This window comes from Culex quinquefasciatus, chromosome 3 (genome assembly GCF_015732765.1).
Source record: "Culex quinquefasciatus strain JHB chromosome 3, VPISU_Cqui_1.0_pri_paternal, whole genome shotgun sequence".
Taxonomy (NCBI): Eukaryota; Metazoa; Arthropoda; class Insecta; order Diptera; family Culicidae; genus Culex; species Culex quinquefasciatus.
Window position 1 is genome coordinate 85095166 of NC_051863.1, and position 121084 is coordinate 85216249.

Consider the following 121084-nt stretch of genomic DNA (forward strand, 5'->3'; position numbering starts at 1 on the left):
CCCTGCATGTCAATATTTTTAAATTAAAGTCAAATTCATATGGGACCACCCATAAACCACTTGGACACTTTTTGGGAATCCATACTTTCTTCAGGAAAATTTTAGAGGACATTCAGGACTATACTTCTACGGTGTTAGTTTTAAAATTGAGTGAAAAATGAATACTATAGAAATCACAATGTAAAAAAGAAGGTTGTCCATACAAATTTGAATCGCTTTGCGGAAAGCCAGGTCAAACCCAATTGCTCCTAAATTTCAGGGGGTTGTTAAAGGACACAAAAGGAACCGGAAAATGCCTGTTCTGGAAAATCGATCATGTCGAGCCAATCCAATATACATTGTAAGTGTGTAGTACTAGAGTGTAACAAAAATGACTTTTTGGCGGGCATTCAGGGGTTTGTTCCGGTGGGCATACTGAGCCCAAATCCCAAATATGAGCTTGATTGGACGTAACAGGAGCTGGCGCTCCGCCCTTCAATTTTAAATAAGATTTAACCCGTAAAAAAAGATTTTTTTCAAAAATGTCAAATTTTGAGGCATTTTGGTCACTGAAGCGTTTACCAAAAACATCACTGGCATGTAGGCCAGATCCTTGCGCATCTTTTGGTATACATAACATTGAAGTTTGGAGCACCCTGGAGCTCGGTACAGACCTTCAAAGTTTGGCATTTTTTCGAAAAATCGGTCCCAGCAAAATCAAATGGCGTCTCGGGCGTCGCGAGACGCGACGCATATCTTTTTGCCGGGGCCGGTTTTCGAAAAAATGCAAACTGAAGGTCTGCCCACCAGCCAGGGTATCCAAACCAATGCTTTACCAAAGATGCGCCATCAACTTGCCGTGATGTTTTATTAACGACAAAATGAATCAAGATGACATTTTGAAAAATCTTTTACGGGTTAAATCTTATTTAAAATTGAGGAAACGCCAGCTCTGTGTCAATCAAGCTCATGTTGGAGGACACAATAGGAACCGGAAGCAAACCTGTCTCATGCGTCATTTTGTTACATTGTAGTGTAGTACACGATGGCCAGGAGGTTTAGGAAATGAAGAAGCTCAATAATGTCAGAGAGGCAATAATTAAAAGTGTACAATCATAACATGCATGTGGATTTCCAATCAATGTTTTATTATGATCTCTTTTAAAATCAACATAAAATTCATATGAATGATCGATGTCGGTTCTTCCGGATTGCTAAAACTAACTTAAAAGTAATCTGAGCTGTCTTTAACTGATCATCAAAACACGTTAAGGAAACATATAAACTAAATCGTTGAAATTAACCTTAAGAACTCAAAACTCTATGAAAATTATACTGCTTTAAGAAACTCATCGAAAGTTAATCTTCAAATGTTCAGCACTGATAATGAATAAATATGAAGCGAAAGCAGTTGCTATTGATTCATTATCGACTTAATAGGGATTATTTCGCATTCGTACTCTACCTCTGTTGTTTGAAACGATCGAGTTATAAGAGGGCACGAAGAGAGCAGCCTTGGCTCGGCCGTGGTCATCTGCTATTCTGACATTCAACGGTTGGTTACTACCCTGTGGTATAACATTGTTGAGTGCCGATATCGCTTCCTGTGCTTCTTCGCGTTTGTTGAATCTGGAAATCAAAAATCAAATAAAGTTACTATAAAACGTCTCACTACCATTTCGAGCCGCCATACTAACCTAACGAACGCAACACCTCGTGGGTGGCCAGTCAATTTATCTCTTAGGATGTTCTTTTGTACTATTGTACCGTATTTACCGAAAATAATGTCTAACTGCTCGTCGGTAATGGTTCGTGGAAGATTTGTGATATAGAGATTCGTCTCCTTGATATCATCGCTTTGCGGCCGTGCGTATGAAACCTTCAGGCGCTTGTTCCTCACAGTGTAACCATTCAGGCATCGAATGGCGCGTTGTGCTGCTTCTTCGGTCAGGAAATTGATAAAACCGAAGCCGTAGCTATAACCAGACTAAAAACGAGAGTTTCAATGGTCAACAACAGTTGCACAATACAAATCAAACACGAGTTTAACAACTTGCCTTCATATCTCTCATAATGCGACAGGTTTCAATTGGGCCCATCGTGGAAAACATCGAATATAGCTCACGCTCGGACATGTCCTGCGGTATGTAATTGACGATCAGGTTCGTTCCGCTGTAGTTGTTACCGCCGGGCCCAAAGTTCATTCCGGACAGTGAACTTGTGCTCGAAGACGATGTATTGGGCACGTTGCCGAAGGTGTTGCTCGACGGCAGGTCGTACATCCTCGTCCGCGGAGAGTAAGAAAAGTCCGAGTCCTGACCATACGCGTAATTTGACTAGAAAATTTGAAGCAATTTGAACTTGGCAATTTACAGCAGTTGATTAGAGCAGAGACGGATACTGGCTAAATTTATTTCAGTACACATTTTTTTTAGCTGGTGATTTTTGTACAGTTTTAAAAATGTTGGAATTGAATTAATTAGGAAAACACCAATAAACTGCAAACATCAAAGCAAGTCAGTTTGCTTATTAAAAAACGTTGGACAATAAACACAATTATTTAAAATAAATTTTTAAGAACAAGTTTTTCGCCAATGCACAGTGGTCCAGAACGCAAAATTAAGTGGAAAATGGATTTTCCAAAAAATGGTGAAGTTTTGGAGCTTTGGTGTCTTCAGACGAGTTGTTGCAAATAGAAAGGGGCAACTTTTGATTTGGTTGAAAATTAGGGTGATTCTCAAAATCTAACATTTCAGGAATATTTTTGGGATTTTTTTCATCTTCTAGAAAGTTGTTAGACTTGCCAATTCATGCAACTTTGTCGAAGACACCAAAATTTTATCTCGTAATCTACACCTTCTACGACCAAATTTATAGAAAGCATCTGAGCAAACCTTCAAAAATCCGTTTTTTTAACGTGGCAATTCAGGGTTAAGTTTTAGAGAAAAGTGATGACCTAAAACTTTTAGAACTCTAAAAAACAAACATTTTTCTTATTTGACATGTCAATTTGGACCTAAGGGTCAAAAGTTACAGCCATTTTAAGGTAGAAAATATGCAAATTTAAAACTTAAGTATCTCGAAAAGGCGCTAGCCAAATTTGAAGCACCAGGTTGCATTTGAAAGAGGAGATCCAGCACTACAAACCCTGAAAAAATCTCAGGGGTGTTTTTCTTTAAACTCGAAATATCGTCATTTGAAAAAGTCTAATTTTCAAGGGAAAACCATATGGGACCACCATAACGAAATTCGAAAAATTTCCAAATATATGTTTTTCCATGTAGTTTTGCCCGTTGAATCTAAATCTGTCCTTAGAATTGAGTCAAATTGTCAACAAATCGATTTTTGATCATATTTTGGGTTTCCATGTAAAATTATCATTTAAACCCAAAATATGACCAAAATCGATTTTCGACATTTTGGCTCAATTCTGAGGAAGATTCAGATTCAGCGGGCAAAATTAAGTGGAAAAACATATATTAGGAAAATTTTCGAATTTCGTTAGAAGGTCCCATATAGTTTTCCCTTGAAAATTATGCTTTCAAATGGAGATATCTCGAGTTTAAAGAAAAACACCCTGAGATTTTTCACCGTTTGGTGCTGGATCTCTTCTTTCAAATGCAACCTGGTGCTTCAAATTTGGTTTGCGCCTTTCGAGATACTTAAGTTTTAAATTTGCATCTTTACCCAAAATGGCTGTAACTTTGACCGGTCCAAATTGGCATGTCAAATAAGAAAAATGTTTGTTTTTAGAGTTCTATGCCCCGAACATTAATTTTCTCAAAGCTTAACCTGAATTGCCACGTTCAAACGGATTTTGAAGGTTTGCTCAGATGCTTTCTATAAATTTGGTCGTAGAAGGCGTAGATTACGAGATAAAATTTTGATGTCTTCGACAAAGTTGCATGAAATGGCAAGCCTGACAACTTTCTAGAAGACGAAAAATTCCCAAAAATATTCCTGAAAGGTTAGATTTTGAAAATCACCTTAATCGAACCACCTAATTTTCAACCAAATCAAAAGTTGCCCCTTTCTATTTGCAACAACTTGTCTGAAGACACAAAAGCTCCAAAACTTTTTTTGGAAAATCCATTTTCCACTTAATTCGTTCTGGACCACTGTGCAATGTGAAACAGGTCAAGGTATCGAGTGCTCCGATTATTATGAAACTTTCAACGTTTGTTTGTCTATACATGAGATGAACTCAACCCAAATATGAGCAATCTACGACAAAGTGGGGTAAAACGGGCTTTGAAGTTTAATATCTAAAAACATCAAAAATCTTAAAATTGCTCGCATTCGCATTTGTAAAACTTTATGAATTTCAACTCTCTTAGGTGCATTCGAAAGGTCTTTTGAAGCCCTTGAAAATGTTAAATTACCCAAGGATTCCAAATATGTCGAAAAAGACCAAAAAGTGCCGTCTTTTTGGACTACAGGACAAAAACTAACGTTGTAACATGTTTTTCCAAAAAGTTAATACCGAAGGCTTATATCTGGATTTTTTTTTTGAAAAGGTCCAATAAACCAAATTTTCAGTTTTTGCTTTTGGGTGTTTTTAAACCCCTGACTCAATGCGGTTTCAAAACACCCAAAAGCAAAAACTGGAAATTTTTTATTTGACCTTTTCAAAAAACTCCAGATATGTAGTCCATGAAATTCCTAACTTTTCACCTACACCTATGGGTGTTGGAGGCTGTCGCAAAAAGATATTACGGCTCAAAAAAAAAGTAACAGTATTTTGCAATAGTTATGAGAAAAGTCAAATCAATCCTGGATGTTTATGACACATTTTGAAGGGCTTCAAAGACCATTCGAATGCACCTAAGAGAGTTGGAATTGATAAATTTTTCCGCAAATGCGAGCACCTTTAAAAAAAAATATGTATTTGGATCTTAAACTTCATAGCCCGTTTTACCCCACTTCCCTTTGTCGTAGAGAGCTTATATTTGGCATGAGTTCATCTCATGTATAGACAAACAAACGCTGAAAGTTTTATCAAAATCGGAGCACTTCGATACGACCTCTAGAACAAACCGAGCAAAATTTTCAAATACTGCCACTTAATATAACTTCTCTTGACTTTCCTAAGTTCATGTAAATGTTTATTTCATAATTTTTAAGGAATGTCTTCGATTGTGCTACAATAAACAAAATTTATGCAAAACGGACTTACTTGGAGTGGTAATAAAGTACAAACAAATAACACAAAGACAATCAAAATGTGTAATAAAACCTGTGTATATAACCTATGGTAAAACCATTAGCATTTGATTCGAGTACAATAAGTGTGCAACAGATAATTACAAACAATTTACTTAATCGGATTTTTGGAATTCATTCTTTTTTGTATGTGTAGTGTTTGTATTGAGAATTAACTACAACAACGATCATTCATGAAATCTACATTACAAAATGAAAAACATAATCTATAGTATAAAGAGTTTTGTAGGAAATCGTATAGTGTGCTTTTGTAACATAACAATCCAGCCTAAATTTTCTTCTAAATAGTGGTAGGAATTAAAATTCATTCTTAAGAAATACATTGAAGAAATAAACCAAAAAACTGCTCGATTGGCTGTGTTCCGTAAGCAAAGATGTGCACTGACTATAATTGATGATTCGGCTATTATGCCAAATCAACTATTCCGATTTAAAAACCGTCGATCTGGCTCGAGATCGAGCCTGGATCGAGTCGAGGCTCGAGTCAAAATTCTCAGTGGGATATAGGAAATGTTAAGGTCGTTGCAAATATTTTTCAAGCTTATGTCACGCACCCTCCCCCTCCCCCTCTTCAAAATGGGTTAGAAAAATCAGGGGGCAAATAAAATATTTTTCCATAAAACTTCAAAATTTCTATGAAAATATAAGTCTAATCAACTGAAAACTATCTTAAATGCCTTTTCCTGCATTGATAATCATATTTAGCATGTTTGGGCTTGTTTAAGAATGTTTTGAATTTTTATAAAATTCCAATGTACAACACCGCAAAAATTTTGTTTTTCGCAAAAAATAAAAATTTCCTCAATACTTAGAAACCATGGCTCGTAACTTCAATTTTTATACTTTATTTTTTTTTCTTTAATGTAAAATTGTCTGGCGAATCGATTCCCACAATTGGTTGTTGAAAATTTCGACGCTTGGACCACCTTTAAAAACAGTTTTTATTAATGATTTTTGTATTTTTTAGTAGAGAAATACCATCCTGCATTTTCTTGTGTCTCGGTACATCATCTTAAAAGCAGAGACACATCGAGCTTTACAGGCTCAATAAAAACTCTTTACCTGCTCTGTATGCAGCGAACAGAGCCAGCTCTGTATGGGAAAAATAATATTGAATAGCATACTGCCGTTCTACGCATAATTGTCCCATGTTCGAAAAAGCGCTACTGAGAAAAATACGATTGTAAATTTTCGACCGATTTCTGTGTTTCTACACGCAGCCCAAATCCGTTGAACATTGAAGTCTCACTTGCCTTTGACCATCCGATGTTCACATCTATGAACATCGCCGTAAACATACACACACCAATGCATCGCTTGACGGTGTTCGTGTATTTTATGTGTCGAGCGCTATGACTTCCTCTTCTTTTTTAAATAGCGAAAGGTTCTTCCCGATCTACTTAGAAAATCAGCAGGAAACGTTAAACTGAAGAAAAAACGATCCAAGCCAGCCGAGTGTGGTTTGGTGCCGCATCGCGTTGTTTATTTATTATAAAGTGTCTAAACAGATGCGTTCGCAGAAAAAGTGTAAGTGCAACAAGTCCGAGCTGGACTTTGTCAAAGCCGTCCTCCCGCTCTGGCCCCGCCTGTGTGGGAATCTGTCCACCGACGTAGAACAGGCGGCGTTCGTCACGAAGGCAGGTAAGAATGTCACCGTAGAAGCTAGTGCCGGTCTGCATTTCGGCTCAATACGACACAATCGGCGGCCAGATTATCGAGCTAAGGTCAATCCCAACTGTTCCGATCCGGCGTCGTTAAATGCGGTCCGTCATTTTTAGCCTGATGGATGTGGACGGGATTTCGACGCATCCGTTTCATTGAAGCAGCAAATGTCAAAGAAATTTTATTTTGCCGGATCGTTGTGCCGGACGGCAAAAATGATGACATTGGAACGGTACCGGATCGAAAAATCGCGCCGGATCGGAACAGTTTGGATTGACCTCTAGTCGTTCGGCAGTAGGTACGTTCATGCCAGCAAGTTAAAAGAAGTGTTTGTGTTTTGCGGGGTGGAAACACGCTGAGCAATCCGAAGCATGTTGGAAGTGAAGCTAGAGAAGGACAAAACTTAAAATTAAATTATAACTTTCTCAATCTCTTCCCCCATTAAGATCTAACGCCCCGAAAACAAGTACCAGCGCGTACTGATCGTCCTTTCCTAAGCAAGGTCCCCGAGGAACAGCTCCACAAATCGGTCGACAAACACGGGGCCCTGCTTTACAAAATCCCGCCATTCTGTCGGCGTGGTTCTAGGTCGTGTCGGCGTCCCTTCAGCACGAATATGAACGAGACGAATCCGACGGTGGAGACGCACGTTTGGAATTCGATCGTGCTGGTGCCGAAGCAGATTACGGACTGGAGTGGGCACCTGAACTTTGACAAGATTGTCTTTCCGATGTTGTGGAAGGTGTTAAAGAGCGGAGCGAGTGGGAGTTCTGCGTGCGATTTTCCGCACTATTATTATAATAAATACTGCTTGCAAAAAATACAGTGAAGAGTTCAAGCTCTAAATGCTCTCAATAGAATTTGGCCATTTTATTGCTCTTCTCTGATTTTCTTGCTTGAAAATAATTAAAAAAATTTTTTTTTTTAATTTGATTTCGGTTGTTTTTTTGAAAACCCGATTTAATCCCACCTCGGGTGAGATAGAGCCTTTCTTACAAAGAAAGATAACGGCAGTTGAATTTTTTCAAAGGAATAGCAAAATAAAGAATGGTCAATTCAATAATCAAATCAAAACTCAACATGATTTTTCATATAACTGAAAAGCGCTGGTTTTGCCCCATTTACCATGGCCGGCTGTAAGCTGTGCTTGCACACAAGCATTTTCGATTTTTAAAATCAGAACAAATTATTTTTGAGACAGAGAACTAGCTCACAATTTGCGATGTTCGTAATGTTTTCTGCCTAACGCAAAACTGTTCGTATTTGCTGAGTGTTTTTTTCATTTTTCAAAATATCAAGAATTAACAAAAAAATCCGTCTTGCTCCAGAGCGTTAGAGTGGTTACATAATGACTGGCAGAAAGTGTTTCCACACCCGAACATTTTTCGTGTTGTAAACGAAGTAACGATAAAGCCACTTAAAAGTTCTTGAAAGCTTTGAAACGACTACTGGAATTCACTAAACTAACATTTAGGCGTTAGGCAAAATTGTGAGCTTTTAAAGCAAGCCAGAATATTATGTAGTATGCATTTAGGCGATTTTGGGTTTGGGAAGCATACTGCGACTGAGCGCTCGGTGAGACTTCACTACGCCTAACGCAAACGTACCGAGTGAACCACCTTTACTCATATGCTGGGTTCATTGCCGACGAGCCGACGCGTTTCTTGGTGCACTGGTACGATGAACCAAAATACTAACACACAAATAGGCTCGTACAGAGAAAAAAATCGTGACGTCAGAAATGAACTCAAATCACTTAAAGTTCATTTTGTGAGGGACTTTAACAGTTTGACCTTGTTTGACAGCTATTTTGTCCCCAGTTTTCTGTGGGAGAGAAAAGAGGCGAATACTTTATGAAAATCATACCTGTCAAAATTCCTAGCCTCAAAATTTTGTCGCGAGTTGCTTTTCTCCTCTACTGAAGCTAGAAAACCAAACCCGCGATGTGCCTTGTCTCTGGCGCATGGGAAGCTTGGACGCTCACCAGAAATTCGTTCGCTCAGTGATCGATCAGAGAATGAGCAAGAACAAAAGAAAGGCAACAGAATGAACATAGAGCTATCTACTAGCGCATGTATTGCGTGTACGTGCACGATAGATTTTAGGTTAAAATTTGTGGTCCCCAGCAAAAACAAATGGTAAGCTAGTGTGCGTGAGATCGGGCTAAGATAACTCTATAGAGTTATCTAAGCCCGCGCTCACGCACACTAGCACGCCATTTGGTTTGCTGGCTGGTACAAAATTTAACCTCAATCTTTTCGTGTACGTACATGCAAGCACATGCGTAAATAACTCTATGGGGCTTCAGAACGGATAGCTGCTTGCGTCGTGTTTGCGTTCACTGAAGCTTAGCATAGATAATCTTGATAGGCGATGTGTGATGAACGAGCAATCGATAGAGCAACTTGTTCTTGTACAAAAGGGGGAGGCGGTTATTCTAGTATCAAAACTCCATACGCGCCAGCATAACTCGCGTCTGCATGTGAAGCTCAACTTGACAACTTGTCGACGAGGCGACGAAAATCGATCATCTATGATTTTTCGAATGAATATTTCCGAGAAACGATTGGAGAACGAAGCTTGATTTGGAGTCTGAGCTATAAGCAAACCCTATACTTAGTAAGAAAGGCAAAAATGGAAATTCCCTAAAATATGAAAATCCGAATGAGGTCAATTTTTTTTCAAAGCCTCGATTATGGTCTAGATTATGTTATGGAGAAAAAATAGATATAATGCCAAAGGTACTGTATTGGCATTTGGTGAAAAGTTGGCTTTTACCTTTTTAGGGGTTTTGCCTCACAGTAAGTTAGTCCCCAAGTTGTAAATCAAGAACCACATTACCGACATGGATGAAACTTTGGGAGGATGTAGAGCTCGAAAAATGCATTTTTTTGGATAAATAAACAATTTCAATATTTCAATTTCCGACCGAATTTTTATTTGAAAACCACCTGATCAGGTGGAAACATACTCCGAGTCCCCTTAAAAAAATGGATAAATTCAAATTTGGTATGAAATGGTTCAGATGCCCTTTTAAATGTGCCCAAGAGAGCTTAAATCCATAATATGGACTCTGAGAAACCCCCTACCACAAAATTGAGCACTTTTTTACCACACACGGACGTCACGCGTGCTCTACGATAAATTGAGCGCCAAAATTCTGATATTGGAGATAGACCAATTCTGTCATTGTCAAACGATCGGGCGTCGATAATCGATTGTCCATGTTTTGCCTTCCACACCTCAATGAGGAAAGGCTATAAAATAACTCGAAAAATGAACTTCTTTATTTGATCTCGTAGACCCACCTTCACGTATACCTATCGACTCAGAATCAAATTCTGTACAAATGTCTGTGCGTACGTCTGGATGTGAGTCCGAGCACCGAAAAATATGCACACGATTATCTCCGGATTGGCTGAACCGATTTCGGCCGTTTTGGTCTCATTCGATCCGTCTTGGAGTCCCACAAGACCCTAGTTAATATTATGAAGTTTAGTTAAGTACTTCAAAAGTTATGCTAAAAACCCGATTTAATCCCACCTGGGGTGAGATAGAGCCTTTCTTACTAAAGAATATAACAATGGTAGAACTTTTTTCAATTCATAACATCGACTTTGTTTATTTATAACGTCAGCACAAAAGAAAGTCTTATGATGAAAGCAATGTATTATAAATGATATGATTTCCAAAGGAAATAAAAAACGCAATTTTCACCAAAAGAATATTTTCAATCGTACAATATGTTTGTAAGTTTGTAATCAAACAAGCGTTTATGACAAACGCGATCATAGCAAGCTTCACATGCGCCAGTGACAACGCACACCGCGGTTTTGGTTTTTTAGCTTCGGTACGAGCCCTTTTGTGTGTTGGTATTGTCCGTTTTTTTTCAAAGGTACACATCGCGCGGCATTTCAGAATGTGCCGCAGACACTGTTGCCAACGATTTTTTGCCCGCGAGCGAAAAGAAGCACCAGTTGGCAACGAAAAAAAAAACAACAACACAACGCTTGAAGATATACCTCTACACCATCGCCTCTTTAGCACAAGGCGCCGTGTGCGGTGAGCGCGAGTAAGGAATATAAGTTCTCTCCCTCGCTCGCTTGCGATCAAAGCTTTCCTTTTCACCCAACAACAAGAAGCAAGCCAAGAACTTTCGAAGAAGATCCCCACTTTCTAAAAGATCCTCTCTAAAAGCTCTTTCAAATTCACCTCAATGTTTCTCAAGATTTAAATCATGGTCTGATCTAGATAAAATATTAGTTAGGACACAAACCTCTAGACCACCACACAATAAAAATAAATGACAGAATTTAAATCACATAATGGTCTCATGTCGCAGGTTTCAAAACAAATACTGGACATTTATGCATATAATGATAATACTAAAGAGCCGAAAAATATACGATATCTATAGTAGCAAATGAAAATCGATAGGGCACCCAACACATATTAGAGTATATTGGATCCCAATAACAAGACGCGCCAGCATTAGAAGCTCAACTTGACAACTTGTCGACTTGGCGACGATGCGTCTAAAATCGATGCATTGTGATTTTTTGAAGATTTTTCCGAAGAAAATTCATGCTGAATCGACATATTTACGAAGATGAAAATGACGTCCAGCCTTAAAGTAAAACCTATACCTTTCTTTAGTAAGAAAGGCAAAAAGTAAATCGCTCTAAAAATTGATCCGGATTGCCGATAGATGTAAAATTTGTTTCAGATGCTCACTCATGGTCTGTACTATGAGTGTAGAAAGAAATTAGCATAGCATAGCATTGGTGTCTACCCGTAGCTGCTACTTCGTTATTGACCAGGACCCCCAAAAATTGCTCCGTGGACCACAGATGAAAAGTAGGAACCAATCATCACCCCTTCGCAATTTTCAAAGGTCCCTATCATGCTGATCAATACCGACGCCGGCCACGACCAGTGGTAAGACACGGGGAAGTGGATGGGAATGTTAGTCCGATACTTGAGTGATGGGACCGCCAAATCGACTGCGTCTCCGACAAGTATGAGTTTTGAGGGGTTAGTAAGATTGGTATGAGGTCAGGATTCACCGTGGTAGGTGATGCGACCATAAGCAATTTGTTTATCAGTTGCAAATTTATAGGTCTTAGGCAGCCGGCTGCTGTAAGACACACAATCATTTATTTAGAAATAGTTTTAATTCGAACGCGGCGCCAGATTATCATTTATTCCCCCGTCGGCGTGCCTTCCGAGCAACGACGCTGTGAGAAGGGCTTTTTACTCCTATTGCTATTTAAGCAATATATCAAATTGTATTTTCTGTGGTTTCCTATTAAATTATATCAAAACTTTATAGTGAGGTTTGCAGTGATTTCATCGTGTTGCGGGATTTTATGAACGAAGTGTTCCGAAAAAAGTGATCTACGAGACCGACAAGATTACGAACAAAGTAACTTACAATTTCGTTTCGAGCAGTTATTAATAAAGTGACACTATCACGAATGGTGCATTTTTATGATTGGTACATTTTTAAGCCGAAGTCGTTATAGGTAGTACTATCTTCCACGTTATATTTATAATTATCGAAAAATAAGAACAGAGTAAAAGGAGAACTAATCCGTAAAAACGACGCATGAACTCGAGTTTGACATTCTCGTTTAACGACCGGTATATTATTATTTACGCGACTTGAAAGAAGGAAAGAAAAAAAGAAGAGGGAAAGTGGGGAAAAATATTTAAAATATAAGATACATACAAAGATAAATTAAAGTAAATAGATCGATTGAAATAAATAAGTATGATTTTCCGTTTATGTAATGGATAATATAATAAATTACCTTTAATCGCAGCTGAAATATATTTTCAATTATTAATAAATACGGGCGGGAAGAAATAGTACAGAAGAAAGAAGATAATTTTTGGCTTAAAATTTAAATAGATATTGAACTTTATACTAGGCAAAACTATTATTGGATGAGGATTTCACTAGATAGATAATCAGAAATGAATAGAAGTAAAGAAGAGAAGATTGGACGTAAATGAGAAACATAACCTTCCATCGGATGAGGAAGTAAAATGTCGGTCCCGGCCTTGATTGTTAAGCCGTTAAGTCATTCCAGGTGTAGGAGTCGTCTCCATGCCATAAGTACAAACAACACACCAAACCAAGCCTACTCCGGTGGAATCGCTGGCGGCGGTTGGACTCACAATCCAAAGGTCGTCAGTTCAAACACTGGGGTGGAAGGTTCCTTGGAGTAAAGAAGTTTGGGTGCTCTCCCATTCAAGCCTTCGGACTCCTAGGTTTGAGCAGAAACTTACAATAGAGACCACAAAAGACCCGGGGTCGTTAATGTGGATGGTTTGATTTTTTTGAGAAACATAATAAAAATGGTGAAACATTTTATATAGTAATATTTTGAATAACTTGAAAAGGATTCTGTATGGATGCACTGAATTTCTATCAGTGCCGTTGGTGCTCGTTTTTTTCAGTTGATGAGGATGATTTATCGCCGAACCAAGGAAGGGAAATCGACGAAAATCGACGGCCGCACAACCCGTTCATAAGAGCGAAATCGAATCCCTTTTTCCTGATGGCAATCACTCAAACAAAAAGTAATCCGGACAAAAACACACCCGAACTTAACTGATCGCGTCTTCTTCAAAATTTCTCGTCCTTAAATCAACCCCTTGGTTCACTTTTGCTTGAATTTCCACATTAAGCTACCGTTAATCCGCTATGCAACTGAAAGTCTTCTTTTTTGTTGTCATAAACTTTACATAAATGTAAAAAAGTCACCAGCCCCTATTTTCTGTTCGAACACCTCCCAAACCAAAACAAACATGGCGCGTGAACGGTAGAATGAGCGAAATCGGCGAAATAGAGATGCGAGGCGATAAACCGGCGAAAAAGACTTAAGGTGTGAAGCTGGAGCTGCTAAAGGAAAACAATGGAGATCTCACGAATCGATTTTCATTTAAATTCACTTCTAATTTAACATTTTCTTCAAAAACTTCATGTTCCTCAAACTCCTATAACACATGGCTCCACACCAAACACCAACCCGACGCACAAAAATCTTTAAAACACTGATAAAACGCGAAAAATAATACGACCGACTAACAAACGAACCTCCAACCACAGACAATCGGACCACCAATCACTATGAGTGTAGAAAGAAATTTCGGATAAAATCGGAAATGAAAGTGTTGGCAAAGGTCACCAGGTGGGCTTTTACCTTTTTTTAGGGATTTTTTTTTCTTTTGATAGGTTAATCAAACGGCTCTAACTCCAGAACCAGATTATGGATCTGGATGAAAATTTGGGAGGTTGTAGAGCTCGAAAAATGCAATTTTGAGATAAATAAAAGATATGAAAATGAAAAATTTTGATCATATTTTCATTTGAAAACTGTGTAATTTGTTGAAAAGTCTGGCCGCATCCGAAAACAGATGGATGTTTCGAAATTCGGTCTCAAAATGACCCTTGTTCAGCACACCAGCTTTCAAATGCACTTGGAACAATCAAAATCGAAAATAGGGGAGCCGAGGATTACGTGACACAAAATTTGGCAAAAATTTACCACACACGGACATTACTCGAACTCCACGGAATTTATTTTCTCAAAATTCGAGGGTTGGAGATAGGCGAGTTTTGTCAAGGTGAATCGATAGAGCGTCTAAAATCGATGCAGTGTGTTTTTGACGATTTTCCGAAGAAAATTCATGCTGAATCGACATATTTACGAAGATGAAAATGACGTCCAGCCTTAAAGTAAAACCTATACCTTTCTTTAGTAAGAAAGGCAAAAAACGATTCTAACAAAAGTCCGGAAGATTGTAAAAAGGGTGGTTTTTGTAAGAAAACCCGTCATATTATACATTTATAAAAAGGTATTTGAAAGACCTTTCCAACGAGCCCAAAACGTTGAAGATCTAACAATCCTATCAAAAGTTATAAGCACTCAAGTGTTATTTATGCACTTTTTGGAGGCCGGATCACAAATATTCTGATAAAAACGTTGTCCGGATCCACCATGCGACCTGTCTTTGTATAGGTAATCAAAAGACCTTTCCAATGAGCCTAAAACGTTGAAGATCTGATAACCCTATCAAATGTTATAACCACTTAAGTGATATTTATACACTTTTTTAGGCCGGATCTCAGATATTTTGATAAAAATAAGTCTTATTTATGCTCTTTTTTGAGGTATGTAGTGTATTAACTTTATGAATGTGAGGAAGGCAACACCCACCTAAAGGTGGATTAAGCAACGTTTTTTTTGTAGATTTTTCAAATGATTATTTCTCGGAGAACGCAGCATGATTTGGAGTCGCAGCCAATAGCAAACCCTAAATTCCATTGAGAGCATTTAGAGTTTAAACGCTTAACTGATTTCCTTGCTTAATATTCAAAAATTGCACCTGAGAAAAACGCGATTGAAATTTTTCGACCGATTTCTGCGTTTCTATGCATAATTGTCCCGTGGGTTCCTATTCGCCCTATGTGTCCCTAATCGCCCCAGTTAGCAGTTTATCACCCTTATTTGTGATTCTCTTGCTATACAACAGGTAAACAAGACATAATGCTTAGTAAAACTAATGATTCCGTGTAAGAACATATTTGGTGGGACAATTATGCGTAGAAGTTCAACGATGGGACAAACAGACTTGGTGTTGTTTTTAATGAGTTTCCGAACAAAGTACCAGATTTTATGTGTTTTTCTTAAAGTACACATCAAACTAAACTTAAAATGTCATAAAGTCAAAATCGTCCAAAACTGACATGGGACAATTATGCGTAGAACGGCAGTTTTGCACGAACAAAATCAATCAAATAGTAATGACGTCTGAGAGAATAATATAGAACCTTTTGGTACCAGCAACTTTCTAGAATATGTCAACATTCCAAAACTTATCAGTCTAGATTCGATTATCCGAAGTTTCGAGTATCCGAAGTTCGATTATTCGAAAGTTTGTATATGACTTCGGATAATCGAACCACGAACAATTTTTTTTCGTTTTTTTCTTGTTTTAAACGTCAAATTTGAGTTCTGTGAGTCAAATTTGAATAGTTGATTGCTTATAAAATAATAAAATGCATTTTTCAATATTTCGTCACCGCCATTTTCAATTAAAAAATTTAAATCACTTTAGCATAGTTTAGGGTTCAAACTTAAGCTCAACAATCAAAAATAAGACAGCGAAAAAAAAATATTTTTCGTGATTCGATTATCCGAAGTTTTGATTATCCAAAGTGAAATTTTTCCGAGGCCTTCGGATAATCGAGTCTGGACTGTATATGCAATTCAATATTATTTTTCCCATACAGAGCTGGCTCTGTTCGCTGCATCCAGAGCTTAGCTCTGTTCTACCATACAAAGCAGGTAAAGAGTTTTTATTGAGCCTGTAGAGCTCGATGCGTCTCTGCTTAAAAGAGACGTGTTTTTTTTTCTATCAGTGTATTTTAACAGAAACCCCGTTCATTCTCTTACAAGTTTGTACTTTTTGATAGGATGCAATGGTTTCGAGATACAGTAATTTTGAAACTACGTGTTACAAATACAGTATGTAAAAAAGTATTTACACCTTTTGGGCACTATGCACATTTTGTGGTAAAACATGTAAACAATTTAAAGTTTGACAGGAACCTAGTACTACGTTTGGTTCAGAAACTCATGACAAACATTTTTTTACTAAAAGCTCATGAAAAGATGATTTCTATTAAGAGTTCTATAACAAATACTATTTCAAAAATAAAAAAAAGGTACAAAAAAAGTTTTTACACGTTTCGAAAAATTAATATAAATAAATTTATTTGTTGACAAATCACCATAAATCTCCCAACTCCAAATAGGCTGACTGATAAAAAAAATAATTTGGGTGTAATATAAAGTTTACTAACTACTTAGTATAAAAGTGAAACTCTGGAAATTCTATATAAAACTTTTTTTTTTGGGAGGGTGACCTAGGTGATCGTTGATGTCGAAACCTCTAAACTGGGCCCTCGTCCTGTCACGTCCGTCAGTAGTCTTGTCGTACATTACAACTAGAATCAGATCTGCCAATGAATTAGTACACTTCGACCAAATAAACACTGACGCTGTATGGATCTGACTCTAGAATAAATGCACAGTTGTGTGTTATTCATAAGTCCAAAATGTTCAATTATTCATATAAGTCCAAATTTTCATTTGCGGATATTTTCCTGACTTGAATTGAATACAAGATTTAAAGCAAGCTATCCAAAGCTACTCTTATCTCAAATCCCCGACATTTTAATTAATAGCCAAAAACGTTTCTTGTAAAACCTGTCTGGCTTCTTTGAAAAAAATAATAATAATAATAATAACAGTTCATATTTTACAAGTCGTGAATTGAAATAGAGACGACCATTTGATCGTCAGAATTTTAGTAGATCCTCGATTCGCAACAATGGTCGATACAATCATAATCCGACAACCGTTAGTTCAACGGATCAACGAACTTAGTTCGATATCATTTCACTATTGATTGATCGAGACTCTACGGAAATTTTGACAAATCATAATGGTTTTTATGCTACTTGAATGAAAATCACCGATTCTGATAGAAATATTAAATTCACTGTTACTAATTTTGTCCCTAAATAACTAAAGGCAAAGTATTAAAAGTTGATATTTATAGTTAAAATCCTTAATTCTACAAAAACTAAATTCCTAAATTCCTCGCATCCTAAACTGACACCCACATTAAGATAGGAAAAATCACATATGTAGCGGTTCATTGTACAAATGTGATATTTCCACTATCGGAGAACCTCCTGGTCTCGATGACAGCTTACCGGCCATCGATTAAGCCCTGAGACTGCGCCAAAGTGGGTTCTCGCAGCACGAAGTGGTGTCCATGTGTAAAAATGGAAGCTTCAGCAATATACTGAACACTTCGATTTTAATTCCACATCGAATCAAATAATACTCTTTGCCAAACAAGCATCAAACCTATGACACTTATTATGACAAAGCCCAGGGAAAGTCTATATAAAACTTATCAAAACTTAATTTTGCAAACTTTTAATTCGACTAATCACATCCGTGTACGCACGAGAGCAAGCAGCAGTGAAGTGCTCAGTGCTCCATCGTTTTTTCGATTTTTTTCGCCGTAGTTTACCGTGATTAGTCGCGAGTTTGCTCGTGCAGCATGCCAAAGGCCGGCCGTGGCCGTGGCAGTTCGAGTGCGGCCTCGAAAAACCCGCGAAGTTCGTCTACCGGCCGTGTGCAAAAAGGTAAACAAACCAACGCCGTGTCGGCCGCCATCGCGCAGGGGAGCGTGAGCGCAGATGGAATCGACAAAAAGTTACTACATCCCGGGTATGTTCCGAGATCACCAGTGCGAACCCGTTCCGGTACTTCCGGTGCCACGACCAGTGGCACATCAACACCCGCCAACATCCCCATCAGGAACGAGTTCCAGATGCTGAGCGACGACGAAGAAAATAACAACACCGACGGTAGCAGCGCTACAAACGACGACGACGATGACGGGCGTGCACGGAAGAAAGTGTCGACGCCAAAAAGAACAATTCTCCAACGGAACGAAGACCACCTCAATTTTTGTTTTGGACACGTTGGCGGACGATGTTGACGAGTTGCTGGAAGGCCTCGGATATTGTCTGAAAATCGGTAAGTCGGCAGTGCAAGTGATCACACTGAACAGAAAAGATTTCGAACTGGTGCTTGAAGAACTGAAGCGTAGCAACTTCAACTTCTACACATACGACCCAGTGAAGCCCCCTGTTAAGGTCGTCTTGCAGGGTTACCAAGACCGTCCGATCGCCGACCTGAAGCGACACCTCTCGAACGCCGGAATAAAGACACGGGAGATAAAAGTGCTCTCGCGAAAGACAACAGTCACAGGTTTTTTTTTAATTTATATTTATTCAAATTTCTTTTCCATGTACATTCATTCAGTTAAAATATTATTGAGTGTCCAATCACAAACGATGACTTTTCACCTCAATTTTAAATACAAGCAACTTTCATTTATTCATGAAATATTGTAGCTTTCGCTATTCAGTGATTTCAAATGTAGGAGGTCCTACATGTACAAAAGGGAAAAGGGATACCTTAAAACTAACTTATAAACTATATAAAGAGCGGATCAATGCAGCTGAAGACTGCAATGATTTTTGTCGAAATGCATCAATTATCTTATTGGACATAACATCCAAAGTGTCAACTTCGGCTAATTGATGAAGTTCACTGGTGCTGAACCAGGGAGGAAGTTTCAGAATCATTTTCAGAATTTTGTTCTGAATCCTCTGAAGTTTTTTCTTCCTGGTTAAGCAACAGCTTTTCCAGATCGGCACAGCATAAAGCATGGCAGGTCTGAAAATTTGTTTATAAATTAACAGTTTATTCTTGAGACAAAGTCTAGAATTCATGTTTATAAGTGGATACAAACATTTAATATATTTGTTACATTTAACCTGGATACTTTCAATGTGATCCTTGTAAGTAAGGTTTTTGTCAAAAGCAAGTCCAAGATATTTCACTTGATCCTCCCACTTTAAATTTACTTCATTCATCTTTATAATGTGATGACTTTTTGGTTTAAGAAAATCAGCCCTTGGTTTGTGAGGGAAAATAATAAGTTGAGTTTTTGCAGCATTTGGAGTAATTTTCCATTCTTTCAAATAAGAATTGAAAATATCCAAGCTTTTTGTAATCTTCTTGTGATGACACGAAGGCTTCTGCCTTTGGCGGAGATGCTTGTGTCATCAGCAAAAGTGATTTCTGACATCCTGGGGCAAATCAGGCAAGTCAGAAGTAAAAATATTGTATAAAATTGGACCCAAAATGCTTCCTTGAGGGACGCCAGCACGTACAGGTAGTTGATCAGATTTGCTATTCTGATAACATACCTGCAGAGTACGATCCGTCAAATAATTTTGAATAATTTTCACGATATAAATCGGAAAATTAAACCTTTTCAATTTCGCAATCAATCCTTTATGCCAAACACTGTCAAATGCTTTTTCTATGTCTAGAAGAGCAGCGCCAGTAGAATAGCCCTCAGATTTGTTGCTTCGAATTAAATTTGAAACTCTCAACAACTGATGAGTAGTTGAATGCCCAAGGCGAAATCCAAACTGCTCATCAGCGAAAATTGAATTTTCATTAATGTGCGTCATCATTCTATTAAGAATTATTCTTTCGAATAATTTACTAATAGATGAAAGCAAACTAATGGGCCGATAGCTTGAGGCTTCAGCAGGATTTTTATCCGGTTCCAAAATCGGAATTACTTTGGCATTTTTCCAACTACTGGGAAAATATGCCAAATCAAAACATTTGTTGAAAATTTTGACCAAGCTACTTAAAGTTGCTTCTGGTAATTTTTTAATTAAAATGTAAAAAATGCCATCCTCACCAGGGGCTTTCATATTTTTAAATTTTTTGATAATAGATTTTATTTCATTAAGATCCGTATTAAAAACTTCATCTGATGAAAATTCTTGTTCAACAATATTCTGAAATTCTATTGAATTTTTTTTTTTCAATAGGACTCAAAACATTCAAATTGAAATTATGAGCACTCTCAAACTGCTGAGCAAGTTTTTGAGCTTTTTCCCCATTAGTTAATAGAATTATATCACCATCTTTTAAAGACCCTTCTTTGGGTTTTTGAGGTTTCTTAAGAACCTTTGAAAGTTTCCAAAAAGGTTTGGAATAAGGTTTAATTTGTTCGACATCTCTTGCGAACTTTTCATTTCGCAGGAGAGTGAATCTGTGGTCAATAACCTTTTGCAAATCTTTTTGAATTCGCTTCAGTGCAGGATCATGAGAACGTTGATACTGTCTTCGGCGAACATTTTCAGACGAATCAGAAGCTGAAGATCGTCATCAATAATGGGAGAATCAAATTTGACTTGGACTTTAGGAATAGCAATATTCCTAGCATCCAAAATTGCATTAGTTAAAGATTCCAAGGCTGAATCAATATCAGCTTTGGTTTCTAAAACAAAATCATGATTCAAATTATTCTCAATATGATGCTGATACCTGTCCCAATTAGCTTTGTGGCAATTAAACACAGAACTATTGGGTCTGGTAACTGCTTCATGAGAAAGTGAAAAAGTTACTGGAAGGTGATCAGAATCAAAATCAGCATGAGTCACTAAAGGACCACAATACTGACTTTGATTTGTCAAAACCAAATCAATTGTTGATGGATTTCTAACAGAAGAAAAGCAAGTTGGCCCATTCGGGTATAAAACCGAATAAAGACCAGAAGTGCAATCTCTGAACAGAATTTTACCATTGGAATTTACTTTTGAATTATTCCAAGATTGGTGTTTGGCATTAAAATCACCGATGATCAAAAATCGAGATCTATGCCGAGTAAGTTTATTCAAATCACCTTTGAAATAATTTTTATTTTCCCCAGTGCATTGGAATGGCAAATATGCAGCTGCAATCATAATTTTCCCAAAAGAAGTTTCAAGTTCAATGCCCAAACTTTCAATAACTTTTAACTTAAAGTCACGTAAAGTGCTATAAGTCATACTACGGTGGATAACTATTGCAACTCCACCGCCATTTCGATTCATTCGGTTATTAGTTATAACTTTATAATCTGGATCACTTTTCAAATAAGTGCCAGTTTTTAAAAATGTTTCGGTTATAACAGCGACATGCACGTTATAAACTCGTAAAAAGTTGAAAAATTCATTTTCTTTCGCTTTTAAAGAGCGAGCATTAAAATTCATAATATTGATGGAATTACTTAGATCCATGATTAAACTTCAGGGTAAGAACAACATCATTCGCAAATTTTAATCCAATCTGGATTGCTTCCATCATGGATGTAGCATTACTCATCGTTTGAATCAAACCGAACAGTGAGTTTTGCAAAAAAGTCATTTTTTCAAACGTAACATCGCCGAGATCAGAAGATCCCAAAACGTTGCCAGCAGAAAAAATTTCAAATGAGATTTGAGGTACCTGCCCAATTTCAGAAAGATTGGTAGAGGATTTAAAATTCATGGATGAACCCGAAACGACGTTAGCAAAAGAAACTCCATTGTTGTTACCTAACTTTTCCACGGTAGGGGTATTTCTAGAATTGTTCGAGTGAGACAGCACGAACGTTTGATTTAAAGATGCAGGTACAACCTGACTTTGAGAAAATTTCGGTTTGGATTTCGGCTGATGCTTAGCACGAGAATCCAAAACCTTTTTTCTGATGGGGCAATCCCAAAAATTTGATTTGTGATTTCCATAACAATTTGCACATTTAAATTGGGTGACTTCTTTCACGGGACAATTGTCCTTGTCGTGAGAAGAATCCCGCAATCCATGCATTTTGGAACCATGGCGCAATGATCAGTACCGTGACTGAATGCCTGGCAACGCCGGCACTGGGTCAGATTCTGGCCATTACCGCCATGTTTCTTAAAATGCTCCCACTTTACCCGTACATGGAACAAAAACTGAACTTTGTCCAAAAGTTTCAAATTGTTGATTTCATTTCTGTTGAAATGAATCAGATAAAATTGTGAAGTCAAACCAAAGCGAGAAATATTCCCGTTTGATTTTTTCTTCATCGGTATTACTTGGGATGGGACAAAGCCAAGCAACACCTTAAGTTCGTTTTTGATCTCATCCACCGACAAGTCGTTGGAGAGACCTTTCAAGACCGCCTTGAATGGCCGAGCATTCTTGGTCTCATACGTGTAGAAATTGTGTTTGTGGTTTTCAAATAACCAACAAAGGTTGGGGATCTTGTAAAGATTCCGTCAACAAGCGACATTCTCCTCTTCGACCAAGCTGGAACGAAACCTTCAAATTGCAAGTTTCCTTGCAATTCTTCAGTTGCGTTCGAAAGGTGGCCAAATCGGAGACGGAAGTCACTACAATTGGCGGAGCCTTTACTCGTTTCTCGACGGCAGAAGGCTCAGTACGAGGAGAAGGTTCCTTGTCATCAGTTTCGGATAAAACACCGAAACTGTTTGCCAATGGAATTGGAGGATTGACCTCACATTCAGAATCAGAATCAGACCTCAGAAGAGGCTGTTTCCGTTAGCCGGTTTAGCGTTCAAACGCTTCACCGACGTAACGACCAAATCTTCAGAAGATTTGCGTTTACCTTTGTTTTGACGCATTTTGCAAGCAAAGTTCTCTTAAAAGATGGCTTTGTTTGTAAAATACAACAAAATTTCAGGTGGGGTTAGTCTTGAAAAGACTGTTTAGAATTTTGGAAAATAACTCAGGTAGTCTTTAAAAAGACTGTGAATTTTGTTTTGAAATAACTCTGAGCTCAGGTAGTAAAAAATACCGCAGCTCTAGTGTCCGTTCACCACGAAGGTTCGCAAGACACTGACAACAGTCACAGGTACACACACCCTGTACCTGTTGTACTTCGACCGCGGCACCGTCAAGATCCAAGACCTGCGGCGGACTAAGACACTGGACGGTTTTTGGGTGAACTGGCGGTTTTACACCAAGAACCCGACAGACGTAGCGCAATGCCACCGTTGCCAGAAATTCGGCCACGGCTCGCGGAACTGCAACCTCCGGCCCCGCTGCGTGAAGTGCGGTGAGTCACACCTCTCGGAGGCGTGCGCACTGCCACGTAAGGTGGACTTGGGGGACAAGGCAGAACAAACTAAGCCGCGCGTAAAGTGTGCGAACTGTGACGGTAACCATACCGGCAATTACCGCGGATGCGTCGCGCGCAGGGCTTACCTCGAGGAGCAGGAAAGAGGAAGAAGAAAGCAGCAGCGTGCCACTCTCCTCAGCGAAGTACGAGCGCAGCCGTTCCTGCAGTTGGGCAGCGTACGGTTCCAGCGGACAACCCAGCGATCCCTCCTGGATGGGGGCGGTCGTTTGCCAGCATGGTCGCTGCCGGTAGCGGCGATGCGGCCCAGCAAGGAGTCACCGGGAAGATCTCTTCACCCTGCCGGAGTTCTTTGCTCTCGCGGGGGAGATGATGACGCGGTTTCGGAGCTGCCGTAACAAGGCAGAGCAATTTCTGGCCCTCGGGGAGCTGATGATCAAGCACATCTATAATTGATATTATTTTTGTCTGTGATCTAGTTTTAAGCTTTCTCTCTATCTATCCTTTTCCCATTGCACTTTCTGTATGTTTTTTTAAAACTTTTTCTTACTCTTGTCTATTCCATAGTTATAAGTAATAATTTTTCGATTGAATTACGATGTAAATCACAGCTGAAAGGAACACCAAAACTCTGTTGTGTACCTAAATGAACTCATTGTAAATTGATTATTCACAAATAAAACCGAATTGAATTGAATTGAAAATTAATTCAACTAAATGTCAATATATTACCATAGAATTGCTAAATAAACATTTTGGAGTGGGTATAACACCGTTTTGGAGGTCTTTGTTTCGATAGAACTGATTTTTAGAAATGTTTGCCCGTCATCGAGTACAAATCGCCAAGCAGGGCGGTGTGCGTTCTATAATATGGCAGCCAACATCGTACTGAAGAGGGTTAAGTGATTTTGTATCGATCATTGGCAGCACGCTTCGAATCCCTTATATCCATTCGTTATGTCGTTTCTTCATGCAATCTCACTTTCGCCAACCAACCAGCCAGCATCATCATGTGCAGACGACAAAAAATCAAAGAGAAGCGCCGCAAAATTATTGTTATTCGTGCGATTATGGGACCGATTCACAAATTCTCAAACCATGACAGCATCATTATTGGTAGTCTGCTATAATGAATGAAGTAAAGCGATTCCCAGCGTATCTACTGCGGATGGTGGAGCTCTGGTTTATAATCCAGTTCTGTTCGTCCTTCTCCATGAGCTTGCGAAACAAAGAATGTTGACCTCATTAGCAAGAACGTTTCTCTGTTGCGAAAGATTTCATCGTCACTCTCACCCCACAGATTACATAGTAACCACTCTGAATTGATTTGTAGCGGATTATTGATTAACCTTGAATCGACTGATAATGTCACGATGCAAAACATGGTTCAAAGTTTGAATTGAAGAAGATGTTTCGATCGAAACACTCACGTTTTTCCATACCAATCATATAAGAATACCAACAATGAAAACCGAAAAGGTTTGTCTTTATTTATGGTTTTGAAATAAAGATACAAATATTTGCACTAATACAATTTAAGGTGATGACTAAACTGCGTGTTATGTCTACAAAATTTTAAAACAATGCCGTTGTAGCGAGGGTTCTTTGACGACCATTTCCAGTTTTCAAATAGGCACGCTTCTCAGATACGCATTAGTTCTAGACAGCTTGGCGCTACAGTTATTCTTCTCCCTAGAACGTGGTCAAAATGAGTCATCAGGCGCGCGGCTTCCGTTGTTACTAACAGTTTGATGGTTGGCAAAAAGCCACATTTGTCAAACTTTTGAACAAAATCCGTAAATGGACCATCCAAAAACCACGTGGACACTTTTTTGAAATTTCACGTACTTCCATAACATACTTGGTTCACAAGATCCTCTGAAATTACTCTTAGCTTTAAGTAAAATATAATTACGGTACCGAATGGACATAATAAAAATTAATTTCATGAAAAAACATACTTAGTCATGTTGTGAGCAGGTTCAAGAGTTTTGCTACAATGCAAATTCGAATCGTTACATCTTTTCATTACATTTATAAGCTTTATAAGGTTTGTCATTTATAAGCTAACACACGACATTATCTTCAAAATTAGTTACTAATACTTAAAATTTTCGGTAGGGTTGTCAGATCTTCAGGACTCAATGGTAAGTTATTTTATATCAGTGTTGGTATACTCGCGCTTTGCTCGCCGATTGCTCGATTGAACGGGCTAGCTCGCGAAGAAGAAGTATAATGTGTTAGAAACAGTTAATTTACTGTTCGTGAAAAGTAGAAAGTATTGTTATCAATCATTAAAAATTGTTTTTTTTTTCAAGAATGAAAAATGTTACACCTACATCTCACCCTTGCTCTGAGTCAGTACGAGCAACATGCTAGAACACGCTTTGAGTGTTCGTGGCAGGCATGCACACCTTCCTTTTGGTTACGCATTTTAACTCGGCCGGGGTGGTACATTACGTAGGGTTTGATGTAAGTATAAGCGCCTAACCGTTTATAGTGTGCCTATCAACTTTCATTAAAGCAAAAACTGTTATATTTTTAGTTTGAATTCAAAAACTAATTGTTATTTACTGTGTATTGTTTTCTCATGAAATCTTCCCGATTGTTGAGTCGTGTTTATCTGTTGCTATTCCTTTTGTCGCGGTGCTTTGTTACAATATTTTGGCCCTAAGCATTTTAGAAAAGTTTTTCAAAAGTACAATAGTAATATTTGTGTTAATTCTTTGATCATTCCCAAAATTGAGTAAGGGCTCGAACCTCATTTGTTTGAAGAAAAGGGTAAAGATTGAAAACAATGGACAGTGAAAGAAATATACTATTTGAAGAATCAATAGTAAAAGAAAGATAGTAATTTATGAAGTAGATAAAGAAATTTACAATAGTTAATAAATAGAGGTAACAAACAAGCTTAGATTGTATTAAGTGCAATATATAGGGCAGATGAAAAATTATTCAAATAGATAAATAAAGATAAACAAAATTGACATCGCTGCCAAATTAAGGGAAAGCAGACAGTTTGTTACAGCAGCATCAATTGGTGAAATAGAGTGGAAAAACGTTGAGAAATAAGAGAATCAAGAAAGTAAAATCGAAATCAAATGGAGGATAGTAAACAGAAGCCGCGTTAGAAAATCAGTGAAACAAAATTCAACAGAAGATAGGTGGTAGCTGAGAATGAAGAGAAGAGAAACCCCGTTGTACGATGTTTCAGGTACATTCACAGCAGTTGACTCAACATACTGCGAATCAAAACAATACCGTCAACCATCAGAAATTACTGACCCTCGCTGGTCAAAAGTTTACGAGTCGTTTCCACAGGCCACCAGCTAGGTTGTCATCATGATGACTAACCCAAGCCAACGTGAAGGTAAGAAAATAGGACACTTACAAGGAACCAGAGCCATGCTATTTTATCCAAACAGCACTACGCTGCCCATGTTCGCATAAATGTCGTGTCAAGTTTTCGCGAAAAACTGGATTTCCTCCTGATTTCTGGAACAAAGTACTGGATGTTATAGGCTCTTTTGAAAGAGCACACGATTTTGAACCAAACTGCATCAAAAACTCGAAATCGCTGAAAATGCATATGGGACATTTATGCGATCAGGGGCAGTACGGCACTAAGAGAAAAGCTCCTAATAATACCATAAGTTACGTCTTATGAACGAGGTCCCAGCTGTGTCCATTGAGGCGCTCACGAAATTTATAAGTAAGCTTATGAAAGCTTATGAGATCAGATAGAATCAGCGCATGCTTTACATAAGATTTTACAATGCTGTTCGACCAATGCCATGTTGTTGTTTTTTTATAAGAACTGGCAACAAAGTTCATAAGATTTTCTTATGGATTTTATAGTTTGGACATTCGCTATTTACAAATGTCAGCATTGTGAAAATAGCATAAGTCAATCTTATTTCACCCAAACTTAAAAATGGCGTCGGAAGAGCAAATCGTGTTGAACGAATTCCCTGAATTCGTCTTAAACAATTTGTGGGAAGTTGTTTCCAAGTGGAGGACCCGTAACGTAAGTTATTGCTTTTTTATTTTTCAAGTAATAGTAAACTATTACTTCATTACATGAGTTAATTTTACAGGACCTCGATGAGCACATCCCAGAGCACCATTTCACCGATCGAGACGCCAGTTGGAGGTTCCGGCAAGGACAGCACGGATCCTGTGGCCCCGGCCAGAACGGATTCGCAAATTCTAACGTAAGTTCATATATTTGTAATCAAACCAGAATTTAACCTAAATTTCATTCCGCAGACCGGTCCGGTAGAATCGATCCCGAGCCTCCGCGGAAGTTGCACGAAGAACGCAATTCTACCGATCCATAGATCAGTTGAAGGTTCCGGCAAGTCCCTAACCGGTTCGGTAGAATCTAATAGAGAAATTTCCATTCTTGGAACATTTCATCATTTCAGACCAAATATAGAGTTTTACCGATTGTACTGATAGGAATATTCCTAAGAATTGTTTAGTTAAATACAAACGAAAAAGCAAAAGTAATAAAAAAAAACTTCTTACAAGTATCATCAGTATCATGCACCCTTGGCCTGCTTTTTAGTGACAAAAATAAATTAAAAATCATCAAATTCTTTTACCGTGTATAATTTTTTTTCAGTGTAGTCCTTATCCATACCTACAACTTTTCCGAAGACACCAAATTGATTAAAAAATTACCTCAAAAATACAGATTATTATACATATTCGAATACTCTGAAAGATGCTCTACAACTTTCTCGAAGAGAGTATGTTGCTAACTTGCTCCTATAAAAAGATACAGCGTGTTCAAAACTCGTCTAAAACGTGTTTTTTGATCGAAAATAACGTTTTAGACGAGTTTTGAGGACGCTGTATCTTCTTTCAGGAGCAAGTTAGCCATACTTTCTTCGGGAAAGTTGTAAACATTCAAGCATCCGATTATGATTCCGGTTTTGATATAGCGTGAAACGTGGATATTTTAAATATCATAATTCAAAAAAAAAAATTTTCCCATACAAATTTGTATGGAAAATTGAATCGCTTTGCGCAAAGTGAGGACTAAACCAATCGTTCTCAAACTTTGGGGAGTTGTTTAGGACCCCAAAAGGAACTAAAATAATGCTGTGCTGGAAAATCGATTTTGATATTACACCTAATGGACAGCTGCCAAGTTTGTATGGAATATTATATGGACATACTGATGATGCAAAATGGCTTTTTGGGCATACCGAAGGCACCAAAAAAGCTTCAGCCGGATTTAGAAAATACAAAAAAAAAACGAATGACCGAAATCTGAGCGAATTGCTCTGTACCGTAAACTGGGGTCAATCGGGACACATGAGGCGAATTGGGACTGCAGTTTTAACCATTTTGGAGCACAATATTTTGACTTTTCTTGTTGGTTTCGGTTAGAACAGACTCAGACCAACCAAATGTGTACAGAGGGGGTAATATGCACCCCTAAGGGAAAACTGTGATTTCTCAACCATTACAGCATTACTGTGGAAGAATTTTGTTCGATGTTCTAAAACAACTATTATTCTTCGTCATCCATGTGAAGAAAGTCTTAAAAAACCTCAAAATTTTTCGAAAATAACAAATTTCTAAAAACATTTTTGATCCATTTCAAACAACCATGCGGGGCAATATTCACCACAACAATAGGGCAAAATGCACTACAACAACGGGGAAAAATGCACCACAACATGGGGCAAAATGCACCGGGTAAAAGCAGTTTTCACTAGTCACCACTAGATGACACCGCTGTTTTTACAAAGGAGCTTCACAGCGGTGCATTTTGCCCCGACCACGCTTTTGCAGAAAATTTAATTAAAAATGCATTTTTGATGTTTTTGGACTCATTTATCTACAGAATAGTGAAGATTATGGCAAAAACTATATACCTCAATACTTACAATAACAATAAATGCTTTTATATTGTCCAAAAATCATAATGAAAGTTCAATGAAAATTAGATGAAAACACAACATTTTAAAGTTTTGCAAATAACTTAAGCTGTTTTTAAACTACGATGCTCAATTTTTCCAGCATGGTTTAGCAATGTTAAGCTTCCAATTTCTATGAGTTTTCCCGGAAAATTCTTTCAAATACCGAGAAAAGCAGGAGTGCATTTTGCCCCGGGGTGCATATTACCTCCTCTCCCCTAAAAGCTTTAAGTGCTCTAAAACTGCTGTCCCTATTCAGACTGTAGTCCCGATTCGCCCCAGATTACGGTAACATTTTTAACTGTTTTGCAAAAAGTATAGACATTTGCAGGCACACTTTATTCACTGGAAAAAGCTTGCAAGCTGTTAACAAAAAAACCTTACTTAATCCACCTTTAGGTGGTTGGTGCCTTCCTCTCATTTATAGAGTGATAACAATCCCCTAAAGTGTCCACATGGTTTATGGATCTCCCCTAACGTTCGCAGCACCTAAGAGGTCCTAATAAAAATAAGTGATGAGTAAAAAAACAGACTACCTACAGACTTTTTGATTATACAGACACGGCCTTTGAGGAAAATTGCATCCCTCTACACGGCTTTTTCGTGGCGATCAGACCCGGCCAGTTGAGGTTATGTGAATTCAGAGTACTATTGTTAATTTCTTTTGGTTAACCGCGGTGGATTTTCTTGAAATAATTCGAACTGTCAAAAATCCACCAAATCATCTACCGGTGGATACTTTTCTACCACAGTTTTTTGTGCGATCAATGTGGTAGATGCTTTGGTGGATTTTTGACAGTTCGAATTATTTCAAGAAAATCCACCGCGGTTAACCAAATCAAATTAACAATAGTATTCAGACCTTTTTTCAAACTGCTTGTAATTTAAGATAGGTAAGTCAGATCTTGATCATTCTTACTCCACAAAAATTGTCATTTCTGAACCTTTCTAAAAATATATAACATGTGAGGGTTTGATGAAAAACCACCCTTTTACCATAATTTTAATTTAATATGGAACAGTTTTTTTAACATAACTTTTTAAATACATGATAAAACTGAATGAATTTAAATAGCAACATAGGGGACGTTAAGACGGATCGATTAAAAACGTTCCGGCCAAAATCAGTTGAGCCTGTAACGAGATATTCCAGTGACATTGATTCGATACACATGTCTACATACAGCCAAACACACAGACATTTGCTCAGCTGGTGATTCTGAGTCGATATGTACAAATGAAGGTAGGTCTAGGAGGTCTAATTAAAAAGTTCATTTTTCGAGTGATTTTATAGCCTTTTCTCAGTAAGGTGAGGAAGGCAAAACAAAGTACACATAAATTGCTTGTGCTTGTGAAGGGTCTTACGATTTTTCTATTAGTAAATTAATCACAACACTTACACTATTCGCTAGTTCAATAGACAAAAAAAAAACAAAACACAGTGACATCATACTGCACAAAACAGCTTGAAATGTGCTCGAGCATTAAAAAATGCATAACAAACATTAAATTTGTATAAAAAGAATAGAATTTATGTTACAAAAACACAGCCTACTTTGTTTCCATAGTTTAAGTACTAGTATTTATGTTTAGAGGTTTTAGTTTATATACAACGTTTAGCCAGTATCAGCCTAAACTCCACTCTTAAATTGGATCAACATGAAAAATCATACCATTCCGGAGGGTAGAGAATGTGACATTCCCCACAGTCGACCACCACTACGGATATGTCCAGTTGGCATGAAATTAAAAAAAAAATAGTCACATAGCTTAGCTGAATTATCGAGATTAATCGTTCAGATGCATTCTATAATCACTTGAAATTTGATCTGTATCGATCTCATGAAATATTAACATCTCTGTAGTGCTATTAGAGGACATCAAGTGGCGTCCTTCGAAATGTTTTTTTCTTCTTCTTTTTCTATGCATCTTGTACTAACTTTACCTCGACCTAAATGTAGATGATGGATATCCATTCATTTTGCTGTACATCTTCACTATCTTCTATTCTTATGCTGCTGCTGCTGCTTCTTCTTTCTTTTAATATATTCCTTTGACTGCCCCACAGGCGCACACACTTCTCCCGTTCAGCACAGGGATTCTTCTTCACTTCTTCCTTCTTCTCTACACGAACCTTATCCCCCCCTCTTCTGACCACTGGCTTTCGCTGGGACGATTTGATGGTAGAGGAAGTGAAAAAAACGCCAACAATTCTCTTGAATCAAGAAAAAAGCAAAACCTAACACCAAATTCAGGAATCCTTCGTCATTTAGCACGCAGCATCGCGATTTATTTTGCTGGCAGAAGCTAAGTGTCCGGACTTTTCACTTCAAAATATTGATAGATAACTTTTCACGAGACGTCGTCGTCGTTTCTGAAAAGACTGGTGGCGCTGCGTGGTGGTGACAGCGCTTATTACGAGTTCGCGTTAAATGCTTGCAGACAGGGTTGTCGAAAGTCGGAAAATCTGTACCAGGGCAACATATATCTGTACTGTCATTTAGAACAAATTTGCAACAAAACAATTCAGGGACTGTTCTTTTATTACGTCACGCAGTTTGAGGGATTAGGGCGGGGTCGAGGGCAATGTGTGAAGCGAGGAGGGGTCCAAAATCTTTTTACGTTACGTATTGCGCGTATTCCCGAAAAAGACACGCGGCATACCAGCCTCGAAACGACGCGCCGCATTTTCGGCAAATGCGCGCTGTCAAATCCCCCCAGTCGCGACGTTCTAGCAGGATTCTAGCAGGTTTCTTACAGAACTGGATATTCTTACAGCATTGTAGCAGGTTTGTTCCACCGTTCTAGCTGGATTCTGACCACGGGGTTGGGCACATGGTTGATCCGTAGCGCATTGGATTTACTTCCGTAAATATTTCGTAAATATCGTAAATACAAGCGTAAATATTATTTATCTGCACGATATTCGGAATTGAATTTTGCTCCGTGTGGATAGTGACAGTTCAGAACTGTCACTTGTTTGTTTCCTTCATTTACAAACTGTCACCGCTCCAATCTTGAGGTATATTTTGTCACCTTCAGGATTTCCGGTGCCCTACGAAGATTGGGACAGCGGGACCAGAAACGATGACGGCAGGACCGTCGATGAAGCGGTCCCTGCCGGCCGAACTTCCACCACCATCACAATCCGACCGCTGCCGTTACCGCAAGCCCAACCGGACCCGGGCATGCTGGAGCTGCTCACCAGCTCGGAGAACCATGCCCGCGTGTTGGAAGCCCGAGCCGTCGCAGTCAGAAAGCCGGCAGACCCCGCAGAACCAACGACGACGCAAGTGTACTGGGGCAAAATAACGACCAAAAAGCACAAAATGTGGGAGGGCGACGGAACGTTGACCATCGTGGCCGGAAGAGCCTCACGTTGGGCGACGAGGACGGCAAGGTGATTGGGAGCTCCGGGTTGGTGAAGGGGGAGGAGCTGGAGGAGGGTTCGCGGTTGAGCAAGGAGGTTGAACTGGTGGAGCGGATTGATGGGGAGGTGGCTAAGGAAAATGATGTGCCGGTGAAGAGGGTTCGATTCGAGGCGAGAGGAGGTTTAGGCCGCCGGCGGAGTCGATGTGCGCCGGGAGTCCGATTGTGGTGTCGAGCTGGTTGGGACTGTGGGGAGGAAGCGATTGCGGAGGACTTTGTTCCATTGATGATGCGGGAGCCTTTGTTCGATCAGTGGAAGTATAACAAAGGGTTGCGTTTCGTACTGCGTGGCTAAGCATTTGCGGCCTCACCGGTGGGAAGGGTTTTGGGAATGAAACGCGAAGACTCGGAACAGTTTGGAGCGATTTTGGCCGACGAGATGGGACTGGGGAAGACGTTGTAGACGTTGGCGTTGATCTACACCTTGAAGAATCAGGGACCTTACGGGCAGCCGGTTGTGAAGCGGGTTCTGATCGTGACTCCGAGCAGTTTGGTGGACAACTGGGATCGAGAGATAACAAAGTGGTTGAAGCAGGAACGGATCTTTACGTTCATCGTGGGGCCGAATAGCAAGTTGAAAAAGTACGCGCACCTGTTCGCAACCCAACGAGTTGTCACATGGGGGGAGAAGGGAGAGGAGGGGCGGTCAATATCTTTTTTGACATAGGACTATGTCTCTACTTACTATATTGGGGGGCCAGTTCAGAAATTCGATCCAAAGCGTCACTTTTAAGCGTTGAAAAAGGGGACATTTTGAACGCTTATATCTTTTCCTGTGAATCAATCCAGACGGTTGGACCACTAATCGAAAGAGGAAGACTTCAGCTATTGTTTAACTACATAGATAGTCTGACTAAACATAGTTAAAGCACTTAAAACATGCAATCAAAATGAGTAATTTTTCAGTACAAATCGGACAGATGACCAATCAGAGCGAACGTATGCATTCGAGACCGCGCCCCTTTTGTGCCGTTCTCCGGCTGTGCCGCTATTGAAGAATTCGACGACGTTTTTTCCGCTAGGTTCGCTGTTGTTCCAGCGGTGTTCGGAATGACAGCCCCCATACAGTTTGAGCAGTTTTTTTGGGAAAAAGGTGCAGGTGGTTATGTTACACATGACCAGTATGACAAAGAACTTAGCAGAAAAGCTTTTAAAATTAAGCAATTTTGTTGAATTATGCGTCAGATAAAATCAAAACATTATTTTCGTTTAATTTCTCTTTAAGCTCCGTATTAAAAAACCATGATATCTCTATAATTCGATGTTTGTCCCCCAATCGGAACAATCGTGAGGTAGCGGCCTCTCCAGATTGTTGCCACTTTTTTCGAAATGGCCAGTATTGTAAACCATGAGTTGCGATACCCATATTGCCAAAACTCGTTGGTTCAATAGATGTCTTCCGGAAAACTTTCCTTTAGGGCACCGGCCACTGCAGCTTTTGGTTAACTTTTTCTAAATTGCCATTTTCATTACCAATATCAAAAATCATGAAATTTGATACCAATATTGCCCAAAATCGTATGGTTCGGTAAATGTCCTCCCGGGAGAACCTCCCTGAGGGCACCGGCCACTCCAGGTTGTGGCCAATATTGTCAAAATGGCCATTTGCATTACCAGTATTGAAAATCATGAATTTTGATACCCATATTGCCCAAAATCGTTTAGTTCGTCAAATGTCCACCCGGGACAACCTCCCTGAGGGCACCGGCCACTCCAGGTTGTAGCCAATACTGTCAAATTGGCCATTTTCATCACCAGTATCAAAATCCAAGAAGTTTGATACCCATGTTGTCCAGTCACATATGACCTTCCATCGGAACACCCCTGAGGAATCTGGCCACTCCGGGTCTTGTGGCCAGAATATTCCGGTGGCTCTCAATTATTCTGGCTGGCCTGCCTCCGCTTGGTTTGCTGCTAGCTCCGGGCTAGCTGCTTTTCGGCCAACTGCTTCTGGGCCTCAAGGACATCTGCTTCCAGGTCCAGGTTGTTGTTTACTCCTCGGCGTCCAACGATAGAATGATTTCCCAGGGTTGACCGAGCGGGGTTATATTGGCTTAGAATGGTGACGGATGCCCCGCCCCTTTGCGCCGGTTATCCCATTCCTACGTCATTCGCTTTTTGATGCACTGGTGGGGATAAGAAGTCGTGAATGCAGCATTTTGCCAACGATTTTCATTCCATCGTCATCGTTCGAACCGACAACACCGTAGCAGCAGCAGCAGAAGCAGCAGCGGAAAAAACAACGACTGAAGGAAATCAAGAGCGAGCTCCGAGAAGAAGAAACACGCCAGCGTGTGCGTGAAATTGCTGCCAAAACAATGTCGAAGGAGAAAAACAAAGGCCTACTTGGATGGACGCTCGAGAAGATGGCCACAAGAATCAACTTCTGCTGCAATTTAACAAAATGGCGCTTTTCAGCGCCAACGAAAAATTCACGAAAGAGTTATTGTTTCAAATGATTCATGCACTGCTTTTTGTGCATTTTTTAAAGCTTTTGACGCTTGGCGTTTAATTTAATTTAAATACTTCCCCCAAAATTTTTATTTAAAAAAAAAGTTTACGAATATTAACAATTTTTGCTTTCAAATGTCAAACGATCGCAGTTGGCCTTGAACAAGCAAGCGCGTGCTTTGACCAGACCGGGAGCATGTTGACAGCTCCCATACAAACTGAGCGTACCCCTTTTTGTGGGCCCACTGGGCCCAAGATGGCGGCCTTTGCTATCATCTAGCCAAACATTTGAAAATGGCGAATAGTTTAAATTAATAAAGTTTTTGTCGTGTTTCGGTTTAAAACGACAAAATAAGTATTCTGGAATCATTTTCTTGAAAAACTTGTTTTAAGATACGCCACGTTGAAATATTAGTCTCGAACAGTTGGAGGGAGCGTGCCGCGAAAGCCGTCACGAAAAAAAACAGCCTTGGGCGCGGAGCATCAGCAGCAGCGGCCAATAGAAGAAGAGAACCAGCAACCAGAAGGAAGAACCACCGGCAGCAGAAGGAGGAAATTCGAGCGAAGCGGACGGCGTGGAAGTCGCTATGATGCGGCGGTTCTCAGGAAAAATGGCCAATTCGACAGTGGTGAAAAAAAGCTGGAGTGGCCGGTGCCCACGAAGAAGGTTCCCCCGGGGCCTGGGGGGACATTTACAGAAACATACAAGTTGTGGCAATATGGGTATCAAAATTCATGGTTTTTGATACTGAACATAATAATGGCCATTTCGACAGTAGTGGCCACAACCTGGAGTGGCCGGTGCCCTCAAAGAAGGTTCCCTCGGGGCCTGGGGGGACATTTACAGAAACATACGAGTTGTGGCAATATGGGTATCAAAATTCGTGGTTTTTGATACTGAACATAATAATGGCCATTTCGACAGTAGTGGCCACAACCTGGAGTGGCCGGTGTCCTCAAAGAAGATTCCCTCGGGGCGTGGGGGGACATTTACAGAACCATAACCATTGTTGTGGCAATATGGGTATCAAAATTCATGGTTTTGGTACTGAACATAATAATGGCCATTTCGACAGTAGTGGCCACAACCTGGAGTGGCCGGTGCCCTCAAAGAAGATTCCCTCGGAGCGTGGGGGGACATTTACAGAACCATACTAGTTGTGGCAATATTGGTATCAAAATTCATGGTTTTTGATACTGTACATGAAAATTGACATTCCGACAGTAGTGGCCACAACTTTGAGTGACCGGTGATCTCAAAGCAGGCAGGCCCGTAGCCAGGGGGGGGGCTTCCGGGCTGCAGCCCCCCCCCCCCGAAATTTTTTCCAATTTTTTTAAAATTGAACTACCTTAAAAAAATCTTAAATCAATGATTGTGTGTTCTCTTCCCAGAAATAATTTGTAAGATAGAGAATCAAGAATTGATTGATCAAACTAAGTAATTTGCCTGTCCATTGCCGGGCTCAGTTTTTGTAGATTATGGATCCAAAATTTGGATATTTAAAAATTGAACTGCAGATTTGAACATTGTTCCATTCAGTAACATCTCATTTATCTTGTAGTTTTAGCATTACATTGGTTAGGATGGTCCAAATCTGGGCTTACTTGGGCTATCCCCTGAAATCAAAGATTTACGCATCATTAGCCTAAGTTCCAAAATTTGAGCTTTTTCTGACCACTGACCACCAAGTATGGGCAAAATCGTCAAATTGTATGGAGAAAAGCAACTGTTTCAGTTTTTGACCAATGGAAGGCGCAATAACTATCCAGTTCTTATCAATTTTCAGAACTAATATCTTCTTTAAATTTGGAAAAACTTTCCCGAAGACACCTTATTTTTTGGGTTTTTGCTAAAAGTTATTAACCTTCGAAAATAGCAATTTCCGAGCGGACTGCTCTAAGGGGCTACATAGAAATAATTACCATCATCTGGGGCGAATCGGGACTACAGTCTGAATAGGGACAGCAAAATCCTTAGATCTTGTTGTCTTATTTTTGATTGTAGAACTTAAGTATGACCCCTGAAGAACCATAAAATAATTTAGAATTTTTGGATTCAATGTGGCGGTCAAAATGGAGGTCAAGAAATATTTCTGGTGTTTTTTTTAAAGGTCTAATAAACCAAATTTCCAGTTTTTGCTTTTTGGGTGCTTTTGAAACCGTCAGGGTATTAAAAACACCCAAAAGCAAAAACTTGGTGTATTGGACCATTAAAAACAGATGCCGAATTTGATGTTAAAAACAAGCAAATAAAACATGCCGATTTCATTTGTTCCTGATTCGGTTATCCGAAGTCCTTCGAACTTCGGATAATCGAAACTTCGGATAATCGAGGCTTCGGCTAGTCGAATTTGGATTGTAAAATTAATAGCCCTCCTTTATTTGCATTAAAACCTTTAAACTGTTAATACATGTTTTTTCTCTACATTTTTCAAAATTTATCATAATTTCTCGAAAATATTTAGATTTTGTTTTCAAAAACGAAAGCATTTAATATGAGAAACATTTGAGTGAATTTTGACTATTATCAGAAATACAATTCTAATTTTATCGTTTTGGTTTTAAGAATATGGTTAGTTACATATCTAAGACCTTAGAGAAACATGCTTGAGAAATATCTGTGTGTATTTTTTTATTACTTTTTCGTAAACCTTTTTTCCGAAACCACTCGTCCTAAATGCTTTCTTTTGGTCACATTTTTTAGTTTCCACCGTGGCCAATCTCCAATTTTTATTTAATATATCAAAAATCGGAAGATCAACTAAGTGAATACTTATTATCAACTAATTTTCACTTTCTGCATGAGCTTGCGATTTTTAAAGGAAGAAATAAAATGATAAAAATATTCAAAACGTTAAAAAAATTTAAGCTTGGATTCAAAAACTCTGAAATTAAATTAATTAAACATCACTTTCAAATTATATAATTTCTGATCAATAATTCATTTTTAAACTATTTAATTTCTATTTTTTGGATTTTACAGATTAGAATTTGCATTTTGAAAATTTTAAAATTTCTTTATTATTTTTTTTATAATTTCTTATTTCTGAATATCAATTGTAAATATTTTCCAAAGTTTATGTTGCCACCTTTTCAAAATGGACCAAAAAACAGAGAGCAAATACAATATTTAAAAAAATAGCTTCACAATTTTAATGGAAATAACTTATTTCGATTAAGTCTTTTAGGACCAGCGACCAGGTCGGTCCGGAAAACAAATTTGAAATGTTTTTCCTGCTTTGATAATCATATACGACATGTTTTGGCTCGTTTAAAAATATTTAGAATTTTTGTAACATGTCGCGGAACCGCGGAAAGTTTTTTCTCACGAAAAAAGGATTTCGCCATCAGCTAGATATTTTGAAAACTAATGATGCAAAACAACTGTACTGATTTAAAGTGTGTTTTGAACACTTTTAAAATAATAAAACCATAGCTTGTAGTTTTGATTTGTAACCCTCTCAACTTTGGTCAGAGTTTAGTGACATAAACTTCAGAATAATATTCGCAACGGCTAATTGAAGATTTAAAAATTTTACACTTTCAAATTTCTAAATTTTCATAATTTTTGATTTAATTTTTTTTGGTATTAGACAAAGAAATGCCAGAAATCAAAAATAAAAATAATAAAAACATAAAAAATTTAAGATAACAATTCAACAGAATAATATCAAAAAATCTGAAATTCCAAAAATTAAAAAATCTAAAACTGAAAAATTAATAAAATAATTGATACTTAAGAAATCCTAAACTAAAAAAAATATCATTTTAAAATTAAGTTATTCAAAATCCAATAAATTATGTTTTCTTAATTTTTGGATGCTTGAAATATTTTTATGTTTGAATTCTAGTATTCCTAAATTAATTTATATTTACCAGAAAATTAAGTGATTTTTGTAATGGCTTTTCCCTTATTTCAGCATATTAAGATTCAGCGTTTTGATAGTCAGCTTCATGAGGCAATTCTTCAATATTATTTAAGCGAATACATTATTTTCAAACGTTATTTTCAGTCGCATCCAAATAAACAAATCAAAATCTCATCAACACATATTGCTCCCGAAGAAATATCAAACGACGCTTTTTGTTTCTGTTCCTTTTCAGCTGCGTACCGCTTAAGAGAAGTCTTTTCGTAAACCTTTTCTTGACCGTTCCTTGAGATTTTTTTTGTATGGAGTTTTAAGAGTCTCCGTACTACAGGACATTTTTTAAAATTTTCGTTTGAAAGTAAAATATAGTTCTTGTAGCTAAATTCAGACTAAGATTTGATTTACAGGAAAAATGTAATTGATTTAAGAATTCTTACATAAAGTATTCTTTACTTTTAAAACAAAAATTTAAGATAATAATTACACATGATAATTTCAAAAAAATAAGAAATTCCAAAAATGAAAAAAATCAAATACATAAAAAAATATAAAATAATTACAACTAAAAATATCCTTAAATTATAAAAAAACATTTTTATCATTTTTAAATAAAGATATTCAAAAATAATTTTCAATCATTTCAATAAATTATGTTTTAATAATCTTATTTTTGATGCTTCGAATATTGGTATGTTTGAATTCAAGTGCAGACTAAGATTAGATTTACAGGATAAAACTAATCAATTTATGAATTCTTACATAAAGTTTTCTTTATTTTTAATTTAGCAACGTTTTGTAAATATAAAATTTCTAAACCATAAAATGTGCCGGATTTTGTTCCTAGAGTCAAGATATTGCTTGAACAAACATCGATTTTAATAAATGGTTACAATCCTAAATTATTAAACATGTATATAGATTAAAATTTTATTAAAAAATTATCTTTAGAATTGAGATCTGATTAAATTTTTTTGTCATGTTTTAAAATTTTATTTTTGCTCAAATTCTGGACCAATTAATGAATTTGAAAATGGCGTTTAGTCGGAATATTAAAGTTAAACATGATTCGTTTTAATGTTTGATGCAATCGAGGAAAATTTTAACGGTTACATATGCATTTAAAAATGGTTACATAGCATTATTAACAACTCTTCCAGTGAATATTTTGGCGTTAAAAATTAATTTAATACATTTTATCTAAATTTTTTAACACATTAAAATTAAACACAGGCACTGATTTTTTTTTCTTCAAATATATATTTATTATAGGCCTACACAGAAAAAAAATGTGAATTTACTCGACACGGAAAAAATGAATCACATGTAAACTCAGTTGATGTAAACTTGAGATTCGACGTAATTTTTTTTGTCATGGAGACACTTCAGAAGCTGAAATTTCAACGATTATAATTTTTTGTATTGCATTAAAATTATTTATTTTTGAGAGCACCAGGAGCTTCGCAAAATATGAAATGGCTTCAATAGCTTAGAACAATTAAAATAAAACATTGTTTAAGTTTGTTTATAAAATTTTAAGAAAAACAAATATTCCAGTTATGAGTTTTATGTTGTGCTAGAAAAATGAAAAATGTTAGATAAACCATCACAATTATCACACAGCTGAAAATGTAAATCCAGACGGTTTAAAATTTCTCTCAGTATAAAATACAGAAAACATAATACTTATGGTTAGATAAATCGATATTTCTTTTAAAAAAATTTATGCTTTCAAAAATTTGATTCAAGTTAAGTATATTTTAAATTTAGCGACGTTTATCACGAAATTGGATTACAATTAAACAATTCAAGAAAATGTTAAAAAAACACTTTCTCTACTCCTTTAATACAAACTAGCTGTTAAAATAAAGAAAAAAAATGACGAACGAGTTTCTTCAATAAATACATTGATAACTTAATATGAAAATCTTCGAAAACTTTTTTGCATACATTACATTAAAATTTTACAATTCATCTCAATAATTATACCACAAACCAAGTGATTTGCTGATTTTTATACTCCTTGAATTTTTGCACCCAAGCCCCCCCCCCCGAACAAAAATCCTGGCTACGGCCCTGAAAGCAGGTTTCCCCGGGGCCCGGAGGGTCTTTAACAGAACCATACGAGTTGTGGCAATATGGATATCAAAATTCATGGTTTTTGATACTGAACATGAAAATTGACATTTCGACCTTAGTGGCCACAACCTGGAGTGGCCGGTGCCCTCATGGAAGGTTCACCTTGGGAGAACATTTATGACAATTTTGCCGACAAATCTATGAAACAAAATAAAATAATCTTACAGATTTCACTAGCAATCCAAAAACACATTCAAATTGTTTGGTCCTATGTCTTTCGGTTATGTCTCTGACATACCATCTTGAACTTTTTTTTTCATCATATCTAACAATACAAAAAAACTGATTTCACAAATAAAAAGAAATTAAACCACCGGCGACTTTTCCTTGGTCAGTGCGGACGCGCCCCAGACGAGCTTGGCACCGTCTCCGATGAACATCTGCACCAGCTACTGGCCGGCCAGCTTCAGGTAGGTCGACTTCGGTGGATGAATTCTCAGGTTCTTGAACTTGTCCTTTTGCGTCGTCGGCAGCACGACGGCCTCAATCAATTTCTGGATTTGCCTGTCCAACCCGCCAATGTCCGAATACTGCTCGGAACTGATAAAGACTTCCAGTGCGTTCACGAGCTTCACGAGCGGCTGGAACCAGCTGGTCTTAGTGATGACTGTGTCACCACTGGACCAGAGCAAGTTGAAGGCACCCCAAAGCGCCACAAATCGAGGAACGCCGTACACGAGCTCACCAGAGGAGATGCCAACGAGGCTGGTTGCTTCGACGAAGGCAGACGGAACGAAACCATCAGCGCACGTGGTTCGACCGACGAGGGTACGCCATGTGCACAAACAAGGAATGCAGGGCGGCAGATCTGGCAGAGTACCTTGAACCGGAGGACTTAAACGGAGCGCTCATCAATTCAATATTCCTTGGAATGAACATCCTAGACGAGTCGGCTCGTGATCTTGACCGGATGCTAAGTGGTGTAGGCGAGTTGCCTTGGAGCTGGCTGACTCCCGCCGCAGCTCGACTCGACGGCGATTGGAATCTGTTAACAGAAAGGTAAGTTATGGTAGAGGATTTGGCAACATTGATTTTTAACTCCGGTTTCCGTTTTAGGTTGAGCCCGTGGAGAAACGCATCGCATGCTGCTGATGTAACCGACCGAGGTGCAAAAAATCGTCGAGGATGACCAGTACATCGGTTGTGCCACGTCGGGACTAAAGGACGATTCACTGATCCTACCGGGTCGAGTGTCAGAACCACCGAATCCTGTACAAACAATCCAGCCTGTCCATTTAGTTTGACGTCAGCGACAACCCCGAATCGGTCATGTGCCGTTCCTTTGAGGTGGCCATTCTTTCTGCCGGCGTTGAGAATCGGGAACTGCAGCTTTGGCATGTGGATCCGTACAAACGACGTCAAGACCATCAGGTCGAGCAGCGAGGGAGGGCAGCAGCAGCGAGGGAACCATTCCAAAAGAGTGTCAAGAAGCAGAAACCGGACTGACTCGTACATGCTGAGTCGGAACCGTCGGTGAACCAAGACGGCTGGTTGTGCCGTACATGGTCTGGATCGGCGAGTGACGTCTTCTAACATGTACCTGAACGAGACGCAGTAGATCAACAAGTCATGCGAGATCGCCGAAAGCGGCGCTGACAATCCGATGCCGTCGCCATCGGTCAGCAGGCATCGAGACGGCGTGGACAGGGTAAATAAGACAGGGGCCGGAATCACCACTACTAAATTTAGTTATTTTTCAGTTTCTTACATTTTTAAGTTATTAAATTCTAGAATTTGTAAAATTTAAAATTCTTCTCTTCCTTTTTTTCTCTTAACCTTCTAATTTTTAACTTCTTAAAGCCTAAAATTTTAAATATCATAAAATTTTGAGCTTTTTGAGTTCTAAATTTTCAAAAATTCTTCAATTTTTATATTTATATTTTCTAAAATTTATGAATATTTCATTTGTGAAATTTTTTAAATTTTAAATTTATTACTTCTTAAGTTCTAAATTTCTTAAATTGTAGATTTTTAAGATTCAAAAATTCTAAAACCTTGACATTTTTAAATCCCTTGCTTTTTATTTTCTTAAATTCGATATTAATTTTTAAAATCCGAAATAAAAAAAAATCTATTTTTTTTTATTCTTGAATTCCTAAAAAAACTGAAATTAAAAGAAAACATTAGGCTTATGAAATTCTTGATTTCTTTTTTTTAATTCTTGAATTCCTTAAAAAAATCTAAAAGTTTCGAATTCATTATTTCTAAAATTCTTAACCACTGAACTTTTTTTTTATTCTAAAATGTTAAATTCTTAACTATTTAAATCCAAAAATTCTTAGTTCTAAATAAAAAAACATAACTTCTCAACTTTATAATTTCTTAAATTTAAACTCTTATAAACTTAAATTGTAAAATGCTTGGCTTCCTTACTCCTATTTTTTTCAATTCTGATATTTAAAAAAATTAAGGTTCCTAATTTGTTTACCTTTTTTTTAATCTTAATTTCGAAATTATTAAATTATAAATTCTATTGTTCTAAATTTCTTGAATTCTTCAATTCAAACTCTCTAGCTTATTAAATTGTTGAACACTTTTTTTATTTAATGTTTTTTTTCAATTTATATCTTCTTAAATAGCTGAATTTTGAAATTCATAGTTTCTTATATATTCTAATTTAAATTTTCGGCTTTTAACATTCTGAAAATCTAGATTTCTCAACATTTTAAATTGTTAAATCTAAAAATCATTAAATCCTACAATCATTGAATTGTTTACTTCTCATTTGCTTAAAATGCATAATTTTTAAATTAAAAATAAACTTTTAAAATTATTAAGCTCCTTAATTTTAAATACATAAATTCTAAGATCTTAATATTTTAAAAGTATTTTCTTTAGGATTCATAATTTATTAAATTCTTAGCGAGAATTCTAAAATTTTAACCTCAACCTTCTCAAATTCAAAACTTCTTAATTTAAAATACTAAAATCTCTAGATAAATAAAAATTGCATTCTGAATTTCATGTTTGTTTAGATTCAAAAGCTCTTAAATTCTAGAATTTTAAAATTCTTGGCTTCTTTACTCCTGAACCCTGAAATTTTAAAAATCTATAATTTATAATTCTTATATTTTTAAATTCTTTGATTTTTGAGTTCTTCAATTCTTTAACTCTAAACTTCATCATTTCATTCATTCATCATGAATTTTTAAAATAAAAAATAATCAAAATAAACTTTTTCAGCTTCTGTATTTTTGTATTTTAAAATTTTTCTAATTCTCCAATTCTTACCATGGTTTAACACCTAAATTAAGTTTTTTGAAATTTTGCGATTTTTTTTTAGAATTCATGATTTCTGAAATTCTTAACTTCTTGAATATTTAACTTCTGAAATTCTTTACTGCTTCATTTTAATTTCTAAAAACCTCAAATCATTTAAAAAAAAAAACATTACTTCTAAACATCAACATTTCAATTTTTTTTTTAATTCTTCGCTTCTTAAATTTAATTTGTTTTAGTTCCATACTTCTGCAGTTCCTAACTTCTTGAGTTTTAATAATCTTAATTTTTTTATGTATATATTATTGTAATAGATGACTTATATTTTTAAATCCTCAGATTTTTTTATTACCTGCTTTTAAAAGGGGTTTTATATATGAATAATTACACTTTTCTAATAACTTATTTTATTTTTATCTTTTCTTGTTCTGCGTTGCGACGAGTTCATCGGCATGGAGTACATTTATTTCTTGAACGTACCCGAAGCAACCAGGTCCCTGAGCATTCCTGGATAAAAAAGATCCAGTTCAGACAGGTAAGAATTTAATTATTTAAAAGATTTTACTATAATCTAAATATATTCTTCTCATTCAGGGCTTGTATGTGAATGAACCCACTAAGCAGGAAGAGCAGGAGCCGGTAAAAGATATCTACGTGATAAAGAGTCTGCTGTCAAATCGAAGGATAAAAGGTCACGACCGGTGAGATTGCACCTTCAGTGTTGCCAAGCTCAAAACATACGTTGCCAGATCGATTTAGCAAGCTTAGACCAGTCTCCCTATTTAGGGTCTCTATTCTGGACTGTTTGGTTTGTTTGATTGACCATTAAGTGCTTTGTCGTGAACTTTGGTTGAATTTGGTTGCCGAGGTCCCGAGTTATAATTAGGGACCATCCCACGGACCATCCATAAAACGTGGAAACATTGGGGGGGGGTCTATGGCGATTGTCCCTTACAAAAGTTTTTTTGTATGGACAATTGTACACGAGGGGGATTCCCAAAAAAGTGTCCACGTGGTTTGTGGATAGTCCCTTCCAAATGTTTACGGTAGTCGAGATCATACTTGTGTCAAACGCATTCTGACCTGGAATCCCTTTGGCCAATTGTCGCACTTACATCAATTTTCCGGGTTTGTGTCTTTTGTGGTCTTTGTTGGCCGAGCTCCCGTGGTGTAGTGGTACGGGTTTCGCTTTGTAAGCGGAAAGTCGATGGCTTGAAACCCATCTGGCGAGGCAAAAGGGGTAGGTGGCGGTCGAGAGGATTTCGGTTGCTGCGGGAATTGACTATGTCAAGTCCAAAGCCTCCCCAAAACCCATCCCATCCAATCTCTCGGACGATCTGTTGGCGACTGAGCGTTGAAGAACTCTGCAACAATACACAGAGAAGAGCTTCAAATACAAAATTCGAGCTGAAGATTGGGTTATATGATCGGTAACGATCTCTAGATGGGTCAAAAATAAACGAGATTTCCCCTCAATCTCGCTCATCTCCACGTCCTCGGATCGGTCTCTCGTGCTCGTGTGGCATGGCATTGGTGGATTGGTTTGGGGAATGAGAGGGGGCAACTGCTCGAATAATTCGTCAAAAACTGTCTCGCTCAAACAATAGCGCTACGGAAGACGATCGTTCGGCAGGCTGTAAGCAGCAGCAAAACAGAAAACCTGAGAACAGATCATACTACAATCCAGGTTTTTAAGCGAAGATGGCGTTTGAATGGTGAATGTCCGAAATGACAAAATCACGCAGTGGTACCAATATTCCGAAAAAAGTGTGCCATGGTATGACAGCCACATTTGTTTTCTAATGTTGGTGCTACTGCGCGATTTTGACATTTCGGATGTTCGCCATTCGAACGCCATCTTCGCTTAAAAACCTGGATAGATACGCAAGTGTCGCAGTGGTCCGTGTCTGTAAACAGTAAAAAAAAGTTTCTGCTCATCTCTAGACGTCCGAAGGTTATGTGTGGTGAGTCATCGAAAACCTCTTGTAAGCAAATGGACCGACGTTTTACTTCCCCATCCGATAGAAGGCGTGGTCAGGCAAATTTCGTCTTGAAAAATGCCACCGGGTCCGTCTGGGATTGAACCCAGGCCATACTGGGGTTTAGGTTTGAATATCTCAGGATTAAAATCGAATTTTGGGAATCTGTAAAGGTCAAAAGGTGAGGCATAACTCAATTTGGCTCATAATCGTCGTACGACAAGCGAGCACGACAGCGACGATATGTGAAAAATAGGCAACTGTATTAAGCGGCTTGCTGTCATTTAGATTTGTTCATTATAAATATATATTCTGCTCAAGATGTACTCATTCTCTACATCATTTGTCATAGTTGGAGTTTTAGTTGGATTCGCTGGAGTCAGTTCTTTTTTGAAAGGCAGTTGGAGTAACTAAATCTCAACATCCGGATTTCGCACTCTTTAACTCCGCAAACTTGAAAAATATTCAAAATTTAAGTTGAGCTGGAATAAAATGCTCGAAAAAAAACTCGGAATTTTTTGAACGTTTAATTGTGCATGATACTTCATTGAACGCTACTTCCCCGAACCCGGTCAGGCGGGTATGCCCATTTCCCAGAACCGTGCGCGGGTCTTTTCGGAGATGTGGCATTCGGGGAAATGTCTTTTCGGGAATTTGGGTTTCGGGGATATGTCATAGATTCCTAAAGAACCATGACATACAAAATAGACACACAGCAAAAAATCGGATGGTAAAATCGCATGCAAAAGCATGCACATCACCTTCGTCAAAATAAACACTTAATATTACACACTGCATGTACAATTTTTGTAAACACAAAAAAAAAGTTGCAACCGACGGGATTCAAACCCAGCACCAACAGTACGGACTGGCGCCTTAGCCCGCTCGGCCATCAGACCGATGAAGAACGGAAAGGATAAACGCATATATGAGCTTGACATTTCGGTCAAGTAGGTTTCCCATACTGATAGGCTACATATTTCAGGGTGTAAAATCATATAAAACTGCATAAAATAATGCAATATTTATTTTACACCCAGGCCTTTTACACGCAGCTAGATTACTATTTTTTAGCTGTGCATGCAAAAGCAAAAAAGCAAAACAATCCACTTTAACGACCCCGGGTCTTTTGTGGGCTCTGTTGCAAATTTTTGCTCATTTCTAGGCATCCGAAGGTTATGTGTGGTGAGTCACCCAAAATAGACATGACTGTTCCTATATTTTGATGAACCTTACTTAAAATCGACGCAAAGAAGTGTTCAGAAGACATTATTTTGTTGAGTTGTACCCCAAATCCGCAAATATATTATAGTTTTCGAAAGATTCCGCTTGACTTGGCAGTGTTGGCAAAAAATATGATTTTTACCGAGTATTTCGAAATTTCTCTCTTGAAAGCTCTGTAACTTTTGTTAGAAGCAATTTGGCACCATACTGTCTTCGGGAGAGTTGTTCAAGACATTCAGGGCTATACTTCTACGGTGTTAGTTTCATAAAATAATAAAACATGAATTTTGTAAATTTAAAAATGTGATAATGCAAGTTTCCCTATACTGCCCATCATTGAAAATTCGGCTATTATGCCAAATCAAGTATTCCGAGAAAAACGCGTTTTAGTGTTTGTCACAAAATCTCCGTCAAGGCAATTTTCCATAAGAGTGGCATAGGGTATATGGCCCTATTTTGGACCTACTATGCAAAGCGTCAACATATTTCGCATTGTTCTCAGGAACGGTCTAACTAATTTGGCTGGTTTCAGGATTGTTTTGTGCCTTAATTTATGCTTAACAAAGTGTACTATTGAAATTTGGAAATAATTTAACCATTTCATTGTAATAAGCATTTCAAGTAAAACATTTTTTGGATGCTTTTTGGACTTATTGAATGTATTTTGGAGACATCGCTGAACCTATTTTGGACCTACACTCTGATTGGTTGAAATTTGACAACCTCGAATTGCGGCGTGCGGCGCCAACACGCACACTTACAGAAACTCGGTTTGATAAACCAAAGGGATTATCCACGATTATAATTTGGAAAATATTTATTTCAGAAATTAAATAATTATGATAAAACAATGGATTTGAATTTGAAAACGTGTTTTAATTATATTGAATGGAAACTCGCGCATCTTTAGCAGGTCTCTGTCCTATTTACAATTTGCGTATTCTTACGACCTAATTGTTCAAGCATTAGAACATAAAAGACAACCCGTTATTAGTCGCAATAAAAACACCTTAACTTAAAATTAAATGAATGACAGAGATACATTCACAATACATAACAAGTTACAATGAAAAAAGGTTCTAAATTTTACGCAGAGCTTAAGTTCTAATATTATTAAACAATCAAGAAATTTTAAAGGGAGATAATAGCTTGTAACTTGGTGTGAAACTTTCTCATCTGTCATGTTAAACTTTACAGTTGCTTGACAAAAAGTTTAACTACATGTTGCACTTTTTAAAACAATGTAATATTTGAAAAAAAAAAATCTGTTTGAATACCAGGGTGCCTTTGATAGTCATAGTATGTTTTGTTAAAAGCAGATTTGAGGTGTTCAAACATTATATTTAGTTCGAACTTACCATCACTTAGATTGCTGATATAATTTTTAAGAAAATCGTTCATGTCAATATTTAGTTAACTAAGTTTATAAGCTTTTTAACCTTATACATAAGGCTACCAACTGTACGGATTTTTTCCTTACCTTACGGATTTTCGACCCTCTCCGCGGATTTTAAACAGGCCGGAATTTTTGTACGGAATTTTTCGCATAGTACGGATTTGTACGGAATTTTAACAAATTATTAATAGTTTTTTTGATTGGGTCAAAGCTTTTGTTAATTAGACATTTTTGTTTAACTTTCAGTTTGATATTAAAAGGATAACTTGCATCGTTTTCCGGGTTTTCCTCAGTTCAATCTTGATTATCAATAATTGTTCTTTTCAACTTCCTTGAAAAACATATTTATCAAATAAAAGATCAAAAGGCTTTCTAAAGCTTGTGAAAACCTTCCCGGTCGGAAAATAATCTGGTAAATTTGAGTGTCTGGCGCAGGCGGACGTTTGTCGTGCAGTTCAGACACACTTGGCACACTTCTTTTAGCCAGGTTTCACGTGACGCCCGACGAATCTGGCGAAAATCTGGCGGAATAACTCATAGCTGTCTGGCACAAAAACCAATCGGTTCAATCGGTTGAACCGTGCACGACCGGTTTGTTGCATATTCGCCAGAATTCTGGCAACAATCTTGGGCCAGTCGGGGGGGAAATCTGCCAGACGTCTTGCGTAGCTAAGCGCAGTGCCCATCAAGACAAAACGCCCGCCAGGCGCCCCCCGTTTCTGTCTGGGTTGTGTTGTGCTTGTATTTATAGGACCTTTCAATAAAAGCTCTAGAAATGTTTTCGTGAAAACACTGACAACAATATTATTCGTAAAAGCAAACTTGATATTTCGTAAACTTTTGAACGTTTAACAAAAATATTTCTAATTCCCTAATTCCAAATTTATCTAAATAATTCCTTGACATTTTTGTTATACCATGGTGCCATGTCGGAAAAATATCCCAGACGGAAAAGGGGGGCGCCTGGCGGGCGTTTTGTCTTGGGCGCTGCACTTAGCTGCGCAAGACGTCTGGCAGATTTTCCCCCCGACTGGCCCAAGAACGTTGCCAGAATTCTGGCGAATATGCAACAAACCGGTCGTGCACGGTTCAACCGATTGAACCGATTCGTTTTTGTGCCAGACAGCTGTGTGTTATTCCGCCAGATTTTTGCCAGATTCGTCGGGCGTCACGCAAAACCTGGCTAAAAGAAATGTGCCAAGTGTGTCTGAACTGCACGACAAACGTCCGCCTGCGCCAGACACTCAAATTTACCAGATTTTTTTCCGACCGGGATACGGATTTGCTGCTCAGCAAGGGTTGGTAGCCTTACTTATACATATAAGTTTTAGGTGAAATTGTTGAAAATTCAGAACTTTGCCTGAAATTCGTTGAAACTAGTTTTGTTTATTAAATTATAGTTTTATATTACATGTTTAACTGATTTCAAAGAACGAATCAAAAGTCTTCACATTTTATATGAAATTTGTTTTACTGAAAATGCCTTTAAATTAGGAGATTTTTAAAAATTATCTTTCAAAAACATATAATATTTAATAAGACTTATTATTCACAAACTTATTTTACCTTTTCCTAGTACAAGATTGTCTGAAGAATCCGAAAATGCATTCCGTTTTATGATTCAAAATTATGTTCATTGAGAAAATCATGACACTTTGAGAAGATTAAAATAATGATATTTATCAACATTTTATTAATTATAGTTAACTAACTTTTTAAACCATTAAAAATCTCATGAAAAGTTCTTCATGCGGTACTTTGAGCACTTCTCTACCACGGTCAGTATGATTCCATACCATTCCGTACGTATTTAATTTGTACTCTTCATTTTGCGGAAAAATCTCAAACCTATCAAAGTCACTCAGATTTACGGTAATCAGATATGTCTCAAATCATAAAATTCATAAAGTTTACATCGCACCTCTTTTGCATTTTTTTTTTTTTCGATGATTTTTATTTTTCTAGCTGGTTCGATTGTGTTTTTAACATGATTGATACGGTAATTTTTTTCCATATGAATATTTTTCTGATTAGTTTGCAATACGTCGTAACAGCCATCACGATCTCCGACACTTATTTGATTTTTTTCTCTGAATCAAACCAAATTTTGTTTGTTTTCCAGTAAAGAGCATTTAAAAGACGTGCAATTCAAAGCATTTTTAAAAAATTGATTTGTTTATAACTAGCGCTTAGGATCTTTTCAAAACTAACTCAAGATTTTTAAATTTAATTCATACGACTTTTTCAAAAACCACTCATAAGCAATGTTGACAGCTCCTGTCACGGTGACAGCTGACGATTAAATGAACTAAACCCTTTAGGTTTTTCAATCGTTTCCCCTTCAATTCCAACAGGGTAGCCAGTTTGCATTTTTTGAAGCAACAATTTAAAATATATGCAGCTAAATTGGTGATAATGATGTTACGACAAAAATAAGTCAACATCAGTATAAATTTTGGGATACTTTGCAATCGGTCCTAACAATCATCTAAATCTCTATCATCAATTTGCCATTTTATCGTTTAAAAACATATTTTCGTTGTTGCTGTTAATCATTTGCTTTTTAAAACTTAGATTTCTTTCAAATAATTACAGTAAAGAAATTCAATTCAAAATATTAAATTAAAAATTATCAATTAATTTCAATGAAATATCGAAATAAATTGATAAACTAAACTGGCAACACCTTGTTATACATGATTTGGTGATAGCCTTGAACCGACGGCAAAGTAGGTCCAAAAACTGATCCAACGCAACTGATTTGAAAAAATATTTTGAATTGAGTTTTTTTTCGATAATAGAATAGTTATTTCAATGGTTTAGTGATGAAAAACATAAAAGAATTGAATAAACAACAGTTACATGGCTCGGAAACCGGACGAAATTGCTTGGTGTCAGTGCAAAACAGAAAAAATCATCAAGGTGTCGCGAGCCAAATCTGATAAGCAACGAGGCTGGAATTTTTGGACCTAATCTATGTGTTAGGAAAGGATCTGGTACGTTTCGCCGAATGTCGTTTCGCCGACGGTCATTTCGCCGAATGTCGTTTCGCCGAATGGTACGTTTCGCCGAAAGTCATTTCGCCGAATGGACGTTTCGCCGAATTGAATAAAAATTAACTTTTTTGTATAATTTATGCTATTTGTTCGCTGCAGTGCCATCTTGTAATTCACTCATGCAAACTTGAGAAGGAGTGGCAAGATAATAATATAATAATTTAAAAAAGTAAAGAACGTCTCATTTTTCAAAGAATGCATAAACTCACAGAAATAATACAAATAATTTGCTTAAAAAAATAAGAATGCAAAAACTAACAGAAATTTTTCAAAATGTTATGCTAAAAATCAAAATAACTGCTCATGTTTGAAAGAATGCAAAACCTCCCAAAAAATATAGAAATCATATGCTTAAAAAACTAAAAATGCATAAACTCACCGAAATATTTGAAAAGTATGCCAAAAATATAGAATGCAAAAACTAACAGCAATTTTGCAAAATGTTGTGCTGAAAACCAAAAGAACTGCTCATGTTTGAAAGAATGCGAAAACTCCCAAAAATTATACAAATAATTTGCTTGAAAAACAAAGAATGAAAAAACAAACAGAAATAATCTAAATTATAAGCAGCCAATTAAAAGAACTGCTCATGTTTGAAAGAATGCAAAAACTTACAAAAATTATAAAAATAATTTGCTTAAAAAACAAAGAATGCAAAAACAAACAGAAGAAAAAATTTTCATCGTGGTGCTTTTCGGTTCGTTTTTTCCGGCGGGACAGTTCCGTGGGTCAACTACCCGGTTTTAAGATACTGAGTTCTTCCCAAGTTTGAGGAATTGTGTGGTTGTGCTGAAGGAAATTTCGTTGAGTTGGGAAGAAAATTGTGTGGTTGCGGTTGCTGAAGATGAAGATTTTGCTCAATTTTGTCCACCGGCTTGTGGAATTATTGCTATATCTGGCCTGATAAGATGTACAACCTATAGTTTTAACGAGTTTGAATGAAATTAGTGTGAAAAATGCGGATTGTTGAGCAAAGTGCCACGAAGATCTTATGTGTGTTCAACGTTTTCACTTTAATGCTTCGCATAATTTTGTTCTAGTAAACAAAAATCGACGAAAGAAGGTGAAAGAAGCGAAGTGAAAATTTGTGAATATAAAAGTAGAATTACGAAACGGAAACTTGTGTGTGGAGCTGCGGAGGTGGACAACTATGGGATTATTTCGAAACATCGACAATCATACCACGCTCGGGGGCACAAGCCTTGGATGCCACTACTACAACTCCATCAGGAACCTGATAAGCGACAGCAACACCTTCAAATCCGGTGAGACCAAACCAATCAACCAAATTACCACACATGCCTTTTTGATCATTATATACACGCTGATCCCTTTTTGCCTTATGGGATTGGAAGTTTAAAGATAGATCGAGAACCCTTCTGGTTTTGCTTCTATGTTTAGGCGGGGCCAGACAATGCCCAATGACCTCGGAATTGGACCGCAAGGAGCTCTGTCATTCTGAAACGGGTCATTGGAAGCAGCGCGAGGGCTAACACCACCTAATGTCCGGGACTGCGATAAGCTGTATCAGCATAAATCAAGTCTGATACAAATTATACTTTCCCATAATTTCGTAGCCGGCCTACGGATATTGGATTGGTTACACACACACACACACATAATAAATAAAGAATGCAAAAACAAACAGAAATATTCAAAATTATAAGCAAAAAATAAAAGAACTGCTCATGTTGGAAAGAATACAAAAACTTACAAAAATTATACAAATAATATGCTTAAAAAACAAAAAATGCAAAAACTAACAGAAATTTATCAAAATTATAAGCAGAAAATTAAAAGAAGATTTTTTTTCAACTAGATTATTTTTAAATCGATTGTTTATGCATACAATAATGCATAAACTTATAAAAATAACATACTAAGAAACAAAAAAATATTTTTTTAAAAAAAGATTGCAAAATCACCTTTTAGGGACATTATACTTTTTCAAAATATTTTAATACAATTTGTGTCCATTTTAAATATTTATTATACGATTATTTGTCAATTCGGCGAAACGTCCCATTCGGCGAAACGTCCCATGCGGCGAAACGACATTCGGCGAAATGACCTTCGGCGAAATGACCGTCGGCGAAACGACATTCGGCGAAATGTCCCGCACCCGTTAGGAAAATGGTAGGAAATACGAATGGCATTGGAAAAAGTGGCTGAAAAAGCGGAAATAATCAAAAATGTTAACATTTTTGGAAGAGGTAAGCTACAAAACGATCCTGCTTACACTTTCTGTTGGTTGGATTCAGTGTTTTCGTCTAGGGGGTGGACATATAGGTTAATAGATCATTAACACATTAAAATAGATAGTTAAAGTATTGATATTTCGTTAATTTATTGACGCAAACCCACCTTTTCATTTTCACCGTTTTGACAAACCTTGGTTTCCCACCGAGTTCGATTTGGAGCGTCGTTCCGTCGGTTCGTTTGATTTTTTCGCGTTCGCCGTCGGAATATTTTGGTGTTTTTCGGGAGAGTGTGTGCGTGTGCGCGTGCGTCTGCGGCTGGCTCTGGTTGCTTCGATGACAACCAGTTCGCCAGTTCGATTTGGAGCGTCGTTCCGTCGGTTCGTTTGATTTTTTCGCGTTCGCCGTCGGAATATTTTGGTGTTTTTCGGGTGAGTGTGTGCGTGTGCGCGTGCGTCTGCGGCTGGCTCTGGTTGCTTCGATGACAACCAGTTCGCCAGTTCGATTTGGAGCGTCGTTCCGTCGGTTCGTTTGATTTTTTCGCGTTCGCCGTCGGAATATTTTGGTGTTTTTTGGGTGAGTGTGTGCGTGTGCGCGTGCGTCTGCGGCTGGCTCTGGTTGCTTCGATGACAACCAGCTCGCCAGTTCGATTTGGAGCGTCGTTCCGTCGGTTCGTTTGATTTTTTCGCGTTCGCCGTCGGAATATTTTGGTGTTTTTTGGGTGAGTGTGTGCGTGTGCGCGTGCGTCTGCGGCTGGCTCTGGTTGCTTCGATGACAACCAGCTCGCCAGTTCGATTTGGAGCGTCGTTCCGTCGGTTCGTTTGATTTTTTCGCGTTCGCCGTCGGAATATTTTGGTGTTTTTTGGGTGAGTGTGTGCGTGTGCGCGTGCGTCTGCGGCTGGCTCTGGTTGCTTCGATGACAACCAGTTCGCCAGTTCGATTTGGAGCGTCGTTCCGTCGGTTCGTTTGATTTTTTCGCGTTCGCCGTCGGAATATTTTGGTGTTTTTCGGGATCGTATGGATTCCAGAGACAAGCAGACACTGAATTGGTGAGCTCGTTCCTTTAAGGAATATTCTACTCGAAAGATTCTTGAAATATGTTTAAGTCTATCTTATCTACGTTTCGTTCAGCCTATTAAATTTAATTTTCTACCCGGGTAGATGTTGTAGTTGAAATGTCGCGATCGTATTTCTAGTTTGTCGAGGTTCACATTCAGCCGGGTTTCTTTGTTTTTTGTAATTGTTTAATGAGAAGATTCGTTTTAAATTTCGCGCTAGATATACACTACCTTACAACTCGACCAGTCGTTTCCCGTGATAAGACTTCCGCTTAGTAATTTAATTTTTTTCCTTTTCATAACATCGTATCTTCTCAGTCATTTATTGGTTGCTTATTTTATAATAATTCAAAAATTCAAATCGTTTCTACTCCATGGTCGGTTTACTCTATGTAAATGTTATGCTGAGTATAATATTTCAACATTTAATTACATACTATTTTGATTCTTCTTTCCACAGCCGGCTGTCTAAGATTGAATCATAAATGCTAAATTCAACAGCAAATAAACGGGAATTGTCTCATCAGCAGCATTCGATTGTTTGCCTTGAGAATAATACATCACCCTATAAACAAAACTTATTGATTTTGGGTCACATCATCATCTTCTATGATGAATCCTGACCATTACCCTTACCCACTAACAAAATCCCAAGTAGAAGTAGTTTTTCCGGCACACGTGGGGGTGTGGATATCGTATAGAACCCACCCTTGGTAGCAACCTGTGCTAACTAACATTCCCGCCCCAATCCCCCGAGATCTACAAACTGACATGGCGGGCGCCGTTGGTGGCCAATGACTGTTACTTATTCGCACTAGAGACCCTAAATAGGGAGACTGGTCTAAGCTGGCTAAATCGATCTGGCAACGTATGTTTTGAGCTTGGCAACACTGACAAGTTTTGCTGGGCGTAATGGCAAATGCTCGTTTGGATACGTCAAACTCGTGTCTGTTTGGGTACGTCAAATTCACTTCGACCAGTCTCCCTATTAAGGATCTCTAATTCGCACCTGCTCTAGTTTTGATGATCTTGTTGTTTTATCTTTTCAGCGCATTCATGCATGCTGTTGATAAGAGAAACATCATAGATCGTTGAATCCTTTGAATGGTAGTGCTGATAGGATATTACGGTCCTGTTCAGCAACGGAGAAGGACAACCATGGGTGGTCTCTCATGCTCATGCTCATGCTTTGACAAACCTTGGTTTCCCACCCTAATTCTTTGAGCGTGTGATGTGTGTGGGACGCCATTTTTTTCATTGCTGTTGTTGCGCTCGGGCGGTAAGGAAGTGTTGTAAAAGTGTTCGGTGCTTTTTTTCTTAACAAATTGAATTTGATGAATCCCCTGCACTGCCCATAATTGAAAATTCGGCTATTATGCCAAATCAAGTATTCCGAGAAAAACGCGTTTTAGTGTTTGTCACAAAATCTCCGTCAAGGCAATTTTCCATAAGAGTGGCATATTAGCCGTTTGGTTTTCGCATCGGCAGCCAAGTCTAAACACTATTTCAGTAAAATTCAAGTTTCAGAAGATGCGTTGGAACATCCTCTACCACCTGGTGCTAATATCTCGTTTTTGTCAAAAGTGGATATTAGCCGTTTTTTCAATGGTGGGCAGTGCAATGGTAAGTAAATTTGTGTGCCAGCAAGGAAAAAAAAATACACAGCAGCAGGCGTCGGAAACGACCTATTCGGAAGAAACTGCAGGCAAAACACTGCGAATCGCTGCCATTCTCATCACAGAACCAATCGCAATCCAATTTTTATTTCGTGTAAAATGCTGCGATAAAAAGTAGGGCAATTGCTCTATTTTTTTCAAGTTTTTCAAGTTTGATACCAAAATTTCTTATTCTAAGATCTGGTGGAATTGTATTTGATGTATTTCTTTCATTTTCAGGTTATGTTACGCTCGGTGTTCTGGGCAAAGATGCGCCCCGAAGTAGGAGTGGTTAAGGGACACCTCAGGAGGGTCCTGGACGACAATCCCAACCTAGCCACGGACAGCGCCGGCTGGAAGATCCCGGGAATCTACAAACCTGCAAGTGATTGTAACGGGACCAGCACCAGCAAGAAACAGAACCCGACGGGTGTTCGGAAGCGGCACGCGGAGGAGGAGCAGCTTCTGGTGGCCAAACGAACCAGTGCCGGCGTTGTCCATGAAGAGGGCAAACACGAGCGGAGCAACCTGCGCTGCGACTGGGCCAAGATTGCCATCCTATTCTTACTGTACCAGCTGCAGGGCATTCCAATCGGGCTGGCGGCGGCCATCCCGATGATTTTGCAGAATCGCGGCGCCAGCTACAAACAACAGGTGCGAGTTGATGGTTGGGCCGGTGATGCGTCTTATCTCGATGGGGTTGATATGAGATGAGTTCATCACGGGCATTACGCGTCGCGATAACAATTGTTAAACATTTCAGGACGACTTCAGCAGTGGACTGCTGTGGGCGCCGATCGTCGACTCGCTGTACATGTCGCGCTTTAGCCGGCGCAGTACCTGATCGGGTTGTTTATGCTGTTCCTCAGCTTGCACGTGAATCGCTGGCTGGGAAACTCCGAGGAAGATGAAGTGGTGTCCTACATCGCGGCTAACATTCCCTTCCTGACGGGGATCTTTTTCACGCTGAACTCGCCGCCACGTAGGACGGGTGGGCGCTGACGATGCTGAAGCGTTGCAATTTAGGTCAAAGTCATCCCCTGACGCTGCTCGCCGCGGCCGTCGTCTGGTTCACTCCGGCCATGATCTACGACCACCACCCGGCCGTCGACGGAACGTACATGGAACTGCTCAACACGCTAAGCAATCTGGGCGGAAACTGGCCCATCACCGTGGTGCTGTGGAATGTCGACGTGCTGACGTAGCCGCTACTGCTTATGAGGAGGGGAAGAAGGAGGAACCGCCTACGGCCGGCAACCAGTGGCGACAGAGCAGTGGCCGGAGCCGGAGTACGCGTATGCGACTCGGTTTGGACTGCTGCTGCAGTCCAGTCGGTTGTGTTTGAGCAAGTTTCTGAGCTTGACGGATCGAACCGGGCTGACGGTGTCGATGGTCCGTCGGCAGATGGGTGGACCGACCAGATTAAGGCTACGCCGTCGCTGATCAACCGATCCATCGCGAGTGAAGCCGTTGATGAACTTCCGGAGGATTTTCTAACGAAGCCGATTCAGCAGAAAATCATTACGACTCGGCAGCAGAGGCTGGCTCAACCGGCTAAGCAACCGTTCACGATGAACAAGCTCTATCCGCAGCCCAAGCTGCTCTCGATCAAGCGATCCCTCCGGTGCCGCCAGTGCGACCACAACGTGACCAACCAGGACCAATTGAGAGGCTATTTTGCTGCTGAAGCTAATCAATCCAACTATCAACGACATGATCATCACAATAATGGAACTGTCAACCGACGAGGAGGAACGTCTCATGATTGAAGAGCTCAAACTGTCCGCGGAGACGACCATCTCATCGTTGTCCTCTTCGCTGACGCTGTCGGTCGCGGGGTTGACCGAGCTGCTGGAGGACCCGCGGATGGTGCAGCAGAGCGTCATCGGAACGTTCAGGCTGCACTTTTTCAACAAGAACCGAATAGCAGGCAAAAAAAGCCAGAACGAAAAATTGAAAAAGAAACTCTGATACGAGCAGCTTTAAATTTTGAGTTCATTCAGTTTTATTCGTAAATAAAGAAATGTATTCGCTTTTTATTAATGAGCTAATAAAAAAGGGGTGAGGAGGGGTATGTTTTCATGTGCAACAGGTCTTGTACACCTTGGCAAGAACGCTAGCGATGATGAGACATTTTGAGAAAAATAAACTGCAACTTTCATAATGATAGCCTAGATTTTATTAGCCAAAGCTACACCCAGCGCCGTACCTAGGGGTTGGCGCAGTTGGCGACCGCCAAGGGCGCCAGCCCTTGGGGGGCGCCGAAAACGATGATTGTACAAATTTGTCATGTTATTATAAAATCCTAGAAAGGTATTCAGAACAAAAGGGGCGCCAAATTTTAAAGTAGGACTACAAAATAACTCGGTAATCTTGGTCGGAATATTACAAGTATTACTTATAACACTTGGGGCGCCAAAATCAACTATTTCAATAATTGTACCAGAATTAAATTTAAAATTCAATTCAATTCATTTATCAAAGGGGCGCTCAAGTGGCAAAAATTTCAGGGTTTTATATCAATTCTTTGAAATAGCTAGAGATTTTATATTCCAACTACAGTATATAAAATTCAATTTAAATTTCACCATTTTTTCCAGCATCAGGAACCATCAAGCTTTTTTATGTTTTGAAGTATTTTTTTATATAATCAGCTATTTAATTGAAATTTACACATTTCTATTGAAAATCTGAAATAAAAAGAATAAGATATTTCAAGTTTAAAGAAAATGGAATTTGAGATATTTTTATCGTTTTAAATGCAAACTTGTGCGTTGGGATTGGCCTACGTTTTCGAAATACTGAAGTGTTTAAATTGAATATTTCTAACACAAAAAATGCTTTGACTTTTGTTAAATTTCTAGCAAAATATTTTTTTTTTCAACATAAAAATGTTGGTTTTTTAAGAGCACATAAATTGCTCTAAATATATTATATTCTGCTGCTTGTATTCAATTGCTTGTAGCAAGAGTGAAAAAGTAAAATTTGGGTGTCTTCGACAAAGTTGCATAGATTGGCATGCCCACCAACTTTTTAGTCGTAAAGTAAAATATTATACAATTTCTTGTATAATTTTGATTTGCAGAAACACCATTATCGCGGACCCATTAGATTTTAAACCAAAGCAAAATTCCAACTCCAAAAACAGCAATATTTTTGGGAAAACACAAAGTTCCACTTAATTTTGCTTCTAGGGTCAATAATTTGAAGAATGTTAGTAACATTTTCCTTGAAAATTTTTGTTTTGTTATGTTTTAATGGAATGGATAAAGTTGCTTATCTTTCACATACATTTTTTTTTATTTCATGGATTCCATGTGTTGGGCTATCCAGTGTAATTTCGCCTAAATTTTCACATTTACACAAACGGTTCTAAAAGCTTTGTGTGTAGAGGGTGACTATTCTCGAGATTTTCAATTTCCCGGGAATCGAGAGTTGAATTTGGAAATTTCAGGAATTCCGGGACCTGGTAGTGTTTATAACTATGCTAATAGTGCCAGTAATGTATAAAGAAAAGTTATAAATGTGTTTCTTTTCAATGAATTCAGTTACGATTTATTCATGCTTATTTAATGAAACGTTAATTAGTAGCCTCATTATTTTTGGGAACTATTATCTACTTCTTGATTTTTTTCTGAATCTGCAATACAACTTATTGTATGAACTTGTTTTTAGATTTTTGTGAAATAACAAAATAGCTAATATATAATTTCACAGTATCGGGATTTTTATAATATAATAAATAGCGACTCAAAACAACAATTTTAATACTTTTTTTTCTTTTTTAAAACTGTAAATATGCATTGAAGAAATAGTGATCCGAAAAATCCGAATGTTCACATTTGGCGGTCTTTACAAAGATTTCCAGTTTTCCAGGCTAACTGATAAGTATGCTTTAAGGTTAATTTTGGAGTCCATATGATTTTAAGTTTTCCCAATTATAGTTATTGGAATTTTTAATAAGTTAAAATTTACACTTTCTGAATTAGAAGATAAGAGAAGCATTGGTTCATTCGAACTTGAACATCTTACATTGAACACCCAATGTTCTGAACAATTTCGAATTTTCAATTTTTTTTTATTTGTTTATATAATTTTGCTTCGACCAAATTTCCCGGGAATCGAGAGGTCCAAAAATGGTCGATTTCCCGGGAATTCCCGCTCGTCACCCTCTATTTGAGTGTAATGGTTTTTATACAAAATTTTAAGAAACTTTAGATGTCGAATTTGCCTTTGTTTGAAGCTATGAATTTTCAAAAAACAAATTTTAGGAATTTTATATCAATCAAAAAACACAGTCACAGAGAAAAGAAATATTTTTTCAAAAATAAATTGAAAAAAATAGTTTCAAAAGGAATCCATCCAAAAACAAATTTGAAAAGGAGTCCATTTTCTAATCAGTTAAACTATTTTTTCAGGAATGCAGGAAAATGCTGATACAATGAAATTTTAGCTAGGTCAGATCAAATTCTGTTTAAAACGATAAAACAACACTGCTATTTTCAGTCAACATTAATCCTAAAGCACCTTTTCGTTACAACCTATCTGTATTGGAAAGATTTAAATCGATTGTAATGGTTTAAAAATAATAAAACATTAATTTGAACATTCTTCAAAGAATTAAATTGTGGTTGGATTATTTAGCTGTTATATTTATTCAATCAATTACCATTATATTATTAAAACTCTTTGAAGCAATCGCTGAAAATTTAAGTAAACATATCAAAATGATGAAAAATTTGGAGGGGCGCCAAATTGATGCTTCGCCAAGGGCGCCATGGACCCTAGGTACGGCTCTGGCTACACCGGAAGTCGTGATTAAGGAACTACCCATGTCTGCCTGTACGGCCTGTTCTCATGCGTTCTTCCTGGTAGTATTCTTCAGATTGTGAGCCATATTGATGTGTAGTTCTGAGCGCCCGGGGTTCTGAAGAGAGTTCCTCAGGAGCCACAGCAAAAGTCCAGCCGGGGATGCTGGAAAAGGGGAAGAAATTGTGGGGGAACGAAATAAATAAAAGTTTTCCTGGTTCCATCCTCGTTTTTTGATAGAAAAATCTTCTCCTTCAGGCGACCGCCGCCCCATCTCCGTCCACGTTTTTTGTAAAGACAGTTCTTCCTCCGACGGCTCAGACTAAAATGGCACACAGATTCCGTTGATTTCGGATCAGATCCGTTTTTAACTTTATTTTCCGCTACAGTATTTATTTAAACCTAAAAAATCGCGGGTCAGGCAAGCACATGTTTTTGTTTATCAGCTGTCAAATTGAACCGAGATTTATAATACACGGTGGGAACGCTAGCTCAACTATTTGTCAGTCTATTGATAAAAATATCAAAACCCTCGTCAATAGATTAACGAATAATAAAAACATTAATTCTGTCCAACCCCTAGGTTTTCGTACTTCAAAAGCCTGAACTACCTCGATTAATAAAAATAGGTCCAAAATAGGAACTAGGTCCAAAATAGGGTCATATACCCTATTGGCCGTTTGGTTTTTCGCATCGGCAGCCAAGTCTAAACACTATTTCAGTAAAATTCAAGTTCCAGAAGATGCGTTGGAACATCCTCTACCACCTGGTGCTAATAACTGGTTTTCGCCAAAAATGGATATTAGCCGTTTTTTCAATGGTGGGCAGTATAGTAATTTCTATACAAATTTCATTCGCTATGCGCCAATTGTGGGCCTAACCAATCGCTTCCAAAATTTGGGAGGTTGTTTGGAACCATAAAAAGGACCCAACAAAATGTGTTGCTGAAAAAAACAAATTTCGATTCCACCCTAATATGTCATGTCGGGGAAAAGTTTAGCGGGGATGGACACTTCTTCGCCAAACGCAAAGATACCTAATTTAAAAAGATAGACAACTTCCAAAATCTGGGAGCCATCTGGTGGGCTGACATCTAAGTTGTCGAGCTTTTCAATAGAGTTATCTACGTGCGCATGTATTGCGTGTACGTACACGAAAAAGATTGAGGTTAAATTTTGTCCGCCCAGCAAAATCAAATGGTGCACTAGTGTGTGTACGCGAAACGTCATAAAGCTCTATGCTCGTACACGCACAAAGTGAAACAAAATATGCGCGCACGCACACAGTCAAACATGGTAGTGATGTTGTTTTTCGTTCATCTCTTTCGCACTGTTTTGACCAAATTTTGATTGAGCGAGAAAAACATTCAGCGAAATGGCGAGCAAGTTTTGGAATTTCATGATTATTAATTAAGTTTAGATCAAATTGAACACCGAGCAGGTTTGGGCCCAGTGGAAAAATCAATTCAATCGAAGATACTTAATGCAAAGCAGTTTTCATGGCAAACCAAACCATAACAAACCCGGATCCAGCCAAAGACGAAGGAAAATGCTCTGCTGGTAAATTCTTCCAGATAGAGAACTGTCACAGGCTCGCAGGGGCAAAAGCAGCCAGTTAGTGCCTTTTTCCGGTCTTTGAAGGAAACGCTACACGAGGACGTGGTAGAGTTAGAGAACAAAGTGGCCCTCAAGACGAGTTAATTAATAGGTTTACAAGCAAAACGATTTTCAGGTGATCCGGTAAGACCAGATTGGCCAACAATCGGACACAGGTCAGACGGGTGTCACGGCAATATTTGTATTTTTAACGATATTTAAATCAATATTTTGGACTGTCTCAAAGCATCAAAGCAAATATAATCACGAGGGTTTACAAAATAAGTTATCACTTAAAATTATATTCTCACGTCACAAATTGATTCATTTATTACAGTCAAAACAATGCAGATCAATATGTTTCACTACACAATCGAAAAACAACAAAAATGTTCGCTAAAACTGATTGATTTGCTTCAAATAAAAATTGAAAACAAAAAGCGCTACGCACAGCAAAATACATCGATCTCGTGCGGTGGTGCGAAAAGCAGTGACAGCAGCAACAAGCTTTTTCGTTTCTTGTGTTTCTTCTCTTCGCTGCGCTGAAACTTTATTTTTTTCTCTCGCTCTCTCACCATCGCTGTAAAGCTTATTGTTTGAATATTTTCCAGTTCGCATCGGAGTGGCGCTAGTGTTTTGATGCCTGAAATTTGACGGAGTTGACGGCATGTACCAAACGTCAGCCTGACATGCGTCATTAAATTTGTTCGATGAAATGTTTCCAAAATCCACCAAAATTGTATGTTTAACAATACGGCATTGAAGTAAAATCGGTAAAATCGGTTAAACTCCCAGCTGATTTTGACATTCGCCTTTACCTCTGTCTTCACCACCTTGATTAGAATTGAACCAGATTGTTTCATTTGTGTTATTGAACAAACATCAGAAAATCCTTTCGTTTTAATTTTACCTTAAATCTAACCATCAGCACCAACATGTCTCGGCTTGCCCGTAGAGATATTTCGCCAATGTTGCAGGAATTAAGAAATTTTCTGCTGGGAGTAAGTATAGCTTTTTCAAAAAGTTTTGTTTTGTTCTGGAATTGACATTATGTAATTACAGAGAAAACATACCAATGCTTTGAGATTCGAAGATGGCATTGCTGCTAGAACGCAGCCACCCCGAACCTACCGGAAGGCCCTCATCACAAGTGAGCGAAATTTGGTACTGCAATAGATCACTGTTGCTTCATAACAATTTTCAACGTTTTTTTAACAGGTTATCGGCCAATCACTACGTTATTAGAGACGCCCGTCGGGAGGTGGCTCCGCCTATGAATTTAACCTCACAGGCGTTGCTTGGCGAAAAAAGGTATTTATGATCTGGGAACAAAACTTAGTTATATTTTTTACATTTTCCGGCATGCAGAAATGCGCGTCTATGGCAGTTTCCAACTCGCGCTCCTCTTGGTTCAACTGCCTCACACTACACTGAAAGCCCGACCATGGTAGTTTTAAGAAAATTTGCTAAAAATGCTGCTTATTAAATTAACTGTGGCTTTTTGGTGAAAGTAAACGCAAATATGGTAAAATGTACCATGCTTCCACAAAATTGCATGGTAGCAAATACGAAATCATTATCATTCTCTCCATAATCGAGGGTTAAAATTACCATACCGCTCTCGACATAGTAAAACTGACTGCGTTAATCAGTCAATCCAAGCACGGAATGTTTTTAGCAAAAATACGTCGGTGCGTGTTCTCAATTTAACCCTACAATATGGTAGCAACTACCATGGCTGGGTTTTCAGTGTACGTCGTGTTTCCGATTAGGGAGCGTTCTTTTATTACGTAACGCAAAAAAATCGGATTTTTAGACCCCCTCCACCCCACAAAATTTTCATACAAACTTTAAAAATTGTGTATGAAGCGTAACACTCTTGGGACTTTTCGTTCAAGTGGAAAAATAATAGGCGAAACTAGTTTTAACTAAGCAAACAAAAGTAAATTTATTCTCGCGTCTTTTCACTTTGAGCGTTCGTTTGGGAATGAAAAAACAATATGGCGCAGCAGGCCTTGCGTGCGCTCGCTCGATCGTTGTCGTTGTGTTGGTGTCATCTTGCTGCTGAGGCCGAGGGGTCGGCACACGGTGTAATTGCCAATACTTCTCCTCAACGCTTGCCGACACCGGATTTCAAACCCAGCAGTGACGACAACTTGGCCATCTTGACCGCTCCGAGCGGTTTGGTGAGTAAAGCTAAGAACAAGATTGTCCGTTCGACGCAGTGGTGAACGCAGAACGCTGTGCCAGTTCGATTTTTCCAACAACTGTCAGTCGAACAATATACAGGGGTTGCTTTGTTCAATGGTCGATGACTGGCAGGCTATGATGACAGGCGCAAAATTTTGCGTTTGCGTCCAGGTCTGACGGACAATCTTGTTCTTACCTTAAGTCGGCCAGCATGTCCTCGGTAGGGCAGTAGACCAACTCGATGACTCCGTCGTTGCACAGCTCCTTCACGTAGCACTCTCTGGTCTCGATGTGCTTTGAGCGTCGGGTGACACGTTCCGATCCGACGAACTTGATGCAGCTTTGGTTGTCCTCCATCACTACAACAGGTTTCTGGGGAGCTTCGCCAAGATCGTCCAGCAGGTGTAGTAGCCAAACAGTTTCTTGGCTCGCTTCGCTCAACGCCACGAACTCCGACTCCATCGAAGACAAGGTTACAGTGTTCTGCAACCGGCTTGCCCAGGAAATAGCGCCCCCAGCTAGCAAGAACACCATTTTTTTTTCTTAACTTATTTTTATTAGGTCCTTTTAGGTGCTGTGACCAGGTTGGGACCGAGGATCAGTAAAACAATATATAATAACAAAAAAAAACTCCTTAAATTCCATACTTGGAGATCATGTAACTGACGAGGGTTACTTGGTCCAAGCGGGTCTTGTAGGTCTTGAACCTGCCGATGTACTCGGAGAAAATCCCCCACAGCTCAGCCGAACTGTAAAGTACCTCCCAGGCTTCCTTCTCCGTGGCTCCACCGTCTCGGGGCCACCTTGGCTGCTTCCTGCGGGACGAGGGCGATCCTTCGATTTTCCGTCTGGAACTGCGCCAGGCAGCGGAGGAACTCCGCCGGCGAAAACGCCGGAACTGCTGGACTCTGCTTCTCCGCCTTCCTTGCCGGCGGTTTCGGTTTCGACGCCTGCTGGCGCCTCCGGATGAAGTCCGCACGCTTAGGGCAGCTGCGGTCCGTGGCTTCGTGGGCTCCAGAGCAGTTGGCACACCGCTTCGGCTCGGCTTCTTGGACTTTGCACTCGTCCGTCTTGTGGGGACCCCCACAGTTGTTGCACCCGCCGTTCAGGTGACAGTTCCTGGTTCCATGACCCAGCTGCAAGCAGTTCCTGCACTGGGTCACGTTCGGCCGCTTGTTCCGGTAGGCCTCCCACCGGATGATAGTGCTTGCCACAACCTGCATTGCAGAGAGCTTCTTCAGATTGGTGTATCCCTTGGGAAGACCATAATGTACGGAATTTCGTCCACGGTGGACTTTTCCTTCCGCTTGATGGCATGCACCTCCAGCGCGTCCAGCTTGAGATCCCTCTTCAGCAGGTACTTGACCTCGTCCGGTTTCAGTTCATCAGGAAAACCACGAAGAACCACCCGATGATTTCGTTCGCTCCGCCGATCGTGGGTGTAGAATTCCACTTTCTTCTTCTTGAGTAGCTCTTGTAACTAGAGATCCTTAATAGGGAGACTGGTCGAAGTGAATTTGACGTACCCAAACAGACACGAGTTTGACGTATCCAAACGAGCATTTGCCTTTAAGCTCAGCAAAACTTATCAGTGTTGCCAAGCTCAAAACATACGTTGCCAGATCGATTTAGCAAGCTTAGACCAGTCTCCCTATTTAGGGTCTCTACTTGTAACTTGTCAAAATCTTTGACAGAGAAGCAGGTCACCTTGGTTCCAAATCGGGTTAGTTTGTAAATCGGTTTAAAACCTAATTTACAACTTTCCACTATCGCCACGAGCTAGTAAAAATCCGTGGTGTTCTTCACCACCAAAGGTGGTTGCTTTTGTTTACCTGCCGACTGGCCGGGTGGTGGAACCGCCGGGGCGTCCCCTCCTCCTGCTGGGCTGGCATTGTTGTTGTTTTTGTTATCCGCTAGCGGGCTGAACTTTTTGTTGTTGAGCAGGGTCTTCTTAACTTTTTCTCCTTCGATGCCGATTACAGTGACCTCGCTTTACTTCTTCCGCTTCCGATTCCCTCGGACGGGACGAAAATCTTCCTCCTCGGAGGATTCCTCCACCTCCATCTGTCAAAAACTTCCAAGCGCCCGGCTCGTTCTCGCTCGACAAGTCGTCAAGTCAAAGCTTCAACGCCAGCGCTTTTACGCTTGCGCGTTTTACGCTGCGCATGAAAGTGTTCTTTCTGGCTTCTCATAATAGATCGACAAAGTGCAATAGCGATACATATTTTTTAAGTTAATCATAGACTAAAGGTAAGAACAAGATAGTCCGTCAGGCTTGAACGCAAACACAAAATTTTGCGCCTGTCATCATAGTCTGCCAGTCATCGACCATTGAACAAAGCAACCCCTGCAGATTGTTCGCCTGACAGTTGATGGAAAAATAGAACTGGCACAGCGTTCTGCGTTCACCACTGCGTCGGACGGACAATCTTGTTCTTAGCTTAACAATAAAGACTGAGTACTAGCCTGTCCCATTTTGAGGTCATGTCGAGGAATTTCAGGTGCTCACTTCTTAAATGATAGATTATGATGTTAGTAACAATGTTTTCTTAGACAAGAAAAAATAATAAAATACTTTCTCGCACCCCCTAGTCGATTTACTGAAAAAAGTCACTTTTTGAACAAATTTTCTAAAATCGCTTGGAATCAATACAAAAACTGTTTCGATCAGGTGTGTATTATCTTCAAACGATAGGTTTTTGTCCATAGATTAAGATGCACTATCAATATTGGACCAAAATTTAAGTTTTTGAACTCTCCCAGGCGGATTTGTGTCGAAAAAATCGCATTTTTTCGAAACTTTTTTCAAAAATGTTCATTTAATTTAGGGTAGCCTATTTTTCCCAGTGAAACCAATACATGCAGCTTGTAGGAAATTTCATGGCGAACATTTTTCCCTCTGAGAAAATGCAATTTCGACACTCCAGAGCCGAGATATTTGAGTTTTAGTGAGGAAAAAAGTGCCAATTTTCAAAATTTCTCAGAATTCAGAAGCAAGGCCTACTAATTACACGATGTAGCAAGCATATGTCTCAAAGGTCAGGGTATGCTTTTTATAGTAATTTTGACCGCTGAATCCGAATCTGAAATAAAATTTCGTGTAAACAGTGATGTTTTGGAGCTACACCCTTTTGGAATGTTATTTGCGTGTTTAAGAGGCAGTTTTTGTAAATATTGCTCGATTTGTTCTTGAAGTCGTATCGAGGTGCTCCGATTTGAATGAAACTTTCAGCGTTTGTTTGTCTATACATGAGATGAGCTCATGCCAAATATGAGCCCTCGACGACAAAGAGAGTACCCTTTATTTTTTTCTAATAATTTCAATCCAATATGTTTTTCTTAATTAAATTTAAATATCTTGCGACAAATAATGTACCTCTGAAATAAAAAATGGCATTTGAGGTTTAGCCTAAAAAGATTCGAAGCTTTAGGTTAAATTCTCACTGGGTGGTATCATTATGTTTCTGAAAAATTAATTACACCAATATATTTCTCAGAGTTTCATCATTTTTTAAGAAACGCTCTATTTCACCTCTGGTGATATTAAATCAGGGTTTTCATTAAAATCTTGAGACCATAGCATGTTATTTCAATTTTCATATTTTTTATTCTTCTATAAGTAAAATCCGTTTTCGAGTTTGGTGGTGTTGCTCACATTGATTTTTTGAAGTTAAGCTCTTCTCTGCCTCCTCGTAGCATTTCGTATTTGACCGTTTCCCCTTCTTATAACAATACGTAGCATTCTGACTCACCTGTGTGTTTTCAATAAGGGTGTTATAATGTTGTACCTTTTCTATATTTTCAGCTCTTCGGGAAAGCTTCCAACCCCTGGAAAATCTTATGGATGGGATAAACATTAGTAGAAAAAGAGGGCAGTTTAGCTGTGTGTAATAAACATCAAACAGAATCTTTCCTTTTGATTGTTAATGTGAAAGAACTTTGGTATAATAATTTACTCTAGAATTTGAATTCCATTTGGGGTCCTGAATAACTAAATCTTATATTGTTCCCGATAAGAATACCTTTAAGAATATCAGGACCCGCATTTAGATACAAAGCAGATTCAGTGACAGTTTATTATTTATATTATGTTAAATTGTTAACCATTGATGGGTGTGAGTGTGGGGACACTGTGGGTGCGGGGATTCGAGGGACAGCTCACGGGGCGGGACGGGGTCGTTTATTCACCGCTTGGGTTCGTTTTCGGGGAGCACACACCGGGCAATTCACGTAACACACGCCGGCTAACCCTTGGGGCACACGCGACCGAACCGTGCTGGGCGAGCAGTGACGTTAACGGGCGGGATCGGAGCAGCTCACAGGCCAGATGATAGGCGACACTAGAGAGCCTGGAGCTTATTATTATTATTAATAAGCTCCAGGCTCTCTATTTAAAACGAGGTATACAGCGATTCCCCACGAAAACAGCATGATTCGAAAAAAAGTTCTCCGATCGGGCTCAAATTTTTTATGGGGGTTCCTTGGCCGAAATAATTAGACCCGTATTTTTTTGTTTGGCCATTAGGGTGACCTACGCCGTGTTAGGGTGGTCCAAAAAATGACAATTTTCGTCGATTTTCGCAAAAAACACTTTTTTCAAAAAATCATATCTCCGCGCCATTTCATCAGATTTTAGCTGTCTTAGGCGCAAAAGAAAGGTGAAAAAAAGTTTGGCTATTTGGAAAAAATAGTAAGAAGTTCGAAAAATCTAGCTTAACATTTGAAAAGGTCGTATGAAATATTAAAATGCTGTTTGGAAGGTCTCGGGACCAAAGAGCCTATGTCTAAAAATATTTTTATCAGATTCCTCGAAAAATTTTGCATAACATATCAAAAACTGGTGAAGTTACGTTTTTAATACTCTGAGATACGATTTTTTGAAAATAAAAACTGGGTTTTTCGACGATTTCAGCGATGACCTATACATGTTAGGGTATCAAAAGTTGCTAACATGTATATGTCATCATACTAATATCCTTTCTTGGTTTTATCCCTCATCCCCGAATCCCACTTTCCCGAATCCCACTTTCCCGAATCCAGGATGCCAGGTTTTCAAGCGAAGATGGCGTTCGAATGGTGAACGTCCGAAATGTCAAAATCGCGCAGTGGTACCAACATTAGAAAAAAATGTGGCTATCATGCCATGGCACACTTTTTTCGTAATGTTGGTACCACTGCGTGATTTTGACATTTCGGGCGTTCACCTTTCGAACGCCATTTTCGCTTAAAAACCTGCTGTTGACTGGATGTGAAAATGAAGATGAAAACACCAAATATTGAGGAAATGCAGATTTCCCACAAGGCTAGCTTTTGCGGTTCAACAAGCTAAAGAAAGGAATTTTCTCTCGATTGATTGAAATTCATCTTTGACGAGAAAGATCTTACCCTCGCTTGTTGGCTGAGGGAATTCATTGGCGAGCTGTACAGTTGGGGCAGATTCTAGATTGGGGAAGCGGTTCTTTTGAGGTGGTTCCCAACACGGCGTGTACTGTGCGGTCGACAACCGGAAGGTCAACTTCGAGAAGGTGTCAAAGTTTCTTAAAGAGCACGGGATTGATTTGGACCACCATCGGTTCCTGATGCTGCAGGCCGAGATTGAGTCGATTTTGATAATAAAACCAAAGGCGCTCGCGGAGACCGATTGCGGGTTGTTGAAGTACCGTAAACTGGGGTCAATCGGGACACATGGGGCGAATTGGGACAGCCGTTTTAACCAAGTTCGAGCACAATATTTTGATTTTTCTGGTTGGTTTCGGTTAGAACAGACTCAGACCAACAAAATGTGTACATCCATTTTCAAATTTAAAAGCTTTAAGTGTTCTTAAAACTGCTGTCCCTATTCAAACTGTAGTCCCGATTCGCCCCAGATTACGGTACCTGTAAGACATTGCCGGAACGACGCGGTACAAGCAACAGTTGGTGAAGTTTCCCGAACGCGTCAAAGCGCTGAACGAGATGGCAGCGGGAGGGGGGGGGGGATGTTACTTCGGCTTCCTGCTGGAAGCCAGGGAACGGGCGCCGTTAGCCCTGGGATGGTTTCAGCACTCCCGTACCCCTGGAGAACGGTAGTAAAGACGGGCCACACGCTGGGAGATCCCTGCTGGAATAAGACGAAGACACCTCGACGAAGCCGGTGGACATATGGGTCGCCCACCGGAGGGAGGTGGCACGCTTCGGCATCCGGTTCGGAGACACACCCGGACACGTGACCCGCGTGGTGTGTGTGTGTGCGTGGGGGGGGGGGGTGTAGGAGGAGATGGAGAATTCCCTGACACGCACTCGGAACTAACAAATCCAACAGAATCAACGAGCAAAAAAGGTCTTGCCGAAAGTTTCAAACAGTACCGCCCTCAAAACTACTCTTGCCCTGATGCCCCGATGGTCGATTCCGTCCCCAAATGTGGATGAATTTCTAACAGATTGAGCAACACATTCTTTTCCAAAACCTCGTCCAGAACTTGAAATTTCCAAATTAATTTGACTTATGTTGCCGAATAAACATGTGTTGTGTATGCCATCTAGTCTGTTTATTATTTTGACCGATTTTGACAACTACACTGATATAAATCGTATCAAGAAGTTGACCATACCCAATGTAATCCATTCTTAAAAGGTATGGCTATGTTTCTAAAGTTGTATTGGTGTACGAACAGAGAGAAAAAAAATATGTCAGGTTTAGCAACGAAATAAATTTTTAAGCTGTTTTTCTCTCCGTGCACAGTCAGAGCCCAAAAAGTGTGACGTCATACCGTTTGTTTTGGTAGCGGAACACTGGTGAATTAGGAGTTTTTTTTTAATTGCGACGATTCGAAGGAACCTGTGCCGTCCAAGTGTCCTTCTACCACTGTTTGGCCACTCGGATGACAAGCTGTAAAAGGAAGATTCTCATACAGGTGAGTTAAATACTGGAAAGTTTAATGATAAAAGTTGTGCAAGTTGAACTCTTTTGAATTTGTTTCAGCTGCGTCAATAATTCGTTAACCACTGGGGCCAGGTTGGACAAGCAGAGTTACGGAAGCGGAGTACCATTTCGCTGGTCATCCAACTGCTGGCAGAGAGGCAACTGAACCGGGGAGTGGTGGCGGATGTTTTTGAGCCGGAAGTACGTGAAGCTTGAACCTGCTTACGCCGAGTCTCAGTGGAGAGAACCGCAGCAAAGCGTCGGAATGTCAGCGTGTTGAAGGCCTTCTGCACCACGCCGTTTACTTTAGCTGCCCATGCATTGTTCTTGTCCATTTGGAGTCCGAGATAGGTGACCCATCCGTCAGATTTTAAGGTTAGAAACGAAGACGTGGAAATGTCTTTCAGCGCCTTTCTCCAGCAAGTGCAGAAGCTAACGCACGAATCGCAGGTTTCCGAAGACTTGCCGACGGGCGAGCGTACCCTGGCGTAGGAGCTGCAATCGCGCGTCTCCCAGACCAGCGTCCAGGACATGCAGGCGTAAGTTATTTTGTCTTTCTTAGATGTTGAGATTTTAACGACAATTCTTTCAGTCATATCTACTCGGCCACAACCGAACTGAGAATGCGATTTTTTCCATAATCGAAGAGGTGCACAATAACTCGTTCTAGGCGGAACAAAACGCCAAGTGGGAGCACATGAAGAACGACAGGAGCTGGAGCTGGAGAAGTTAAAGCTGATGAACGCGTAGGGCCGTCTCAAAACTACGGAAGGGACCGGAGCAGACCTGGGAGGTCGTCGTTGAACAACCAGGAAATGGCCTACGCTCGGGAGGCGTACGAGTACAACAAGTCGATTGAAGAGAGTGCGAAGCGACCATCGTTGGTTCAGTGGTTCGCTCAAGTTGCGAACGGACTCAACGACTTCTAGCTCAGTGATAAAGGTTGCACCCAGACGCAGTTTATCGAGCAGGCCAAGCGATACTTGGAGAACCGTTACAAGCTATTCATGCAGACGGCCAATGCGGAACATCTGCGAGACGCACATCGCGATGGAATTCTCAGCATCCTGAACCTTTGGATCGCTCGTCAGACTTAAGTTCGCCTAATTTAACCAAAACATGAGCTTTATCGGCCTGCAGGATGGTCAAGTAGGCGGGATACCTCAAGTGCATGCAAATGGCCGGACCGGATCATGACGTCGCAACCCTGCTCAGAGTATCAATCCCAAACTGCAAGTCCGCATACATTACAAGCGTCAAATCCGGAACGCCATCAATCCGTACAAGCGTGCCGTCTAAGGCATTTTCGGTTGCTACGACATTCAGGAGCAGCACTCGGAGGTCGTCAAAAGCTCCGATGACTTCCTCTGAATTCAGCTGTCACGACAATCCTGGAGCAGTATGGCGAGCGGCACTTCAACGCTACCGGACAGCTCCAAATTTATTACCAGGTGCCCCCCCCCCCGGAATGTTTTTTCATAATCTCCTACTGTAAAACCACGATTTTGCTCCGGATGAATTCAGAAATAAATAAAATTTTCAATTTAATCTTTCACTACTGCCGCAAAACATTAATTCATGCTGAACATGCTTTTAAATAAGTCTGTTTAAACGATAAAATTGACTTGAAAAGTAAAAGAAATCAGTAAAATTTTAATTTTCTATCAATTTTCTATACTATCCTGTAGTACCGAGAACGGTATGACGTCATCACGAGTGGCATCACGAATGTTGACACTTTTTTGCTCACTAACACTAATCCAAGACGTTTTCAGCCGGACCTTTTAAATATACGGACATTGGACCATACCATGCCAGTATTATGCGCGTATGGTACGCGCGTACACTGAAAATACGCCACACTTTTCTTTCAAGTGCCCAAACACTTGAATGATTCAATAAAGGCACATCTTAGACCTAATTTGTTTGTGTTTGAATTTCAATCCAATCCATTATCAAATTCAAGTGTTTGAGCGATTGACTTTTTTGCATTTTTTGACAACTTATTTTCAATCGGGTGACTCAAACTTTTCAAGTGTTTTGCTCATGAATTTGCCCCACTGTGCTGAACTATTCAAAGTGATGAGGAAAACACTTGAAATTGATCTTGTTTTGATTTGAAATGCAGTTTCGTGACAGCTTCGTCGGAATTTGCTTCGTTTCTTCATTTGTGTTTTGGCGGTCCGGTGTGTTCGTTTTTCGCAGGCTCGAATGGCCGCGTGAGGTCGCTGCCGCCATGTTCCTGTCCAGTAAATTGCCTGCCCGGTTTGTGATCGCGAAGACGAGCATCGCCACAAGGCTGTGTCCTCGGGGTTCAGGATCCGTCTGGCCAGCAGAAAGGCTCGGTCTCCCGGACCCGAAAAGAGGCCAAGATAGAGGTACTTTTCCGTATATTCACCGACTTGGTGAGTGTGGAGAAAGATTTTTTTTGGGGTTTTGTTTTCATTTTTGGATTTATTTTGTGTGATTTGCAGGAAAAATGCGATTGAGCTGCAGATGCTGTGCCAGGAAGCGTTTGATGAAATTATGGAAAACACCCGCCGGGCGCTTGAGAATCGGTGTCGGTGTGGACAAGAAGCGGTGAGAAGCAGGATTCGAATGCATTCCACCCAGGGGCCAAGCAATCCGTCATTCGGATGGTAAAGGCACAGTTTGATTCGATGGAACCAATCGCGGTTCCGAATCAACAAGAAGATTCCCCGGGGGCCTCCACCTCCACAGAAAGCGGTGGTGGCGAACAACCCGCACCTGACCAGGAGGACGATTCTGAAAGCAGGTACAACCGGAAGAAAAGACAATTTAACAACGAAAAAATAATCAATTTTTGACAAGCAAAGTTGGTAGAAAATAAAAGCTGTCAAATTAATTTCATGACGCAACTTCTTCTCATTTTTTATTTAGCAAACCGAAATCCATTTCTATTACATACAAACATGAATTGATTATAGAGCAGTTCTCTACGGAATCGGTTTTTTTTTCTTTAATTTTAATTTTTGTATTTTTTAATCCGGCTGAAACTTTTTTGGTGCCTTCGGTATGCCCAAAGAAGCCAATTTGCATCATTAGTTTGTCCATATAATTTTCCATACAAATTTGGCAGCTGTCCATACAAAAATGATATGTGAAAATTCAAAAATCTGTATCTTTTGAAGGAATTTTTTGCAAGTCGGCTCTGTACTCGCGTGTGCACCAGACGTAGCTTTGTGCTCCGCGTTCAAAAATTCGCTATTGTTGCTCGAACAAACAAACAACGCGTTGTGGAAGACTCTGAAATGAGTGCTGTCCGCAAAAATACGCTCGTCGTGGACTTCAGCGTCCTCCCAGAGCGTCCCAAGCTGGACATGGTGCAGCGGTTTGTGGAAAAAAGTCTGGGACTAAATCCCACTGACTTGAGAAGCATCCAGCTGCACAACATTCGCCATTGCGTGCTCATCCAGATGGCGGATCCAGCAGCCGCCGTCGAAGTAGCAGTGCAGCATCACCTCAAGCACGCCTTCCGGATCAGCCCGACGAAGAAGATCGCGATTCCGGTCTACGTCGACGATGACATCGTCGACGTTCGGATCCACGATCTCCCGCCGGACATGTCCAACATGCAGATCGCCGAAGCAATGCTCCAGTACGGCGAAGTTTTGACGATCAGGGACGAGGTTTGGAGAGACATTTTCGCCGGCGTACCCAATGGTGTGCGGGTGCTAAAAATGAAGATCTCCAAGCCCATTCCCTCGTACGTCACGATTTGCGGCCTTAGCAGTTTGGCCACACACACGGGTCAGATTTCCACGTGCCAACGATGTGGATTCCAGCGACACGTGTCGAAAAGCTGCTCCGAAGCGGCTAAAAAACAGCAACCGAAGCCGAAACCACAAAAAAATCCATCTCCATCTGGCCCTGTTTTGCCTATCGCCGATCTAGCAGCAGTACAATCCCAAGTCGTTGTTCCTCACACTCACGAGGACAATGGTAATGACGGATTTATTACTGTTGTAAAGAAAGGCAAAACAAAGAGGCAGTTGGAAGAGAAGCAAGCACCCGAAGAAAAAAGATCGTGCTTGGACGACGACGACGACGACAAATCACCAACTCTCGACAACGACCAACGCAATGATAATGGACATCTGATTGGACTACCAACAACAACCACGCCAAAAAGAAGAGTTTGGAAGCAAACTGTTTGACGTAGAACTACGTCGATAAAATGTATTATTATTATTATTATTATTGTATTATTTTTCAAAACTTGGCCAAATTATGGCAACAAAAGGCCAGTACCTCCAATAAAAAAAAAAAAAAAAAAGGAATTTTTTGATCGAGTTGGTGTCTTCGGCAAAGTTGTAGGTATGGATATGGACTACACTGAAAAAAAATGCTACACGGTAAAAATTTTTTTGGTGATTTTTTATATAATTTTTTGTCACTAAAACTTGATTTGCAAAAAAAACACTATTTTTATTTTTTTTATTTTTTGATATGTTTTAGAGGACATAAAATGCCAACTTTTCAGAAATTTCCAGAATGGGCAAAAAAGCTTTGACCGAGTTATGATTTTTTGAATCAATACTGATTTTTTCAAAAAATCGAAATAACGTCATGATTCGAATTCCCGGACGCTTCGAAACCCGGACACTTCATCTTGTTTTATCAATTATTTGGATATAAGTTCGCATTATGAATGCCAAAACTGTGTTATTTGATGAACTCCAACATCAACTTTCATTTAAAGTTCGTTTGAACGCTGTAGTTAATGCCAAAACAATTAAATACAATAAAATTATAAGTTTACCAAAAATGCGAAACATTTCACTTGAAATATTTCATAGGCGTTCGAAGCACCGGGAAGGCAAAGCAGAAATTTATGGTTACGATTTCCTTAAATTCTAGCAAATTTTTATATAAACCATCGATTGTTTTGATGTTAACAGCTTATTTGAGACCTAAAGAATGCCATTCACGAACATTTCAGTCCAAATTTGTGCGATTCATAAGTAAAATCGAGTGTCCGGAATTCGAAGCAAAAGTGTCCGGATTTCGAATCAGCTTTTATCAGTGTCCGGGATTCGAAGCACAACAAGTCATCTTAATTTTGAAATTCTAATGAAAAATTGTTTGAAAAGACATATTTTGCATGCATTTTCTTGAAACTGACTGTTTATACTACATCCTGATGATATTTCTACATTGAGTCGTGTGGTGTTCGTTGGATCGATCGGAGAGTGAATCGACGCGCGCGAATCCGCGGGAAAGTGGTGGAAAGTTCTAGAAATCATTGAAAAAGTGTTCGCGGTGTGCCCAGAGATGTTGGACCGTCAGTCGTGTGGTGTTCGTTGGATCGATCGGAGAGTGAATCGACGCGCGCGAATCCGCGGGAAAGTGGTAGAAAGTTCTCGAAATCATTGAAAAAAAGGTCGCGGTGTGCCCAGAGATGTTGGGCCATCAGTCGTGTGGTGTTCGTTGGATCGATCGGAGAGTGAATCGACGCGCGCGAATCCGCGGGAAAGTGGTAGAAAGTTCTAGAAATCATTGAAAAAAAGGTCGCGGTGTGCCCAGAGATGTTGGGCCATCAGTCGTGTGGTGTTCGTTGGATCGATCGGAGAGTGAATCGACGCGCGCGAATCCGCGGGAAAGTGGTGGAAAGTTCTAGAAATCATTGAAAAAAGGTCGCGGTGTGCCCAGAGATGTTGGGCCATCAGTCGTGTGGTGTTCGTTGGATCGATCGGAGAGTGAATCGACGCGCGCGAATCCGCGGGAAAGTGGTGGAAAGTTCTAGAAATCATTGAAAAAGGTCGCGGTGTGCCCAGAGATGTTGGACCATCAGTCGTGTGGTGTTCGTTGGATCGATCGGAGAGTGAATCGACGCGCGCGAATCCGCGGGAAAGTGGTAGAAAGTTCTCGAAATCATTGAAAAAAAGGTCGCGGTGTGCCCAGAGATGTTGGGCCATCAGTCGTGTGGTGTTCGTTGGATCGATCGGAGAGTGAATCGACGCGCGCGAATCCGCGGGAAAGTGGTAGAAAGTTCTCGAAATCATTGAAAAAGGGTCGCGGTTTGCCCAGAGATGTTGGGCCATCAGTCGTGTGGTGTTCGTTGGATCGATCGGAGAGTGAATCGACGCGCGCGAATCCGCGGGAAAGTGGTAGAAAGTTCTCGAAATCATTGAAAAAGGGGTCGCGGTTTGCCCAGAGATGTTGGGCCATCAGTCGTGTGGTGTTCGTTGGATCGATCGGAGAGTGAATCGACGCGCGCGAATCCGCGGGAAAGTGGTAGAAAGTTCTCGAAATCATTGAAAAGGGGTCGCAGTGTGCCCAGAGAAGTTGGGCCATCAGTCGTGTGGTGTTCGTTGGATCGATCGAAGTGTGAATAGGCGCGCGCGAACCCGCGAGAAGTAGATCGGAAAAGAATTGAAATAGAGATTCGCATCGTTGAATTATATATTATATTTTCATTTCGTTTTGAAAGCCCATCCCATAGCATCGTTGCTCGGATGGCACGCCGGCGGTAAGAAGTTAAACATAAAAATTGTACATCACGGAATAATACGTTAATTCAAAATTCATTTCGTTTTGAAAGTCCTTCCCAAAGCATCGTTGCTCGGATGGCACGCCGGCGGTAAGAAGTAAAAAATACGCGATTGATAAGACCTTCTCATAGCGTCGTAGCTCGGAAGGCAACGATTGTTTCACTTTCTGGTCATATCATCTACCAAGATGAATCCTGACCTTTCCTTTCCTTCCCCTACTAACACAATTCCCCCACTCCCCGTGATGCTTGAAGGAGATGCTGTGGATTCAACGGTCTCATGCGGTGTCAACAGGTATAGAGCGACAAACTCTGTGTCTGATGAGTCTGCAACTTCAACTATCGGACTAACATTCCTACCTTTGTTGAACTGCATCTCCTTGGGGGGGCGCCGGTATTGACTCAAAGCAGAGATCTTCAGGGGTTATACAGTGAGGATGATTAGCTCCCACTACTCATCTGTTGGTTCATTGTGTAACTTCAGCTGATCCGTCAATAACGGAGTAGCAGCTCATTGGCAGTCAACCATGCTCATGCTCATGCTCATGCTCATGCTCATCCTGATGATATTTCTACATTACCAACTTATTACATGATTTTTTGTCAGCTATAACAAAAATGATATGCTACTAAGTGTCCGGATTTCGAATCATGACGTTATAATGTAGTTTTTCATGTGACACAACACATTAAATTCAAGTGTTGCGCTATTGAATTGACAGCATCTTTAGGTGCCCAAAATTCAAGTGTTTTGCGATTGATTTTTGAGTGCTCTGTACAGCAGGGCCAGATCATGTGTAGAACACTTCGTTAAGCTGTGTAAGTTTTGCTCAGTGTATGGTATGCTGCCGTACACAGTATGCGGTATACTCGAAGTGCTTAACCCTTAGGTCCACGTGGTTTGTGGGTAGTCCCTAACAAATGTTTACGGTAGTCGAGCTCTTACTTGTGTCAAACGCATTCTCACCTGAAATCCCTTTGGCCAGTTGTCGCACTTACATCAATTTTCCGGGTGTGTCAAGTCGGTTTTTATTGAATATCTCAGGACTCAAATCAAATTTAAGGTTTCTGTGTAGGTCAAAAGATGAGGCATTGTGAGCTGCACAAAATGGCGTTCTTAACTCAATTTGGCTCAAATTCGACGTACGACAAGCGAGCACGACAGCGACGAATTGTGAAAAATAGGCAACTGTATTAAGCGGCACGCTGCCATTTATATTTGTTCATCATAAATATATTTATTTTACATAAATATATGTACTCCGTTCAAGATGTTCTCATTCTCTACATCATTTGTCACAGTCGGAGTTTTTGTTGGATTCGGTGGAGTCAGTTCTTTTTGAAACGCAGTTGGAGTAACTAAATCTCAGATCCGGAGTTCAAATGCTTTAACTCCGCAAACTTGGAAAATATCCAAAATTTAACTGAAGCTGAAATAAAATGCTTGAAAAAAAAAACTCGGAATTTTTTGAACGTTTGATTTTGAATGATACTTTCATCGATCGCTACTTCCCCGAACCCGGTGTGGCCCGGAAGTGGCCATTCGGGAAAATGGTTTTTAGGGGAAGTCGCCATTCGGGGATGTGGCCATTCGGGGAAATGGATTGTTCGGGGAAATGATTTTCGGGTAAATGACATTTCGGGAAAGTGTCTTTTCGGAGATGTGACATTCGGGGAAATGTCTTTTCGGGAATATGGGTTTCGGGGAAATGTCATAGATACCCTTTCTTTTGCACCTAAGACAGCTAAAATCGGATGAAAAGGCGCGGAGATATGTTTTTTTGAAAAAAAGGGTGTTTTGGCGAAAATCGACGAAAATTGCAATTTTTCGGGCCACCCTAACACGGCGTAGGTCACCCTTATGGCCAAACAAAAAAAAAAATACTTTCGGCCAAGGAACCCCCAAAAAAATTTGAGCCCGATCGGAGAACTTTTTTTTCGAATCATGCTGTTTTCGTGGGGATAGCTGATGTATAGGGTACGTTATCCGTTAGTGAACCCCTTTCCTATAGAGAGCCTGGATCTTATTAGAGAACGGACATCTCAAACCAAAAGTACCAATCGAAGCACGAGAACTGTCAAACGGAGGTACCAAACGAGCATAAGACAAAGGATTTTGCTCGATTGGTACCTCCGTTTGACAGTTCTCGTGCTTCGATTGGTACTTTTGGTTTGAGATGTCCGTTCTCTAATAAGATCCAGGCTCTCTACTTTCCTATAGTGGACCCTCTGAAAGGTTAATGATGAAAAATTAAAAAAAAAAACAATTTCAAGCGTGGTGTTTGATTTGATTTGATTTGATGTGTTAACCAACAAGGCCACAAGGATGACCTATGTAGCGGTTGCCTAGAATTACAGTGGCTTAAAGGGAAGTCGGCCACGGCTTAAAGGGAGCATCACAATTTCAAGCGTGGTGTTGCCTACAAACACGAGGTGGTCACTCCAAATATATTGCATTTATTTCATAAGTTAATCCGTATGTGCATCCATATTTACGTGCATACACCATTCCTCTATGAATTTTATTTCAGTGTTTTTCACAGCTGTCATCGCAAACGCGCGCACTGTTTACAAACAACAGAAAAATCAATCTGTCTCAATTTCATGGGCCAGCAGCTTCGTCGTAGTAAATCCGGATTTTCCATTGTTTTGTGTTGAATATAGTGCGTGTTCCGGACTCAGTAAGGCACCAGCAATCGAGATGGTGGTAACCCAGGAGGACAAGTCGATCGAGCTGCTGGACGAGGACCCTCAGGAGACGGAGGACGACGGGGCGATGGTGGTGCTGGATTCCAAGCGGAAGGGCAAGCGCACCGTAATCAAGATTTTGACACGGCAGACGTACTTTTTGCCCGTGTTTGGCCTGGTTGATCCAGAGAAACTCAAGCCGGGCGATTTGGTGGGCGTAAACAAGGACTCGTACCTCATCCTGGAGACACTTCCGGCCGACCGAGCAGTATTCAGACATTGGCGGGTTGTACAGGCAAATCCAGAAATTGATTGAGGCAGTCGTGCTGCCGACGACGCATAAGGACAAGTTCAAGAACCTGAGAATTCATCCATCGAAGTCGACCTACCTAAAGCTGGCCGGCCAGTAGTTGGTGCAGATGTTCATCGGAGACGATTCCAAGCTCGTCTAGGACGCGTCCGCACTGGCCAAGGAAAAGTCGCCGGTGGTTTAATTTCTTTTTATTTGTGAAATCATTTTTTTTTTTGTATTGTTAGATATGATGAAAAAAAAACGATATTGACCGCCCCTTCCTCTCCCTTCTCCCCCCGTGCGACAACTCGTTGGGTTGCGAACAGGTGCGCGTACTTTTTCAACTTGCTATTCGGCCCCACGATGAAAGTAAAGATCCGTTCCTGCTTCAACCACTTTGTTATCTCTCGCTCCCAGTTGTCCACCAAACTGCTCGGAGTCACGATCAGAACCCGCTTCACAATCGGCTGCCCGTAAGGTCCCTGATTCTTCAAGGTGTAGATCAACGCCAACGTCTGCAACGTCTTCCCCAGTCCCATCTCGTCGGCCAAAATCGCTCCAAACTGTTCCAAGTCTTCGCGTTTCATTCCTAAAACGCATTCGTACAGAAAGCTCACCCCTTCCCGCTGGTGAGGCCGCAAATGCTTAGCCACGCAGTACGGAACGCAACCCTTTGTTATACTTCCACTGATCGAACGAAGGCTCCCGCATCGTCAACGGAACAAAGTCCTCCGCAATCGCTTCCTCCCCACCGTCCCAACCTGCTCGACACCCGTGTCGACACCACACTCGGACTCCCGGCGCACATCGACTCCGCCGGCGGCCTAAACACTCCTCTCGCCTCGAATCGAACCCTCTTCACCGGCACATCATTCTCCTTGGCCACCTCCCCATCAATCCGCTCCACCAGTTCAACCTCCTTGCTCAACCGCGAACCCTCCTCCAGCTCCTCCCCCTTCACCAACCCGGAGCTCCCAATCACCTTGCCGTCCTCGTCGCCCAACGTGACGCTCTTCCCGCCCACGATGGTCAACGTTCCGTCGCCCTCCCACTTTTTGTGCTTTTAGGTCGTTATTTTGCCCCAGCACACTTGCGTCGTCGTTGGTTCTGCGGGGATGTGCAACGCTGCCGGCTTTCTGACTGCGACGGCTTGGGCTTCCAACACGCGGGCATGGTTCTCCGAGGTGGTGAGCAGCTCCAGCATGCCCGGGTCCGGTTGGGCTTGCGGTAACGGCTGCGGTCGGGTTGTGAGAGTGGTGGAAGTTCGGCCGGCAGGGACCGCTTCATCGACGGTCCTGCCGTCATCACCCGCATTTGCTTCTTTTGTAGAAGTGCTGACGTTTCTTGTCCCACTGTTCCAATCTTCGTAGGGCACCGGAAATCCTGAAGGTGAAAAAATATACCTCAAGCTGGATTGGAGCGGTGACAGTTTGTAAATGAAGCCCCGTAAAAAAAATCCGACTATTCGCATAACTAAGTCGGGTCTAGTCGGGTGGTTTCGGCCGATTCGTTGGCCAACGAATCGGCCGACCGGGCAACAGACTTCTGTGTGATCTTTACATAAGCGTCTGGTGGTAAATCGGTTGTTGAAATCGGCCGACGAAATCGGTTACAAAAACAACCGATTTTTTACCGATTTAGTCTGTGAATAAAATAAAATCTGACTCAACCCAATTTGATCGGTCTATTCGTAGAGCGACTAAAAATCTTACTCCTGACGAATCCCGACTAAATCGGCTAACTGGTTGGTTGTTTTTGATTAGCCGATTTGGAAGCCCAGTCACGACGTTCTAGCAGGATTCTAACAGAGTTCTCACAGAGCTGGATATTCTTACAGCATTCTAGCAGAAATGCTCCACCGTTCTAGCAGGATTCTGGCAGAACCAGCTCCGCTAGAATATTTCGTGACTGGGAGGGTGTTTCGTTAGGTCGAGAACTATCAATTTTTTTACGGGGAAGAAACAAACAAGTGACAGTTCTGAACTGTCACTATCCACACTGAACAAAATTTTGTTCCGAATATCGTGCAGATAAATAATATTTACGCTTGTATTTACGATATTTACGAAATATTTACGGAAGTAAATCCAATGCGCTACGGATCAACCATGTGCCCAACCCCGTGTCTACAAATCTTTTATTTGACATGTTCAGCATCATTTAAACAATGTTGACTGACATTGGATGTGCTTTTCACCAAAATAAGTGTGTTGTGTTCGGCATCTGAAATCAGCCATGGCCACTAGTGTTATGTTCTGGTTTACCGTGTAACTCGAATACACGGACAAGGGAAACTAAGCACACCTTGGGGGGAGAAAATAAACGGTCATTGGAGATGGAGGATAAATAAACATACACGCGGTTTGGAGTGGAGAATTAAATTCGAGTTTATTTAATTATTTTATCCCGGATTAAACTACAACATTTGGCGACGAGACGGAAATGAACCTACCGGACGCGTAGGACAAGAAGGTGATTCAATTCAACCGCGAAAACGCGGTGAACTGCTGAGTCAGCATTGTAAACAAAGCAGTTGCGGAAGAGGCAGTGATTAAATTCGTTGGCGGGGTGAAGCAGGAGCCTGGAAAAGGAAAAGTTTGATTGAATTCGGTCGCTGTGAAGAATCGGAACCACACGAAACGTAAACTAACGGGAAAGTGTGCAAGGATGGAAACAGGAGGAACTTCAAGCTTGCCACCGTTTGTTCCCGGCGACACGTCCACGGTATCTGCTCGCTGGAAGAAGTGGAAGCGCGCATTTCAAATCTTTTTGGACGTAAACAATGTGGCCATCCCTGCACGGAAAAAGTCCTACCTCCTGCATTACGTTGGACCGCTGGTACAGGACGTGTTCTTCAGCTTGCAAGGTGAGGAAGTTCCAGAAATTCCGGAAGGGAGCCTCGGATGATCTTCGAGCTACGATCTTGAACAAGCCGCAGATGACCTTGGCGGAAACGATCGAGGCGGGTCGCTCATTGGAGACTATCGGCAAGCACCGAAAGACGTTGACGCTCAGTCCACAGCTAGAGGTGGTCAACAAGGTTTCAAACACTGCCAACAGGTCGAAGAACAACGCGGGAGGAAGGTGCTATCGCTGTGGAAGATCCGGCCACTTTGCCAAAGACGATTCCTGTCCAGCCCTGAATCATAAATGCGAGCGCTGCGGATTCGTTGGACACTTTAAGAAGAGATGCAACACGAAACGACGGAAGAGGGAACTCAAGGTCAAGCCTCGGCGGAAGGTGGTGACTGATTCTGATGACTCAGACGATTCGACGCTGCAAAGCGGAAGTGATTCGGAGGAGGAAAGTGTGAAGTATCTGTTTGCAACTGAACCGGTAGCAAGGCTGTTTGTACGGTTGGAGGTGTCCGCGTAAAGTGGGTGGTCGACTCAGGTGCCGGCGTAAACGTCATTGATCGCCGAACCTGGGAACAGCTGAAGAAGCAGAAAGTGCGCGTCAGTCATCAGACCACCGAAGTTAAAACAACGTTGAAGTCGTATGCTGGACAGCCTGTGAAAGTTGCTGGATTGTTCTGCTCAGAAGTAGCAACAACGAAGAAGACCGTTCGTGCTGAGATCTACGTGGCGGAAGACGGAACTTGTTGTCTGCTGGGTCGGAAGACAGCACTGGCACTCGGAATCCTCACTATCAGCCCGGAGGGACAAAGATCAAACGGTACACAAGCATATACAAGATCAGGAAAGTGGTAATGTTCGGAGGTGTACGGACAGTATTCGATCAAACCGGAAGAAGAAGAGATTGTTATGTTCTGGTTTACCGTGTAACTCGAATACACGGACAAGGGAAACTAAGCACACCTTGGGGGGAGAAAATAAACGGTCATTGGAGATGGAGGGTAAATAAACATAAACGCGGTTTGGAGTGGAGAATTAAATTCGAGTTTATTTAATTATTTTATCCCGGATTAAACTACAACAACTAGCATTTTCACAACAAAACTGCATTTATATTTTATGATTGAATTAACTATCCAATCATTTTTTGACTGATTACTTTACTTCAGCAAGTCGAAATAATGTAAGTTTAAGGAACTTTACTAAAATAAAGCGAAGTTCGGCTCATTTTCGAGCAAAAATTAAGGGGGGCCAATATAGGACAACGAAAATCCAAACTTTTCCAAAAGTGGACCCCTGTTAATATTGTTGCAATCTCGGTTGCAATCGTTTATTATTAGAACTTTTATTGTACGATCAGTTCCTAGCTGGACTCGGTCGCTGGAAACGACCGGCGACTCAACGACCGACGAAATAGGCGGCGGGCCAGATGCGGGCATAAAAATGTCAAAATCTCTTCCCTCCTCACTTCGTCTCACTATCCAGCTGCAGCTTTGTTGACAAACAAACGGAGCACGCGGTCGCATGATGGCGGCATTGAGCCAGAATTAGGGGTGATCATGTGGTAAAAAATGAAAGTTTTTTCAAGAAAAATAATATTATTCCGATCGAATAAAAATTTTGCGAGCATGTTCAAACAATTATTCCTGATGTCGGAGAAGTGATAAAAAAGCAAAATTTCAATCCATAATTTTTCCATAAATTGATTTTTTTCACTCCATCTGGGAACCCCTAGGCAGTGCTGAAAATGTCAGGTGTCATGACGCGAAAATCGGCGACGCTGACACGAATTTTTGAGATCCATTCACTGAACCGCAAAACCGTGACATAAACAAACCCGGCGCTGTCGTGAGTGCCCTAGCTCATTGAGCAGCTGCAATGCGAGGCAGTAGTCGACCAACGCTCATTTGACGTTGCACGCACACATATAAAGAAACTAGTTTTTACACAAAAAGTTCGTATTTATGCGTGGAAATGTAACTTTTAACATAAGTTATGGTTGTTTTAAGTGTTTTGCACAGTCTACAACCATTCAATTGTTTGAAAATAGTCAAAATAGTGTTTAAAGAGGATTTTACGAGTCAGTCATATGATACGAATTGAGTGAGTGTAGCTCATTTTCTCGTCTCTCATTCTCCAGCAGCCGACCGGCACGAGTCAGGCGGCAGTGGTTGAACAGACACAGTAGGCCTACAGTCAAATGCTAGCAGTGAACTGACATTTTGGTTTGCTTCATGTGTACGCTGGGTTGGAAACTTTTGCAGGCCTGCCCTAGGTCTATCCACGACCGTTTCCAATGACCGTGAGAAGATGCCAGAAAATCCAGCTACGAGCTAAATCCACAATATTATCCAGTTGTTAGCAGCACACGTGTTATTTGATTTTTCTCAACTCCTCGACTGACAGCTCGTCCACAGGGTGCACCTGCTCATACCGCACTCCTGAACCCGCACAGGGTACCACATCGCCCTTCCTTTATTGATCAAGCGGAACATCAACGTAATCATCAAACTTCAGCGGACGTTTGCAAACTCGCTTTGGCCTTGACGGAATATTAGGGATATCAGCAGGCTGCGGTGAGGCATCCAATGGTGCTGGTTGAGAATCTTCCCGGAGTGGTTCCTGCGAAATAGAACAGTTAGATGGAGATGTTGATGAGCGAGTTGATGTTAGTTCTACAGGTTCCGCTGGCACTGAAGTTGGAATCTTTTTCAGATGCGAAGAGTTTCGCTCATAGGTTGTCGCTCTGTACTGTGCAACGCGTACCAGATTTCCGTACAACAGTATACTCGATCGGAGAGTAGGTGGTCGTGAGCTTGTTTCCGGGTAGTAGATTTTGCATCAACACTTTATCCTCTTCTTGAATCGACGAAGGTCTTGCGTTCCGCTTGATGTTCTCACGGTCACAAGCATGATTCTTCGCAATAGCATCGCGATCGCAGAACTCGTCGTTTGGCGGAGCGGTTTCAATTTCCCTTAAGAACGGAAGTTTGGTTCTGATCGTGCGTACCAGCATCAACTCCGACGGTGTCTTTCCGGTTATGGAATGCGGCGTAGAGTAGTAGAGTAGTACATCGTGAAGTACTCGTCAAGGTCCTGCTTCCAGTCTCGTTTCAAGGCGTTACTGATCAGCAGCCGCTTCAGCAATGATCTGTTTTGCCTTTCGACCTCCCCATTTTGCTGCGGGAAGTACGGTGTTGTGTAGTTCAGAGTTATACCGCATCCCCTACTATAGTCTCCGAACTCAAGAACTGCTTCGCATTGTCAAGACTGATTGTCCTCAGGAGCCCCAGCCGCTTGAAAATGGCACGGAGTCGATCAACGGTGTCCTTCGCTGTGATTTTGGTCATTATTTCGACTTCCTTATAGCGGCTGAAGTAGTCAACGATTACGAAGAGGTGCTCCCTAGAAGGAAGCGGGCCAAGGAAATCGATGGCAACATCCACCCAAGCTTCCAGGGGCAGTGGTCTTCGTTGCATCGCTTCTGGTTTCTGCGGAAGTCCTGTCAGTCGGCAGCCCTCACAATCAGTAATCCATTTCTTGATGTCCTTAATGCATCAAAACATCAAATATCAGTTAAATTTGGTATAAAAATAACAGTTTTCCTATAGTGGACCCGGGTCCACAATCGGATTATGGACCCGGATCCACTATAGGAAAGAGGGTCCATAACAGGCAAAAATAACTTTTTTTTCAAATGGCTATTTTTCTGCTCAAAAACAAATAACTGATGAAACAAATAGTCAAAATTATTCAAAAGACTTCAAATTTCATTGTTTTGTACAAAGGGTTATGAAAAAGTGCTTAAAATATTGAAAATTTGTGAAAAATGTGCTTCGGCTCAACTAGGGGATCCACTAATGGTTAAAATACCCTACTTATCGACTCAGATCTAGAATCAGAATCACATTCTGAGCAAATGTCTGTGTGTGTGGTGGGATGTTGATCAAAAAAAATTGCACTGGATTATCTCGGCACTTGCTGAAACGATTTGGACCGTATTGGTCTCATTCGATCCGTCTTGGGGTCCCATAAGTCGCTATTGAAAATTATAAAGTTTAGTAAAGTACTTCAAAAGTTATGCTTAAAAAAAAGATTCTATCAAAAGTCCGGAAGATTGTAAAAAGGGTGTTTTTTGTAAGAAACCCCGTCATGTTATACATTGTTAGAAAGGTATTCAAAAGACCTTTCCAACGAGTTCAAAAGATCTGAAGATCCGACAACCCTAGTGTAACCGTTGGTTACAATTCTGGATAATTGAAGCTTCGCCTCAGCATTTTATACCACTTACACTACACTACAACAGTTTTGATGAGGCGAAGCGTATCAGTGTAAGCGAGGCTGATGTCCACCAGTTTTCTGCGGGCGCATTTGCTTACGTCAGAAAGGAAATTGTGGGAAAATGGACTTGGGCTAAACTTATGAAGGAAGTCGATTTGGTGAAAATCGCTCTCTTCCAAACAGGCGTCCGAGTGGACAAGTCGTGCTCCCGCGAAGGGTCGTCAATCGCCCTTCCCATCGGCGAAACCAGGAGGTTCCCGCGAGCAACTCGTCTATCTCGGATCGGTCGGCCTGGGTTCCGTAAATCCCCTGCTGGTAGCTTCCCACGTCTAATCCGTAATAGGACCACCCCCGTCGTCTGGCGCCTCCTCGCGCCATCACCGTCAAGGACGACCACCCTCAGGCCGCTGGCCTTAACCGCAAAAGAGGGTCCCCTCTCGGCATGCCCGCATCAGTGGACTCTGGGGCTGCCGATCAGCCAATGAGGGAAGACGCCTGCCCATCGGAACCAGCAACGCCCGCTGGTCGTCCAAAATCCCGGCACGGAAGCCGGAAGAACCGACGCCGCCCAAGGAGGTCGGCGAACAATGCTGCATCTGGCTCCGAAGACCAGAGAACCGCAGCAAGGAACGCAGGGCCGCCGCATCCGTCAGCAACAACAATACCCCCCCCCCCCCCTTGGGGCAGTTCCCGCCGCAGAGTGGAGGTTGGACGAACTCCTCTGCCGGCTCGCAATCGTCAGAGGCGAACGGCGAACCATCAGCTGAGCGGATCACGGTACATTAGCCCCTGAAAAACCCACACCCACACGAACAAACCCAAAAATAAAGTGCTGATGAAAAGTGGAAATCCTTCCGTGTTTTTCTGTTGTAACCGATCCTCCCTTGAATCACCTAGTAGTTTGCCGACCCTGGGATTACCCGGTTTGAGTCTTGTGCTACGCTGGCCAAGCCATAACATTCACTATCAAAAGTTATGCGCACTTAAGTGTGCAGATACTGGTTCCAGCCAGGACCTTCGTTCCGAGGTTGTGAGGGTTTGGGAGTGAGATTATATTTTCGATGATTTAGCACACTTCACTTTACACACTTAACTTCCTATTTTACTTTATTGATGCACAATTTTCGTTTTACAATTTAATGATCAGATTTCTTCTTGTATAATTCAACGATTAGAGCATCTCCACCGGTGCGCACATAAATGAGTGACTATTTTGTTCACCCACAGCGCTACTATTTTAGTTTAGTCACCCTTCCCACACCGGTCGTTGATAAAACGGGTTGGTAAAATAGTCACTGCCAACCCCACCGGGGTGAGTATTAGCTTATTTTGACGTTTCGAAATAAAATTTGTTTTAATTTATTGGCATGACCAATTTGCCAAAATCTTCAAAGCCAAAAGTAATTATTTCCAAAAAAAAACTGGATTGATAGTAACCTGGATTGGTCCGGGTTCCCCGGGGAATGTTCCGTTGGAGGGACATTGGCAGCACCGTATGAATATGGGCAATATTGGTGTCAAACTTCACGATTCTCAAAATCACATATGAAAATTACGAAAACTGACATTTTAAACGTACTGGCCGGAACCCGGATGGTTCCGGGTTTCCCGGGGGATGTTCCGTTGGAGGGACATTGGCGACTCCTATGAATATGGGCAATATTGGTGTTAAATTTCACGATTTGCAATATTACATATGAAAATTATTAAAATTGACATTTCTAGTGGACTCGGATGGTTTAGGGTTCCCCGAGGGATGTTCCGTTGGAAAGACATTGGCCGCACCGTATCAATATGGCCAATATTGGTGTCAAACTTCACAATTTTCAAAATCACATGTGAAAATTACGAATACTGACATTTTAAACGGACTGGCCGGAACCCGGATGGTTCCGGTTCCCGGAAGATGTTCCGTTGGAGGGACATTGGCGGCTACGATGAATATGGGCAATATTGGTGTTAAATTTCACGATTTTCAAAATCACATATGAAAATCACGAAAATGGACATTGTGAGTGGACTGGCCACAATCCGAATTGGTCCGAGTTCCCCCGGGGATGTTCCGTTGAGCGGACATTGGCGGCACCGTATGAATATGGGCAATATTGGTGTCAGAATTCACGATTTTCAATATCACATATGAGCAACTCTCTACGAAATCGGCCGATTTCGACCATTTTTATTTTTTGTATTTTTTATTTGACTCAAACTTTGTGGGGCCTTCCTATGACCAAATAAGCTTTTTGCGTCATTGGTTCACCATACAAGTCTCCATACAATTTTGGCAGCTGTCCATACAAAATGGTATGTAAATATTCAAACAGCTGTAACTTTTGAGTGAATTTTCTGATCAATTTGGTGTCTTCGGCAAAGTTGTAGGTATTGTTGAGGACTTTTGAGAAAAAATAGGTACACGGAAAAAAAATTGCAGATTTTTAATCAACTTTTTCACTAAAACTCAATTTCCCAAAATACGTATTTTTTGATTTTCGAGATTTTTTGATATGTTTTAGAGGACAAAAATCCGCAACTTTTGAGCTATAGAGAAACATGGTCAAAAAATCTGCCGCCGAGTTATGATTTTTTGAAAAAATAGTGATATTTGGAAAAAATCGAAATTTCATGCAAAAACAAGTTTGACATTATTTTTTAATGCAAAATTGAATTTGCAATCGAAAAGTACTTTACAGATTTTTTGATAAAGGGCTCCGTTTTCAAGATATAGCCACCGAAAGTTTGATTTTAGCGAAATATTTGCAGTTTTTCGATTTTTAAAAATAGTGACCATGAGTGACCATTTCCATGAATATTTTTTTGAAAAGTTCAGAAAATTTGCTATAAAATTGTCTAAGAGACATCAAAGATTGGACATCGGGTTGCTGAGATAGAGCCGCTTTAAGAAAAAGAAACACGAAAATTGAAGTTTTCTAAATCTCACCAAAACAACCCACCATTTTCTAATGACGATATCTCAGCAACTAATGATCCGATTTTAAATGTTAAAATATGAAACATTCGTGAAATTTTTCGATCTTTTCGAAAAAAATATTTTGTAAATTTTTAAATCAAGACTAACATTTTAAAAGGGCCAAACATTGAATATTACGCCCATTTAAAATACTAGTCCTAATTTAAAAAATTTCAAAATATTTTTTTCAAAGAGATCGGAAAATTTCACGAATATTTCATATTTTAACATTGAAAATTGGACCATTAGTTGCTGAGATATCGTCATTAGAAAATGGTGGGTTGTTTTGGTGAGATTTAGAAAACTTCAATTTTCGTATTTCTTTTTCTTAAAGCGGCTCTATCTCAGGAACCCGATGTCCAATCTTCAATGTCTCTTAGACAATTTTATAGCAAATTTTCTGAACTTTTCAAAAAAAATATTTTTGCAGATGGTCACTCATGGTCACTATTTTTAAAAATCGAAAAACTGCAAATATTTCGCTAAAATCAAACTTTCGGTGGCTATATCTTGAAAACGGAGCCCTTTATCAAAAAATCTGTAAAGTACTTTTCGATTGCAAATTCAATTTTGCATTAAAAATAATGTCAAACTTGTTTTTGCATGAAATTTCGATTTTTCCAAATATCACTATTTTCAAAAATCATAACTCGGCGGCAGATTTTTGACCATGTTTCTCTATAGCTCAAAAGTTGCGGATTTTGTCCTCTAAAACATATCAAAAATCTCGAAAATCAAAAATACGTATTTTGAAATTGAGTTTTAGTGAAAAAGTTGATTAAAAATCTGCAAATTTTTTTCCGTGTACCTATTTTTCTCAAAAGTCCTCAACAATACCTACAACTGTGCCGAAGACACTAAATTGATCAGAAAATTCACTCAAAAGTTACAGCTGTTTGAATATTTACATACCATTTTGTATGGACAGCTGCCAACATTGTATGGAGACTTGTATGAACCAATGACGCAAAAAAGCTTATTTGGTCATAGGGAAGGCCCCCACAAAGTTTGAGCCAAATCAAAAAATACAAATAAAATCCATTTCCGGTTTAGGTAGAGAATTGCTCATATAAAAATTACGAAAATGAAAATTTTAAACGGACTGGCCACAACCCGAATCGGATGTTCCGTTGAGGGGACATTGGCGGCACCGTATAATATGGGGCAATATTGGTGTCAAACTTCACGATTTTCAAAATCACATGTGAAAATTACGAAAATGGACATTTTCAACGAACTGGCCACAACCCGGATGGTTCTGGGTTCCCCGAGGAATGTTCCGTTGGAAGGTTATTGGCCGCACCGTATGAATATGGGTAATATTGCTGTCAAACTTTACAATTTTCAATATCACATGTGAAAATTACGAAAATGAACTCTTTGAGTGAACTGGCCACAACCCAGGTAGTTCCGAGTTCCCCGGGGGAAGTTATATATAATGGTGTCAAACTTCACGGTTTTCAAAATCACCTATCGAAATTACGAAAATGAACATATAAAGTTTATTCGTTGTTTCGTTGAAGGGACCTTATCGGAACAAATAAATAAAAAACAAATATTAAAGTTGAAAAGATCCACAATCCAAAATTTAAATTATTTCAAAAAATAAATTCCTTCAATGTCCCTTCAACGGAACATCGTCAGGGGAATCCGGAACCATCCGGGTTGTGGCCAGTCTGTTTAAAATGTAAATTTACAGAATTTTCATATGTGATATTGAAAATCGTGAATTTTGATACCAATATTGCCCATATTCATCGGTGTCGCCAATGTCCTTCCAACGGAACGTCCCCCAGGGAATCCGGAACCATCCGGGTTGTGGCCAGTTCGTTGAAAATGTCCATTTTCGTAATTTTTACATGTGATTTTGAAAATCGTGAAATTTGACACAAATATTTCCCATATTTATACGATGCCGCCAATGTCCGCTCAACGAAACATCACCGGGGGAACCCAGACCAATTCGGATTGTGGCCAGTCCACTCAAAATGTAAATTTTCGTAATTTTCACATGTGATTTTGAAAATTGTGAAGTTTGACACCAATATTGCTCATATTCATACGGTGCCGCCAATGTCCGCTCAACGGAACATCCCCGCGAGAATCTTGACCAATTCGGATCGTGGCCAGTCCACTAGAACATTTTATTTTCGTAATTTTCATATGTGATTTTGAAAATCGTGAAATTTAACACCAATATTGCCCATATTCATCGGTGCCGCCAATGTCCCTCCAACGGAACATCCCCAGAAACCGGAACCATCCGGGTTGTGGCCAGTTCGTTGAAAATGTCAATTTTCGTAATTTTCACATGTGATTTTGAAAATCGTGAAGTTTGACACCAATATTGCCCATATTCATACGGTGCCGCCAATGTCCGCTCAACGGAACATCCCGGGGGGAACCCGGACCAATTCGGATTGTGGCCAGTCCACTCACAATGTCCATTTTCGTGATTTCCATATGTGATTTTGAAAATCGTGAAATTTAACACCAATATTGCCCATATTCATACGGTGCCGCCAATGTCCGCTCAACGGAACATCCCCGGGGGAACCTGGGCCAATTCGGGTTGTGGCCAGTACAATGAAAATGTCCATCATCAATGTCCAGTTCCATGGAACCATAAAAAGTCAATTCAAAAAAAAAAAAAATCTTGATTCTTCTTTTACTTCAAGCAGATGTCAAATATTTGTGCGCGCTACTAGCGGGCGACTAAATTTGGTCACCCGCTGTTCACCCAGGGTCGAGCTGCTATTTTATGAGCGCGTTTATGAGCGACCGGTGTGGGGAAGAGTGATGGTGGAGCGCTTCCAAATCCTTACTGCGCGCGCCCGGTGGAGATGGTCTTAGAACACAGCTTCCGTTTGACAATTTCAAGGATCTACTGTTTCCACAATTCAAGGATCAGAACTAGCCTACTTGATTTACCCGCTCACTAAATAACTAATGATGGAGTCCTTTTGATCACAATTTATACTAAGTGTAGAGATTAGGATTCCATCCCCACTTCTTTGTACTAAAATATCGGTCCGAGTCAACCGAGGACAGGAATGCCAAGATACTACCTGGGGACCTGAAGGGTGCAAGAAAAAATGCAAATTTGAAAATTACCATCTCCGATTCTGCTCAAATTTGGCAGAGCTGTTGAGACTATCAAAACATGCAAAAATCCCGAATTTCATCCAAATCGGACCACCCCCTCTATTTTTGTACCCTCCCAAAAAATCGACTTTTTGGCGATTTTTGAGCGAAACCCCTATCTTCAAACGACGATAACTCAGGAACCACAAATCTTAGAGAGTCGGTCTTAGACTCAATTTTGAAGGAAACTGGACGTAGAATCCACTTCCGTGATCAAAATTTAGATTAAAATATTTGTTTTACCTGTATTGCGCAATTGAAAACTTTAAATGGCCGTATCTCAAAACAGCCCTATTAATTTTTTTAAATTTGACCTCACCATCGTGTTCCCCGTCCAATTTTATATAAGAATCACTTATCGACAGAGAATATGTTTCGTTCCAGAGATATCGAATTTTAAAGTTTTAAGTATTTGAGATTACCTAAATTAGCTACACTCGGGCGCGCTGCTCAATAACTGCTACCTGGTTATTTATTGAAATAAGATTTAAATTAAGCATAAGCATAAGCATATGCAGTTGCTACTCCGTTATTGACCAGGACCTCCAGAAGTTACATCCACGAGCCGTGGAAGATAAGTGGGAGCTATCTTTCCTCGCTTCGCAACTTCTCAAAGGCCCCTATCATGCTGATCAATACCGGCGCCGGCCACGACCAGTGGTAGGGTCACGGGGAAGTGGATGGGAATGTTAGTCCGATACTTGAGTGATAGAGACCGCCCAATCGACTGCATCTCCGACAAAGTATCACGTGAGTTTTGAGGGGGTTAGTAGATGGGTATGAGGTCAGGATTCACGAGTGGCAGTGATGTGACCATGAGCATTTTGTTTATCGGTTGAAATTTTTAAATCTTAGGCAGCCGGCTGCGGAAAGATAGATAATTGATTATTTAAAAAGTTTTTTTTTATCGAACGCGTGCCAGCCGAGCAGTAGTGCTATGGGCTGGACTTATCAGTATATTTTTTCTGTTTTTACAATTTAGATAACGCGAGCAAATTTCAAAAATAGTAAATAAATAACGCTTTACTCTTCATAAAATCGATAGTTTGATGAGTTAATATTAAAACTGCCAGTTGGAATAAATTTGTACGATCATTTACGACGAAAATTATCGCGAAAAAAACAGAACTGCGCGTTCCCAGAAGCATTGCACTTATGATGACATTATTCAATTATAATAACTACTCACCCAAGCACACAAACAGCGACACAAAAGAAATGAAAATGAGCATGCAAAAACAAGACAGCGCGTCCTCGTGGTCAGCGCACTAATCTTATTTATTGAAATAAGATTTAAATTTTAGAAAAATATGATGCTTGATATGGTGAATTTATGTGCTAGCCCACAGGACAGAGCATGAACGACACGCAATTCAGGGCAGAATGGAATTCCCGCTGAGCTAGCAGGAAATTGAAATTGATCTTGTAAGTAACACTTAAGAAAAAGTGTACGATATATTATCGTGTTAAAAATTATGAATTAGCATGAATAAAACTCTCGTGAAGCATGATTAATAGGGTGTTTCATCCAAACAAAAAAGTTCTCAGAATCAGGCAAACCGAGGTTCCCCTAGTAGAGGATACCCATAGGGACTCTCATGCCAAATATCAGCCCATTTGGTTGAGAATTGGCCTGTCCCCAGCAATTCAAAGTTTACATGTAAATTACTATGGGATTTTTATGCTTTTCGTTCAATCGTTCCTACAGGTCTGGGGACAACATGGATTCACTCGGAATAAAGACAGGTGTGTAGGGGATGGTCCAATGAACAAATTCCAGAAGGAATTAGGGTTGTCCATTCTGTCCCCAAGGTGCGCATTGGATCGACGTCCGGTGTCTCCAGAATCAACGATTCATCCTTCAAATGTACGCATTGTCCTTAGTATGCTATGACGGCTAGCTGAAAAATATGGCGCCCCATGTCAGACGGTGAGCACGAGGGGAAGCATCGATTGCATTATTATTACAAAATCATAATGTTACGTTATTTGGAATAGTTCAAATTGTTACAGGAACACCAAAAATTATAATTTTATTATTTTAAAATATGTTTCTGAGACAAAACTTGAGTAAATTCTCTGCCACGTGTTCACCGTCTGACATGGGCGTCGTAATTTTCAGCTAGCCGTCATAGCATACTAAGGACAATGCGTACATTTGAAGGGTGAATCGTTGATTCTGGAGACACCGGACGTCGATCCAATGCGCACCTTGGGGACAGAATGGCCAACCCTAATTCCTTCTGGAATTTGTTCATTGGACCATCCCCACACCTGTCTTTATTCCGAGTGAATCCATGTTGTCCCCAGACCTGTAGGAACGATTGAACGAAAAGCATAAAAATCCCATAGTAATTTACATGTAAACTTTGAATTGCTGGGGACAGGCCAATTCTCAACCAAATGGGCTGATATTTGGCATGAGAGTCCCTATGGGTATCCTCTACTAGGGGAACCTCGGTTTGCCTGATTCTGAGAACTTTTTTGTTTGGATGAAACACCCTAATGATTAAGCAAGAGGATTTCTGGAAAGTATAAAACTGAAAAATGTAAGAAAATCACAAAAATTAATCGGATTTATTATCTGATTAAGATCAAATTAAGTGGTGTTGATTTCGACACCGTCCGAACAATTATCTTTTTTTTTGTCAATCATTTCGAAATCTTGGAAGACGATACAGCTGCTGTCCACATGTATCAGAACACGCAGAAAAATGTTTTGTAGAATCAGCCTGTACGAGGTTTGTTTCAACAAAAATTTTGTTGAATATAATCAACGCCGATTTTGCGTTGAAACAAACCTTGATTTTCTCAATTCCACAAAAATCTTTTGTTGTTTTGAAAAAGTTGCTTTGACGTTTAGCGTTGATTCAACAAAAATCTTGATTTTCAAATCAACAAAATGTTTTGTTGATTCAAATATTCCTTATTTTTCTGCGTGAAGTATATGGTTTTGTTTTGAAATTAAATGTACCAGAATTGCAACAAAATCATCAATTATTCAGATGAAACTGGCTCACAATATAAAAATCGGTTTAATATGATCATGCTCAATCTTTCAAACCTTAAGGCAGATTTTGGGGTTTATTGCTGAATGGCACTATTTTGCTACCGCACATGGCAAAAGCTCTAGAACCCATGAGAATGATTTCATCGACTACATCCAGCTCTACATTTGTTCTTGCTTCAAATAAAAGAAATAATTTGATAAAGTGGGAAGAAATGAGGAATTAGGAAAATATGAAAACAATAAAAAAATTATTATTTTTAATTGTGTTGTAAAAACGTTGTAGCATTTGCAAATAAATATTTAAAGTTAAAATTTTACCAAATATGGTTCAATGACACTGAGATCAGGAAAAACAGTGCATTCAAAATTCGATGCCAACATTTCAAAAAGCATCATGTACACACCATCCTTTTTGAGAAAAGCGCATTAAAATGTTGAGCATCATTTTTCAATTCCCATTTTAATATAACAGCAAAGAAGATGTTCTAATGATAACAAACGACAAAAAACGTTGCTTTTATTAATACTTGATCATCCATATTCAATAAAACATTATTTCCGTGATTATATTTGAGAAAAACAAACATAACTTCTTTTGAAATCACCAACGTCTATATCACCCTGCTGTCATTGAGGGAGACGCTTTGTTATGATTCGTTTTTCTTCGCCGAATGTACATGGCGCTTTTTTCATGATGCTTTTTTTTCGCCAGGAGCTTCATGTAGTGTTTTGTTTGACAGGTTGACAGGGCTATATAAACAGGCACTGCTGAAGGCAGAGATTTTGTTTATGTTACTTAATTTAAAATCATTACTAAACAGCCTTTACTGAAGTTACTTTTGCTCATTTTTGGTGAAGAGGTAGCTTATTAGGAGTACTTTCAGAATATGCAAAACCCAGAAAGTGTCAAAATGTACATGATGCCTTTTGAAATGTTACCGTCGAATTACCCAACAAATATTCCTTAAACAAAAAATCGATTATTCAAGGCTGGGATGGGATAAACAAAGAGAAAAAAACCTATTGTCAAACTAAACCACTTTCAACATGGCCGCTTCTGTCAACCTAAACCAGCCCTTTCTTATGAGGAGAAAATGAGAAGTATTGTAATTTGAGTTGAAAAAAATAAAACAATTCCAAATCAATTTCACAAATATTGTGAAGGCAGACAAAAATCAAAATACGAGCGCAACCTGTCAAAGCCTGTTGCGCCACGGGCTGATGTACACGCTTACGGCAAACCACTCAATTGTTGTAAGGCGCAACAGATTTTTTGCGCAACAGACGAGATGCGCACTTCGGTTTGGTGGTGCGCGGATAATAATTGTAGATTGCATTAATAGACTGATTAAAATATTTTCAATTGAAAGGCATTTATTTGTATCGTACACCGAATGTTGACTTATCAGCCTTTTATTTTTAAAAAAAAATTATCATACATTTCATGAACTGACGATTCTTTTGCCCATTTTATTGTTATTTTTTTTGCGCGTTACATAAAAATGTCATCTAGATTGAACAATATTAAACCCGTGCTTCCCGTGAAATTAAAATGTGGCGTGACCGAACAACATCGTAGAACTGAATTTAAAAAGCAAACAAAAAAAATGGCCGCAGTTTAGCCTATTTGATTTTTTCGCACTTTTTCATTTCAACACGTTTCCACAAATTGAAAAACAAACTTTTGCTCTTTGAAGTGAACGAATTGCTACAAATTTGAATTTTTGCCAGCCATTTCTTTCGATTCTGACACCTTAGGTCGTGCGACCTATGGAATGTTAACTTTCGCACTAACAACAATAGTTGAGTAAAAATTGCCGCTGAATTCGCTTTGTAATTGTCGGCCCCGATGCTCTTCAAGTGTGCTCCTCTTTGGGGAACTGGGAAAGACTTATTTACTTTCTTTGCGTAACGGGACAACGACAGGAGCAGATCTAAGAAAAATCTCCTCCCATTTAATGACTTGCAGGCTTTTTAGGATTTTTTTAGATTGAAGTAAGAAAACGCATTTAAATCATATTGCATTTTTCAAATCCAAATGATAATTTAAAATCATTCATACAAAAAACACATTAAAAGTTGAAGAAGTGAACATTTTTTGACTCGTCGTGAGCGTATCTTATCATTTACCTCGAGTCATCTTTGATTTGCCAACCATTTCTAGTGATTTGTATCCGGCAGCTCCTTATGAACGGATCCACCGTAAAATGATGGAACATAAACTTAGGATTCTCCACCCACGTCTAACCGCAAATTTTAACAGCCAAATTCAAAAAAATCTGCGAGGAAAAACTAAACAACATTTCAACCAAAGAAAAAGTCATCCGCGTGCTTGAGCACTGAGTTGAAAAACATCATCAAGAAAATTTGAATTGTCAAGCTATCTGAATCACAGATTGCTTGATATTTGTTTTCGAACACGAATTTTCTTGCAAAAAACAGAAGAAGAATACAAACGTAAATACTCAATAAGAAGACTCTATCCAGCCGTCCCGTCCCAGATTCAAGGTTGTTCGGTCCAAGCCGAAGTTTTGACCCAGTTTCGTGCTAATTTGCCCACCCCTGCATGGTTGACAGCTAGGCGCTGCCAACCTGACAGAACAAAAAACAACGGCGCGACAACGAGAGTTCGCGCGAAAACGAAGACAGCAAAACGGCGCGCAAAGAACAGTAGAAAAGAGGATTGCGAAGAGTAAACATCGACTTCTTGTAAATAGCATCGGAAATAGAGAAAGTTTGTTGTTTTTTACGGAAGTGTCGCGTGTTTATTTGTGCCGGAAACGTAGTCCACAAAGGCTTGGGTTTTTACAGTCCGCTCAAGTCGAAGGAAGTCCACCTCGCTCAGTTTACCGTTGCCATACGCCTCAACATTTGGTCCATTCGAACCGGACAGAAGACAGTGGCCTACGGATCGGCCAGTTCGTGTAGTGAGAGTGAAGAGTGGCGGCGGACCAGCCGGATGGTCGCCATCTTGAAAAAAAATCCAAAGAAAAGTTCAGAGTCGGGACGGACTTGAACTTCCCGCGTTCCTCCAGAGCTTCCTCCATCCCGCGATCGGCTTGAGTGCTCCGCGTGAAAACGTGCCGTGTATCTGTGTCCTGCAGAACGACGGATCGGAAGACGCTGACTGAAGGTCAGCGGACCGCGTCGAGCGAAAAAAAAGTGAAACGGAGGTGGCCCCCTGGCCACCGGAAGAAGAACTGAAGAGAGTGCGCTCGGCAAGAAAACGGCACGCGTCGCCATCTTGCCGTGGAAGAAGAGTGCTCTATCGGGATCCGGAAAAGTGACAGTTCTAGGGCTTTCCGGAAGGTGACTCCGTGGCCTAAGAACGGCGGAAAAAGTGGCGGCAAGAGCCCGCAAAAAGTGAAGATGTCTTCGTGAATCTGTGACTGTGTGTAGTGCGTGAAGCGACGCCATTTTGTGTTCCCAAGAGTGGAAAATTCCAATTCGCAGTACCGCTGCGGATTTGGCGGTAGCTCCAGCTGCACACGACAGAAGAAGAAGTGGAACGTGGCCTGCTGCAAGCGTCAGCGGGGAAGGTTCCAGAATCCAGCTGCGTCGAGGTCACAGCACTGAAGGAAAGGGCCTGCTCCAAGCGCCAGTAGGAAGGTTCCGGAAGGTGTGGCTGCGACGAGGTAACCCGAGAAGAAGATTGTTGCGCTTAAGCAAGTGCGACACCCCGATCAGAAGTGTTTGATTACAAGAGCAGAAGAACCTGACCAGTGATTCTCGCTGCACGAGCAGAAGAGACCCAGGAGAAACTTGTGCCAGGAAGCTGCAGCTGTCGTGTCGCCACGATCGCGACCACGGTGGAGCAACTTAATCCCGTGAGTACTAGAACCACCTAACCAAGAAGATGAACCCAACCGGACCGAGAACCACAAAGCGCTTGGCCAACAAGCGACGCCAGGTCAAGGGTAAGATCCTGCTACTTCAAAGCAGACTTACTGAACTGGAGGAAGATCACCAACTGCCATCCATGCCGGAGTTCCGGGTGTTCGCGAAGAACATCGAGCGATACTACGGTGAGTTGGATCAAGTGCTGCAAGATGTGAAGGAGAGTGACCTTTTCGCTGACGAACGAGACGCCCATGACTTGGAGTGCGCAGAAATTGAGGGGTTACTCCAAGGAGCTAACCAGCAGATCGTAGCCCTCAGTCGCGCACTGCTGTCCCAGCCAGTCCAAGCCAATGAACAGCAAGCTCAGCCATTAGCAGTCTCGCAGCAGGTTGCCATCCCAGCTCCGCTTTTCACGAGCGAGGCTCGTGGTGAAGGCGAGTGTACCGGTGACGGCGATGTTCCGGAGAGAACCGACCCAGCTGCAGCTGATGCTAAGGTATGTGCCCCAATCCAACTACTCTCGAGCCCATCCAACGCAACCACAGAGCGTGGCGACTCGTTGTGCACGCGGTGCAACGGTTTCCACTTGTGTACCGACTGCTTTGCACCCATCAAAGTACCGCTCGGACAGAGTCCCGAGATGAACTCCAACCTGAAAGCCAACCAAAGCATGCCATAAAGATCCCTCCAACCTCGCTCCAACCAGAGAAACCTCCTGCAGAGCATCAGGAGATGAAACCACCCGCCGAACCTGAAGTGGTTCGACACGAAGCCTCGACAAGAGTTCGAGGTGACGTCGACATGTCCGACGATTCGGGCGTAACTCCTACGCTGCGGTCAGAAGAGCGGATCCACGGTGACCTCGACGTTGGCTGGTGTCAGTCAGTGGAACTTGGTTCACTGCTACCAGCCGACGCAGAACGAGATGACGCCGAGTCCGATGACCCGCAAGCTGTTCCAAGGCCGGAGACAGCTAGACTGTTCGACGAAGAACCCGATATCGCCACGAACCAGGCAGTAAAGGACGAGGAAGCTCGCTCATTGCAGCCTACCGACGCCGACGAATTGAACGTCGAGGAACAACCGCGTCCAAGCAGTGAACAGCCAGTTTGCACTGTACTTGCCGTCCAAGAGGACAAAGCCAAGAAGCCAAGCCACGAGACTGAGACGCACAGCTGCCAGTTGATAAACGCCAACGTCGTACGATCAATCGATCGCAACCACAACAGTAACCGTCCAGCCAGAAAATTCGCAGAGAAGCTCCAGCAACCAGCAGTCCTCACCAAGAGCGAGAAGCAGTTACGCCTGGTTTGGGACCCGGGTGTGTAGCCGAGTTCTGCTCCAACAATCAACCGACCGAAGAATACCACCAGACCTAACGTAGCAAACGCATCCACGAACTTGAACTACAAACGAATTCTGGCGAGACGATAGGTGAAAGGCCGCTTCACTTCCGGTGCGTTTGACTTTAGAAGTCACGAGACTTCAACCCGGGGGGAGAATGTTCGGTCCAAGCCGAAGTTTTGACCCAGTTTCGTGCTAATTTGCCCAGTGTGCGCAACCCCACCCCTGCATGGTTGACAGCTAGGCGATGCCAGCCTGACAGAACAAAAAACAACGGCGCGACAACGAGAGTTCGCGCGAAAACGAAGACAGCGAAACGGCGCGCAAAGAACAGTAGAAAAGAGGATCGCGAAGAGTAAACATCGACTTCTTGTAAATAGCATCGGAAATAGAGAAAGTTTGTTGTTTTTTTACGGAAGTGTCGCGTGTTTATTTGTGCCGGAAACGTAGTCCACAAAGGCTTGGGATTTACAGTCCGCTCAAGTCGAAGGAAGTCCACCTCGCTCAGTTTACCGTTGCCATACGCCGCAACAAAGATATTGATTATCTCAAAATCGTATAAAATTATAAAAAATATTCATCTTACAGAACACCAGGTAGTAGTTATTGATCAGCACGACTGAGTGCTTCTAGCAGATGCGGCGAGTGTAGCTAATATAGGTAATTTCAAATACTCAAAACTTTAAAATTCGATATCTCTGAAACGAAACATATTCCTTTCTGTCGATAAGTGATTCTTATGTAAAATTGGACGGGGAATACGATGGTCAAATTTAAAAAATAAATAGGGCTGTTTTGAGATACGGCCATTTAAAGTTTTCAATTGCGCAATACAGGTAGAACAAATATTTTAATCCCAATTTTGATCACGGAAATGGATTCTACGTCCAATTTCCTTCAAAATTGAGTCTAAGACCGACTCTCTAAAGGTAAGAACAAGATTGTCCGTCAGACCTGGACGCAAACGCAAAATTTTGCGCCTGTCATCATAGCCTGCCAGTCATCGACCATTGAACAAAGCAACCCCTTTAGATGGTTCGACTGACAGTTGATAGAAAAATCTAACTGGCACAGCGTTCTGCGTTCACCACTGCGTCGAACGAACAATCTTGTTCTTAGCTTAAGTGTTACGTCCGGATGTGAAGGAAACAGCGTTGTACCAAATGTGGAGACAAAACTTTATTTGCTGCTTGACTGTTTGGTTGCCAACGACTGAATGGTGAAAAGTGTGAAGCTAGCGAACGATGTTTGCTTCGATTGGTTTCGCTAGGTTGCTGGGTTGCTAGTCCAGGGTGGTACAACATCTTCCCCTTAAGACCAGCACAGGTGCGAGTACTAGAGATCCTTAATAGGGAGACTGGCCGAAGTGAATTTGACGTACCCAAACAGACACGAGTTTGACGTATCCAAACGAGCATTTGCCTTTACGCCCAGCAAAACTTATCAGTGTTGCCAAGCTCAAAACATACGTTGCCAGATCGATTTAGCTAGCTTAGACCAGTCTCCCTATTTAGGGTCTCTAGCGAGTACTAGGTCGTCATCGTGTGTCGGTGAGGTATCGCCTAGCGGGCCCAGGTATCCGACTGGAATAGACTTGAATCTGCACCTGTTGCCTCCGGTGTTGATAGAGTCTGCTGGTGCTTCGGTGATGTTTTCCCTTTTTCGAGTATGGGTCTCCCCTCGCAAATTTGACTGCGAGAAAAGGCAGCTGCTGAAGCTTGGAAATTTCTTGCGATGTTATGCTTGATGTGGTTGATCTTTGCAGTGACGCTGCTGAATGCTGCTGATACGGAAATTGTCATGGCGAGAAGCGTTGTGCAACAATGCTTCCGCGAGACGTTTGCGATGTCCGAGCCGGTGTCGAACTGCAAAGTGGCTTGAGACTCGATGCTGGTTGCTTCGAAGTAGAGTTGATCTGATGATGACGTACAGACTGTTGATGTTTGTCTGCTGCTTGAAGGTGCATGCGCGGACGAAAAGCATGTAGCCGCAGTACCAGCAGAGTGACTATGGTAGGGCTGACTGTGTTTTCGTGGACTGGCTTGGTTGCTGAGCTGGAACCCATCGTCGGTGAAGGCTTGTCCTGGTGCTGCTTGACCGCGAACTGAGCTTACCGGTGTTGTTCTCCAGCTTGGCGAAGACGTCCTGAGCTTGGATGAAGGTCTTCTCCTTAGACCAGCTTTGGCTGGAAGTACTGGAGCTTTTGAAACGTCCGTTGTACTTGTGATGAATGTGACCGTTCCACGTCACATTCCGTTTCCGTTGCACGTCTTGAGAAAATCGTTGAAGAGCGGGTTTCCTGACGTTCTTGACGCTGAACTGTTCCTTGTCCCGATGGTGGTTGATGACAAGGCCTTGAGCTGTCAGAGGACGACGTGTTGAGAAACAATGCCGCGTTCTCTCCAAGATCTTGGTTCCGGATGTCCTCGTCGCCAACTGTTACGTCCGGATGTGAACCGGAAGGAAACAGCGTTGTACCAAATGTGGAGACAAAACTTTATTTGCTGCTTGACTGTTTGGTTGCCAACGACTGAATGGTGAAAAGTGTGAAGCTAGCGAACGATGTTTGCTTCGATTGGTTTCGCTAGGTTGCTGGGTTGCTAGTCCAGGGTGGTACAACACTAAGATTTGTGGTACCTGAGTTATCGTCGTTTGAAGATAGGGGTTTCGCTCAAAAATCGCCAAAAAGTCGATTTTTTTGGGAGGGTACAAAAATGGAGGGGGTGCTCCGATTTGGATGAAATTCGTGATTTTTGCATGTTTTGATAGTCTCAACAGCTCTGCCAAATTTGAGCAGAATCGAAGATGGTAATTTTCAAATGCTGTTCCGCTTCAGATGGAATGACCCATATTTCGATGAAAACGTTGTCCGGATCATGCGACCTGTCGATGGATAGGTGATCAAAAGACCTTTCCAACGAGTTCAAAAGATTAAAGATCTGACAACTCTATCAAAAGTTATAACCCAGTCAACTCAATCGGAATTCTGAAACGGAATTAAACTAGAATCGTTTACGTATTCTGTTTCAAACGCAACAACCGGTACGTGCACGGAATTGGTTGTTGCGTTTGAAACGGAAAACGTAAACGATTCGAATTGAATTCCGTTTCAGAATTCCGATTGAGTTTACTGGAAAGCACTTAAGTGTTATTTATGAACTTTTTAGAGATCGGATCTCATATATTTCGATGAAAACGTTGTCCGGATCTATCATGCGACCTGTCGATGGATACACGCAAACATATTCCGGTGAACATCGGATGCGCATTCGGCTTTGACCATCCGATGTTCATACCTGTGAACATCGAACGTTCAAATTTTTAAAAATTACCAAACAATTAAAACTTATTTCAATGTATGTGTGAACCTCCCTATCGAGCTGCTCTCTTCTTCTTTAACTTTGTTCCAATAGCGGGGATTCTTCCGATTCTTCCTTCATCGCGTCCCACATTAACTCAGTGCGGACGTTACGCATCGGCGGCCGTTACTGATCGTGTGGTCCGCCCTAGAACCGCCCTGGCGGACCGAGGGCGGGCCGCCTGGGCGGTTGAAATTTGACATTTGAAATTTTTCAATTTCGTCCGCCCTCCATCCGCCTTGGCGTGCTATGGGCGCATCGCCTGGGCGGTTCAAACTGATCGCTGAAATGTTTCAATATCGTTCACCCCTCAATCGCCGCGGCGAGCCAAAGGCTGGTTGCCGTGGTGGTTTGCATCTGAAGGAATTTATTTCGAATTTGACATTTCAGTCAGTTTTCAACGAGCTTCGGTGGGTGTAGAGAGCCTGGATCTTATTAGAGAACGGACATCTCAAACCAAAAGTACCAATCGAAGCACGAGAACTGTCAAACGGAGGTACCAAACGAGCATAAGACAAAGGATTTTGCTCGATTGGTACCTCCGTTTGACAGTTCTCGTGCTTCGATTGGTACTTTTGGTTTGAGATGTCCGTTCTCTAATAAGATCCAGGCTCTCTAGGTGGGTGTTGTTATTTAATCGGCGGCTGCTGATTTTCGTTGTTAAGTTTGTGTTGGGAGAAGTGTTGTGTTGTTTAGATTGTTTACATATGTAAACAAACAGTTGAAAGTGCGTTTGAAATAGTGATTGAAGGTTGTTTTGCAAGAATAATAGTTATTGTTGGTGTAATTTATGTGACACCCCTTATAAATATTGTTGGCAGATGTGCAATCATTTGGAATACTTAGAATTTGATATGTTTCATTGTTGTTATGATTTCATTTGTTCTTTCTTGTATGTTTGTATGGAAATTTGGTATACATTTTTGTAAAAAGTATAACTTTCCCAGGGAAACCTCTTGAAGAGTATTGAGGTGGCATTTACAAAGCGGATTTTGTGCCAATGTTTACTCAAATAATGTTAATGTTTGTTTTGTGGGAATGTTAACACTCCAAAGATTGCGGGTTCAGTGCCAGCAGTGGAGGCAATTAGTGGTGCAGCAGCGATTTTTGTCTTTCTTTTGTTTGACGTTTTTTAGGTGTGCATAATGCAGGACGTGGGTAGGAAGTAATTTCAGTTATTTTCAATTATTTTCAATTATCAGTTCAGTGACAACAGTATCATTTAAAATTGTCTTTAATTTTTTTTACAGCTTCCTGGATCATTTATAAATGAACTGCTTATATGTATTTATCTATTCTTTATTTGATTTATTTGAATGTTTATATCATTCCTATTCCTTGTCCTTTTTTATACCATTCCTCCATACCATATATGATCAAATTTCATGAACTAACGACAGTTACTGAAATAGCAATGGAACCATCTGAAGAATTTTTCTTTAAAATATAATTATCTTTCTTCCAGCTTCCGGGAATCTTCTTCAATTTTAATGCCTACATTTATCTATTCACTAGATTATTTATTTAAATGTTTATATCCTTCCTTATACTATTCCTTTTCTTTCAGCAATGGAACCATCTGGAGCCTTTGTCTTTTTAATTATAGTTGTTTGTTTTGCAGCTTCCCGGAATCATCTTTAAAATTACTGCTTATTTGTATTTATCTTTCCACTGTAAGATTTATTTTTATATTCATTTCTACCATTCCCCCATACAATATATGATCAAATTGAATGACAAGAAAGAACATGGGGTGTAATCTACTAGGATACTTTCTTCAGATTAGCTGCGCTTGTGTTTGATTAGATTAGAGTATGAATTGTTAACATTCAATACGTTGCCTGTTTATATGTAAGTACCAATAATACATGAACATTTTAAATAATTTAGTTTTTAAGAATTAGTTAAAGAATTGTTTTTATTTGCAGGAAATGGAAAATCTTCGCAACAAGTTTGCTTATCAATATATAATTTTGTTTCTTTATTTTTTTCATCATAATTAAATATACTTTATTGAATCTTTCTTATAATAATTACATTTGGTTTACATAATAAGTGGTCAGCTGTGGCTCTTCAGCTTTAGTTTGCTTTTCATGATTTAAACACTGTTCATTTTCTTAACTTTAAAAGTATATGATTTATCATTTTTGTAACACTAGGTACAATGAGGAAAAAAATTTTTTAAGAAAACATAACCTAACCTAAAACTAACTTAATCTTACCATAAACTAAACCAATCCTTGAATCAAGGGGTATTCAGATATAGCACATTTTTCCCTGAATTTCAAACATTTTTCTTGAATCTTCTGATCCAACATTTTTACTTCTGCTAATTCATGAACCTCACTTGATCTTGTCCAGCCAGGAACATTCAAAACCATTTTGAGTACCTTGTTTTGGACACGCTGGAGCTTCAATTTATGAGTTCTAGCGCAACACTCCCAAACAGGTACTGCATACTCAATAACGGGGTAAATTATTTGTTTGTAAACTGCTAGCTTATTTTTCAAAGATAGCTTTGATTTTCTGTTAATTAAAGGATACAAACACCTGATGAGAATGCTGCACTTGTTCAATATTTTATCTACATGCTGCCGAAACAATAGTTTCGAGTCAAGTATGAGACCTAAATAGACAACTTCCTTTGACCAGGGTATTGAAACATCATTCATTTTAATCAAAACATCATCCTTTGGGACAAATCTGGCCGATTTGGAAAGTGGAAAAATGATGGTTTGAGTTTTGGCTGCATTTATGCGAATTTTCCAGTCGCCAAAGTATTCGGAAAGAACGTCAAGACCCTTCTGAAGACGGCCAACTAAATATCTGGTTATTTTACCCTTATAAATAACGGCAGTGTCATCAGCAAAAGTGACAACACACCATTACCAGGAAGAGTAGGCAAATCAGATGTAAAAATATTGTACAGAAGTGGGCCAAGAATACTTCCTTGGGAACCCCAGCATCAATGTTGAATAATCCAGAAGCAATCCCATTCAGAAAAACCTTGAACGATCTCTCCGAAAGATAGTGCTGGATAATTTTGATAAGATACATTGGAAAACCGTATAAATACAGTTTATGTATCAAACCATCATGCCAAACATTGTCAAAAGCCTTCTCAACATCCAACAAAGCCATAGCAGTTGATTTAGACTCAAGCTTGTTCTGCTTGATGATTTTAGTTACTCTCGTAAGCTGATGAGCAGTATTATGTCCCTTTCGGAAGCCAAACTGCTCATTCAAAATTATATTATTATCGTTGGTAAAATCCAAAAGCCTTGAATAGATGACCTTCTCAAAGAGTTTGGACAGACTACTCAAAAGACTAATGGGACGATAACTTGTTGGCGATGTTGGATCTTTTGAGGCTTCAAAATTGGTATGACTTTGCCCAGTTTCCAATTGGTGGGGAAGTAACCAAGTTGCAAACATTTATTGAAAATATTGGCTAGATGTTGAAAGAACTGATCACTCTGTTTTTTCAACACTAGATTAAAATGTTATCAAAGCCAGGAGCTTTCATATTTTTCATTTGTTTAACTGCAACTTTGACTTCCTCACCAGAAACATGGGAATCTGCAGGAAATTCAAAGGTAGAGTCATTGATTGTTGAAATACTATTGGCAACTGATGTTTCTTTACGGCTGGTCATGGAAGCGCCAAGATTATGTGAACTAACAAAATGAAGCCCAAGTGCATTTGCCTTTTCCTCGGATGTAATCAAAGGAGAATCCTCAACAATAAGAGGAGGAATAGGCTTTGGTTTGTTTTTAAGAACTTTTGAAAGTTTCCAAAATGGTTTTGAATAATTCCCAAGCTGGCTTACATGTTTTGAAAATTCTTGATTTCTGATATTGTCAAGTCGGTCTTGTATGATTTTGTTCAAATTGTTAACTGAAATCTTTTGTCATAGTCCCCAGTCCGTTGATATTGTCTCCTATAAACATTCCTAAGTCTAATCAAGTGTTTAGTATCTACGTCAATATCAGTTACCTTAAAATTAACAGGAACCTCCCGAACGTTGGCAGCCTCTGCTTGGTTGATAGCCTGCTGGATCACCTCCAGCGAACGATCAATATCGGCAGAAGTTTCCGGGTGTTGATCATAGTCGATGTTGCTGTCGACCACTTGCTGAAACTGCTGCCAGTCAACGTTGTGGTAATCTTTCCGGGTTGGTTGCCGCTGCGGAGTAACGGAAGCTCCAACCTCCACAACCACCGGATAGTGATCAGAACTCAACTCTTCAAACACCTCAGGATGAGCCACGTTCTCAGCCATATTGGTAATGAAGAAGTCGATGATTGAGTGATTCCCAGACCGAGCCACCCTCGTTGGACGATCCGGACTCACAACGTTGTAGTATCCGTTTTGCAGATCGTTGTGCAGAATCACTCCGTTCCGATTCCTCCTGCTGTTGCCCCAAACTTCATGCTTCGCGTTGAGGTCACCAGCGATGATGTACTTTGCGCTCCGCCGTGTCAGCTTCTGGATATCGCTCTTCAGTTTTGCTGCTGAACCATCTCTGGCATTCACCTGACGTGGGCAGTATGCAGCAATGAAGAGTACTGGGCCAACCGAAGTGGGAATTTCCACCCCAACGGCCTCGATGATGTCCAGCTTGAAGTGTGGCAGCCGGCGTGGCTTGAGATCACGATGAACAGCGACAAGCACACCTCCTCCTCCAGAGGTGGTCCTATCGAGCTGCGTCGCGATCTTGTAGTTTTGCAGATAAACTTTTTCACCGGGCTTCAGATGAGTTTCCGTGATGGCAGCTACGTCGATCTCCTTCTCGCGAAGAAAATCCACCAGCTCTAAGTTCTTCCTCCTAATGGAGCAAGCGTTCCAATTCAGCAGCTTGAGGGACCTACGATCCATACTGGATGACGAACGAGGTCAGCACTTCAATCTGCTGGGTCTTGGTTTTGCATCCACGCAGTGCAGCGGACATCTGTTTGAAAATATTGAGGAGTTCGGTTGAGGTGTAAAGATCATTACCATTTTCCTCAACTGCTGGTTCTTGGGTTGGTCTTGGCTCCTGGCTGAAGCCCGGTGGTGGCGGTCTCGGCTCCTGGCTGGAACCCGGCCGTGGATGATTCATCTCAGCTCTCTTCCTGGGATCCAACGGCAACGGTGCCAAGTTCGGGACCTGGCGTCGCGGTTGAAGAGGTGGGAAATTTTGCTCCACCAGGGCTGGAGGAGTTCTACGACGCTGAGGCTGATTCTTCGTCGATGCTTGCTGCCGAATTTTCACGAACTCAGCTCTCTTGGGGCACTTTCGGTCGGTTGACGAGTGCTCACCGTTGCAGTTGAGGCACTTCACCAGCGAATCTTGGATGCACTGGGATGTGATGTGCGCATCGGTACCACATTTGGCGCAACGACGCTTCAGGTGGCAGTTCTTACCTCCGTGCCCGAAACCCAGGCAGTTGAAGCATTGTGTGACGTCACGATGCACTGGTCGGTATCGCTCCCACGACACGATAATGTTGAAAACCGCTCGAATTGCCTTCAGCTCAGGAAGCGTCGTCGATCCCTTAGCCAAATGCAGCAGGTAGAGCTGGTCACGGTACTTGATGTCTTTGTTGCGTCGGCTCATTTTGTGCACGGCCAACACATCCAGTTTCAAAACTTTTAGCTCGGCAGCTAATTCCTCCACTGGCATGTCGTACAGACCTCTGACGACGATTTTGTACGGCTTATCCATGACGACATCATGGGTAAAGTACTCCGCCTCGTTTTCGGTCAAGTAATCCTTGACCAGTTGATAGTGCTGCCTGGATTGCACCAGCACCTTAAATCCGTCCTGACACAGACGAATGTTGCCTAGGACTTTCCCAGACTTGATGAGTTCAACCAGCCCCGCTCGAAAGTCGATCGTTGCTGCTGATTGCCGCACATAAAAAGGAGGCAGTTTCTCCTTTCGCTGTTTCACTTCATTCTCCTTTGCTTCCGCTACCTGGTCCTCGTCAGGCAGTCCAGCAAACTTGTTGTTCTTCAATAGCTGCTCCTCGTGCGACGAAGAGTTCTCCTCCTCCTCATCCATCGGTACAGTACCGTCGCTCTTTTTCGTCTTTTTGCTGTTCGATGTCACTTCCAAAAGCACCTTCCTTTGGAAATCCCCGGTTTTTGGCCATCAGTCGAGGCCTCAACCTTCCTTTTGGAAATTCCCACTTTTTTGCCTGCTTGAGCCGCAGGTAGGGCAATATTGCCGGCGTTCTGCGCCGGGACGCGACGAGTCATGTTGATTCAGACAACCTTCACCAACGAATGCTCGGATAACAATTTTTTTTTTTCATCATTTCACCTCAGTGAACTAACAACTCACGTAAGATGTATTGAGAACAAAATTATGTTTTTTTTTCATATTTTTGTTTTATTTCTAAATTTTAGCACACAAGAATCTACAAAGATCTGCAATTCTATTTAAAGCACTTTGTGTTTTTTCCAGTTTTAGATGAACTTGAAAAAACACTATCAGAATCCTGAAGGAACCTGAACGGGTATTCTGCTTGGGCGGATGAAATATGTATGAAAGGCGAATCGAGGGCGGGCCAAGGCGGTTGGGGCATTTTGGGCGGATGAACTTTATATAGGGGGCGGATCGGGGGCGACCCGCTGGCGGACCAACCTACAGGAGCGGCTGAACCGTAAATGAGAGGCGCATCAAGGGCGAGCCAAGGCGGTTGAGGCTTTTTGGGCGGTTGAACTTTATATAGGGGGCTGATCGGGGCCGACCCGCGGACCAACCTACAGGGGCGGCTGAACCGTATATGAAAGGCGCATCAAGGGCGAGCCAAGGCGGTTGGGACTTTTTGGGCGGATGAATTTTATATGGGGGGCGTATCAAGGGCGACCCGCTGGCGAACCAACCTACAGGGGCGGCTGAACCGTATATGAGAGGCGCACCAAGGGCGAGCCAAGGCGGTTGGGGCTTTTTGGGCGGTTGAACTTTATATAGGGGGCTGATCGGGGGCGACCCGCTGGCGGACCATCTTACAGGGGCGGACGAACCGTATATGAAAGGCGGGTCGAGGGCGAGCCACGGCGGTTGGGGCTTTTTAGGCGGATGAACTTTTATATGGGAGGCGTATCGAGGGCGACCCGCTGGCGGACCATCCTATAGGGGCGGTTGAACCATTAGGGTGTAATATGGTTGTATGGAAAAAAATAAAGTTGTCCAAATTTAGCGAGCACAGCAATTTTTCAGTTCCTTTTGGGGTCCTCAACAACTCCCCAAAGTTTGGGAACGATTGGTTTAGTCCTCACTTTGCGCAAAGCGATTCAATTTTCCATATAAATTTGTATGGGAAAAACCATTTTTTTGGATTTTGATATTTATAAAATCCACGTTTCACGCTGTACTAAAACCGGATTCATATTCGGATGCTCTGGAAGGTGCTCTACAACTTTCCCGAAGAGAGTATGGTGCTAACTTGCTCCTAAAAAAAGATACAGCGTGTTCAAAACTCGTCTAAAACGTGTTTTTTGCTCGAAAATCACGTTTTAGACGAGTTTTGAGGACGCTGTATCTTCTTTCAGGGACATGCTAGCACCATACTCTTTCGGGAAAGTTGTAGAGCACCTTTCAGAGCATCCGAATATGAATCCGGATTTAGTACAGCTTGAAACGTGGATTTTATAAATATCAAAATTTAAAAAAATGGTTTTTCCCATACAAATTTATATGGAAAATTGAATCGCTTTGCGCAAAGTGAGGACTAAACCAATCATGCCCAAACTTTGGGGAGTTGTTTAGGACCCCGAAAGGAACTGGAAAAGTGCTGTGCTGGAAAATCGATTTTGATATTACACCCTATTGAACCATACAAAACGGCGTATGTGGGGCGGATGAACGGCGGGTAAAACATTTCAAGGCAAACCTGGGCGACCCCGGGGCGAGTCGCTGGCGGACCAACGTCACGATAAAAAAACTGATCGTGCGCCAAATTGTTGCAAATTTTATCCGCCAGCGGGTCACGTGGTCCGCCAAATCAAACTCTGGCGGATCGCTAGAGCGGTTTGGCGGTCCGCCAGCGAACCGCCGGCGGGCTGCCCAGTCAATGTGGGCTCTATTAGAGTGTCATGGTAGAACTGTCAGTCTGAGAAGTCCTACCAACATTGTCAACGTCTATAAAAGGACCATGCGTTCACATGTCGTTCCCTTTCATCCACGGACCGTGGAGGTGCAGTCGTGTCTAGTTCTAACCTAAAAGTCGTAATAAAGATCAATCCCTTAATTGGTGAGTGTAGGGAATGAGAGTGGCACAATAGAATATATGATTAAAAATAGAATGAAGCTCATAAACAAATGTAGTTGAATTAAGCAAATAGTAAATAAAGCCTTGTCAGCCTATCCGCTCATTGCCGTACCGCTTCGAATGGGAGAGAGCACTGGGAGAGAGAGCGAAGAGAGAGAAAACAGAGACGCGCACGAGATGCGAGGAAGAATGAAGATTGTCAATTAGTCTTAAGCTTTGTTTTGGGGAATAAAGACGTTTTGATTGTTGTTGCAAACTAATATCAATGTTTTGATTGAGAAAGAAAGTCCCCGATCACGACAGTGAGTCCTTCATTCGCGCAAGTCCAGAACACTTCAAGTTGGCGACGAGGTGCAACGGTAACGCGTGTAGTCGTATGTCGGCGCGAGTGCAAGATCACAAAGTTTAAGTTCGGTTGGTCAACACAAAGTGAGAATGGTGGTCAGATGTCACGTGGTCGAAGTGAGTCGAACATGGAAGTTTTTAAGGTTAGTCCTGGATAGTGATTTGGAAGCAGAATCAAATTGTTGAGGTGAGAGAGGTAAGCAGAGGTTATCAGAATGTCTGATGTGGAATCTGCCTCAGCTGCTCAGGTCAACGTCACGGTAAGGTCATCTTGATTTCCTGCTGCATGTTCGTGTTTGTTTGATCATCAACGGATCAACTAGGCTGTTATCAAAAGGCATGTTTGTGGTGTTGGTAACTTACTCGCGGTCTAAGGTTGAAGAACATGAAAGCACGTGTCAAAGGAAATCCTAACCTCCAATTCAGATTCCAGCAGTCAAGGCCATGTCAGTCGATTATGGCCGTCAAGTCGAGTCAGTCAGTCTTAAGTCTATTAAACAGTGCAAATAGTCCATTAGTCAAGATCGAAAAGTGAATGTGTCACGAAAAGTGCATCACCACTGCCATGCAGTTAGACCCGTCGTCAGTTGATGAAGTCAAAGTCAGTTGTCAGTGCGAGTTTGTCAAAATTCTTTGTAGTCAGCTTCCTAAGCCGAAGAATTCACTCGTGAAAGCCAAGCTTTCAATCAAATAACGTTATTTTGAAGCAGTAAAGTCAGTCAGCAAGTCAGTGCGTACAGTAGCTCAAAAACAATTGTAAAGCCGGAAGAATGTAGTGTACCTAAGGCTACCAACTGTACGGATTTTTTCCTTACCGTACGGATTTTCGACCCTCTCCGTGGATTTTAAACAGGCCGGAATTTTTGTACGGAATTTTTCGCATAGTACGGATTTGTACGGAATTTTAACAAATTATTAATAGTTTTTTTGATTGGGTCAAAGCTTTTGCTAATTAGCAGAGCCGTACCTTGGGCCCACGGCGCCCTTGGCGAAGCATCAATTTGGCGCCCCTCCCAAACTTACAAGCATTTTGATAAATTGATGTTCATTTTCAAATGAGATAGGTTGAATTAAAATTCATTGTAGGAATTAAGTTGGCTAAATATTTCCTCAGATTTCTTAAAATCGACAATGAGGGAGCTCAATCACGATACATTTTGCTTGGCAAATTTAATATTTTCTAAGCCTGCATAAATTGATCTGATGTAGTATTAATTTGACTGTATAAGCAAAAACTTTCCCGGATTTGTAATATAATTAGCTGATTTGGCTTTGGATTTCATTTCGGTGTAATTAGAAAATTAGGAAAAAAAACCTTCTTCAACATTAAAAAATAATAAGTCGACATCCGTGTGCTCGCTTGTTCTATCTGGATAGGAATCGAAGTGGCTTCGAAGTATAATTTTTCAACACGCGGCAGCAGAACCAAATTTCGTCAAAATCAATTGAAGATCATTCAAAATCCAGCGCAATTCATGATGAAACTTATTTTAATGATAATAATAAGAGCATTATTTTTGGTAAAAAATATGAAGATAAGGAATTATTATTCATTTTCAGTGATTCGTTGATACGATGCTTGAGAATATTTTTCATATTTTTTTTTAAATTATGTTTTGCATTGATTTTTTGTCATCGATATTTTTTATTTAAAAAAAAGCTTGAATAGTTTCAAAGCTTTTAAGACGATTTTAAAAGTAAACAACACCGGTTAAGCTAAAACTGAAAAAGTGATGGTCAGAACAGCTTGTGTGCTCTGAAAACTTTTGTTTTCTTAAAATGTAGTGTTGGTCTTATTGGTGAAAATTTACTATTTCAAAACTCTAGTATTTTGAAAAAGCGTAGCCCAATTTCAATGCACGAAGTTGCTTATAAAAGGAAAATCATGCTGAAATTATTTCAAAGGCCATTTTTTAAACTCGAGAATGTCAAAATTTCAAAAGAAAGTTATATGTTTTAATGTCAAAATAATTCCTATTTTCAAGAAGCTCAAAACATTACCGTATTTTTTCACAATTTGGCTGATTATGATTCACAGCCAAAATAACGTGGAAATAACATATACAGTCATGCCTCGGTTTAGCACCGCATATCGGGGAAGCAAAACCGAGGCGATTTTGAAAAGTTTTACAAAAATACGTAGTTTTGTGAAAATTTTTAGTATTTTCAAAAAATATTGTTATTACATTCGAAATGTATGAAAAAATCCCGATCGTTTGATACCCACATAGTAAAAACTGAAATTTTGAGAACTTTTTCAAAAATTCGTAGTTTTGTGAAAATTTTCAGTATTTTCAAAAAAAAAAAATTATTACATTCGAAATGTATGAAAAAATCTCGGTTGTATGATACCCACATTGTAAAAACGGAAATTTGAGTATTTTTTCGAAAATACGTAGTTGAGGTCTCGTGGCGCAGGGGTAGCGGCTTCGACTGCCGATCCCGATGATGCTATGAGACGCGGGTTCGATTCCCGCCTTATCCACTGAGCTTCTATCGGATGGTGAAGTAAAACGTCGGTCCCGGTTTCTCCTGTCTCGTCAGAGGCGCTGGAGCAGCGAGTCCAAAACATTGAAGATCTGGCAACCCTGTCTCGAGATATGGCCACTTAAGTGATATTGATGTACTTTTTGGAAGCCGGATCTCACTTAAATGTTTGTAAACTATATCCGGCTCCACTATCCGAACCGACGTTGGTTAGGTTATCAAAATACCTTTCCAATCAGTCTAAAACATTGAAGATCTGGCAACCCTGTCTCGAGATATGGCCTCTTAAGTGATATTGATGTACTTTTTGGAAGCCGGATCTCACTTAAATGTATGTAAACTATGTCCGGATCCACCATCCAACCTATTGTTGGTTAGGTTATCAAAAGACCTTTCTAACGAGTCTAAAACATTGAAGATCTGGCAACCCTGTCTCGAGATATGGCCCCTTAAGTGATATTGATGTACTTTTTTGAAGCCGGATCTCACTTAAATGTATGTAAACTATGTACGGATCCACCATCCGACCCATTGTTGGTTAGGTTATCAAAAGACCTTTCCAACGAGTCCAAAACATTGAAGATCTGGCAACCCTGTCTCGAGATATGGCCACTTAAGTGATATCGATGTACTTTTTGGAAGCCGGATCTAAAAAATAGATGAAACTTATATACAGCCATTGTTGTGAGGAAGGCTCCAACCACATAAGTGGATTAAGTTAGTTTTTTTTTCGAAAATACGAAGTATTGTAAAAATTTTGAGTATTTTCTAAAAATGTTGTTACATTCGAAATGTATGAAAAAAACCCGATCGATAGATACCCATATTGTAAAAATTTAAAATTTGAGTATTTTTTCGAAAAAAACGTAGTTTTGTGAAAATTTGGAGTATTTTCTAAAAATGTTGTTATTACATCCGAAATGTATGAAAAAACCTGATCAATTTATTCCCATATTGCAATAACAATATATTTTTGGATCCTTTAGAGAAAAAAAATGCATTTTCGAAATACATTAAAAATACGTATTTTTGTGAAAATTTTCATGAAATAATAATTTTATTGGATAACTGACATCATCCCGATTCCAAAACACTATAATTTTTTGATGTTTGCATGATTTTTCATACGATTAAAGCCAATGTCTCCCATATAGCCAAAAACCCATAAGCTCTGTGCTTCAGTTAAGCACTGGGCCGTGTTTAACCGAGGCAGCTGAACGGTGCAAAACCGGGGCAGTGCAAAACCGAGGCGTGCAAAACCGAGGCATGACTGTAGTTGAACAATTTGTTAGTCTGGAAGATTTGACTTAAACTTCATTATACAACGCGTTGCAACGGTCCAAACTTTAATGCTGTATTTATTTTCAGAAGTTCTTCTAGAACTTATTAATCTTTCTGCCACTTGAGCGGGGCGCTTTGATGAAAAAATAAATTTAGCATTAAGTATGAATTTTCAATAACGCTTCCGTAGAAATTTTCATACAATTGATTTTGCGCCCCTAAATATTTTTTTTAATATTTTAAACTAAATTATTTAGTTATTTGTAGTTCTACTTTATAATTGGCGCCCTTTCTGTTTCAAATACCTAATGAGGATGTTATAACTGACAAGACAATTTTGTATAATCATCGATTTCGGCGCCCTTGGCGGTCGCCAACTGCGCCAACCCCTAGGTACGGCGCTGCTAATTAGACATTTTTGTTTAACTTTCAGTTTGATATTAAAAGGATAACTTGCATCGTTTTCCGGGTTTTCCTCAGTTCAATCTTGATTATTAATAATTGTTCTTTTCAACTTCCTTGAAAAACATATGTATCAAATAAAAGATCAAAAGGCTTTCTAAAGCTTGTGAAAACCTTGTGTTGTGCTTGTATTTATAGGACCTTTCCAATAAAAGCTCTAGAAATGTTTTCGTGAAAACACTGACAACAATATTATTCGTAAAAGCAAACTTGATATTTCGTAAACTTTTGAACGTTTAACAAAAATATTTCTAATTCCCTAATTCCAAATTTATCTAAATAATTCCTTGACATTTTTTGTTATACCATGGTGCCATGTCGGAAAAGTATACGGATTTGCTGCTCAGCAAGAGTTGGTAGCCTTAAGTGTACCTAACTCTATTATGTAATTAGAGCCGGTCTACCAAAGTGTCATGGTAGAACCACAGACAAACAGACGTGACTCTCCATACACATTATTATTGAAATTCATCGTCCTTCATCAAACCACCAAATCACGGTGACGCCAGCGCTGCCTGGTGAACTGATGCCGAAGCGCAGCCCAAACATACCAATACAAACCCTTCACTGTCATGTGTCATGTCAATGTATGCGTGAGACAATCAAGCCATAACGATTGTAAACATAATCAGCTGATCGAAATAATTTTGTGTCCACGGAGCAGTTAAGTTGCGCCAAACAACAAAAGCAAAAAGTCGCAAAGATTCCAAAAAACGCTACCACAAAATCATACATCGAAACAGAATCAAAGAAACTCAACTTTTTTTTTTTTTTTTTTTTTTAATTTATATTTATTCAAATTTCTTTTCCATGTACATTCATTCAGTTAAAATATTATTGAGTGTCCAATCACAAACGATGACTTTTCACCTCAATTTTAAATACTAGCAACTTTCATTTATTCATGAAATATTGTAGCTTTCGCTATTCAGTGATTTCAAATGTAGGAGGTCCTACATGTACAAAAAAAAAAAAAAAGAAAGAAACTCAACTGTAGAAGCAGATTGAGTGGCGCACACGATCGACGCAACATCGCCAAAACGACGACCAGCAGCAGCAATCTGAGCAGCAGTCTACGAAGGATAAGCATCAGGTTGCTCCGAAGGAGATGACTCCACCATAGGATCCGGCTTCCTCCGCAGTATCGGGAGCCTCAGCAGCAGCCTCAACATCGGCGGGCTGTTGAGGAGTTCTCCCGGGTTAATAGTGGGGCAAACGGTATGTCCTCGTTAGTCAGCTGCTCATATGACCCTGACCAAGACTGCCCCAATCTTATCCAGCAAAGCCCGAATTGTGGATCATCGTTAGAATCCTTGAATTCCATCATAATTGTTTTGTTTTCATTTGCTGCCTCACACGTGCTCAAGCTCAACTTGAAAACACACCTCACTAAGAAAAGACGGGCGAGCTGTCACGAC

The 121084-nt window shown here is 40.4% G+C and overlaps 6 protein-coding genes and 3 long non-coding RNA genes across 10 annotated transcripts; 5 read left to right on the top strand and 4 right to left on the bottom strand.

Annotated features, from left to right (window-relative positions):
- Positions 1–1106: 1106 nt before the first annotated feature.
- On the bottom strand, positions 1107–31769 carry LOC6046615 (sex-lethal homolog). Of its 2 annotated transcripts, none has more exons than XM_038264164.1 (5): positions 31315–31769; positions 31043–31088; positions 2037–2294; positions 1677–1966; positions 1107–1608 (listed from the first exon to the last, which is right to left on the bottom strand). In XM_038264164.1, exons 1-5 carry the CDS (start codon positions 31359–31361, stop codon positions 1413–1415), a joined length of 837 nt encoding a protein of 278 aa, XP_038120092.1. In that variant the 5' UTR covers positions 31362–31769; the 3' UTR covers positions 1107–1412. The 2 variants fall into 2 exon arrangements, with proteins under 2 accessions (XP_038120092.1, XP_038120091.1); XM_038264163.1 differs by having other exon boundaries at positions 2037–2315.
- A 655-nt stretch (positions 31770–32424) lies between these two features.
- LOC119769023 (putative protein TPRXL) lies at positions 32425–33353 on the bottom strand. Its single transcript, XM_038260903.1, has 4 exons — positions 33244–33353; positions 33110–33183; positions 32748–32869; positions 32425–32667 (listed from the first exon to the last, which is right to left on the bottom strand). Exons 1-4 carry the CDS (start codon positions 33351–33353, stop codon positions 32425–32427), a joined length of 549 nt encoding a protein of 182 aa, XP_038116831.1.
- Positions 33354–33434: 81 nt separating this feature from the next.
- Positions 33435–41828, bottom strand: LOC119769803. Its single transcript, XR_005278529.1, has 3 exons — positions 41503–41828; positions 39362–39363; positions 33435–33451 (listed from the first exon to the last, which is right to left on the bottom strand). It is a non-coding gene; the product is annotated as an uncharacterized LOC119769803 (long non-coding RNA).
- A 15481-nt stretch (positions 41829–57309) lies between these two features.
- Positions 57310–57883, top strand: LOC119769024. The gene is made up of 2 exons (XM_038260904.1): positions 57310–57738; positions 57803–57883. The coding sequence occupies exons 1-2, from the start codon at positions 57310–57312 to the stop codon at positions 57881–57883; spliced, it is 510 nt and encodes a 169-aa protein (XP_038116832.1).
- Positions 57884–64237: 6354 nt separating this feature from the next.
- Positions 64238–69540, top strand: LOC6046610 (NADH dehydrogenase [ubiquinone] 1 alpha subcomplex subunit 7). Its single transcript, XM_001863748.2, is given in 5 exon segments — positions 64238–64444; positions 64506–64560; positions 64563–64593; positions 64662–64754; positions 69439–69540. Coding segments are annotated over 5 exon segments (300 nt in total). The 5' UTR covers positions 64238–64378; the 3' UTR covers positions 69494–69540.
- A 2697-nt stretch (positions 69541–72237) lies between these two features.
- Positions 72238–73975, top strand: LOC6037931. Its single transcript, XR_005278846.1, has 3 exons — positions 72238–72526; positions 72595–73073; positions 73127–73975. It is a non-coding gene; the product is annotated as an uncharacterized LOC6037931 (long non-coding RNA).
- Positions 73976–74380: 405 nt separating this feature from the next.
- LOC119770474 lies at positions 74381–75417 on the top strand. The gene is made up of 2 exons (XR_005278845.1): positions 74381–74939; positions 75009–75417. It is a non-coding gene; the product is annotated as an uncharacterized LOC119770474 (long non-coding RNA).
- A 6708-nt stretch (positions 75418–82125) lies between these two features.
- Positions 82126–83333, bottom strand: LOC119769025 (DNA repair and recombination protein RAD54B-like). The gene is made up of 4 exons (XM_038260906.1): positions 83235–83333; positions 82790–83079; positions 82301–82715; positions 82126–82200 (listed from the first exon to the last, which is right to left on the bottom strand). Exons 1-4 carry the CDS (start codon positions 83331–83333, stop codon positions 82126–82128), a joined length of 879 nt encoding a protein of 292 aa, XP_038116834.1.
- Positions 83097–86011, top strand: LOC119770671. Its single transcript, XM_038265984.1, has 2 exons — positions 83097–83132; positions 83999–86011. The coding sequence occupies exon 2, from the start codon at positions 84811–84813 to the stop codon at positions 85402–85404; it is 594 nt and encodes a 197-aa protein (XP_038121912.1). The 5' UTR covers positions 83097–83132; positions 83999–84810; the 3' UTR covers positions 85405–86011.
- Positions 86012–121084: the final 35073 nt, after the last annotated feature.

What these genes read in the sequence shown, in the direction of transcription:
- LOC6046615 (XM_038264163.1), bottom strand. Translation starts at nt 31,361, where the DNA reads ATGTACAGCAAAATGAATGGATATCCATCATCTACATTTAGGTCGAG. An exon ending in TCATCTACATTTAGGTCGAG is followed by an intron (nt 31,089 to 31,314) that starts GTAAAGTTAGTA and finishes ACATATCCGTAG; the next exon opens with TGGTGGTCGACTGTGGGGAA. An exon ending in ATTCTCTACCCTCCGGAATG is followed by an intron (nt 2,316 to 31,042) that starts GTATGATTTTTC and finishes CAAATTTTCTAG; the next exon opens with TCAAATTACGCGTATGGTCA.
- LOC119769023 (XM_038260903.1), bottom strand. Translation starts at nt 33,353, where the DNA reads ATGAACGTAAAGATCCGTTCCTGCTTCAACCACTTTGTTATCTCTCGA. An exon ending in CGCTTCACAACCGGCTGCCC is followed by an intron (nt 33,184 to 33,243) that starts GTAAGGTCCCTG and finishes CGTCTTCCCCAG; the next exon opens with TCCCATCTCGTCGGCCAAAA. An exon ending in TCCCAAAACCCTTCCCACCG is followed by an intron (nt 32,870 to 33,109) that starts GTGAGGCCGCAA and finishes CATTTTCCTTAG; the next exon opens with CCACCTCCCCATCAATCCGC.
- LOC119769024 (XM_038260904.1), top strand. Translation starts at nt 57,310, where the DNA reads ATGCGCCCCGAAGTAGGAGTGGTTAAGGGACACCTCAGGAGGGTCCTG. An exon ending in ATGCGTCTTATCTCGATGGG is followed by an intron (nt 57,739 to 57,802) that starts GTTGATATGAGA and finishes TAAACATTTCAG; the next exon opens with GACGACTTCAGCAGTGGACT.
- LOC119769025 (XM_038260906.1), bottom strand. Translation starts at nt 83,333, where the DNA reads ATGACGGCAGGACCGTCGATGAAGCGGTCCCTGCCGGCCGAACTTCCA. An exon ending in GCAAGCCCAACCGGACCCGG is followed by an intron (nt 83,080 to 83,234) that starts GCATGCTGGAGC and finishes AAGCACAAAAAG; the next exon opens with TGGGAGGGCGACGGAACGTT. An exon ending in TCGACACGGGTGTCGAGCAG is followed by an intron (nt 82,716 to 82,789) that starts GTTGGGACGGTG and finishes TCGTTCGATCAG; the next exon opens with TGGAAGTATAACAAAGGGTT.
- LOC119770671 (XM_038265984.1), top strand. Translation starts at nt 84,811, where the DNA reads ATGTGGCCATCCCTGCACGGAAAAAGTCCTACCTCCTGCATTACGTTG.